General features: G+C 36.7%; 2 long non-coding RNA genes across 2 annotated transcripts; both read left to right on the top strand.

The window, feature by feature from the left end:
* Positions 1–15,898: 15,898 nt before the first annotated feature.
* On the top strand, positions 15,899–65,331 carry LOC107079111 (uncharacterized). Its single transcript, XR_001480087.2, has 3 exons — positions 15,899–15,999; positions 63,737–63,885; positions 64,322–65,331. It is a non-coding gene; the product is annotated as an uncharacterized lncRNA (long non-coding RNA).
* Positions 65,332–73,487: 8,156 nt separating this feature from the next.
* On the top strand, positions 73,488–99,017 carry LOC107079110 (uncharacterized). Its single transcript, XR_011191473.1, has 4 exons — positions 73,488–73,677; positions 95,813–95,932; positions 97,521–97,682; positions 98,608–99,017. It is a non-coding gene; the product is annotated as an uncharacterized lncRNA (long non-coding RNA).
* Positions 99,018–135,668: the final 36,651 nt, after the last annotated feature.

The raw sequence follows: 135,668 nt of genomic DNA, 5'->3' as shown, positions 1-135,668 counted from the left end.
TTCAGAGCCCTGATGACTACCATTTTCTTTGATGGAAAGATGAGTGTCAAAGAACCACAAAATAAAACTTTGACCAATAAGCAAACTATCAAATGGAACTGCATGTACCAGTTCATCGCTGCTGAAATGACATCAAGTGCACTTTTAATGTTTTTTATTAAGGAAAACCTCTCTGTGGATCAGTATTCAAGAGTACAGGGATACTGATTAATAAGTAGTTTATTATTTTAGTGAGATGTAATGAGTTCAATTGACTATAGGGATTGCAGTGAGACCTGAGAACTGAACTAAAGTGCTGTAAAACTTTGTAACACATTTTGAAGTGTGCTATCAAACCCATTGTTTAAGAAGAAATTAATTATAATGAAGATCTGATCTTTGTTAAGAACAAAGACATATTATGTGTCAGTCTTGGTCCATAACATACTGTCTTTTTGTCAACAGTAATTAATTTGATCTTTTGATAAAACCACCTACCTAACCAATACATTTGCATTTTTATTACAGGTTTACTTAATTAGACAAATATGCCAATTAAAATGTTGCCACTGCCTTCCTTTTAAATACATACAATAGAAAAAAGATATGTAAATATCAAAAGAAATTAAATAGTAATTCTGGATAAAACAAACCCTCAAGGTGTCTGACGAACATGACATTTGATAGCAAAACCTTGGCATATTTTACTAATTGCTGAAGCTTCTAATTTATTTATTTTATTAATTTTTACAGTGAGCATAACACAGTGATAATTAGTGGGATGCTCATTAAACGTTCAGAAAAAGGTCAAAAAGTAGTGCACACTTTAATAGATTTGAAATAGCTAAACAACACTTGCAAAGTTTGGTAGCTGATTATTAATTCATTAGAAATACTGTGGAGTGTATCCCCTAGATGGACTTTTATCAAAACACACAGTATAAAGATGACAAATCATGGTCATCATCATGACCTGAAATTAGTTTGGAGAAGGACAAGAACATAAAATCCTTTCTTTAAATGTCTTCAACAGAGAGGGGAAAAGAACCTGTCACAAATAAAAGAGATTGTGAGGGGACATCATGCAAGAGTTTGAAATCTGAATGAAAACATTCAACCCAGAGGATAACTTCAGGGGCAACTTTTAAACAAGGATCTGGGTAAACAAGAGCTTGAGGACTGAAGCCTGAGAGCATTGTTAAGTACAGGGATGTTGGTGTCTGGAGAAGATACCACGTTCTTGAATATTGCTTGAGAAACATCTGGAAGATTATTTAGATACTAGAAACCAAAAGAGCAAGATGGGGACAAGAAAGACTTATTTATTACTTTATTTCTGTTCTTAGTGTATATTTCTATTTGTTGGTACATTGCTAATAAAAAAGAATAAACAATGAAAAACATTCAGTCTATTTATATGATCAGTGAGTACACCATGCATAAGGATTAATTACAGTAGATTAAATACATCATATGCATGTTCTAAATGAGATAATTAAAAAAAGTTTTTTTCATATTTCATCTATGATGTTTTATGAATACATTGTATATGTTTTATTTATGATCTAATTGAAAAGTCATGAATTAGAACCTCCGTAATATAAAATGCTATACTTATCATTACTTTTAATAAAACAAATGAAACCAATGTGAACCAATTCCAGGAGATTCATTAAATCATGTCTAGACAACAAATTGCTCTGCTATCATGATTGTGTACACTTTCTTCTGGAATGGGTAAAAATGTTTCAGCTGAGCCCTGGGCTTATATCAGCAATCTTTCACACCTGACGGTTAATGTGCCAACCAGGTGATAGATGAAGAAATCATTCAAGCTTAGCTAGGGCTGAGAATGCCAGTGGACTGAAAGTGGATAAGCATTTGACATAGCTCATAACACGGTGGTGCACTAAGGCACCAGAGAAGGCTCATAAAATATGCGCTCAAGGATGCCGAAAATATTTGATTGCTGTGGACACTTTGCAGTTTTCTCATTTTTGTTGACAACATAATGTGAACTTTGTTGGAAATTAGTTTTGCTGAAATTTTTTATGTTTAATGCAATTTTGATGTTATGGTACCAGCGGCTCTCTTAAGAGGATTGAACAAGATTGGAGAGAAGCTGCTGATTAATGTAGATGAACAAACAGATGTTCCATGCGTCTCTTTATAGGATTTTAATGTGCTTCTGTGTCCAAAACTCTGAAAAAAATCTGAAGTGACAGATTGCTATTTATAAACCATATTTTAAAATTTAACATTTGTATTTACATATTTTATTCATGTTTCTGTTCAGGAATTTAAATACAGTTCCATTTTACATTTTTCACAGTAATAGGTTGTTACATTGTTTGAGGTTTTCTGAGAATTGATACAGGGTACCTGTGTAAAAACAATAGTGGGTTACCTTGCAGCAGGCATTTGGCAAAAAAATATCTCAGCTTTTAAAGAGAGCTGTTGAAAACTGAAAGGTTAATAGTTATCTGTTCCAGTTTTAATTTATCGCAGCATTGTAAAAGCAGTGAATTTTAAATGTATTTTCATTTTGAATTTTTATAATGTATTTTGTGCTGTGTTTTTGATAATTCCCTTACAAAACCAAGCTCCAGAAAACATGAAAGGGGGAGAAAATTAAGGTTTCAGAAAAGCAATCATAAATGACAACAAAGACGTGCTGAAGAAGCTGCCATCCTGAATTAATAATTTCAGTTCAGCTATCACAAATAATACTGGATTCACCCTCAGTGCCTTGTCCTAAAATTGCTCAGGGTGAATTCAATGAAGCAAAACTAAAGAGCCACAACTCATTTGCACTGAACTTGCAAATGAAAAAAAACAGAACAAGCTCCATGTATGCACAGATCCAAAGCAATGCTGAGGCGTGTTTAAAGGTCCTGTCATTCCTGAGGTGCAGCTGCACTGAAAGTGGAATATTTTCAAAAGCCACTCAAAAGTAAATTAGCCGTACTGTACTGGAAAAGGAAAAGGAGGAAATAATGGTTCATTTCAGGCAGAGCTTTGTTGTAATATTTTATACTTGCTGAATAAGCTATTGTCTTTTTTTAAAATGAGATTACTTTGTTTAGGAAGATTATCGGTTAAATATATGAATATAAAAAACGAAGAAAATAGCTTTGGGAAAGGGGCTTAATAGTATGATAGTACATGGGAAGAGAATGCAATGCTCCATTTTTTATTATTTCTTCAGAAAAAAAAGAACAGATGGATGGACATCTTTAAAGGGAAAAGAAGAAATTTAATTATTAACGCCATCAGATTGGGTCAAGACACAGTACCACAGATGAGATTGTAAAAGCACCCTCTTTCAGTTTTATTGGTAATTCAGATGTATTCTGCAATGCAAAATAATGGTAAGAAGAGCAAAAAAAAAAGACAATAGTTGAACTGAAATATCTAACCTAACACAAATTAAATGTTAAATTACACCACAGCTGCATTCATTTGGATTGACATGTTTGCAGTAAAATTAAAATACAGATGCCAGGTAAACTAAACAAAAGCTCTATAAAGAATTAAACCCATTTGGAGTATCATTGCAGTAACGGTTAGTGCATTGAAAAAGATATTTTAACTAACATAAGGCTCGGAGAAACATATGAGGTTCATTGGCAGTTTCAATTTATTTTATAGCCTGCCTTGTGTTGTCTTTTTTTAAACTTTCTAATTGCTTTAGAGCCAACAAAAAGAACATTTGCTTCTTGTACATGTGCGCTCTGGCAATCAACAATAAAAGTACCCAGTTAGATTTTTTAAAATGCCCTCATTGATCTCAAGTAAAAAAATTAAAGGCACCTTATATAGCTTCGGAAATTATTTGAAAACATGAATCACGAAAGAGGACATAAATGCTGTAATGCTGCACTATTTAAAACAGAAAGCATATATTCAGGGTGAGGTTTTATTATATATCATTACATTTATTATTAAGAGGGAACCATTCCTCATCGAGCACCAGAGGACATGCACACCTGTAGTATCATAGATCATAGTATCAGAGCATATTGTAAATTCAGTTTGATTTCTAAAAGGTTGCAGGGACTTTTAATGCATGCATTTTGGAGACTCTGTACAGCAAAGTGGAATAGTAAGTTTAGCATTGTTGATTGCGAGAAATTTGTGAGAAAGCCACCATCTTGGCTCAAAATGTAATCCCTGTGGTATGGTCTTGAGCCACGATGTCTGCCTGCAAATTGGGTGAATCTGAAAATGAGGGTAAGGGGTTGTCAGGATAGGCTCTGCATTGAATTAGCCACTCATCTAGGCTAATAAAAAGGTTTATAAGACCAGTGATCAGGTAAATGACTCCACTCTGTGTCTGGGCTCCAGGCTGGAAGGAGGTAAAGTGAGTTTCAGAATAGAGTTTTCATTAGCAATTGATTGAGCTGGTTTACAGGCTTATGGGACTTTGGGTGTGGAATGCATGAGAAAGTACATCTTACTGTAGGGTGTACTGAGGGATGTTAGAAGTGCTGGACAAGCAGGATGTTCATTTGTTACATTCAATGGGGATGAATGCGCAGCCAAGGAGCAGAGTTAGCTGACTGGGGTCTTTAGCACCTGGAGTAATAAGATAAGATAAGAAGTCTTTTTGCTCTCCATGAGACACACAGACAGGGAGAGAAGCTGAGGAATGCATAGGGAAGTAGCAGCGGACCCTTAGCCACAGGTGAGACGGAGGAGTCTAGATGGCAAATGCCGAGACCCAAGTATTCCCTGCGCCTCACCATGAGCAGGGAGATGGGCAGTGAGATGAGGCCACAAACCAAACTGCTGCTGTATCTGGAAAATAAGTGTTGGTTTTAGAGCACCATCAGCTGGGGAAGATCTAGGGCCTTGCATAAGGAGAAAATTAGCAAGTTAGCAGCCAACAGCGGTTTTACCCTTTTTTAGAGCTCATCAGCGAGGCATAGATTAGTCTGGCCAGAGAAATGTGTGTATGTACTGTATCTTAAACACCTTTCCATAGAAAATTAATGTTCTTTAAGCAATAATATTCCCAGAATTCATATTGACTACTTGCTCTTACATAGTACTGAAAAGTGTCCCTTGTCATCAGTAGTATTTTGGGATTTATTTCTATGTTATTTTCATTATTTTTTGGTAATATATTGTGATTGACTAAATAACCCTTGGCCCAGCACATAATTGCACCGCTTCACTGAAAAACTACTGGAATATAAAGTCTTGGTTTACAGAGGCCAATCCAATCTTGTGGTACATTTACACTTTTTATAAGCAGGCCTGCTGGTGTTATTTGAATTTTTTCACACCAATTCAATATAATTGTCACTAGATATTTTTTTTCGAAATTAAGGTGGGAATAATTATGATCTAGTTTTATTGTAACTTGACTATTCTGAAACTTTAGCACTTTCTTATAGAGGGGCAAACTTGAAAAATGCTTCTAAAGCACGAAGTATAATGGAAACACAGAAATGATTTATTATTGCAGGATGTTTTAGTTATATTTTTTTCTTTTCCCCAGCAGCTCCAAATAATTTCCATGTTATTGGGCAGCGAGATCAATTAAGTAATTTAGGCTGATTAAACAACTAAAAAACTGGTTGGATCAAAACCAGGCAATGGAATGGAGCATATGTGCCAAGGCTGACTACTGTATTATAACAAATTTCTCAGAATGAACCCATCAAGTTCATCGCTACTGTAGTTACTTTCTAATTAAGTGGAGACCGGGACCTACTGTAGAGCATTAAATTCCTCCCCCTCCCCCCATACACTCAATTTCTCATTACTAAACAAAATTGATTATAGTGTCTAAGAATTCCTCTGTGTAAATGTGCCACTGAATTATAACAGGGAGCAAGTGCATTTTACAGAGAATAGGGTATATAGTATGTGCAGATATACAGGGCTTTTGTTTAGCAGATGCACCACAGATTTTTTGGATACTGAAGAGTTTAATGCCTTACATTTTGGGATATATAAGGTGTCACTGAAGTGTAATCCTAATTTAATAAACCCACATCAATATTGTTGCATCAGACACAGGTACAGGAAGAATCTTACCTGAGCAGTGTTTTGCAATAGGAGATACCTTTGCGTTATTGTAACACATTACTTCACATGATGACAGAGTCATATGTGACAAGGTTTTTAACTTCCATCAATCATTTTATTTTATGACCCTCTACAACACTGAAATTGCCATCTATCAAAGCTTTACGAGCATATGAGCATAACCTAAGCTATATCAGAGCTTAGTTGAAAGCGCTGTTGCATCCAAGTCAATATTAAACTGTTTTGCTTGTGAGGTGAGGGAACCCACAGCAGTGTTTAAATTTGTCTGCAGATCTGAATGTAATCAGCATAGCAGTGATACCCAATTCCATGGTGGCAAATCTAAACAAAAGGCAGCATATTAATACTAAAAAGTAATGGTCCCAGGATAGAACCCTGTGGAACACCCTGAGTACAACAGATTTAAAACAGACAAGAGCATTTTTGAGTAGGCAAAGTTAAGGGTGGTTTAAGGCCACATAATACCCCATGTGTTTAGCATCCATGAGTGCCACTGTTCATTTATCTTTTGAATGAAAAATCTTAGTGAAGGTTGGGTAGAAGTGGATAGTATTAAAGTAATGATTCATTTCATGTTGAAAATGGAGTTTTTACCTCTTCATAAGTTTACAAATTCCCTTATTTTTTCATTTTTACTCGATGGTGTTTAGACTGTTGTGTACAGTATTTGTTTTGTGGTTTTCAAGTTGAGTTAGAAATGACTGTGATGCTTCACCCAGTAATGAAAAGCAATAAAATAAAAAAATCAAATCAATAAAAACTGGAATTAATTCCTTAGCACCAGGTCTTGGCCTCTATACAGTATGCATAGTTTGGGTAAATTTCACTTGACACACACAGCTCTGCTACTCTCATCATTCAAAATCTAAAATGCATGCAGCTCTCACTTCCGTTGCCTCACCCTTACATTTTGCTACAATGGCTGACTGGCTTACCTTCTTCTAGCAACATGGTTGTGTAATCATAGCCATTCAGGGACGCCAAATATGTAATCATTCATAGCCGTTCAGGGACGCCAAATATGTAACGTTGCCATAGCCAAAATGTAAATGTAGTGGCTCTCTGAAGGCACCAGTTCTGTAGAGTTTGGGCATTTACTGAGACAATTATTAATTGTAGCAGTAAATCACAAAGTTGATTCTTTTGATGGCTTTAGAATCCAACCATGCGACATAACTCAGACAACGCACACACACAGGTACTAATACACGAATATACATTTATTAATACATAGAATATGCATGTAAACCTAACAGATCTTATCGAAAGGGTTATCAGAATACAAAAGATATATATTCAATCAGTTACGAAGTGTTACACATATCAAGAGGACATACGTTCAGTATATCATTCATTTAGTCTGTTTCGTAAATGAAGTTGGTTATAACTTCTACATTAGATACTCAAAACAAGAACATAACTCTTAGGAATTAAATTGATATCAACTGGTTGGGATAACAATTGAATTCTCGAGCTGTAATGCATTGAAGTTGAATACTCATCCAATCTTTGGGGATTCAGATCTCCTGCGGGCACAAAGAAACAGTTGCAGGCTGTTGCTGTCCAATCCGCGCTCTCTGGCTCGGTGCCAGGCTGTGCTGTGCGGCTTGCGACGGTGCGCTGCTGATGCTCACTGTTGGCTTTAACTAGCAAAGTTTGTGCACAGGAGAAAAGATGACTGTGTGTCCCAGCAAGTCAGGAAGAGGACCGGTTCGTTTCTGATGAAGAGCTGGTTCTGAATAGTGATTCAGCTGTCCACAGTTCCGACCTGTTCACGAGGCCTGCTGCTGGTGCTAACCTCGGTTGGATCCTCTGGTTACTCTCTGGCAACCTCCACTCTAGACTCTTAGAACAAAGGAAAGTTCTGGCACTCAGACACACTGGCCGTTCCGTGGTTGTCCGGGCTGAGTCTCAGGATGGTCAGGAGGCGCGCTGCGAGAATGTCCTGCCCTTGGGAGCCTTCTGCTCCTGGGCCGTCCTGCCCTGGAATTCTCCTTTGAATTCCCTTTAGAAAAGTCCACAGAATTCTCCACTGAATCTTACTGAATCTTACTGAATCTCTCTCTGTGTTGCCTGTTTTTACCTGGAGGAACTTCAGCTCGTTGATTGGCTGAAAGTTCCATGGGCATCAGAGTCCCACGTGGGTTACTCGGCCCTACCAGTCCCTGATTGGTTGATCAAGGTGAGATATGAGTCACTTACTCCTGACACTTAGGAATGCAGTCCAGATGTCCATCTGGCACTCCCTAGACAGATAGGCGCCAATGGATGACCATTGATCATGATAGCCAGGCTTAGCTAAGTGCATCCCCCTTTGGGAGCTGTCCTTATCAAAGGAACCTTAAATCAGCCTGCATGAATAGTTTCTCTGTGGCTGCACCACAGAGATGAACAGAGAAATGAGGCCTCATTTTGGAAGGCTCAGAACACTTAATTCTTTCTTATTAATAAGCCTCACCGCTACAGTTGCAGCCCATGAACACTTCATACTGCATGTATGCATGGGTGATGGCAAAGTACAGTAGTGCTCTGTGCCCTTGGTCCCCTCATGCCTGCGGCCCTGGATGGTGGCTTGGCTGTGTGCACATAAGGCTATGATTCCTGGGGTTAGGAATAGGGTCCCCGACGAAGGTGTCATTTTAGCCACTTGCTCACCCACAAAAGCAGCACTGGCAACAGTAAAACGGTAACCTGTAACCTATGACTGCACAGGCATGTTGAGTTTATGGGGTCAGAAACCAGGTATTAATATATTAATATAATACTATTGTTTTGTGAACAAACTGCATGAATGGCACACTGTTCAGGAGAGGAAGAAAAAACAGACTTATTGTTTGATGTGTGGAGTGCTGATTCACGGGAAAAAGGAAGTGAAATGTTATGGAGTGTAAGACAGGGAAATTAGTTTGATTCCTGAACCATCGTGTTGTTAAATATTTTGGACTCTGAACTCATGTGCCTGCACTCCTCATACATATTACACAGTAGATATACCTCTGGTGTAATGTGGAAAACATCTTGCAAGGGAATAAAATCAAAATGACGACAAATGTATTGTAGTGCTTTGTTGCTTTGATTTGAACTAAAACACAAACGGGTATTGAAAATTAAAAATGTGTCTTGAATAAAACCTGAAATACACAGTCCTGCATGTCATCTAATTTGTGTGAGAAATACTGAAACAGGACAATCAGTGTGATCCTAATAGCACATTTACCATGCACTGGACCCTCATCAGGCTCTATTGATGAAGTACTGGAATTTTATTTCTTTTCACAAAATGTATATTTCAATAAGGGCATTGATCTATCTCAAAAAAAGCTCCATGGCTGCCTTGAAAATCACAGGGCAATAAAGACAAATGGCAGCTGTGGAAGAGGTGATTTGGTCTCTGAGGGAAATATTGTAAATGGAGGCAAACCAAAGTCGTGTCCTTGTGAAAGGTTGACAGCTGTTGACAATCAGCTTTTTAATAGCGCAGTCAACACGTTCCCTGGCCCATCACACGCTGAGATTCAAATCTGTATGCCCAGGAAAGAGAACAATTCATTTCATTCTGCCAGCGAAGCCGTGACAGAATTTTCCTCCTTTAAAAAACAAGTGAGAAGTGATGGCTACCAAAAATATGTGCCTAAATTGGCAATTTATTCAGTTATTTATACAGCAATACATGGAATTCTGTAAAGTATTGCACTTGGGTTTCAGTTTTCAGGGTCACAAATTCTGGTAACCTTAGATCAATATTCTTTTTCGATTTAGATTATCATCCCAAGGCCTAATTCATCGAGATGTAAAAACAAAAAGGAAGAGAGCAAGAGGAGCTCAGTTGGCTCACTGGCCCCTCTAGCCCACTTGATTGCTAGTAGCTAATTTATTCAAACCTTTTCAACTGTTTCTTGAAAACTAAGATATTGGCATCAATAGCATGGTCAGGTAGCTTGTTCCAGACTACCACAACCTTTTTGTGGATGACAATATCTTTTGTTCTTGGGTTTTAATGCACTTTCACATAAACTCTATATGATTACCATTCATTCACTCATTGTGGTGTTTTCTTTAGCAAAATACTATTTTACAAACACGGGCTTGGCTGAAATACAATCACAGGGCTAATTGTATTCCTTGAGTTTCTGTCTTTTATAAAAGAGACATTCAACATTCAAGCAATCTACTGAGCAAGACCTAGATTTTGCATACTGTAGGTCACTGCTAGTGGAACTTTGGTAATTGATGATTTTAGCACAGCAACATCAACATTTAAACTCCTCAAATCTTTTTTTCCTTGAATCAAATCAAAATACTGTAGTGCATCCCAACCTCTTTTCACTCCCAAATCTTGCACTGCTTGTTTCTACCTGTCTCAAAAGTTAAAAAATGAAGTAACTCAGGCTGAACTTGACTGAGAACCATAAAAAACACAAAAGCAAAGGAAGAACAGACGCTGTTAAACACCAGAGAGAACACTTGAAATACTGTAAAATTAAAAATGTATGGATGACTTCATCTCCACTTTCGGGAAACAATTGTAGATCTTGCAGTGAAATTGACTTGTAAGGTTCATAAGAAAGAGATGTAACTGGTTTGTCAAAGAAGCTGTGAAACTACAGCGAGAGCAGTTGAAGAGAGTTGGTCTGACTTTTTGAACTGCGCATGATTAATATCAGGCAGCATGCATAAAATTATGATGAAGCATTCTTATTTTACAGAAAATGTCAAAGCTAATCTCCTGGATTTTTATGTACTTGCTGGGTACATTGAAAACAAAACTCTGAATGTCAGGAGACTCGGAAACTCAGCAGAGCAAGCTGACTGGCAATGAACAGAGAAGCAGAATGAGGGTCAGTCTGAACATATTGAGGAGGTGAAAAAAGCAACATGATGAAAGATGAAAGGAACAGCGTTTCAATGAGCCGGGACAAGATTATAAATGACTAACAAAACCAATGTGTTTTAGTTTAGAAATTAAGATACGAATGAGAGAGGACCATTGGGTTCATCTAACCCGTTTGAAGTTAGTGATGGATCCAAGGATCTCATTCAGCCATTTCTTGAAAAAAGCCAGGGTATCAGGTTCAATCACATAGTTGTGATGCTTGTTCTACACACCTCCAACCCTCAGAGTAAAGAATTGCCTCCCATTCTGTTTTAAATGCTCTTCCAAATAGTTTCCATTTTTATGCCCTTTAGTTTTTGTTTCACAGTTCATTTTGGGTTGCCTTTGTCTGTACTTTTGAGTTCTTTTGAATTCACTATCTTGAATGTGAATTCAAAAGAATAGTATCAGGTTCTACATCAATAACTGAAAATGAAGAGATGGTGATTTAAAAAAAAAACACACACACACCTTAAGTCTGAGTACACAACCTGTAGTATCCAGGATAAGAAATAGCTTTCCTTGAAATTAAAGTGCTCAGACATCCAATAGTCTGAATCCAAGCAACTCTGAAAAGAGAAATCAAATATAAAGAAGCTAAACCAATTCTACATGCTTCTAAGCCAAGGGATTTAACAGACTACTCTTTGTCATTCACAATATAATGCACCATTTAAGAAAGCATTACAAAAATCCAGGTGAAATTTACAGTGGTCAAACAAGGTGAGAAGCTTAGCAGCAAGCTGATATCTGTTTATTATAATGCTGTATGTCAAGAAAATCAATTTTATGTTTATGTTCACTAGTTATGACTCTAATTGTCATTCGGGAGTGGCGGATAGCCTGGGGGAGGTGCCCGGAATGCAAAAAGGTGGACTGGCAGATTGGAGCAGGGAAAACAAGTGCAGGACGGGGTTTAAGCAACCAAACTCCAGAGCTGTGCTGTCCAGAAGGCACGGTCCACCCTCCCATGCCGGGCAGGAAACTCTGAATATGAGCGGTCAGACCAGAGGGCACCAGGAAACGAGCTGATTCCAGGTGCATGCCCTCAGGGGGGTCTCCTCTATAGGTCAAGCCAGACGTGCGCTATCAACACTATCTCCCGGAAGGCGGTCCTCCGGGGAAGCGACTGGAAGTGAACAGAACCTGTTTCCGATGTACCTTCTGGACACCGGGTCGACAGACACATCTGAGGTTAGGTCCCCGCTTCAGACATGTCATCTGCCTGCCGTTCTCCTTCGTGTCTCATCTGCCTGCCGTTCTCCTTCTGTTTCCCCTGCGCATCTCATCTGCCTGCCGATCTCCTTCGCATCTCATCTGCCTGCCGTTCTCCTTCTGTTTCCCCTGGGCATCTCATCTGCCTGCCGTTCTCCTTCTGTTTCCCCTGCGCATCTCATCTGCCTGCCGATCTCCTTCTGCTTCCCCTGCGCATCTCATCTGCCTGCCGTTCTCCTTCTGCTTCCCCTGCGCATCTCATCTGCCTGCCGTTCTCCTTCTGTTTCCCCTGCGCATCTCATCTGCCTGCCGATCTCCTTCGCATCTCATCTGCCTGCCGTTCTCCTTCTGTTTCCCCTGGGCATCTCATCTGCCTGCCGTTCTCCTTCTGTTTCCCCTGCGCATCTCATCTGCCTGCCGATCTCCTTCTGCTTCCCCTGCGCATCTCATCTGCCTGCCGTTCTCCTTCTGCTTCCCCTGTGCATCTCATCTGCCTGCCGTTCTCCTTCTGTTTCCCCTGCGCATCTCATCTGCCTGCCGTTCTCCTTCTGCTTCCCCTGCGCATCTCATCTGCCTGCCGTTCTCCTTCTGCTTCCCCTGTGCATCTCATCTGCCTGCCGTTCTCCTTCTGTTTCCCCTGTGCGTCTCATCTGCCTGCCGTTCTCCTTCTGTTTCCCCTGCGCATCTCATCTGCCTGCCGATCTCCTTCTGCTTCCCCTGCGCATCTCATCTGCCTGCCGTTCTCCTTCTGCTTCCCCTGCGCATCTCATCTGCCTGCCGTTCTCCTTCTGCTTCCCCTGCGCATCTCATCTGCCTGCCGTTCTCCTTCTGCTTCCCCTGTGCATCTCATCTGCCTGCCGTTCTCCTTCTGCTTCCCCTGCGCATCTCATCTGTCTGCCGTTCTCCTTCTGTTTCCCCTGCGCATCTCATCTGCCTGCCGATCTCCTTCTGCTTCCCCTGCGCATCTCATCTGCCTGCCGTTCTCCTTCTGTTTCCCCTGTGCATCTCATCTGCCTGCCATTCTCCTTCTGTTTCCCCTGCGCATCTCATCTGCCTGCCGTTCTCCTTCTGTTTCCCCTGCGCATCTCATCTGCCTGCCGTTCTCCTTCTGCTTCCCCTGCGCATCTCATCTGCCTGCCGTTCTCCTTCGCATCTCATCTGCCTGCCGTTCTCCTTCTGTTTCCCCTGCGCGTCTCATCTCCCTGCCGTTCTCCTTCGCATCTCATCTGCCTGCCGTTCTCCTTCTGTTTCCCCTGCGCATCTCATCTGCCTGCCGTTCTCCTTCTGCTTCCCCTGCGCGTCTCAGCAGCCTGCCGTTTCCCTTTCTGCTTCCCATTACAGCATTGTAGTCCCCCAGTTACATAATAAACTCTGTAATCTTCACCGCTTATCGGACTCTGAGGACAGTTACTTTGCCGTGCTCTTTTTTCTTTCCCCTTGCAGGCCCGGCGTAACATATAGGATATGGATACACACCATTCCCAACCTGTTTGGCTAGTGTGATGAATCATAGCCAGCTCCCTTCTCAACAATCTTTCCACCAGCAGGATTGTTTGGGGTTATGGTCAATGTTGGATTAAGTACTGAACGGTAGAGAGAAAGATTGTTCAAAGTCATGTCCAACGGAAAAACTTGAAATAGCAGAGTGCTATGAATAATCACAAAGGTCATGAATGTAAAAACATCTTTGCAGACATTTAAGTGCTGTTTTTGTGATACACTTTTTAAAATAATTTCCATAACACATATTTTTTGTGTGTGGCAGGACTATATTAATGTCATGTGTAACCTTAAATGTGGTATATTAATTGAAGGATCTTATGAACGATTAGATACACCACATTTTGATCAACAGGGACTTCTCTGTTCAAAGAAAAATGATCCTAACCGTCTAAGGGGTACTTGTCAAAAAGTCATGTGTATGCCTGCAAGAAAGGTCACATTATGATAAGAGTAAATGTGATTCCAGGTGAATGCTGGAGATATCTTCTTAGACTCAGACACTCCAATGTATCATGGTGCCCTTAATATAAAGCTTCCCAAAGGACTTTTAAATTGCGTCATACAATTAAAGTTTTCAGAATATACAGCTTTCTCCTGCTGTTCGCTCCGTGCTTTTTCTAAGATTTATGTTCCAAAGTGATGCTTATTAAAAAAAGGTGGAAACTCTTGGGGAAATTGATAATGAGATGCAAAAATCTTAATCTAACTGTATGAAGGAGAAAATAAAGCAGTGGTAAATTTTAATTAAAAATGGATTAACAGTTTATCTATTCTTTTGGTGAAATTAGAATCACATGTTAGGGAAAAATATATTAAAAAAACATACAGTATGATGCTTCTCAAGACATGTTTTCCCTTATAATTAAGAAACATTTTACTTATAATTATGTGAAACATACTGTATGGCCTGATATACTGTACGTCCAAATATTAAACATTTATATTTTTCTCTTGACACCAATTAGTATGAAGAAAAGTTCTTGTTCCAAAGGAAAAACAAGTCTTTCTTGAGAATGCTTGAAGGGGAACTCCACCTTTTTTGGGTCTTTTTAGAAACACTTCACTTTTCTGTACAGATAAAAACCACCCAAGAAGATGCATTTTGTTTGTTTTAGCAGTTGATGAGATTAATTCAAAGTTACATGAAAGGATTTGAGAATCTGTTCAGAAAAAGCAATTTCACTTTACGTTTTGATTCATTAATTTTATTTTTTGCTTCTGCTTCTCTTTACTCCTCATAAACCAACAAACAAAAACCCCTTTTAAAATCTGTTGACATACTTTTATGCCGTGATAACACATGCTGTAGGTGTAATGTGGGCGGGTTCAAGGGTTGCAGAAAGATTATGGTAATTCAGGTTTAGCTATTAGAAGATAATCTGAGAAATATAAACTAATTCTCTGTTACTGATTGGATTTGTGCATTTTTTATCTGTATATGGATAGAGATGCGCCTTATTTCTTTGTTTTAGCTCTTCTTTAAGTCTGCAGTTTGATCAAATAGAAGCTTTGCTTTATTGCCCTCTAGGGATACCCCTTCCACCCCCAAGTTATAAATTCTAAAGGTCTCTTCTGTCTATTCTGTGTGAAGAATTTTCATGTTCATATTTTGTGCTACAGTATGTTACTTTGTATTTTTTTTTATCTGCTAGTACCAGGCTAAATCGAACCTGAACTGGTGTGGCTTTTTTTTTTTTGCTCCTATATTAACTAGGAAGGACAACAAGGAAAATTGGATCAGGTGCCATATATGGCCAATAAATTGATCTTATCTTATCAATCATAATCATGTAGTGCTTTTTTAGTAGTAATCTCCGTATGGAGACAACACTTGCTTTGATCCACCTTTCCACTTTTCAGCCACTTTGTACTATTATTATTGTTGGGTGATGCTTCTAGCAAAGGTGACTTACATTTGCACCAGACTCCACAGAGAGGTATTTGACAAGAGCAATTTGCATACGAAGCACCAAGCTTAAGAGTACAGCATCTCGGATTTGAACCTTGTAACACAAATTGTAACACACCTACAGCTCCTAAGCAGTACAATACACTGAGCAAGTGTAAAATGCTGCCACACCAGGAGATCTATCTATGGAGTGGAGCTGAGCATACATGGAGCCCATGGGTGATTGGAATTAAATCTTGGCAGGCCTGGCAAGATCTGTGCTTTGTCACATGAGATTCCTTCATCTCTTTACTCTAGAGGTCTTGACAAGGCTGTGACACTAAAAATAACCCATAAAACATAATTGTTGCCAGTATACAGTACTGGATGTGACACTTTAAAGTTATTGAATGCTACATTTCCAGAGGAATACTTTTTCTTCTGCATTCTGCTGCCTTAGAAAATAAATGGACATTCTAAGGTAATATCATTTATCCCAGCATTTGATACCAGAATCTTATGCAATTGATAATCAAAGACATGTGGCAGGTCATGCAAATTTAATTCCTGAAATTTTAAAGGTAAAAGAATTAGTGTTAGTCACATATTCATTTTTTGAGGTGCAGATATTGAATTGAGCTATTTATTTAACTATTGATACCCTACAACAGAGATGGGGTTTACAGTAACCATCAACTACTGTACATATTTTGCACCATATTTATAATGTAATTCTTTAGGTCTGATACTAAAATAGTTAATTCTGCTGTTCAGGGAAGAGTTAAAGTGAATTAATCCATGCAATTAACTAGTTACTAATGAAAGTTAGGATGTGCAAGAACCATTTTTGTTAAGTATTTTTAAAAATCTTTATTTTAAATCTTTGTTTTACTTGAAAAGCTTGGCAGCATATTCATTGGTACTCCTCTAAAATTGATTTATAAAAAAAAACAAAACAAAATGCAAACAAACCTTTCTATAACTTTTGCTGTAAGCATTCAGCATTTGTAAATGTTGACATTTCCTTTGGATTTGACGATAATGGTTGTGAATTTTCTCATCTTTTATGAGCTTTTTTGCTTTCAATTATTGAGTATAATGTAACAAAGGTTTAAAGGAACATTTGCCAGCAGCGTTTTTAAAGGAATGTTTTCAATTTGAGGTCAAACACCCTCAGTTTTGTTTTCTGACATTGGAACACCAGCACTACATTTAAAGTTCTTTTAAATGTTCTCTCAGGCAATTCAGCTTTCATTTCAGATTGAGATTGCAGTGCTTTTCTGATATGCCCAGAAGCCCACAGACCATCCCTTAAAAAGATGCCAAAATCCTGAATCAACAGTCTGCTGCTTTTTGAGTAGCACTTCACTCTGAATTTACTTTTATCCTACTTTGCTGTTTAAGTACAGTGTATCATGTGCTTGCATTTCATTCTGTTATATTTTATTCATAGTGCACTTGGAAGTACAGTATGTACACTAGTGCACTTACCATTTCACTACGTGACATATCACTTTCTGAGGATTTATGTATTTTACATATAATGCATTGATTTTTCAGTATCTTGTAATCAGTGTAATCACTCTGGATAAAAGCATCAGCCAAATTAATAATTAAGTAATAAGAATTCCAGGTTTTGTCCCTTGTCCTCTGGTCTGTGATGTGCCCTGCAGAATGTAAGAACACATATACTGTAAGAGTGATTACAAACAATGGTTGTTGTAGTAGCTTGTTGATACAAAATTCTTTGTTTTCAGCCACATAGTGGGATGGACCTTGTGATGACTGACTTCAGTTTTACTACTGTTTTGGTCAGGGATTGCATCCTTGAATTCTCATTTTCTCCAGCTTCAATGGCAAAAATCTGCATAAAAACTACAAGAAAAGCCCTTCCCTCTTCTTCAAATGTGGGCAGCCTTTCACAATGCATTCATTTAATTTATTCCCTTCAAAGCCACATTAGAATAAGATTGCATATAACATTTGCAGAGTAAATAGTGTTCATCTGACTGAAAGGGTGCTTTCTTGACTGTATTGTTCCTCAGTGTGTTTAGGCAGCCAGCTACAGTAATAGACATCTATTGCAGGATAGATATATAATTAGTTTTCCATGTCATTCTTCATGTCCTCTTGTAATTTAAATCATCCATTTTGAAGAATGATTGCAAATATGCTTGTTATTGTGCTTCCAAATACTTCTTGTACTATGAAGCAACACAATTGTTTAATTAATCTTGGTCCCATTTGGGAAGGTGACAGAACGTGTTGCCATGTGTGCATTACATAATGCTGTACTTGCTTAGTCTTCAGTTAATTACATTGATTAAACTTCACAAATATTTATGCAGAATGCATTCCTTTTATAAAGTAGAAAATCAAACTTGGAATGAAAGTTAAAAACAAGAGTCGCTCTAGCAGCAAAGAATGGTAGGGTTCTGAATGCTTAAAGAACAATGACTTGTTTTTGTGCTGAAATCCTAATGTTTTGTTCATAAAACAGAGGTATTCTCCATTGCTAGTTACTGTACATGCTGTTATGATTTTGTAAAGTTATCTTTATAAGCGTCTCTTCATGAAAACACAAAAAATACTGCTCATTTAAAAGCTCATATTTCTTGCTGCGCCTTCCCAAACACAAAGTGCGTCTCTTTAATACTTTTAAAAGTACTTTATAATTTAATATTTTGATCATTGTGTGAAGGTTTGAGGGTGCTTATTATTATTTTGTGCTGCAAAAGCCATGAAAGGCTTAAGGCCAAGGGTGGAACAAAACTTAATTAATCTTCAAAAGGCTATTTTCATAAATTAGTATGGTTTCTTTGTCTGCAGTGATCACTCATGGATGGCAAAAGGGCACAGAATTAATTTCAAATGTGTATGTTATACTGCAGGGTTAATGTGATCTGTCTGAGTGAGCGTGTTATTATGAGTGTTGAATGAATGAATTTGTGCTGCTGGTTTATATGATATTTCTTAACTTGCCTTGGGTATAATCATGGGGTAAGAGGCAGTGAAGCTCTAATTGACTATGAGGAAAGGAAGAACATTATTTGTTATACAGAGCTACCTTCTGACTTGTTAGTCACCATGACAGGCAACAGACGTGTGCCTGTCACAGAAAGAGACAAACCGAAACTTGACAAGACAAACTGACACAGTCTGAAATAATGGGTCAAATGGGTGACGGTCCTGCCTTATGATAACGCTCTCATATTTTGGCAGGTGATTTATGGCTATTACGGGTTCATTTTCAAGCTGGAAGCACCGATGCAGGAAAAAATGTGTTTTGTGCCACTATCCAGTTCAATCAGCAAATATTCTTCAATGACTTTGAACTTTGAACCGTTCTATTATGGAACCAGTTCCAGTAGATCAGGGCCATCTGGTGGTCATTAAGGGACCTGTGAAACATTAACTTAGCAGCCAAGTGATTGAGACTAGTGATTCACTAGCTGGCACTTAGTGGGAACAATAAGAGCCCCTGGAGAAAGCTGCCTTGTCTTCTTCAGATTTCCTGGGCACTGTGAAATGCAGAGCTGCGGCAGGGCAAGTGGAGAACCACAAATAAAATACAACGAAGAGACGCCACTTGGAAAGAGGCTTGTACTGAGCTTTTGATTAGGTTTTGCGGCGTTCTAAATATTGAAGCTTGCTTTCAGCCGTTCAAGTTTAACTACTCTGTGCTTTTTATTTCATTCGCACCCCAGGCAAGTTTAGAAGTGTTGCCTAGTATTACCAAGAAGAACAGGAATATTCAGAGAGACATTAAAGATATGACATACGAGTATTGGTTCCATTTTTAATCTCAGAATACAAAAGGAGGAAACTAAGCATTTTAAGAGTAGCGTAAAATTATTTCTTTCAGTCATTTGCTTCACTGCAAAACAATGCACACTGTTGCACTTTTTAAACATATTCATGATGATAGAAGTTAGTGCTTTGCCTGGTAACGTGGAAACTTGTGTGTGTGCTTGATGAATGCACTGTGCAACACCACCGCTCCAGACAAGACAGCAATCTCATATTGTAAGTCCACTGCTGCCAGATTCAGCAGGAGTGGGTGAAATTCTTGAACAGAGAACACATGACAAGGCAGATAGGTATTTTACTGAAGCCAAGATGGCACATTTAAGGTAACATTGTGAGGAAGGAATGTGGGCACAATGTGTTGTACGTGGGCACATGATAAGCTAGACAAAGACAAGAGGCATCAGATGATGTAATCCTATGAGACTCTGTGTGTCTTGGAAAATGAATGTCCAGAAAGAGAAGGCTTGGGTAATCTCAGCTTCTAACTGAAACAGCAGCAAAAGTTCAATAGGCATGAACTCAGCAAAATCAAAACATAGTACCACACTTGTCATAACCATTCAGAACCATATTGGGGTTCTTTGAAATGAAACACTTAAAACCAACATATGGAAATCCACTGAAAGCTACATCAGATGAGCTTTTGGTGATTACAATTTAGTAACGGAGCCTTTTTCCAGTATTTCACCCTCTAAAACAGTCCTCTCTGGGTTAATTGTATGTATTGAATTGATTTCCATAAGCCTGGTGTAGGAATTAGAAGAAAAACATAAAAATTAATTCATTTCAGAGGAATAACTATAAATTCATCACTGGTCTATGCAATAGGCATGTCGTCATAAATAACAGAGTTACCAAGGAGGCAATTACAACCAAATAACTGGAAAGCAAGCTAATTAGGTAAGGAATGTTCAAGCAGATATATTTCAAACTAGACTGGAAAAAAAATAATTGGTCCTGGCAGCTATGCCATCTTGTGGCAGAGCACGTCCTGGTCTCGGGGCATAATAACGATGACTGTTTCACCATCAGTGCTCGGGCTGTGTCTGGGAAGCTTAAGTGAAGTGTCTTCGGGAAAGCTGTAATGTGTGGAGACAACATCTGAAGAAGAAGGATCAAGGCAATTTAAAGCGTTATAAGCCAAGACCTTAAAATCAACTATAAAGTGCTCTGAGTGAACAAAATGAACCGTACACAGAAGGAAGAGTCCAGTGGTGTGTGGAACATTTTCTAAGCTACAACTGTGGTTTGACGATTTTCTAAGATATGATGACCTTCATGGAACATTATAACTTTTGCAACTGAGATCTTTCACATTCATTGCAGATGTAATGCAAATTCCTGGTTTTAAATATTTTTGTCTTAAAGCTATAATTCATAAAATGCTATCTGCCACCAAAGAATAATAAATCTTCAAAATGTGATGCTAAACACTGAAGTCGTTTCTTACCATGGATCACAGTTACCTGTATGTCATTTCTAAGTTTAAAATGAACATTTTATTAGATGTTCCAACAGCCCTTGGAACATATTTGAAGTAACTACTTTTAAGACATATACTGTAGATTGTTGTGACAGGTTTACAAATTGTACCGCCGATCAATCATGGTTTATTCTTTTGATTGAGAAACACAATTGAAGAAAATGGAAGAGCAGCAGATGAATCTTGTAACACTTCTTAAATGAATGAGGCTATAAAACATTCACAACTCCTTCATAAACAATTCACGATGTAATATAACAACACATTCTTTACAACCTACCTTTTGTGCAAATGTCTTTACAGCCATGTGATTATTTGTTTAATGGTTCACAAGACATAGTTTCTACATAGGTATAGAGATGGCAGGTACAAATTTTGGAAGACAGGACTTGAGGGCTGAAAAGGACCTTCTGCAGATGCTGCTCAGTATCAGTGGTCAGTATCATGTTTATGTGAAACTGTAGTAATATATATGGATCTTATATACCTGCCTGGCCTTCGAGCCATTTGTCATTTTGTCACACCACACATTTAGCAGAGAAAAACAAAAAGTTTGGAGTTCAGAGGCAATTCCCTTGTATATATTGCAGCCAGAATGCAGACACCCACAATGTAGCAGGGGCCTCAGTTAATCCCAACAGCAGCCCATAACTCAGACTCCAACTTGCAAAATTCTAGATCAAAGAGCCCAGCCTGGGCTTGGAGAGAGCACCATTAACAATTGAGCCACTTGGGAGACTCTGCGTAATCTTAGGCAACACAGAGGTTGTATTGCTTCATTCCAGGCCACCTAATTTTCTGTTTTCTCTAGTCTCATCTCAGAAAGATTAAACAGCTCGATTTTGGGGGAGTTAGAAGTGCTGCCTTAGCTTTCTGAAAATGATCTAATTAGACTTTACAGGAAGTGCTTAGCGGTTCTTTGTTCTGGCAAAGTGATTTAAATATAGTGTTGGAAAAAGAAACATGCGGTGTGTGAAGAAAAAATGACTGCTTCAGAGAAAACCTAATTTTGATTTTCTTTTGTTAACAATTACTTTGAACTGCCTTTCCCATAATTGTTTTAAGGCATGTCACATTGTTTTTATTATGTTGCCTCAGGCTGTTCTCTTTTGCATCCTTAAAGCACACAATGCATTCAAGAATGTTCAGAAATCAGAAACGGCATCCATGATAACACTGCACAAATGGCTTAAACTACTGCTTTCTGGCAAGTTGGCAGTACTATTCATTTTCTTAGAAACAAAACCAGATTCCTAACCTTTAGCTTCAGACATGCATTCTCACAAAAATGTCTAGCATTTTTATTAGTTTATTGCCAATCAATCTAGCTTATTTTACATAATATGATACTCATTTAAAAGCATTAGGAACGCATGTTAGTAGGTGAGGATTTAGCATGTGAGCTTGAAAGATGTCTCACCCTTTTTCAAAAGAGGGAAAAATGTCTTTTATTTGACCTTTAGCCACAGCTTATATTAAGAATATAATATTCTGAACCAGACAGTTTTTTTCTCTGACTTGGTTTCAATACGTTACTTCACAGAAAATTATACAAATCATCTCCTTGACTTTTATCAAGTCCCATATTGACATATCAACAGTGTTATCACCTTCTAGCTTGATGTCAGCAGATCTCAGACGTTTAACAAGATTGAGCCTGAGGTCTCTGAAATGGGAGACCTTAGGGAATCAAAGTTGATAAAAATGCTGCATGTGGTCCTTTTTCCTCTGGTCTAAAATTTCCAAACCAATGCCACAGTTTGCAGTGCAGGGACACTGTGCTGTAGGAGGTGTCTTTCTTCAGATGAGAGTTAAACTGAGGTCCTGAATACTCCTTAATCCCGTGGATCTGTTCAGAGGAAAAAGGGTATTAATCTTCTTGTCCTAGATACAGTCCACGACAACTTTACACAATCTAGCCTATCTAAATTCCTTATTACTTCTGCTGGTGAAGTAGTTTCTTACTTGTCCACTTGATCTGATCTGTATTTAGCTTGCTGGTGTATAATGGATTCCACTTGTCACCAAAAAGTCCTATATGTCTAAAGTGCTGAGTATCTTTTGGGATGAAAAGTGCTATATAAGTTACAAATGTGTTATCATTCTATGCTAAAATTGTGCTCTAAGGGCACTCTAGGTAGTTCCTTACCTACGATACAAGGAGTTCTCCCACAGCACAGTAGAACAACTACTGTAATCTAATTAAATACATTAATTGAATAGTCAGCTGCTGATAGAAACATACAGTATTTACATGCTTACTAGACAACATCCCTATTACTTTACATCAAGGATGAAAAAGAATTCCAAACTCCTTTTTTACTTTACAAACCTGTGATATTAAAATTAAGACAACAAGATGTTTTGTCATGCACAAAAAATACTGCATGTTCTGCAAAGACTAACTTCTCGTTATTGATTTAATTAAATAACTGTGCTCTCACCGCACACATAAATTATTGATTGACTGTATGGTATATCTGGGGGTATTTTTAAACTTAAAAGCTGAGAAAGTTAAGAAATTTATGACATCCATTTTCAATAAGTCTAGCTGGGCACATTTAATGCTTTCCCAATAACATGATTGCTTGAAAATAATTATATGTTTCTTTAATTACCACAGTCCAATTACAATGTAAACAAATTAGTCAATTAAAGAATAAACTATAGTGATTGCTGTTCTCTGCTTGCCTTGAGATTGGTTATTCTTTTTCAAGTGTCAAAACTTTTATTAGTGTCGGCAGCATTGAAATGATTGAACTTTTCCTGATTGATTCATGGAATCCTATGCACACAGCTAAATACTTGCAATCTGTTGCACATTTAGCTCCCCTTAAATAATCTCTTTTCTTTATTTGTCCCTCTTTAACCAGCAGATACTGTATGACTTCGTCCTTCACTGGGAGTGTCAGGGATTATAGAATCGGATTCAGACAATCGTTTTTACACGTTGTCCCTGCATTGGCTTATTATAATTTGCAGCTTTAAGTGTTGATTTGGAAAAAAATATTTTAGGTTATTGGAAAGAACAGTATATTGAAGCAATATACCCTAAACCAACATGACTTACTGTATACACTAGGCAGTATCAGATCCTCAGACTTGGCAGAGAAGTTGGAAACTGTTTTGAATCCCTTTGAGACCTTCTTTCAGCTTCATGGATTGAAAGTCTTCTTCCATAAAGCTGAGGCTAACATCATTTGACTAGGGCCTAAAGGATATCTGAGTTCCAAACTATAAGAACTATTTCTTGAGGTAAAAAAGCTAGCACTTTGCTTGCTTAATAGCCTGCCTGCCAGTGAGGTAAAACCACTGTAATAAGGTTAAATTTAACAATCGAAACTGGTAACTGCGGTAAAAGATATAATCTCCCAAGAACTATAATGAGGACTGCAGTTCTGTTTTTTATTATGTATTTTTTAAAACAGCGTACTGTAAGAATATTTGAAAGGATAAACCTCGCTGAATTTTATGTCTAGGGAACTGCAGGCAAATTGTGAAAAAACTATTATTGACAACAGGAATATTGGATATATAATATACATTTTGGTGTTCTTTGTCTGAGGAAGCCGTATACTGCAGTTTTATAGTTGTTTTTTCCTTTTTATATTTGAATTTTATATTAAAAACACTCCTCTTCCAGTCATTAGTTCACTAAAATGACATAATCTCTTGTCTGTAGTGTAAATACAGTATGTACGGTAGTTGATTTGTAGCTGTTAATATAACTGCCTCCAATTGTGATGATGTGATGCGTCTTCATCTTGTAATCTCTCATGGGGTCTAACATCATCTGCACACATACCCTTCCGTACATAGACACTTAAACATACAGTATAGACTCACCAGTGTATCGATGTTCCAGATTGTCGCCATTGTCTATTGTATCGTTATCGTTCCAACTGTCTTTGTATTATGTCATATTTCCAGGGGCACCGTAGAAATGGCTGACCCTCCGCTCTGACCCCAAGCTTCTCTCTCCCTGTCTGTGTGTCTCATGGAGAGCAAGTTGGGGTATGCGAAAAGACAAATTCCTAATACAAGAAATTGTATCTGGCCAATTAAGTGATCTTATCTTATCTTATGATTGCATTGTACTTGTCCTCGTTCAAATTAATTGTTGTCTTCCATTTTGGGTGAAGCTGCGGACTCCAACTCCTGCTGGGCTAAAATAATCTTGCCCGGCCCACCAGGGGGAGACAGAGGTGCGCTTTAGAGTTTCTGTCCCAGCATTTGCACTCACTGAGATTTTACTGAATCTGTGGTGTTGTAAAATGCTCCGACTTTCTCTGAGCTGCATTTTGCTGCATAACAGAGTGCTTTATTACTTATCAGAGATGGCTTTGAGAATTATTCACCTTGTTATCAAATATTATGATCTTAGTGCACCTGAAAAATCAAGTTTATCCCATGATCCCAGTAAGATACAGTATAACTTAGTGGTGACCAATTCACATACATTATATCCAAGTGTAGAAGTGTCTGGCTTCTTATTTTTATAAGTGAATAAAGATTTTGAGTTATCGATTCTGAGAAAGTTCTCTTAAATTAACTTTGCCAGCTTACTGTATTTGTTTTTTTTTTAAATGAAAATATTGTTTGTCATGTCTGATTTGCAAATTTATCCTTATTTTTTAATCTAGTTTAGTGGACAAAAAAAGCTTCCAGTCAAATATTTTAATCAAAACAGACCTTTTGAAGAGTTGTTTGATTTGTTTCCAGTAAATGAATAATATAAAAAAGATTAAACATCAGAGGCTTGTTTTTTACATCCTTATGCTTGTGTTTAGAACATTCTTCAAAAGGATGATTTTAAACAACTGCCTTGTGTTTTTCTTGTTTTTTCATTTTTGATGATGCACAGATTTCACTTTATATATTTTTATTTTTTGTGTATCAAAGGGATTATGTTATAAACTATTAATTATTAGAATTCTAACTGAAAGAGTTTTGGCACAAAATCAGCAAATAATATTTTATACAATTGTACATAAGGGAACTGTGAGAAATTCATTCTGTTCAGAGCAGCAATCCTCAGTTACGTGTGAAGCTCCAGATAATGTCTTTATTTAATAATTTATTATACTTTAAATATGAGAATAAAGATGAGCAAGTGACTTTAGGATTTCCTAAGATAAATACTTTCTTTTACATAGGTGTTTAATTTTTGCACTGCAGCAACAAGAATGGTGTAACAGAAAAAGAAACCATTATCTTTACATTATTAAGAACAAGAAGAGATAAAGATTGTGTGGGACGTATGTAATTCACGGAAAGGATTTACTGATTTGCATCATACTGACAGGCCTCATAACATGCATAGTAATTCGGTTATTAACATTGAAAATCAATAGGAGACTCTCAGAACCTTGATCCTGCCATTCGGGAAAGTTTTATTCCAGCTTATCACTCCAAACTGCAGAACACATTTGCCCAATGTCAGATCAATATATGTGACTCAGTCCTAACTTTATGTAACCTGATTGTACTGCATTTAAGATCAGAAATGCATGTGACAGGTGCTTGCTTCTAACCCTGTGATGCACATTACAAGAAGAAAACAGTGATGCATTGTGTAGAAAAGACACTGGAATCTGTGTTTACGATCAGTTTTGATGCAGCACATTTTAATTTAGTGGAAGACAGTAAATCTTAAAGTTAATGTTACAGAATAAAACTAATGACAGGCCAACACACACTTTTGGACCATGTAATGCTTTAATTCAAAAAGTGTTTACATTTGTAGATGCAGGGGTGAGCTTAAATATACAATGAAAAGCATTCTAAACTGTTAGAATGTCAAAATCACTCTATTATACTAACTGTTGCGCCTGGATAGTGCAGCAAAGTTGATATGATTTGAGTTTTTGGTATGTTTTTTCTTACAGAATGTTAATCAAAGAAGGAAATACATGTGTATATTTAAAGGGGCAGCTTTTAATGATGGCATCTATTTAACCAAATGCATTAACGTCCATGAGCAACCTTTTAAAGGCAAAAGCTAATAGGGTTTTAAAATCGTATCGATCAGTCAGACTAATTAGAATCCTACAATTCCTTTGATGAAAGAGATGCCAAAGATTCCCATTTTAATAACTAATTGATTTGGTCTTGTAGTGAGACCTAAACTTTGAAGAGTTTTTAATGGTCCAATTATCACTGATCCCCATTTCCCTTAAGACCTTCTTGATCATGGCAACTTTTAAATATGTCTTAAAAAGGGCAAATTGTGAAACTGTACATCTTACAGCTAGATACTTTGATGTACAACTCCTGATGTCTGTATCTGAAACCTGATGCTGTAATCAAAATTGACAGAAATGCATTATTTTTCCACTATATACAGTAAGATCTGCATGCATTGCATTTAATATCTTTCCAAGTCAAATGCCTGACAGTATGTGGACCATTTACTGTATAAAGTATAAATTAATAAAAAAACTAGAGGTGGAAAAATAACATTTCAAAATCCCAGAACCTTCTGCAATTCTTTTCTGATACATTATGTATAAACACTCTGACAGTTATATGTGCAACTGAGTATGAAAATGTTAATATGTGAATATTGTAACTGCTGTCTTACAAGCATATAAGACTACATAACAAACCTAACATCATGCTAGTTTTCTTTCATTATGGTAGAGCAATTTATAAATGCGTATATGATTGAAAGGTTATATCCTACAGCCACTCACTGTCATGCCACATAATGAATTAGGGTGTGAGAATGTCCTTCATTCTGAAATGCTGGGTGCCCTGCTTCTTGAGAAGGGTAGCAGATGGTGAAGGAGGCACAGGCAAGAACAAATTTAGATCTGTGCAATGGCAGTTTGACAATTTAAGTGTATTGCTTCTTCTTTTTACTCATACCAAGGATAAATATTGTAATGCCCACAGTAAAGTAATACTTGAAATCTGAATCTGTTGGTAACCCGGTAATGCAGAAAGTCTTCGATTTTTTTTTCTGTGTCTGTATTAGCTTTATGCTGCTCTCGTTGGCTTCTATTAACATGCTTTCACAAGACAGCACTGGAGCTCAGATGTTCAGCTCTGTTTTGCCCACAGTGGCAAAGCCTGCATTTTCTCTTGGTCCTGTGTTTGGGTATTTAGTAAGCACTCTTGAGCTTTCAGTCTCAATGCAGTTATAGGATTCACAGGCTTACAGTATGTCAACTGGAAACAAAAGAACACTAGTTATAGTACAGCTTGGCACTGCTGTAAAGTGCAAATTATATAATTTCCACCATCATTAACTTTCCAAGTACTGCTCATTCCAAAGGTGATGACGATTCAGCAGTGATGATTGGTTTGCCTAGAATTGCTATTGATTGCTGTTCCGAAAGCTTCCATTTCATCTCTTTCAAAACACTCACCTAAAGCTTGGAAAATGGAGAAACCTCTCTGTGAGGGAATGTAACACACTTTGGTTGAGCATCGATACCAATTACATGCTGTCACAGACATACTACAAAAGAAGGCTTTGGAGATAAGAAACAAACAAAAAAGAGCTTAAAATATCCAGCTGAATCAGGGCAGCAATGCTGTAATCCACTGTGAAAATTAGTTTATAGGAGCTCTCTCTTCAACTAAGGCTTGGATTCCGGCTTTTGATAAGCAGGTTTTGTTTATTTGTTTGCCAATAGCTGTTTTTATAAAGTAGGATATGAAAGCATACAGCTGCCCGCATTCAATAAATTGCTTTTACTTGTCTTTTAGGCACTCCCTGCTTGCAGTCACTTGCTGCACAGCAGTACAGTATATATGATGGAAGAGAATTTACAACATGCATTGGCAGGGAGAAGAGATTATCTTTCTAAACACCTTATACCATGCATTCAAAGGACACACATTTCCTCACAGCAAAATAGAGGACAACAGCAGAAAACCGGGTGGATGACATGGTTATCAGTGTCATTGTAATACGACCTCATGAAGATGATAATTCTGTATTTGACTGCACGCAGAATGTGGTTGTTTTAATCATTCCTGTAACCATGACCCAAATACAACAAACAAAAACCTACTACTTTCTTACTCCTACTACTACTACCACCCCCACAGCTGCTACTTGTTGTATTGTCTGCACTATATGTGTACTATATGTCCCGAGAGATCAGGGCGGATAAGAATTCCAATGTACTGTACAGTACATGTACTTATGGCAATAAACTCCTCTATTCTACTCTACTAATAATGCTTTTAAATCCTCCGAACACTCATGCATTCAAGTACAGTAACTAGTGTCTCTAAATTATTATTGTGCATGTCTTGTGATGGGCTTGACATCCAATCCAGTTTGTAGTTCCATCTAGCATCTTATAGTTCTAAGACAGACTTGGGGTTGCCACAGGTGGTGTAGGTAATGTAGTCTCATCATAACTGTGGAAGATACATGACAGAGAAATACCAGCATTTTTATTATTTATTATGACTGTCCTTGTGGAGAATTGTTGATTCAGACTGGGCAACAAGGCCTTAGCAGCAGCGAACACAACACATTTTCTTTATGCCCACGGATTGCATCTTTATGACTGTGTCTCTCTTCGGGGAGGTTGGTCCTCCCTCAGCCAGCCTTAGTTGACCTCTGAGCGCATTTAAACAAGACATCTTAATTGAAAGTGTGGTTGTGGGCAGGCAAAACCTGCCAATTGCATTTCACACTTCTCTGTCCTACGTTCCTAAGGCCAAGAGAGCACTACACTTACAGTATGTTACCAGAAAAACATGGAATTTAATTGAAATGTTGCTTTTAAACTTTCATCGCCTAGAATGTTTTTCTTTCTTTTGTTTCGGTATTAACTAATTTTGTTTAGAATTAACAAATAGTATTCTCAAATTTAGTGGAGAATATTTGTAAATATAAAAAATAGAAGTGGAAACTCACTGACAACATTGTACAGTATGCTTGTTTAGCTAAAGTGTTCCTTTGTCATTTGACAAATTTCACATGGCAGTTAGAATCTTAATTGATTGACTGATGTTGAGTCTATACCACAGATGGGCATCTGTGTCCTTCCAGTTTTACAAATATTTTTTTAAATTGCTAATTAAGATGTAAAAGAAGCAGATGATTTGACATCTTATCCTAACAATTAGTTCAATTAGGTAATTAAGATCAGAGGTGGAAAAAAAACAGCTGACTCATAAGGAGGACTGAAGAGGCCCATAGAGTCCCATAGAATACACAGTTATTTGCAACAAAGTTGCTCAAAGGTTTATTTCATGTCATGTTTGATAAAAAAACAAAAACTTTTTCTTAGTTTTCTTGGAATCTGTCTGTTAGAGTTCTTTCAGCTTAAGGCTGTGTCTTGACCTTATTAGCAGGCTGTTAAAAAGTAGTGTCACATAATAGCTTTCTGTCCTAAAGACAGAAGAGAGTACATAAAAAGTAGACAATTTACACCTTTGCCTTAGTTTGAAGAGGCATATTCTGAAAGGTGAGTTGTTTTTCTACAACTCTAATGTTAAAAAACAGAATATTTTGCACCTCATGAAAATGTTTGCACCTGTAGTCCTGTAATGGAGAACACACTTGCAGATAATCTATTGATTTTAATTTTAAGAGTATAAGAGAAGATACAAGCGAGAGAAGACCATGAGTTTCATCTACTCCATTTAGTAGTTAGTGGCCTAATTATATTTCTTGAAAAGAAACCAAGCAAACAGCTTCAGCAACATGGCTAGGTGCTGTAACTCGTTCCATACACCAAAGTACTCTGATCATATTTTTCCCCACATATCATTTCAGCATCAATTATTTATTTGAAATGAGAGTGTATCTGGAGTACAGAATGCATTTAAACATCTATTAAACTCACAATTGCAATATCGTGGACAATATAAACCAGCTGCTTAATTAAACAAGTAAATGTGTCATTTGAGGAAGACCCAGATATTTATTTTATTTAAGTATATTTTTACCCCTCAAAGCACAAGGAATGAAAGTAGAATGGAGATTTTTTAAGACAGATATTAGTAATTGTGGTTTAAGTATTTGATAATAATAAACATAAATAGAAAGGTATTTTATTTATTATAATACTAATATTATCAGCCAGGAAAAGTTATATCTTTGAAATGCAGTAATCTCAAACTCATTGAATTATTGTGGACAGCAAATATGAGTATGATTTATAACTTTTCTGCCGTGTCACACAGTTCATTTATACATGCATCTTCATATCAATTACAAATAGAACATTCTTGTCAATCTTGTGTGCACTATTTGGTGTGACATGCAAAGTAAAACATAGCTGTCAGGTGTAATGGAATTGATGCAAGAGTAATTTCCTTGAATCAGGTTTGACAGCTATGAAAAGTGCAGATCTTAAAAAGCCTACATATAGAAAGAGAATGTAATGTGACCAAGTCTAGATTGTTACCCTGGTATAGTTCTCATAAGAAAAAAAAAGCTTGTTGTGACCATGACAAATTACATACTGCCAAAACCAGTGAGGTGCTATGTTGTTTCCTCTTTTTGGTGTTCTAAGTGATAAAAGTCTTTATCAGATGAGATCCATCCTCCGAATAGCATTGTAATGTGCACTTTAGTAACTACAGTCATTAATTCTGGAATCAAAAGGGCTTGTAGAATCTTCTGATATTTTCAATGTAAAGCCTCCCATAATGATGAAATTACTGTAGCTTCACTCAAAACCTGTAAGACTGAAGATGATAAGATCAAGGTGGGGAGCCGGGTCAGCATGCAGGCTGCAAAGGAATGAGCAGAGGTTAATTGCATACTAAAAAGTAAAAGGTAAAACCTCTTCAGGTGTTTGGGGAATGAGGGAGAGAACAGCAATATCAGGATAAGGAGAACATAATAAAGGAGTATAAAAATGGGTAAGAGAAGATGAGAAAGAGAGCAAAGACTGGGTGATGAATTCCATGGGAAAGCAACAATTTGTGGTTTCTAAATCTGTGGAAATATTTAGAAAGAAATTAGTTGATCATTGTGAACTGGGGGAAGGTGTGACTTAAGAAGTGTGGCTTAGGATGTCTTATTGTTATTAATGTCTTATTATTATTCTGATTGATGTAAGGAGCAGCAGTCCTGGAATCCCTATGAAATCCGTTCTTCTACAGACAGAAAATGTATCCCAGTAAATCAAACTCCTGGGGCTGCCTATTAAAAATGCTGTGCTTGGAATGGGTTGAAATCCAGCTGACTAATAAGGTATTCATTTTTTGACACCTTGAACATCTATCATCCTTGAGTCACTTCTCACTCCTATTGTCAGTGTCTTTGCGTGATGCAAATGGTGGTACCAGAAAGGTTTAGCACTGTTTAGTGCTAAACATTTTTTCTTTTACACCTGAATGTCAATCTACTGAGATCCAGTATTTGCTCACCGTCCATGTAATGATCTATCTGAGCTTATGTAGTTGTATTTTTTCATTCTTGCAATAAGATATGTGGTTTTAAGTCTAAGCTCTGTATTTGATTTGAATTACTAGAAGACTACAGTTTGCAAAATTTACCTTAGATCTCAACATACAAAAAAAACGTACTTTAGGATGTTTTGCATGCATTTTTTTTGTTGTCTTCTGCAACAAATGTTTGAGATGTTTAATATATCACATTGAGCAAATACTACTGTAGGGACATTTGTATTATTGCATTTCTAAGATTAGGTACAGTACATAAATGTTAAGATGAGAAAAGCGAAAGAAAATGACACCTGAATGACAGACTCTTCTTCATTTCCACCTACTTAATCTTTTATTACAAATGCTAAGACAGGCTGCTTATTCTATATTTTTATCTTAAAGAATGGTTTTAACACTGTTTTTACACTACCTTGTTAAGAAAGATGATAGTGTGGGCATTGTTCTGACACAGTTTTCACTTTTTAGCAGTTGCCCAACATAATCCATTATGCTTTCAAAGTACAATTTCAGGACACTCTCTGAAAGGGCAGATCCATTTAAATGTTGTTTTTGTTGTGTTAAAATGTGTCTCAGTGGGGCCAACGGGAAGGAACTGTGTGTCCAATTGATCATAAAGCCAGAATGAGCTTTACTTTTCTGAGGGCGATTCTTTCTGACAGACCTATTTCCTTCTCTTGTTCTGATTGATAAACCTATCTTGATGTTTAAAGAAAAAAAAATGAAACTCCACTGTTTCTGTAGACTGTGAAGGTCGTTCTTTATGATTTAAATAAAGTGTATTCTCTTAGTGTTTTATAGTGTCATTGAATTGTGCATAAAAAAAACAATATGAACAAAATGCATTTCTAGTAATGCTATAAAGAGTCCTATTCCAAAGTCCTTGACAGTCTTATGTGGCTTTAGAAGTTTTTTGTAGTCAGCATCACATCAAGGACTGTTTCCAATTCTCTTTTGTAAATACATTGTCCAAACTGAAATCGAAGGTAGACTCACTGTGGCATTATGCGGGGTTGTGTTCAGTGTGGGGGTGGAGCTCTGGATTAAGGGTGACGCATTACATTCGCAACCACAAATGCTTTGGCTAATTAATGTCACGCTGCAGCTATGGGGGCTCTTTAACACATACTGAGCACCTCCCGGAGGGACGAGCTGACCCCGCAAGGGGAGGACCATTCCACCGACAGTCCCGGAGGGGATTGTGACGACAGCGTAATCCCGTCGTTTTCCTTCGTTTTCTTTTCTTTTTGTCCGTCTCACTGTATACCTCCAGCGGGACAGGGTGACCCTTTCGCGCAGTTTGAATTTTTATTTTGGGCCTTGTGCTCCCTGCTCTTCCAGACTAGACACTGCTGAATTGGGCAAGTCCAGTCTGGTTACCGCTGTGCTAAGCGGGTTCTTTTTCCCAGGCTGCATCTCGTTAGATAGGGTTAGTCCAGCCTGGACGTCGCGGTGCACAGCGGCGTATTTTTCTTTCTTTTTTCTCCCCTTTTGTGTTTTTTTTCCCCCGGTTTTCACCAGCCTCACACCTGTGCCTCCGTCCCCAATGACGGGGCGTCGACTTTTACTCCTCCCACTGCCACATCGACACACTACTCTAATACACAATTTTGTGTATGATTTGTGAAAAGCCCTGAGATACAGCACTTCATGAGTTATCTCTCAAGAAGGGCGGTGCTTTTAAGTAACCTTTCAGTACAGCTTGTGTTTGGGTGTTGGGTTTTGAAATTTTAACTTTTTTTCCAACACAATGTCACAGACATTAAAAAGACTGTGCAAACTCTAGGTTCCCCCTTTAAGGACTAGACATGTCTGAGCTGCAAGAGCATATTTTAAGGATAAACAGCATTGAAGCATTCTAATTTAAATGCAACAGGTCTCTGTAGAATATAAAATTAATTTTGGTATCAAAGTAAATGATTAACCAGGCACAACTCACAAAAACGGACAAGTATAAGGGAAGAAAAGAAACACTAATTTCACTGTCTTGAATAACTGAATTTCTTTTCATTATTACAATATAATTATTATTCATATCTACAAATATTAGAGCATAGACTAATATTTACACTTGACTATGTGCAGCTGAAGTGAATTCCAGAACTCAGAAAATACACTAAATCTCTATACACTTAATTACTAATATCGACAAACTCTAATACACCCAGAAGTAGACAGAAATCTAAAAATCGTTATCTGGGGAAAGTTAGACTGTTTTCATAAGATAAATAATCCTTCATGAGTAAGCTTGAACTCTGGACCGATGCTAAAAAAAGATAAGCATTGGTTTCTGCACAAACATGCATCCAAATACCATTGAGAAGGACACATTTTGCTTGGTACATTTAAAAGGGAAATTTCACAAGAAGAACATATTTCCTTTTCCTGAGATTTAAGTCACTTCAGTTCCAAATATGTGACACTGTACAGTATGTTACTTGCAGAATACAAGTGGTAGTAATTGTAATTGTCAAAAACCTCTCTTACTCATGTATGTCTGTCCCTCCTTTTTCTTTCTTCTCTATATTTTTTCTCTCTGCTCTTTCACTAAATACAGTGCTAATCACATGTTCTGGCCCTCTGTCCCAGATTTGAAGATGTCAGAACATTTGATTGTACAACGCATTGGCCCTAAGCCTATTAAAAGATGACTTGGCTGCCTTGGGACCTGGATAGAGAGGAATTCTCCTTTGTTGGGATAACCAGTCCTACTTTTCATACTTTTTTCAACACATTATTGCCATAACAACTAGTTGCATGGAATTTGGACTGGTGAGCTTATACAATTAAAAGACATACAATACAAACACACAACATAAAGCCAATAATAGACCACATTAGCAAAACGTATCTTCACATACTGTACCCTCCTAAACTCATACCAGTAATAAAATAAGAAACAGGGAGACCTGATAGAATAACCATGAGCTGTGCATAAAATTTCAAAATTAAAGTGCAAAGTTTATGCATCTCACAGCCTCTGTGTAGGTGCCATTATGCAACCTAGTAGTCCTTGTCTTAAAAGACCTGAGCTGCCTACCAGAGGGAAGAAAGTACACAGTGGTTAGGCCGGGTGGGAAGGGTTGGCAAAAATCTTTAGAGCTTGTGTTTCTGTCTAGAGAGGAAGAGTCCACCGAAAGACAATTTTGGAGGCGATATACACTACCCTCTCTAACAGCTTCATCCTAGACTGAAGTGTTGCCATACCAGACGGTGATAGTAAAGGTCAAAACACACTCAATGAGTGTTTTTTAAAACAGGGTAATTTCTTTCTGTGACAGTGGCCATTTTTAACTGTCTCAGAAAGAACAGTCTCTGGTAAGCTTTCCGGACCATAATGGATGTGTTGACCTCCCATTTTAGAGCACTAAAGATTGTGGGGCCCAGAACTTAAAATTCTCCACCACCTCTACACTCTGACTGTTTGGCAGAAAGGGGTGTTGTGCCCTCAAGGGAGTGGCTCCGTGTGTCTCCAAAACTGGAACTGTGTGGATCAAATCCCTGCAGTGGCTGAGCTGCAGTCGTTACATTTGCACAGTCGGACGGTGCTTGTTTCAGCAGATGATCAACCCCCAGCACTTCAGAAAGATCTCACCACCTCTCTGTTTAAGCAAATCAGATTGCACCAGTCCTACACTTACATCCTGTTTTAGAGCATCTAAAGCATCAATAAAATAAACAGGATAAACCAAACACATAACAAAAATAATAACCTGCTCAGCACATATAATGTATATCATTTATAATGGAACAGGTTAAGGTTTACTGCATGCTGAAAAGAAATGAGACAACGTTTCGGCTGTGGACAGGTGTGTGGACAGGTGAAAAACCTATTGATGTTTTGACTTTATATATATTTATATGAAACAGAATTCCTTGTATCTATCAGATAAGATATCTATCTTTCAAAATGTAATCTATAAAGATCTCACATCAGAATTTCACTTCATATCATTGTCCTTGCTTTTTGAATGACTTCCTTGTTTGGAAAGGCTATGGCAGTCAGGCAAAATGTAGAAAAATCTCAGCTAATAATCGTTGAATATAAATAAAATGACTAATAATACAGTTTATGATGGCTGTTTCGGAAAAAAGACACAGTCCACAATGACAGTCTTGTCTTGTACGATCTATCAAAAGCAGTACAGGCCTCTTGACCAAGCAGTATGTGACATGGCACAGTAATTGCAGCAGTCTGCACTTGAGAAGTACTCATCAAGGAACTGTAAGCAGGAATATTTACTGCTACAACACAAGGCAATCTATGGAGAGTGCACCTAAGAATACAATTTCAATATGTATACTGTATACAGTATGTTTTTACCTGCTCAGTGTTTTATTAATCACCTGACCTTGTTAAGAAAAAAATGTATTTCATACATATCACAGTTATCTAAGGCAAATTGTCCAATCTTTGAAAAAGATCTTTCTGCCTGAGTCAAGAGGTATGGTATTGATCTGTGAGAGTTACCTGATGCAGTTAAATTGCAGTATAGGAGTGGAGAATTGGTGTCAATGAGGTTGAAGAGGATAGTGATGATAAGGAAAAACTCCAGAGGACATGTTTAATCACTCCTACACACTCCAGTACCGAAAGAGGAAAATAAACCATGGCATTAACTTGAATGATCTTTTTCTGTGTTTGTGTTACTGACACCTGGAGTGACATTAGCAGGAGTTCTAGTTAGTTAGCTCTGGGAGCTATCTTTGACTTCATATACGCAAATCAGAATTAGAAGTGTATTTAGATGGTTCAGCTCTTTGTTGTCCAAAGAGCAAAATCATATTCACATTGTCGTAGTTAATTAAACAGGACATAACATTATTTTTATTGTGTTTGTGTTACTGTCAGATGGAGTTTCATTGAGCAGAGGTAAAGTTTCCTGTCTTTGCGTGAATCCCAGTATTGAAGTGTAATGTAATCAGCCTGTCAAGGTGAAAGCTTAAATTAAAGACTTTGAATTAGTGAGGGCAATAGTCACTTTACTGTACAATATATAGCTTTGTGCTATAAGTCTCTCTCTGAATATAACAATATTGCTCATACAATGAGACAGTATTAGTCAGTATCCAGTAACCAAGGTGCATAAAGTATTTTTCATTCAGATTTTTGGAATTCAGTGAGTGTATGTAAATTCATGCTAATTCCAATTATTCATATTTCTGGTGGCAAAGAAGATTTTTAAAAGTAATTTATTATAGGTACCCCATGTACCTAGACTCTTGGTCATTGATGTACAATACCCAGTAACTGGGTGTTTTGCCATTTATAGTGGTAGAAAGAAACAGTGGACAATTATCACTTACAGTATCAAAGCATTTTGGAAATCATACAATCAAGGCACACAATCAATACTGTTTTTTAGTATTTTGTTCCTGTTGTTATTTCATGTAAGTCATTAGGAGGTATAGCTCCCTGTTTTCTGTGTTATCAGAATGATTTACTGCTTTTTGCAAAAGGTTTATTTTATATTGTGTAAGAAAAAAAACTGGATAAGCCAGACATAACAGCAGGTTGCTTGTAGCATTATCACAGTCTGGTATCTTCTGCTGGAGAGCTGAAAAGAATAGAGATCTTAACACATTATTATGTGAATTAATCTGGAATCCTATCTTCATCCTGTGACGCATACTGCAGATGTATTGTACATATCTCCTTAAATTTGGTTGAAAAAAAATTAAGTAGGGCATTGTGTTCATGCTATTCTAAGAAACTTTTAAAGACAGTTCTTGTCTCCTCAGGTTTACTGTGGTTTGAGTATCCCAATAGTGCAGATGCAAATTTGCTACCACAGATGTACTCTACATGCTAACACCAGTGAATTAAGCTATATAAAGTTTGCACTTTGATTATTTATTAAGCTGCACCTTCTGCTGTACCATTTTATTCTATTCTAAATGCTGAGTAATTACATGGAAAGAGTTTGGTCTGCCAAATTTTCTTAAGTGCATTGTATTGATTAGGGTTTTCTTTCCTAATGAAACAAATTCAATCATTTAATAATTCCACAACAATGCATTTACACTACTTTGATGGATGAATTACACCATACAAAAGCTATAAAACTCAACTCAAAAACTCTGATAAACTTCAAATCTTCATGTAAATTGCAGACTAAATTTGCAGAGTGGCTTTAGATGCTGTCAAATTCCATTTTCAACAAGGTTTCAAGGTTCACTTCAACTACAGTACATGAATCCAGAAATGAAGTCCATACTTTTGTGTTACTGCTGTCATCTCATTACTTGCTATGATGTTACCATGCTCCATGTCCTGCACATCCAATTAAAAAGAACTAAATTCTACAAAGGGTGGAGCAAACCTGGAACTTTAGTCTAGGAAATGTTTGCAAACGTTAGACCTAAAACAGCATCCCCTTTCTGTCTCCAAATGACTTACTGCAGGAGGACAGATGAAATGTCATTCCATGCTACAGTCAAATTCACATTTAGGGATAAAAGCCTGTAGTTCATGTGATTTGACATTGTAGTGTTAACCACCTCAAGCACTCCAGGTGTTAACAGGCATCCACAATAGGAGTATTTGCTGCAAATGACTTCTACAAGTGAAATAGTTTCATAACAAATGGTTACCTTTCTCATCATGGTTTTGTAGATGTCCTCTAAAATGTTCATATGAAAATATTTGTGTGGGGCAAGTGGAGGTAGATAAATATCAGAGGAAAGAAAGATAAAAGTACATGGAGAGAGAGAGACAGAAACAGTTGTTATTTTGAAATTCTGGAATTGTTAGAGTTGCGGTCTCTTATGAGAGCTGCACAGGGGATTTGATCTGTATCACAGTGGAGCTCCAGAAAAGTTATTGTATCATTCTTTTCTTTTTTAGTTGCTGAGGTACTTGCACTTCTTGAGAAATTACAGCTGCATTGAAACTCAGGGATCAGAAGCTTTTTTGGTTTGGAACAGCTGCAATGCTACTGGACTGTATGTGTGCTTGGTACTTTGTTCGGATACACTTCATATCAAGGTTGTTTACACCTGCAAGGTGATCTATCTAGAACAAAAATTCCCAACTCACAGTAGCTCCCAAGCTATGGATTCCTGTTTTGATCTCGCAAAAAACCCAGCAGCAAAGGATCATTATGATTTTTGGCTTTTGGCAAGATCAAAACAGGAATCTGTAACTGGGGAGCTAAATGGGGAGCTAACTATAATAAACATCCACCTCATGTGGTAACAACAGAAGGAGAAAAATGAAATTGACAGTAAAACCCATGAACCAGAAAGCAAAAAAAGAATAATGCATACTTAGATTGAAAAGGATGACCCTGTGGAATGTGGAATCTTTTCTAGCAGACGTGAAATATTTTTACCAGTTTTTTCCAGTTAAAAAGATGTTGAAAAACAATTGAAAATTGTTTCTGCTTAAAGAATACAAGAGTTTATGTCTTGGAACCAGCAACTTTGTGACACACAGAATGACCTGTTGTGAACTAAGCGCACACTTGGTGTATATTTAACAGCTGTGCCAAATCAAAACATCTGTGCATTTTGCTTGTATTGCAGAAGATGTAATATGAAAAGGGAGAGAGGAAACACAAAAGTGTGATACATTTAATAATTTATTTTGTAACATTATGTAATCCATAGATGAGAAACACAGTTCCATTAGCAGCCTAGAAGTGTCACTGTAGGATCATGAATTGTCATATCACTGACTGGACACAAAAACATTCACTCCACATAGTTACTGTAGTGAGCTGCAGGGGTATTAGAGAATACAAACAAACTTAAACACATTTCCGTGCACAGAGATTAAAGATACCATGTGCAGATTTCAAACATAAAAATATTCACATTCTAACAAGTGTCCACTATAATGAAAGTGAATTAATTTCGAAATCAGTCCCTAAATAAGAACAGGGAACAATCATGTAGTAGACCTCCTTTTCTGCTACATTGAAGTTGTTTCAGTACACAATCACAGAAACAAAAGAAAGGTTGCTTTAGCTGGATGTATCCTGAGTTATCTGAGCTTTTAACAAGATGCCCTTTTAATGGCAAAGTAAATGAAGCTGAAAGAGAGTACCACAACTGAAAGAGCTTCTCCTTTTGAGACCTTTCCTACTAGAAGTGCTCTTCTTTACTTATTGACCATTTCTTGATGGGCTGGAAGTGCCCTAGCAACAAACAAAGGGCTCCATTATGCTTGCTTTCTTGGAGGACAGAGACTTTCTAGACAGAAAATAACGCCATTATAAACCCGGAGGGCTTTGCACAGTGGTTAATTATAAATCTTTATTCATCACACTGCCTCTTTTGTGAGAGAAGGAAAGTATCTACCCTAATAGCATGAAAGGAAAAAAATTCATCAGCATCACAGAATGACACTTATATGAAATGAACATTGGGCTCAGAATGAAGACACCTCAATTATGTTAACATAAACATAACAATACTAGGTATTTGCTGCAAGATCTATTGCCTTTTCTTTTTAAAGCTGGAATTCATTTCACTTACAGTATTTGTGTAATGCTTAATAATATGTAGTCATTTTTTCATCTGTACTGTTGCTTTGCTTGGAGTCACCATTTGCCAGCAAGTTTAAAATGCCTTACTGTATGTCTCTGTTCTGTCCAGAAACAGAAGGTCAATGTGGACCCAGAGTTTATAGAGAGAGTTAAAAAGCATATTCCCCATCCAGCATTTTCTTTTATGAAAGCACAGATAGTATTAATCACTTCAACCAGAAATCTTGATAAATGATTGATACTGTAGTAAATGGTTTTGTTTCCTAGTTTTTGCTGTTTAAGAATACAGAAGGGTGGTGACTATGTGTCTCTCATAGATAACATTACCACCCATTCTACTGTAAGTTCCACATGTGGCTGCACAGGCATTTGATCTTAAAACACGATTTGAAAGACATTAAAAACATCCCAAGTTTTGTCAGAAAGCTGCAGGAAAATACATAAAATAAAGTCTTTGCATAAGAAAGAGGGCACATTTAGTAGATTCAAACTTGGCACTTATTTGCTCAACAGAGCTCATAGCTATTAGTGTGACAGCTGCATACTGTGCTTTGAAGTATTTTCAGCCAAACTACCTCTTGCATTGTGTGATTGATTTATGTTGAAACCAACAGTGAATTAATTGCTTTAGAATTAGGATGATGTGTGGAAGGCAACGTGTGGCAGCAGAGGAAAAGCACACACAACCTGGAAGAACCCAAGCTGAATAAAAACAAAACTGATTCCGCTGAATTTGTCTAGAAATAAAATCTTATCTTCAGATTAGTGCTACAATAATTGTAACATTCTTTAATAATGTAATTTATTGTTTTGTATTCTTTCTTTTTTTTGTTAGAACTTGCAATGTTAATAAACATAGATGTTTTTGTATAACTTTGTGTATTATGAACTAGTAAGATCTTAAAAATGTTGTTGTTATAAATATGTATAAATACTCTTGTGCATAATAATGAGTAAGAGTGATACCCTTAGCAGATTATTTTAGCAGGCAATTTTCAGGATCTGTACCCTTAGACTTCAAAACGTTGAAAAGTGGTATGTCAAATAGTAGGATGAACTAAGTATGAAGCGAAATCATAGCTTTATCTCAATTTTTTGTTGCTGTTCATATTACGTGTTGATTGGAGAGCAGCTTTTAAACTTGTACCAAAACCCAAGAAACATTTGAAAGTTTTTTTTAATTCTATAAACTTGAAGAAAGCTTGAACATGTCCTCCAAGATTTCCTATTTTGCTCTATTCTTGCTGTATTCATGAAGGACTTCTGAAGTGTGAAAATGAACATTGTGTTCACATTGGTGGCTTTTTTGCAGTTGTATTACAGTATCTTTTTTATCCTTGCAATTTCTTCTCTTTTCTTTCCACTCAAAGTAACTCTAGCTTTTGAATACAACATGCTTTAAATAAAAAAAGATGCATGTTATTAATTTGACTGACACTTATACAAAACCATTTCCACTAGCTATTTTTACACACAGTTTGGGGTATTCATTTATACAGCCAGGTATGTCGAAGCAATATACAGTAGGTGAACTACCTTCCTTAGAGTGTAGTACATAAGATTTGACCTGGTTAGTAAATCAGAGCCCCAGCCACTACTCTGCAGTGAACTCTCTTGTTCACTTAAATAGTTTACTTTGTAGGTGGCAACTAGTTTCCAAATAAAACTGCTGTAGAGCACTTTGCACCTCAGAGTTGCTTAAGGGTGATGCTAAGCTTGTAATGCTTAAGAATCAATATCATTTTTGTGCCTTAGGTACAAGATGCTTCTGTGTTATGTTTTTCAAGAAGTATCTGATAAGCCTCTGAAAAAAAACCCAACACTTCTTTGTTCACCAACACAAAAATAAAACCTGACCAGCATCACTCAGTCTGTATCTACAAGATATAAATCTAGTATAATTTCACATTTTTGGAATTCATATAGAATATAAGAACATAAGAAAATTTTCAAATGACAGGAAGCCATGCGACCCAACTATTTAGCAGCTAATTGATCAAAGATCTCACCAAGTTGTTAAGCCATGGTATCTGCTTCAACAACATGGCTGTATAATGTGAAACTTCAATACAAATTTAAAAACAAATATCTTTCTTCTTGTTGATCTAAAAAAATGATTTAATTCCAAAAGTTACAATGCAAAGTGCCCTGTAAGTTATATAATAAGATTTTAATTAAAGAGGTAATATTTTTGCTTACTTGAATACAAAATGAGGTGTTCTTGCACCAGCTTGGTGTATTTTTTGTTTAGTAGACATGTACAGTAGATTCTATTTTAAATATGGTATGTAACAGTTAGGAAGTTAAGGGTGTTGAGTTTTGCAGCCTCAGCCAAAATATGTGTGCTTGAGTTATACTTTCATTTTTTTTTAGTTATATATTTAGTGTATGAAAGAAAATTTGGGGAAAATTACTGAGCCATAGAACTGTGAAAATGAATGTATTTCAGTGTTCTGGCTATATAGCTTATTCATGAGTGTACAGATTAGAAAATGGCCACTTTCTGAAAGTATACTGTACTCAAAAAACTGTATACATGTTGTATTGAAATTGCTATTCAGAGCTGTGTAAATGAAATGAATGATTTTTCTAATTGGAAACTGGCACTGTGTCAAATTCTCCATTATTCTCCATTCTCACCCCTGAAGAAAGCTCCACAGCCGAAACGTTGTGTTCTCTTTCTTCTTTTTTCAGCATGGAATAAACCTATTACTTCTCCATTATGTACTGAACTGAGAATGACTAGTGAGTGTGACTATTCTTCCCAGCATATTGTTTTTTTAACCAATTTGCCTTATTTATTAATGGGATCAGTGGATTTGTGCTATCAAAATCTGGATTATGAAAGTCATTCTAAAACTCTAAAAATAGAAGGAATCAGAGCTGTGGTTTAAAGCATTATTGACTCTTGGCACTGTTATCCTTTAAAATATTTAAATAAATGTTTTTTTTTCATTTACCTGTAGATTCTAGGTACACAAAGAAGCATACTGTTAATACTGTACATGTATATTATTCTTTCACAAAAATAAATGATCCTTAAATATTTTCCAATCTATCCTTTTATAGGTGGCAAAGAGGAAATTTCACAAGCAAGCAAATACATTGCAAAGGTACTGAGGTTTTAGCACAATGCTGTCATTATGTGGGAATGGCATTGGTACAGAGCACTAAAAACATAAAGACATAAGTGGCAAACTCTACTTAAAACTGACAAAACACTCAATTTTTAAGACATACTGTAGGTGAAGAATCAGATTCTTCAACTGTAAAAACTTGATAGCTGAAGTTTTGTTCCCGCATCCTTGTTAACAGTGCCTTCTGGGGCTATCGTAACATTCTGGATCTAGCCCTTAGTGTTCAGAATGATTTCTTTCTTTTTCACATCAAAATGCTTTTGAAAAAAAAATCTGTAAAGAATACCTGGCAGTACAGTGGCTGTGCAAGTCACTTAATCAGAAAAAAATAGAGCAGGCTAAGAAGAAAACAAAAAGTTTGCTGACAAATTAAAAAAACCCAACATAAAAGTCCAATGTACATTAATTAAATATTCATTATGAATTTTCTATTACTAGTAGCTGAACAAAGGACTAATGAGGATCTGTCTTAAAATACACAACAGAACACATTAATGAGGCCAAATATATTCAGTTTAATGTGTCCCCTACCCAAAATATATTGAAACACTATATTACATGCAATTTTATAAAAAATGTACATCTACAGAAATAAAGATATTAATAAGAGTGATATATTACTGATACAGTCTACTTTAAATTATAGCAGAAAAATGTATTTTAACTTGGATTTTTTTATATTTAAGCCACACGTCTCTCATAAACATTTCATAACGGTGGTGTCTAAACTCCACATTTCTAAGGTAATGCCATTAGTGGAGAAAAATAAAAAGGAAAGCTGCTAATAATGCAAAAGCTTGTTTATCTGTGCATAATCACGCAAAGCAGACATTGCACCCTAGCAGGAGCAGCAGGGAGAAAAGTGAGCAAAGGGAGCAGAAATCCATAGTCTTTCCAAAGAGAAAATGCTTTCTTATTTGCTGGTCACAAAACGCACACAGAACTAAGCAATGAAAGAGAATACGTTCTTGAAAGATACCACTGCACAGAGCAGCACTGTCACTGAGACAGAGGTATTGACTAAGGTCTTTTATGTGAACCACCCCGCAGGGGATACCTGCTTGAGTTTGAATGCTGAGTGGAGCATGACGAGATTCTCATTTCTAAACTGTGTCATATTACTGCAAGAACACTTCATTTCTATTAGTGCTACTTTTCTTCTTTGAGACAGAATTATTGTAATTTAGTATTAAATGGCAAATTAATTGTAATAACACTGCTTAGCCCTTTTTCTAAAACAGAAGAAAAGAACAACCCACAAAACTATAATTGTACTGCTAATACTAGACTTCAAATTGCTTGATTACTCTTTTTAATGTACAGTAACTTGGTAGTTTTTATTCACTAATTGTGAAAAGCAGGATAATTAATTATACTCTGGAGCACTATATGGTGGCACTCGAAAGGGATTAAATACTGATATTGTTATTTTCCTATATTGTGAATGCTTATAATTTGCATTTTCTTTGCAAAGATTTACTGGAATTTAAAATTACATTTATATTTAGCTTCTGTAAGAGATTAAGTCTATGGTTTTAGATACCTACAGTGCTGCAAGAGAGTAAATTATTTTGTGTTGCAATAGAGATATTGTTCTAAACAAGGCTCAGCAGGATCAAGTGAAAACTACATGGAAGTGCATTTAAAATTGTCAACAAGAGACATGTCTTTATCCAGAGCACTGTGGGAATATGGAACAAGCTACCAATCCATGTTTATGAAACCAATACCCTAGTTTTCTTCTAAAAATGGCTGGATGAGATCCTTGAATAAATGAAGTACTATCAGATGGGCAAGATGCGCTGGATGGTCTCCTTCCTTTTGTATCTAGTTTATGTTCTCCTGAAAACAAAAAAAAGTGATCATTTCAAAGTGTGTTTTTAACACAGTGCCCATCCATACAGTCTCAGAAACCCTCTTATTCCAAACCAGGGCCTATTCCTTTAAAATGGCACAAAAGACAGCACCTTAAATGGGATGTCAGTCTGTCAAAAGACTCTTGCATGCACAATAAAGTGGCTCCAAATTGCCCATCAAGCATGCCCAAACATGGAGGGAGGAAGAGACTGCGGCATTCAGGGAAAAGTGAAGCGAACATGGTAAGAATGGACAAGTTACACACCAGAGATATCCCAGTCCAGACTAAAACCCAGGACCCCACAGCCATGAGGCAGCAGTGTTAATCTCCACTCAACAACCAGCAGTGGCATGATAAGCTCTCAAACTACATCAACCCCCTGAGCAGAGCTTGAGGAACAGAGGTATGGCTTCCGGCATATTTAAGGACATTTCATTTCTTTCTCTAAATTAAAGCAATTATGCTAGATTTATAACAGACAGTAAAACAAGATTTTAAAAGTCTTCTATCTAGCCTTGGAGTTCCAACATTTCTTAATTTAGATTAAGTTTAGAAGCTTTCCAACTGAGGTCATGGATATGGCTCCTCCTGTTAAATAGGTGCTTATGTTAATTTTCTTTCTGAAACATCGCTGTATCAAAATGTTACTGTCACTACTGTAACTGCAGAATCTTGGCAGAAAAGCAGAGGTGAACAGATTTACATCTTGGCTCACAAGGGGAGAGAAAAAAGTGGATTTCACATTAGAAATTCGAAAGAGGTTAAAGCAGGAAGCTGCATCACCATGCAAGCTACAGTACAAAGGAACAAGTAAAGCTTAATTCTGTGCAGAAAAAAAAAGCTAAACAGCGTTTAGACGGAGGATGCTGTTTTACAAACGTGAGGCAAAGAGAGGCGAGAGAGCAGAGATTCTTTCTGCAGAGTGTAAACAAAAGCGTGGTGTTGTAAAATGAAAGAAAGAAAAGGTGAGAATAGGTAGGGGGAAGTTGAAGAGGATAATGTGTTACCCATATTTCCCCAGAGGTAAAACCGTAGGGAAAGGGCAGACATCTGACAATAACTGGTGAGGTTATTGAGGAAAAATAGAATTGGAGGACCCACCGTTTGTACAAACGTAATACCTACTGTACCTTTATCGCCTTGTGGTCACTTATTCTATGACCAACATTATATTTTTGTTCTTGCTGTATCTGCCTTTTCTTTTTGAGAAGTATTTAAATAGGATAGCCTTTTCTGGTAGTACACATGGCTAGAGCTTGTGTTTCCATTTCTTTCCATTAAGAGGAGTATCTGCTTTCTCTGTCTTCGTTCATGAAAGAAGGACAGTCTCTCCCCAGTCTTTATCTGGCTTTCATGCCAATAGAGGATTTAAGTTGTAATTTAGAAACAAACAGTTTTTCAAAGTTGCCACTGTGGGTAGCATTGAAGGTCTCTTTTCTTACTCTTGAATTATTCATTTATGGTCTTTGATCAGAAACAAAGTTCAAAGATACTGTTACCTTGCTTCCATGTTGTACTGTACATTAGAATAATTTATGTTTTATAGAATGTTATTTAAAAAAAATCATACTCACCTAGGATTTCTGCTATATTAAACATACGAGAAGACTAAAGTCTAAATGTACCATATAGGTTAAAAATAAAAAAAGAACATCCTGGTATTTTGTTTTTATATCAGATATAGCAGCTACAGAGAGAGGCAGATCTTTTAAAACATTTGAAGTTGAAAAGAAGCTATTGACTTGAATGTTTGAAATGAAAGAGTTAACCTCACTTATGTGTAAACTTCTAACTTTGTTTCCATGGGAACTTTGAGAACAAATTACAAAAGTAACATGTACTTTTCAGCTTCAGTCACAGAAACTACAGCCTCTAGGCCAGGACAAAACAACACTGTCTTTTTTTTTTGCTGCAGGATTATGATGTAACTAGTACTTACTCACTGAAATTAGACTGCTGCCAGACTTCAAATAATTAAGGACTGATTGAAATACAAACTTAAAATGGAAAATAATTTAGGAGCGCCAGAGTTTCATACACTTTACTTTTATGAAAAAGACATCTCAAAGTCTTAAAGAAAGAATCATTAATATTGATTTTTTCTTATTTTTGAATCTTTTTGCTTTTCAAACCAAATGTTTGTTCACTTTGTCAACATTGTTATGGTTTTGTCTGTTTCATGGAGAGTTCCTTTTGTTTTACATCCTGGTTTACACAAAAAGCAATTCAAATGGAGAATTGCACTGCAGAGGGACAATAATGGGGTGAAAAAAAGTTATTTCATGCTTCTAGATTTTTTTCAGCCCTTATCAGCATGTAAGGCAAGTTGTGTGGTAGGAGCATTTTATGCGAAAACAAAAACAGTTATTTCTAATTTCAGGGAATCTTGATTCTGACTAGTGGTTTCCTGTAATTCAAAAAATGTTTGTAGTATGTTGTTGAAAGCTTTTTGGATTGCAAGGTAGAGTGTATCAACGATAAAAATGTGGGTATAATAAGATATTTAACAAAAATACAATTTCTCTACTGCATATGAACATTTGTTTTATATTGCTGTTGACAAATGGCACCACAGTGAACCCCGTACAGGGTAATATAGGAGTCAGTTCCTTGTGAATCTTTCTGGACTGTACTGTTGCCTTTTTAACCTGTCACATGCAATCACTCCATCATATGTGACAGTTATACCAATGGCTGTAGGTAAGGCACTAATATTTGTATCAGGGTCAAAGTTTTTCTGCTGGCCATGAGATTGGTGACCCATACAGAAAGCTCCTGTCAAATAGATATGATCAGTCTGTTTCTTCAAACCTCTCCTGTCACTCCCTTCACCTTAAAGTTTCTGTTGGGTCTCCAGGCACTAGCATTACAGTGAATGCATTAATGCCTGAGACCGACCGAGAAACCTTTTTTAAATTTTGATGCTGATAGCCTGTGAACTAGTAGGCTTAAGCTCTGCCAAATAGAAATGATAGGCACTCAATATGTTGAGCAAGCGGTGATATTAAACGCCAAATCATGTGCAGACCAATTTCTGATGCCGTGAGTGCAACAAATCAAGTGTAAAAGTGATTCTAAAATACCATCTCATCTTTTGCATAAAGATATTACAAAATACAATATTGCAACCAATATTCCTATTACCAATTCTAAGCAACTGCTACTTACTTTTAAAGTGTATTGCTCTAAATTATCTAAATTATTTGCCTAAATCCTACATTTCTGTTGAGCACATTTGGAGAATCTGCTTAGTGATAGTTATTATAACTGCCTGTTTGAAACAATTGATATATATTCCTATAAGATATATATGGATATTTATTCCCCTTATATATAAGATATATATTCCCCTGTGTAGGCCACTGACATGAGACAAGCAAAATTAGTTAATAATTCAATTTCTGAAGGATTAATAAAAAAAAATCACAAGAAGGGTAAAAAAAAATAAAACTATAACTAGAACACTTCCTTATGGTTGAGTGCAATGTTTTTTTTCATATTAACAAAGAAAATAACAAAACAGTAGAAAGAGGAATTCAATTTTCCCTTCTTTATATCCATAGATTTTAAACACAATCTGTTACATGAACAGAAATTACAAGTCAGCTTTTGAAAGATAGGAGGTAACCACGACTCTCACACTCATAATAGTTTATTTTTCTTTTCTATAGAAGTTCTAAGTACAGTTCTGAAAATTATGTGGAATTATATTAAATATATAACTGACTGTATCTGCAGGAAAGTGGAAACACGAGGTTCAATGTGAAACTACTGTATTTCTTAACAGATGTTTACTGTACATTGTCTAAAATAAAAATTTTGTTAAAAGATCTAGAAAATATACTGTAGATTAATTGCGATACTCAAATCCTAAACTATTTGAAAGATGCAAACATCATATTGAGTATTCTAAGTAGTTCTCAGGATTTGCTCTATGTCAAATGAGAGTACAACTGTCCTTGAACTTAATTTTACCATTTTAAGTTTACCATCTTAATCTTCATTATTATCTCTCAGTAGTGGGGAATAAGGAATTTTCAGTATGGTGTGGTAATATTTAACTGTGATAAAGATATCCAGCAGCCAGACCTGAGTTATTGATAGTTTAGTAGATTACTTAATTGGTAGGCCCATCAGACAGCAGATCTTTGGAATATCATGTTGTTTGTAGGTGACAGATGGCTTTATATAGCTCTCAGAGGACTATTGGAATCTGGGAACTTTAGGAAACTTGAAAAATTTAGATTTAAAATAAACACAATGCCAAAAATATGAGAATTTTCTTTGAATTCTATGAATGACCTTGCATTCTTCGGTAGACCTTTCAGAGAAAAAAAATAATGATTAAGAGCAAATATAACAGCAAAATCAAATTAAAAAAGGATCATACAGACTTGTTAATAACTATCATTTTAAATAAGGTGCTTGAAAATAAAATAAATCAACTTTAATCTATTTGTAATTGAAATTCATAAACCCATCACTGATGATGAGTTATTAGGACAAATAAACATGATTAATTTAAAAGTGATGATTCAGCTCAGGTAACCTATTTAATTTTTGGTAATTGCAGTCACTGGAACAATAATTACATGTGCCTTCGGTTCAAGCAATCTTTGAAATAACACAGTATTCCAAAAAAATAGGAAATATTTTTACAGAATAAATGTTTAAAATATCAAACATTAGCTCAAAAATGTTTACTTTTTACATAAAGGACAACAAATGATGTAACACACATACACAAAAGTAACACATTTAGTATCTGGGATTGCTATAAAAAAGAGCTTTTTCATGAGTCAAAGCTTTTGACTAAGACCTGTAATGACTTCATTTTTGAAAATGTATTTTGCAGATTTTGCCATTTAAATTCATTTGATGTACTTCTGAAAGGTTCATTATTTTGAGTCTCCTGAAGAATACAAGTGTCAGATTTGAAGAGCTGAGAACAAGCACCAGCTGAATAAAGGTTTAGGATTGAGCACATGCTCAAATGCACACATTAGATATGAGCTGCAATGTAGAAACGCAAAACTAATAGATTTCGCCAAAAAATTTAAATATTGGTATCAAGCAAAATCACAGATAGTGTGAGCAAAGCAGATCAAAGAAATATATTGTGTCTTAGTATTTTGGTTAGATCCTAATGAATGTGACAGTGATAGAAGGATGAAATATGTAGAGAGAAATTGACTTGACTCACCTAGGGAAGAAAATGGCAGTCTAGGTGTGAGGCTCCTGTACCTCTTCACTAATCTTCAATACCTCCAATACCTCTTCACTATTGAAAGGCTTGAGCTAGGGAGTTTCATGCAAGGTTATAGATAGGGAAGCAGGAGAGATACGAGTAAGATATGTGAAGGGAACACCAGGGTGCAAGACTTGTATACTGCATGTACAGTAGTAGTTCAGGTGGGTATACATGCTACATGCTATACTGCATGTACTGTAGGTGACAAGATTAGGATCTAACTGTTACTGTTCCAGCTTGTCGCCACTAGAGGGCACCTGTCCCAGCTGTGTGGCAGAGGAGCAGACCACACAGACTGACCAGTGTACATAGGAATTCACGTCTTCCTTCCCTAGCTCTATATATTAAGTGTTCTTATTCACTTCATCGCTCAGTCTTGTAACCTCTGGTTTGAGCTCTGGTCTGTTACGTACCTGTCTTTCCCGAAGCTTGTATCCTGTTTCTTGCCTTGTTCCTTACTCTTGTCCTGCTTCAGCTCTTTCTCCAATTGTTGTTCTTCTTTCTTCCATTGTTTTCTCCTGGTACCATTGTGTTTCTGTTCCACTGCTTTTTCTGTTGTTTTTTTTTTCCTTGGATTGCTTTCCTGGTTTTGAATTTGAACTTCATCCATTGATTTAGTCTTCTGGTTGTTACTTTCAATTCCTAGTCTGTTGGCACCTGCAGGGGATCCATTTCCCTGGTCATTTGCCTGACTAGGCAGCCTGTCCACTACTAACCTTCCTTCTCAATTTTGCCATTTTCAGAATGAAATGTTACATGCTGTCTGAAAGGAAATAAATCCAAAGTTACCATTAGGAAAGACATTCCTTAATAAGCAAGTCTGGCACTTTTGATGCATGTTCCTGATCTGCATCTGGACAGACTGCTGTTGGATGCTTTGCTGCTCTTCTCCTGCAACTGCAGCCAGGTGGTGCAGGTTGGTCAGTTCCAGTTGTCATCCTTTTGATAACTGGTATTGATGAGCTGGTCTCACAGATGTTCTATAGAACTTGAGTCAGGGCAAAACAGTTGGTCACAGCAAGACCTCCCAGCCCTGTGTGGCCTTGTGTTGTTCTGCTAGCAACTAGATACATCCGGATTGGCTTGTAGGAACACAAAAACTGTTGACTCATGGAATTTGCCCTGCATTGCCAAACAGTAATGTTGCTCTCAATTTGCACTATAAGAGTTCTTCCATTCAGGAGAACCATCACACTTTCGCCACTTGACTTGTTTGGGTGAATAACATAGCAAATCATTATAATGCTCACCATGATGTCTCTATACATACTGCACTCTATCTTCCATCAGGTCTATTAAAGGCAAAATGCCCATTATCAGTTAAAAAAGCACTTCATAACATTCTATAATTCCATCACAGATGTTTGCTGGAACACAGATGATGGTGATTTTGTCTCTCAGCTGTCAGCATGTTAACTCTGAATGGCCTCTGAGTATGCAGATCATTTTCATACAGATGGCAACCTACAGCTGTTATGTATTCTGTATTCTGTACTGTATTCTTCCTGGAATTTTTCATGCTGTAGCCACTGCAGTCTGAAAACAATTATGCTCCTAGATCAGACAGATGTGTGGTTGGTGTGGTGATGGGCTGTTCCATGTCACATCCAGTTTTCTGGTTTCTTTGGAGTAGTCTGATGATTATTGGAGCATAATCAAATTCTCCAGACAAATTCTCTCCTAGTCAGGATGCCTTCAATTATCCCGATGGCTACATGGCTCAAATGGGGAATGGCTGTATCGTTTACTGTTTTTGTAATAAATGTATGGGAAATAAAGAAAGTGAACTGCATTATACACATAATGTAATGGTAAGTAATGGTTGCTTCTCAAGCTTATATTGAAAGCAGCAAGGCTGGATGTGTTGTCTTAATGCATTTTCAAGTAGATTCTGCATGTTCAGTTTCCATAAATGTGAGTTAAGCTTAACTTTGTGGTGGACATGAAGTAGAAGACCTGAACATTTGAAATTGAAAGTATGAAATATAAAAATCATAAATTTTTTACTGATGTCTCATGCTCAATAAATTCAAATTGGTAATATATACAGATGATTTTTAAGACTTGAAAGAGGGTGCAGGTGTGAGGATGTCTCTGACTGAAAACTGGGATGAAGTACAGGAAAATGTTCTTCTATCTCAGTTGTTGAATAATCCTGTGGTGCTTTAATTACAAAGGGTTTTGACTTGAACCCTATCTATTGAATTATTGCAGTTGCTTTTTGCATCACTAGAATTACAGGAAGATTAGCAACACTGAATAATGAAGTTGTTGGAAATTTGTATGGAGTGCTTAATCATGATTAGTTATTAGTCTTAATAAAATTAAGCTTAACCTGCGTGGCTGAGGGCCAGCTCCCTGACCACAGGGTGAGATTGGGACCCCAAGCAAACTGAGAGGTTAACTAAAGTGTGGCTGCAAAAGTGCAGATGTGGAGGATGGAGGACAGATGCCTAAACTACTGTGAAGAAGAAAGCCTCATGGTATTTATATCTTTCAGGGAATTCAAAACAGGAATACTTACAAGTTAGCTGAGGTGAAATTAAACTTGGTTGCTGTCATTCATGTCTTTTGTAACCTCCATGTAATAGTATCAGCCTAATACAATGTAAATGGCTTTCAAGAAGAGCTATTTTCAGTTTTAGGTCTTTTACAAATATTAAGTATGATAATACTAATGTATTGAGTGATAAACTAACTGTTTATCCACAGATCTCAAATATATGTCCCCTATCATTTGGTTTAATGCATTGGTAAATCTGTGGTAGCTAACAGGCAGTGATAGGGTTTGTACAGGACAGAAAAAGACATCTTCCAACTTTTGGAACCACATAAAAATCTATTAATATATTGTGCTGGAATTGTTCATTTTGACAGCTGCCTCTGGTGTTGGTAAATATAAGTTTTCAAAGTAGACATTAAAAAATTCAAGGTAATTTGTAATGGAAATGACATTAATTTGAATGTTGTTTCATGCATAACCCTTTAGTGGATGTGCTGAATATTTTTTATTCATTAATTTGCCCGCAACCTGCCAGTTAACATTAAATCACGACTATTCAGAGACATTTCAATATGCTGGGTGGTGTTATTCCTGATGAGCACACAGCTGAGATGCAGTTACTGTAGATTATAGCTCCTGAAGAGACAGTTTTACCCTAACTGACACTGGAATGTGCTGTAAATCTTTAATGTTAAGACATTTTAAATCTTTTCAGTTCCTATCATGGAGTTGTCTAGAAAATAGATTGGTTGTATTCACTTCCAACAACAGGTATATTCAAATTGAAAATTGTGGAAATTTAGATTTTGAGACGTGAAGTCCTCCAGTAAGCAAATAGTGAAGATAGAAGTCATGTAGCAAACTAAGTGGTACCACCTCAAGGAAGCCAGGCTCATGATTAATACAAGATCATAATGTGGAGGTGAAGGCACTGCTCTTCATTTGACAACATAAAGCAGCTCTTTTCAGATTCACTGCAGTGTTCAAGGTGATCTTTTAGCCAACAGCCCTGTAGGCTTGAGAGAGCAGCCTTTGCATAATCACAGTTAGTGTCAATAAAGAATCAGGCAGTCACTCTATTAAGAAATATTTACCTATTCTAAAAATATTATTCATTATGTTTTTGCTGATCTTAAGTATTCAGAATGTATACAGGAACTGTACATCAGGTTTGTTTAACTAGCAGCTAGCAGCTTTCTTGCCTTCTAGAAACATCCTTCAGTATAATAATAAATATTGTGTCTGTATAAAAGATATTAACTTTATCTTTAACTTGAACTTTAAGCATCACTTGAAACAAAAGTGAAACATAGAATTAACCAACATTGTTAGTTGCATTTTGTTTAATGTTGACATAGACACTTGGTGTTTCCTGGTTAAATAAAAATAGACATACATGCCGTCATTTCTTTTGAACATGCTGTCTCACCTGAGGTGTGATTTATTTACAATATAATGTAATTCTGGCCATTTACAAAAATCAGACTCAGATCAGTTTGCAGATACAATAAGCTTCCAGTACTTCACTAAAAGATTTAACATTTTGCATGTTTTAATACTTGTCCCATTCAGGCATCATAGTGGCACAGTGGTTAGCATTAATGTTTTTCAGTGCTGTGGCCATGGGTTCAATTCTGGACCTGAGGTGGTACCTGCATGAAAGGTGTATATTCTACCCATAGAAAGATATTTCTTCTACACCTGAAGAAGGTTCCACAGCCAAAACATTGTGTTTCTATTCTTCTCTTTACAGCATGGAATAAACCATTACTTGTTCCTTTGCAGCCTACGCATGCTGACGCTGCTCCCTACTTATTCTACACAGGTTTGCTTATGTTTCCTCTGCTCCAGTTTCCTCCCACAGTCCAAAGACATACTGGTAGGTTAATTGATCCTGGTTTCTCTGTGTGCTCTGTGATGGACACGTGTCCCATCCAAGATGTATCCTGGCTTGTGCCCAGTACTTGCTGGGATAGGCTTCAGGTAAATCAATGTCAAGAATTAGGTTTGACATTTGAAGTCAGAGTGTTGGATAATATTTTTATTTGTTTCTGTCTTAAGTCAGCCAAACCAGGTTAGGGCAACCTTTTGAAAATTTTCAATCGAATGTAAAACAGGCACTATTTCCTGTTTTACTGTAAAAAAATCACATAACCACTTATAAATTGAATGCCATATTACTTGTCATTTTTATCCTGTAAACCTGTAAACCTTTTATAATGTAATTCATAAATCATTCTGCTGCACACCTAGCTTCTAATTCTTCTGAATTTCATTTCCCTTCTTAAAAAGCTAACTTTTTAATGGCAAAGTGGCAATTAATCCATTCGTAAATGAGTATATGATGAAACATTGTTTTGATAATTTATCATAATGAAATAAATGTCCTTCAGCTAAAATCTTCCAGCTTTAGGATTTTGTCTGCCATCTGAATTCCATTTGGTCGAAATAACTTGAAGACTGTTCTAGTCTTTTTGGAAGCATTGGCTCAAACCCAATGAACAAGGCAAGTTCCCCATCAAGCTCCCCAAGGTCCTTTTGTGGGGAAGTGACCAGATGCAGAATCCCAAAAGGATCAACGAACTCTGTGTAACGGACAGTTCTTTCCGGACCCTATGCGGACGACACAGTCCGACGGAGTGGGGAAACACTAGGGAAACGTCATGCAGGAAAACGGGGTTGAAGACAGGGGGGCGTGTCCAAGGTGCGCTGGTGCACGGGGGAGGTGTGGCCGAGGCGAACAATCCCAAAGAGTAATCCATAGAGTATCCAAAACACGAAGGTAAGTCCAAAACAAGAATTAAAAAACCATGAAGGCCGGGTCGGAACCGGCGGACAGGGAACGGGAACAGAGGTTAAAACCTTAACGGGACCAGGCGCTTCCAGGTCCCGGACTCGCACGATACGGAAATCAGATGCAGAGCCCGGATAAGCGTCAGCGCCTGGCTTTTAAGGTGGGCTGGGAATAGGGAACAGGTGCAGAGGTTAAAGTCTTAGTGAAAGGGCTGGAGCACCCTTAAGGAGGGGGGACTAATATCGTGACACTCTGGATCTCATGTCATAATTTCAGCCTAGTTTCTTCTGTTAGATTCTCCATGTATGAGGAAGGCATCCACCAGACTGGGTTGATTAGCACAATCATTATTTTCTTTTAAAAACAGAAATAGCACCAACAGCTTGAGGCTGGTTAAATGAGAGATTAAAGGATCTTTATTGTGTGATAGAAAAGTCATAAGTCCTTTAATATCAGTATTTCCAACTATGATGGTATTTCCATAAACCACTTTGCGGAAATGACAGTAAATATTAGACAACAGCTGTTTTGCACTGCAGAATGCAACCTGGAATCATCAGTGAAAAGGGCAAGGTTTCGGGGCTCCATGAGAAAAAAGAAAACCAGCAATTCCTTGCATTTGTCTAGTGTACAGTAGTGCGGCAAACAGTCTGTGTTAGCACTCCCACCACGTGCAGATCAGGCAGTGAACTGACAAATAACGTAACTTATTACATTAAGAGGGAAATTAAGGGAGCAAGCCCAAAGTGGAATTTATCCAGGATGCTTGGGTTAACAGTCCTACTTCAGCGAACAGCGCAATGGGATTTTTAAAGATGTGCAGTGGACCTTTCCCCTCTGCATTGAAAATAAATTAACAGTGGTATTTACACAAGACAAATAGGGAGCCAAACAAGTGCAGGTAGAAGTTCTTCAAGAATTGTACATGATCTGCACTGAAGCCAGGAGATAAAAGAGCAAAGGAAAGCCAGGAGGGACGTCAGTCAGACTCTGGGAGGTGACTCAGTGAGATGGTGTGACTATGCTCAGGGGGACAGAAAAGACAGTCCCTGGTAAAAAGTCTGAACTGTGAAAGGACAACCTGCAGATATCAAAAGCAGAGTTGCTCCAAACAAAACTCCAGGGCCCAGACTCACCTTCTGGAGAAAGTCAGACACATCTGTGTTAGAGGTAGTGTACCCTGGTAAAGTGGTTGGGACAAGAAAAGGCCTGACGAACAAAACCCCAGTAATCTCACTAAAAAGAAAACAAGTTAGCCAAAGCAGCCCACTACTGTACTCTGGTAACTTTAGTATCCAGTTTTATGGTACAGTACATCGAGATTTTCTTGCATGCTGTTTGTCTATGTGTCAACATAGGCACCCATAAAAGGGATAGAATATGTAAATCAGAATGCTCTGTATATTGCCTTTTGTAAGAGGATCTATATTGTGCATCACTTATGGTTTGCAAAACAGTACAATAAAACGACTTTTCATTACAGATAACATTTTCTGAAGATCCAATCTAATGTGATGGGAGTGCAATTAATAGGTGCAATGGCATTTGCCTTCCCAGCTGTATCATAAAACATCCCTTTTACACCTCCAATTTCAATCACAGGAGCAATACACTATTTTTCTATCTCAGTGCTCCCCACTCACCTTTTGAAATATGTGAGGCTTTATTGTTTGTTTAACCTTTAAAATTCCAAGAATTCAGTGCAGTTACTTTCGTACATTAAATTCTATAAAATGCTCAATGGCTTGTTGGTAGAGTATACATCCACTGCACATTGTTACACTTTTTTCTTCCACTGTAGCATCGGTTCCTATAAATGAACACAAAGGAAACATATAGACCAATACTATAACAGTACTACATACATTGATACAAGATATTTTGGGAGAAAACAGGTGTTTCACTGAGAATAAGATATTATAGTAATGAAGGGAAAGTTACTTGGATCAGATAGCTTTTTAAATTTCATTTTTGAAATATACAGCTATGTTACATCATATCACCAGAGCACTCTTAATAAAAATGTTCCTTTATTATTAATAAATGCATTGGCACTTAGCACCTCTCCCAAAGATACTTGTGACCATGACATTGACTTTTTCTTCCACTTTATGCATCCCTTGGACTGAAGCTCCTGTCATGCTGATTTGTTTCTGCATTGTATGTTGTGTTCTGCAGAAACAAGGATTTTTTTCTACTTAAGTTTTCTTACCCTTCTATTTCTGAACTTCCAAGGTCTTGTAAGTATTTGAATGAACAATACATTAAAAGCAAACAGCTTTCATTCTATTTACTGTTGAGTTCTGGCATCTATGAAGGGTTCTGCTAATGAGGCTTACAGAGCACTCTTAATGTGGATTAGCTAAGAGTTTAATGTTGTGTGATTATTTGGCAGCTGGTGCTGTCAACCTGTGTACTAATTAAGCAAGGTTCAACTGAATTTAGATAGGAGAGTAAATGCATTCATTTTGTCAGTTGAAATTTTGACATAAAAACAATAGTAAGGAATTAACAGTGTAGCTTCATTACAAAAAAGGTATTAACAGCTTCACTGTTAATGTTAAAGTTACTAGTTTCATTAAAGGAGAACAGATGAATAAGGAGACCATTCCTTTTTTTCCATACAGTATATGTATGTGAATTGACATGTTTTGCTTCAATGCCAATTTGGAAAAAGTATTCTGCATTTTGTGTAGTTGTACTGTTTTCATTTAATGGTTTTCCTTTCCTTTTCCTTTCGAAACACAGTTCTATGGGGATCCTTTACTTAACATCTGGTCAACAAGTGATGTTAATGATGAGGAACAACTATTAATGAGTCAAATAGATTTGACTGGAAATGTGATGAATTAGACATCATCATTTGTTGTTCATGAAAAGTTTACGTTAAGTTATTGTGATTAAGTTTTTGAAGATTTTCATTAATGTGAATTAAAGAATTAAATAAAAAAGTTTGAAGTCAAGCTTGTTTTCTCCTCACCAGCACCAAGTTTGTATTCATTAGAGATCAAGTTCTTTACATAGTAGAAAATAGTAGTGCAGGTTATGAACAAAATGTGGATACTCATAATATACAATGCCCTCCAAAAGTATTGATAAACAGCAAAGTGAGAGTTTAATCTCTGCATTTCTGACCAAATTCTGCAGCATGGTCGAGATAATGTCACAGCCTGGACATGCGTGGTCAACTTTGGAACTGGCTTGCCTCTCTAATAAAGACACTCTCTCTCTCATCAGTGTAACTCATGATGGCAACTGAAGAATTAATTCTGAAGTTTACAGAAACGTATTGTCTGTTTACGCAGAATAAAATGTTTCCATACTTATTAGGTAGCATTTTTCCATGGAGCATGACAATGACATTGACCACACAGTTAATGCCACCAAGAAGATTATCAGACTGGCCAGGTCAATCTCCAGATTTAAGACAGATTGAGCATCTTTGAGAATAGGTAAGAGTGCCAAGTGGCTGCAGCAAAGCATCTGACATGATTACAGCATGATGACATGATGAGGTCAATGGGTTGCAGACTTCATGGAATTATTACCACAAATGGATGTGAAACCATTTACGTTTACACTCTGAAATTTAATACAAAATTTAAATAAATGTTACTTGATGATTACTTGAAAACACTTTACTTGAAAATGTTTTTTTAATTATATGAGCAAATGCATAGATTTAATTACCCAAAATAAAATCTATAATATATTGCATTTATCATTCATGTTAATCTCAAGATTACAAATACAGTTGTTCTACTGTGAAGCAAAAGTGTTTTCATTTGCTGTCTCATTTCTTTTGGAGTGCACTGTATGTATGTTGTTATACCCAATTATTTCTATGTCTGCTGTTTGCTCAGCAGCCTATACAGTATGAAGTATAAACTTTTCTAAAATAAGTTTCAAGTGTTGTCCTTAGTACTCAAGGTTAATGCATAAGCATTGAGTTTTCTATCTTTCAAAAGTAATTTGCTGAAAAAAATGTAAGCATGTTGAAATACTAGCTAGTGATAAGAGGTTTAAAAGCATCTTAAACCTATTCAGAAAGATTCTAGCAGAATTTATACTACCAGGGCAGCCTAAATATTTCTGAACTCTCTGTCCACCACTTCCACGCAATGACTGCATTCAATTAGCTTCATTCATTAGATTGTGGAATTGAAGCCTAAACAATTATTGTCTCACTAATTGGCTTGTAAAGGTGGTAAGAAATCAATTACTTTCTCAATGCAGTTGGTCATAAATAGAAATGACTAAGCTTCTTGCTGGATGAGGAAATGAAGCTGCTTCAGAAAGTAAATAAGGCTACCACTTAGCCCTAAGACTACCTTCATTTTGCCAGGAGTCAGTGCTGAGGAATATTATGATAGAAGGGATTTTGAAGATGGTACGGCTTCAATAGTAAATCATGATGCTTTATGTTTAGGCTGTGCTCGGCTTACTTACAGAGTGACTTCTTGTGCCGTGATAGAGATACCCTTCCCTGGATGTCATAACACTTAACGTATGAAAATTTGACATCACAGAAAATGTCACTGTAAATGATTACTGTATATCTAAAGTCTATTTAATACATTCATGTTTTTTAGTCATTTTATTGCACTATATAGTGCATGTGTTATTTTACAATTTTACAATGTGTTTATGTGAAAGTCCTGCATAGAATAGGATAGGAACCTACTACCATCAAAGTATCAACAGTAAATGTGTATAGCTTAAGAGTGAAATCCAACTTTAATATTAGATTTAATTATTCCTTATTGATTTTTGCATTTGGAGATTAAGGAGAACATTGAGGGGAGCAGCCTACTGTATGTTTTTTATTGTTTTATAATATGCCTTTTTTCTTTTTATCTATTCTTAAGATACCTAAAATCCAGAAATTGTTTTCCCAAGATATGTTATTATAACTGACAGCACAAACAACTGGATCGCATAAAACCACAATAAACACCTGCCTAGTTTTCACTTCAATATGGCCATGGTGTATTACCGAATTCATTCAATTGAATGGCAAGCATTCCTAGCAATTATTCCAAAAACAAAACGTGCAACATCTCTGTGATTTTTTTATGTTCCTATTCTAACAGCTCATCCATCACCACAGTTGTTTAGTTAATCTTGCTCTTTGGGAGATTTCCTCCAGTGTCCTGGCACAATTTACTCCCAGACAGCACAAACCCAGTCTCCCATATGAGTCACAATGTACTGGACAAGCAATTTCTGTGGCATAAAAAAGATCAAAGGGACTGAAGTGAATATGCACATTTAGCTGAAAAAGCATAAAAATGAAGATATTTCAGCTAAAATGATTATTTTAGTGAAGCTGCATGTTTTATTTACACCTTGGTATTATAATAATTTTGATTTTGTCAAAAGAGGGCACCAAAGCATTACACAGTCACTAATGTACACTTGCTTGGGTTTTGGCCATCCATCCTAACTCTGGGCTATCTCTGCAAAATAGTAAAATGCTTTGGAATAATGTCCATCTGTTGGTAATCATCCATCTAAAACTAGTATTTATATGACTTACTGTATTGGAGTTTGAGTTTATTTTTAACATTCAGAGATCATGCCAGCTACTTCGTCTCCTAGTTATGTTTAAACACCTTTAACACTTTCTGTGTGATTGCAAACCTTTTCAATTTTAATTTGGGATTTTGGATGCCAATAAATGACAAGATATATAACGACTATGTAAACAATGATCTCGTTGCTAATAAGATAAATTAAGTTTATAGGAGGCATACTAATTATTATCTTCCAACTGCATCCAAAAATAAAATACAAGCTGTTTAAGTTTTTTTTAATAATGTACCCTATTAAAAAATAATTCATCACATTTGTCAGTTTTCAGAAAGCTGCCCACAGTAACTTTAATTTGATCATAATTTAAATAAGTTATTTGTACATTGTTATATTACTAATTAAACATCATTATCCATGGTTGTCTCCTGAGTTTGTGCACTTTGTATTTATTTTCAATTTACAGAGCCATCTGATGGTCATAAATATTCTCAAACAAGGCATTCCTCTCTTTACAGATTGTGATGTACTGTACTTTGCATGCCTGACTGGAAGATTCACTCTTACTGTCCCTTAGTGGCCTCTGTAGAAGGCAGCCATGTTGGCTCAAAGACAGGCCATGATTAGGCACGGAGCCAGAATGGCTGCTGGGAAGTCAAACAATTGGGACCAACTGTGTGTTGTTAAACCAAACCAATCTTTATAAGTACAAAGAAACAAATATAAAAGAGACATCTGAATTGAAAACTGAGAATTTGCTTGTACAAGAAGTTTTGGTTTTACTAAAAAAAACAGCACTAGTCTTACAACAGTTAATAATGATTGAACATCGGTTTAGCACAGCCTCTAAAATGGTGATAGGATTTGTCCATTTTTTTGTGTGTAAAAATTAAAATAAACCCCAAAAAGAGGATCAAATTGATAAGGAGTTTTTTTTTTCAGTCCTGGAAGAGGTGTCTTTTTGCATTGATGAGAAGATGAACATTGGACTTGGACATTGACAGATTAGGGGTGATTTATTTATATCAAAAGCATGTGTGTGCTTTTATCAATTTTTCTGTTTCATTTTTAATGTTTGTTTATCCAGTAAATCTGTTTATGTCAGGCCTTTTTACTTTCCAGTTTCATTGATTTGCTAGTCTATTGCCCATCTCCTGTTTTTCTTGTGTGCATCCATTTTTTGTTTCAATAAAATACACCTCCAGTATGTAGGTGAAATGTTAGATTCTAGTCTTGAGGAATAATAAAATTCTCTGAGCTTTCAATAAACGTTGTTAAAATGCTGCAATTCTGACAGAAGGGTTAAATGTCAGAAAAAGGAGCAATTTCACATTGGGATAAAATACTGTACTGTATGTAGCATTAATTCATTAAAGCATGAATCCCTCAACACAGAGCACCTTGAGGCATTAAGACTTATGTGACTGTAATAGGGCCCTTGGTTCTTTCTTGCTCTTTTAATTATAACTAAAAAGACTTTAATGCCCTCTGTCATGTCTTATTCTGAATTAGAGTCTAAGGTTTTGAGTGCTTAAAAGTAGGAGACTTGTACGTTCACTGAATTTGAATGAAAGGATCCTATCATTTGTCTCCTTGTATGAATAGGAGAAACATTGCAGTGTACCCTTATTGAATTTCAGATGTTTTTTTTTAATCCTGTGGTGTTTCTTTCACCATGTTAAAGCAAATTGTTGTTGAGTGAGGTAGAACACTTAAGGTCAGTTTTTTAAACGGTGTTAGACATTGAGAGTCTTCTTATGCACCGAATGGGAAACTGGGGAGAGAATACTCTATCACCAGAATCCCAGAATCACATAGAGTCTATAGTGATGTAGCATAGGGATGTGATTCACAGGGCATGGTTTTCCCTTTTTTATGTCTGTTTTTTCTAAGCTTTCCCCTTCTTAGGATGGCAGTGTTGACAGGCTCAAAAATCACTGATACAGGATTAAGTATACTTCCTGTTCCAGACAGAATAAATGGAGTGCCAGGCTACCAGGAAGATAGGTGTGTTTTCCAGATGGAAGGCTACACAGATCACTCCCACCCTGTCTCCGCACAGACCAGAACTGTCTCTTTACAGAAGGTTGCCCGAAAAAGGTTTACTTTCCTTACACAGGTAAGTAGGAGAAGAACTGCTGCTGTGTTATTTTGTTAGCGCTGACAAAGAGCACCACTGTTACTGAATATTATTGCTGATTAGTGGTGATACAGTAAAAGAGCAGTGTTGCTGTTGGGATGTTTTTTGCAGTCTAGCTAAGAAGAGTGGTACTCTGGCTGGGTGGGTTGTTTTTTATCTCTGGTATGTAATTTTCAGTGGCTCCTGCTTACTGCAGAGCCAGGTTTATTTTCAAATTTATTATTATTTTTCCCAATAAATCTTGTGTTTGGGTTGTGTCTGAACTCGGGGACTTCCTCGAATCTATGCCCCTAATTGTAGGCTGCCCCATGTGGCATCACACTATATTATTGAACACCAACAAACACTGTTGCATGATACAGAAATGCATTAGTTTAATGTGTCATTTAACGTATTGCTTCCTTTTCCTTTTCAGCAGCTCTTTGCTTGGGAAATGTGAGATATTCTTTAGAATGTTTATTTAATATTGTCAAGTTCTTTTAAAAGATCTAACTATTGTCACTGTAACTACAGCATTAAATGTTTTAATTTAATTCTAAATTGTTTGCAAATGTGTCCACATGACTAAATTTAATCAAATTTAACTAAATCTGATGTTTAATTAAAACAGATCAATTACAGAAAACCCCTCTATCAGAAACAGGTAATAGGACAATTACAGCACAGAACAGCACAACATATTAATTTGTTAGCTTTGTTGATAGAATGGATCAATTATCCTGTAGAATAACATAGGGTAGAATCTCAAGAGTAGAAACAATTTCTAGCAGTATACATTTGCCACTACAATGAAAATGATGTTTCTCATTCTCATTGGAAAAGAATGTTAGAAAATACAGCTTGAAAACCATGCTTAATAATTTGTAAATTGATTGCTGTCCATAACAGAATATAAGGGTTGCTAAGGGATGTAGAATCTTAGAGGTTGTACCTCTATTAATTGAAAAATGTTTGTCATGCCTTTAAAAATGAATTAGTTTAGCCTATCACTGTTACTGTAACACTTCCTACTGATAGAACAATCTTTTTTCAAATGTTAAATGATGCTGATACCAAGGTAAATAAAGATAAAAAAGGCAATTTATTTGGATTCTGTTTATCTTTGGCTGTAACCTGTGCAACTGCTCACTTGGCTCAACTCTCTTGAGCATTTGACAGGCATTGGGGAATCAAATTTGGTATGGCCTGACTGCAGCCTTCAGAAAAGACTCATACCACCTGTGAATAATGTTTGTAGCATAAATGCTATGTGCTTTTCCGTTGCAGAGGATATGCGTGCAGTACAGAAACACAAGCTCATGTCTTCAGCAATGAACATTTTGATATGTTGCATGATCACATCACTATTCATGCCAGCCCCTGTAAGAAGAAACAAAAGCAAAACACAAATCAGATGACCTAGATATAGAAACATAACTGTACTAGCTAAAACAGCCTGCTAATAAACATATAAATTATTTCTACGCATTTTAACAGAGCGTGTTTATGCCTTATTTAATTAACCCCTCTAATTTAAAAAAAACCCCACAGAATTACAATATTCCTTTCTCTGTTCTTTTTCTTGAAGATGACAGAATGATTAAAGTCCAAACACATATGTGGACAACATTTAGGTAAAACGTAAATAAACATTGTGTACAGCAGAGAGTATGAAAACTATAAGTTTAGTCCTAATTGTCTCAAGTTGATGGATCTGCTACTTCTCCTTTTCTAGGGATGGCTCTGTTCCAATTTCAGAAGCTCTGCTTTGACCTCTTCATAGTCATGATTTATAAAACCAAGCTGATAGGGTGTAAAACTCTCTGAAATCACACTCTCTTGGTCACTTGAGCCTTGCTTTATGAGGCTAAGGTATGAAATAGCTTAGCGACAGCATTGTCATGGTGGTGCCTGTGTATAGAGTGTTAGCAACTAAAAAACACAACCTTGTCAATAATGACATCTCCAAAGCATACTGTACAGTCAACTTCAATAACAGACCACATTCATTAAAATCAAGTTAAAGATAAATTTGCACTTTCTGTACTTTGAACTTTCTGCTAATTGGTGTCGGTATTAAACCTTTTATTGCTTAATAAATTAACATTTTTAATGAGGACTAATGGAGGGAATGAGGTGGCTGGAGGGATTGTGGTGTACTTGAAAAGACTGGGGCCAATCAAAGAAATGACTCTGAATCGTTTTGAGTCTTGCATATACAGTATTTGTGCTTGTGGTGCTTGAGGTAATATCGTCGTGCCAGAAGTGTGTAGTGAACAAAAAAAGAAAAGGCCTGTAAGTTTCTCTTACAACATGTTCATAGGCTTATGTTGAACACAATAGAAGAAAGACACTTTTTTATATTTTTTTAGGAATATAGTGTGATTTGCATATCAATGCAACAACTCACTTGGTTATTCGTATAAATGAGCAATTCTATTTACTATGTGTGTCGATTTTATGAGAAAGTGTAGATATGTTCAAGGGCTTTTTTCCACTGACACAGTTAAGGTTGCCAAACTTCATTGTAGAAGAAAAACTTTTCACTTTGTGCCTGATTTATGTACCTGAGAGAAACTTTGCACTGGCTTCAATGGAAACCTGATAAGAGCGTTAGGCATGTCTACGGCTTTGGAACAAACGTTGCCCCTGGAAAGAGAAAGAAATGCAAAAGAAGTAAATCAGATACCCCTTGATATTTCTGTGACACGTAGCTAGAAGTGTAATGAAGCAAGTACAATACATTTATTAAAATGTTAAAAGCACAGAAGACAAAAAGAAAAATATCACCCAAAAGCTTTGTGTGACTCCTCCAGTACTCACAGGAATCAAGTATGAACTACTAAGGAGGAGCAACTCTTACAAAACACTGGGTCATATCTAGTAGTAAGTGTATAATAGATTTTGTGTTGCTTCATTAGGTGTATTAGCCTAATACATATGTTTAGTCAATCACAGAACCTGATATTTTAAATTTTATGATGTTCTGCTATGACTTCAACAGCACTCTGTGCATTTCACTCTTATTGGGTTTCATATTCTTCTATCTGTCTATTTTCTAAATGCTTTAGCCAATATAGTGTCACAGAGAAGCCAAAGCCTATCCTGGGAAGCATTCCATATTCCTCATGGATATGACATTTGGGTCTCTGTTTGTAATAGCTTTCTTTTTGGACTATGTGAATGTGTAACTGAATACTACTGCTGGCTACAGTCCAGTGGTTAGCCAGTCAGTCACTTCCATCCATTTCAAAATGTAACTTCTGGGATTGTGCAAATTTCATCTCAGTACTATGGCCAAATTGTAATTATAATGTTTTGTAGAAATGAAAAGTGTCAGAAGTGTATTTGGCATAAATTGCCTAGCCGGAGGACAAGCTGGAATGGCTGACCGAGAAAAGTGAAGGAATTGATAAGAATAAACACTCGTAGAACTAACATTGGAATCAGGCTTGAAATGCTGAATGGAAGCATCCTGAATCATCCTGGTCTGATGAATTTGCTGACTGAATGAATGAGTATGGATTCCAGGTGGAACCCCAGAAAAAAAAAACGTCAATGTGTTGATCCCTGAGGGCAAGTAGGAGTCCAGTATTGGCTACGTCAGGATAAATGAGGATGGGTTCCTGGTGGAATCCTCCAAGAGATAAAGGTCCTTTGCTCTCTACAAGGGCTGTGGGTGAAGGTGGAGGGGAGGGGCTGATAGAGTCATGACCCAACATTGCATTGCGCTGATTGTACTGGCAGGGGTGTGGCTAGGGGGGGCGGGGAGCCCATTGCTGATGTGCAAGGGTGCAAGTGGGGTGCAGACACCAGGGCTGGCGAGGGCTGTGAATAAGGAGCTCAGGGCTAGCAAAGACTCAGAGGGGCAGAGTGAGCATCAGCAGCAGGGGAGCCTCAAACTGAACACGGCAGGCAAGACTGAGGCTGCTGGTGCAGGGGCTTTGACACCCAGCAGTGAAAAGGGGCAAAGGGGGAGTGAGAAGAGGGAGCAAGGATGGTGGGAAAAATGAGAGAGGAGGAAATAAGGAGGGAGGACAGGAAGTAGCCACAGTTGTACCAGAGCTGTGGGGAGCGCTGGCAAGAAAGAGTCTTTATATTCCCTTGGGGGTCAAGCTGTTTACAGCAGCAGTGTTGGTGTACAGACAGAAGAAAAAAAACGACAGGAACAACAATATACATACTGTACATCTCTGCACAGAAAGTCAAGTGTTCAGTAACGACAAGAAAGAGATGAAAAGCAGACATCTTGGAGTTCCAAGAAGCTGGCTGTTTTCTGTGGAGAGCAGAGAAGTACTGTAGAAGTTGAAGCGCTGGTTTGTGGTGGAGCGAAGCAGAAACCTCACAGCAACCCTGATTGCTGCAGTAGCTGTGGGGGGATACATAGGAACGAAGAGGATGAATGTTGGGGATGGGGAAAGGATGGGGAAAGGAAGGAAACATCTGTCTCTGGCAAGAGCAAGTGACAAGTGTGAGGAAGGATGCACATAGCGATGTGCAGGAGGGAAGATATTTATAATTAGGGAATTAGAAATTAGAATTTGACCACCTCTTGAACTTCTGAACTTCTTTAAAAAAAAAAACTCCATAGTTTGAAATCAGGTTTTGTGTTTACCTTTATCATGACCCTTTATCATAGTTAAAAAGATCAGTCTTGGTCAGTAAGAGTATCAGTGTGAAAAAATGTATTTACCGTGCTTTTAATCGGTTACAGGCTGTCTCAGTGAATTGGGAATAGGTAAAAAGCCTTGACAAATAAAGAGAAATGATCAAAAACTAAAATTCAAGAACATTTTTACAAGATGGTAACTTCACCCTGTACATTGGAGAAAGAAAAATTGAACTAAATAAAGCTCAACAACCAAAGCAAGGTACAGTATTAGTCTGGGCAGCACCGCTGAAATTGGGTGTAGTTAAGAGGAGAGCTTTTTGTCAGGTTTCAGGTGTGAAGGTTTGACAGACTTTTGTCAGGTGTGAAGAAAAAACTAACAATGCCCTTCCATATATTCAGGTGTCAGAGTTGGTTTACTGGAGATTTTCACCTTTTACAGTAGATACTTCTAACCATACTTATCAAGAGGTCCTAGAGTGAAGAAAACCCTAAACCATTTTGACCACTTCCAATGTTATAGATTTTCATTGAACTTCCTGTTTTGGTTAAACAGAATCCTTCCTTAGCAAATTCCAGCCAGATTCCTTCTTCACCATGCTTCTACAGTGTCCATACCATGCCATGTAGATGTTTTGACTAAAGAACATAGGAGATCATGTGAATTATCCTAACCTCAAAAAGCCAGAGAGGTTGAAGAAGTGAGAATCTATTACTTATATTGACAATTGTACTGTGTTTGAAAAACAAACGTGATAAAAACTAAATTGAACTTTCCATATGAGGCTTTGCATCAAATTAATACCCTCATCAAGAAGGACTGCTTCACTTGGAATACTGTTTTGCTTGTGTACTGCAGCTTTTGTGTCTTGTGTTTTGTAAGTCGCTGCTATTTTTAGTGTCAAATGATTTCTAGTATGGGATGAGTTTACTTCCTTTCCGGTGGTTTGCAGCTGCTGACCCAGATCTGTCACCTGACATTTTAACAGCAAAGAAACCAAATTCATGGGGAGGGAGTGATAGAAGACAGAGAGGAAGGGAGAGACATAAAGACTGATTAGGAAAGATAAAAAATGAAGAGTAATGAGAGAAGATACTATGTTTACTTGTATCACTGAAATTTAAAAAATCAAATCTATCAAAAGTAGTACAACATGTACGAAAATATTTCACTAAACGAAATTTGCAAAGTAGCAAAAAGAGCGTTTTCTGTTGTAAAAGCACTTCCATGAAGGAATAACACATTTAAGCAAATTATACAAATAATGAAGAATTCCTAAGAGCTTAATTCGTAAAATCTGCTTGGTAGAGATGGATTTGAATCACAGTGGGACATCCTTTAAAAATGAGGATGAGCCCTACTACAGTATACCGTATACCATACCACAATTATTAAGCCTTAAAAACATGTTGATATTTAAATCTATCTGAGATATATTACTCAAGTAAAGCATAAGAAAAATAGATGTGCAATTGCTTGCTGCTACAACAACAAATTTTGAATTTTTAAATATTTGCTTTACAAGGATTCCTACTAATAAAAGCATTTGCAATATAAAAACAGGTAATTGGTTGTTAGGCATGATGGACCCACAGAGGAAAGGATAATCAAGCTGTAATAATCTAACCACATTTGTTTCACAAATGATTTTGTCTAAGGATCAAGACTGCTGGATTATCAAAACCTTTTGGTTTAAGCAATTTAATTGCAGTACAAGGACATACTGTAGGTAATGAGGGTATTAAGTCGTTAACAAGGGATGTGATACTGATTGAATAGGTTTTTTTACATTTCCAGATAGCAGCACATCTCTAATTGTAATGTGTGACATATTATTAGCCCGTGTTAAGTCTTTGTCAAAGCAGTCTCTTAAAACGTATTAATCTTGGCACAGTTTACTAGATTTCCATATAAAACATATCAAATTCATTTAGAAGCACTTACCACAAAATGCAATGAAATAAAGTGGTGCAGTGCATTTATGAAGGGTTTTGAGAACTGGATGAAGCTGAGGCTAGAAATTAACTACTGTATAGGCAAACTAGGCTGCTATTGCTTCACACCCTGATGTACAGTAAATCTGATAAGAAGACAGGAAAAAAAAAACATGTTGTAAGTGATCACCCAATTATAATGCTTTCTTTGAAAGGCCTAGATAATTAATCAGGACAGAATAATCACCACTCTAAGAAATCATTAAATGAATGGTAATATAATGATTTCCTGGAGTACAGTGCTACTTGAAATATAGTACTTTACATTGATTCATGGGATACCATGACTGGGACCAGAGGGAAAGATCTGTGTAAATACACAGTGCACTGTTCAGACATGAATTGATAGCTGATTATACTTCGGTCTACCAACTCTAAAAACAATGTACAGAAACCACCTAAATGAGCAGGATTTAGACCCATCTGGTCTGGTCAGAAATACCATCCATGAGCACATCTATTATGTACACCCATCCTACAGCACATAAGATCCTTCTTTCCTTTGGAAGCAAGAGCAGCTCCTGCAGTGCAAGGTGATGTTTTCACCAGGCTTGTGGAGATGCCATCACTTTTGACCCGACCTTCAAAACGGCTTATGCTCCTGGAGCTGTGGATCATCGGCTGTACAGTATGTACTGCAACAGTAGAAACCGATGCTTCCCTTTTCCAGCCTTGCTGATGACATTGTGCTCACTGTATCCCAGTGGGGGAAATTCAGATGTCTGCTGGAATGTCTTCAGCTGCCACTCACTCCTTGGCAACTCGAGGAGAAGGACAGGATAACCCTGGCCCTCATCCTGACACTCATCTAAATCAATGAGGTAGTACAGTATGGCCTGCGTATGCACTAATAGGGGTCACACATGGGACCGATGTAAAACTCATCTGCTGTACTGTTCGGAATTTCAGAACTGAAAATAAAAGCAGATTAGCATTTGCTTTCAGTCTGCGCTTGAGTTAATTATAAACAATGCACTTCAAATTCTGTACACCTTCGCCGACTTGAAAAAGATGCATGTGGTTATTAAAACTAGCCAGTATACAAAGACATGTTTTAGAGGCAGACATACTGTATTCTGTATGTCCTAGTGTCCAAAATTATTGCCTTAACAGAAATGTCAGAGATTTTGACTGCTCCTGCTTGGATACTTGATATCACTAATCACATTACTGTAGGACATTCAGTTTCATGTTTGGACTAAGAAATATATTCTACCATGTAAATGCTATTAATTGGGTGATTAATGGCTGTTGTCAAAATGGAATCTCAAATATCCTTTACTCAATTACCTCATGGAAAGAGATGTGTAAATCCTTGCTTTCAACAGGGCATTTTTCCTGTGATAAATTCAATACAACATATTGAATTATGTACTTAATAGACATTAAAATTACATCTCACAAGGATAAAAATCTTGCTCAGACTGCCAGCAATCAAGGACTGAATACTCATTATAAAGCTTGCAGCTGAAATCCTTTCAGATTCAGTTGATTTTTTAAGGAAACAGATACGGACGTACAATGTAATGAAACATAACAGTGGTATGAAGAATATGTTTCTAATACAATATAATGTATGGTTGTTCTCCTGATACTTGCTTCTTACTGCCCAGTGGTGATCACTCACCACTGGGGAGAGTGGTGGTGGGTAGACTGGTGGCAGTGTGGCTAAGGATCTGTGCCTGTGGTTGGAAGGTTGCCAGTTCAAATCCCACAGCTGCTAGAGGAATCCTAGTCTGTTGGGCCCCTGGGCAAGGCCCTTAACCCAAGTTGCTCCAGGGGTGCTGTATAAATGGCTAACCCAGAGACCCTTAGCTCTGACTTTGAGCTTCCCTCTCCCTGCCTGTATGTCTCATGGAGAGCAAGCTGGGGTATGCAAAAAGACAAATTCCTAATGCAAGAAATTGTATATGGCCAATAAAGTGATATGATCTTATCGTATCTTCTTCAAAAGAGACAGACAAGCTGTTTTCTGTGAGTCTTCTTAATTTTAACTGAGCAAAAACGTCTTTAGTCAATTTGCAATGTGCAAAATTAGGCTTAAACCCCAGAAGAGAAAATTACCAATAAACTGGGGCTCAAGCCCAAACTCACAACCTAGGCAGTTTATATACAGTAGGTGAAAGAAGAACAAGTAGTGGAAATGACGGTTAACGTGACCTATTTAAAGAGGAGTTTCAATTCTATGGCTTATACATGGCCCCTGCAGCCTTTCAGTTGGTCATGAGCAACTTTTCTTGGTACAGCCCCGTTGTATTCCATTGGAAGCTGTCTCAGTTTCCCTAGCGCGGATGGCACCATTCTGAACAGTTTTTGGCTGAAACAATGTATCTTGGGATTACAACACAATCAATCCTAGACAATTTTATCTCAAGTAATTAATGATATCAGTTACCAAAGTTACTTTTCAAACTTGTTTGCAGAAGTAAGTTCAGATAATTGCACAGCATGGATGGACAAACAAAGAAAGACTTATACTGTATATGAAAGTCTGTCCAGATACTGTATATTGAATATATATTCTAATGATCTATCCCTATATACAGTACTATATCTATCTGTTGTATGAAATTAGTCACCTGTCTGAAATGTTATAACTTTACAAGCTACTATGGATCTGAAGTTAAAGCACAGCCCTCTGTAGAAATTGAAATGCAATGGATTTGCCATTTTAGAAAAGTGTTCCTTCCAACTGTGCCACAGTTTTAAGGTTTATTATTTAGTAAGCTTTGCAAGTTACAGTGTGCAAAGCATAATGAACTGTGACTTAGAGATTTTAGTGTAAAATAAGTAATCAATCTACAGTAATGCCTCTACAGGTATTGTCTGTTTAATTAACTTATAGAGCTTGGTTTATGATGGTTTGATATGCAAAGCTTTTATGATGAAATGACTTCATTATTTCAATTAAATGAGCTATGATAAATTGTAAAATTCAATATTAGCCATGTAAAAATAACAAATGAGTATCTGTTTTGCTACCAGACATGCTGGTAGATTATAAAGCCTTTTTGTTTTTCACTTCTCACAACACAGCATCAGGCTGTACGATGCAGGGCAGGTACAGCCTGATAGACAATGGATGACCACAGGGACACTCTGCAATGCATTTTCAACAACTGCTTAGTCGTAGTCCAGTGCAGGGTCAAGGTGAGCTGGAGCCTAACCTGGCAGACAATGAATGCAAGGTAAGTTACATTTCGGACAGGACAGTCTATCACAGGGCACACACACATGCACTAACAGACTCATGCAGGGGAAAATGCACAGGTGCCAATGAAACTAGACAGCACATCTTTGTACTGTAGAAAGAAACTGTACAATGAAGAAAGCTTATCTTTGTGGCTGAGGGGACACAAACTCCTTACAACAGAGTCCCCTGGCTGTAATGTAATCCAAAAGCCAAGAGCTGTGGTAACTAAGGAGCCAAAGTTAACATCCGTGCCCAATTATAGGTCTTGATTATGAAATTCAGACAATGTGGGGTTATGAATAAAACACTCAACATAAACTCAAATAACTGGTGCACCTCAGAATGACCTCCTGGGTTCTCCTGAGTCACTGTGAGCCCATACTTTTACAGCTCAAGCCAGGCTGTCACCAGCTGGCTCTAACCAAGTTCCCCCAGGATCAAGCAACACACAACTTGCAGAGCATCTCTGCAGTAGGATGGGACTTTACAACTTTACACGAGTCAGGGTCTTTTTGTCTTGTCAGCCTACAATTACAGTTATAAAGTATCGAAAGGTACAGTATGTTGAAATAATTAGCTATCTTATCATTTGACAGAAAGGATTACTGTAATATATTTTAAAAACATATTTGAGAACATTCACACACATACACACACACACACACACACCACTATCTAATAAACTCGGCAGGATTCAGTAACTACCTCTTTCTGGACAGTACACAATGTCTCCAGTTTCCATTCAATTCAATTTGCTGTTTCCTCTGAGGGTTTTCTCATCAGCTCACAGATTACCTGCGGCTAAATGAACAGTTCAGGTACAGAAAGTGAACTAACCAGCATGACAGCTGGAAGCTGAAAACTATCAGGAGGGTTTGTAATATACTGTCTCAGTCATTTTACTACTACTGTAATGAAATAGGAATTTTGACATTATGAAAAACGGCATGAGCATAATTTTTGTTTGCATACAATACATATCCACTTTATGTTTTATTGATATTTAGGGCTTCATTGACCAAAAATAATTATACTCGGTGACAACAAAAAGACTTATTCAAATGATTTTCACATGACCGAATTCTTATTATTCATGTAGTAAATGTCTAATTGTCAGTACAATCATCATTTGTACTGAAAACAAAGACATTTATCAGTTTCAAGTAAAAAGGGAGAATAATATTCTTCCCTCCAGGGGAGAAAAAACGTGAAAGGGAAAATTCCATATCTGTGAAAAAGAAATCTTTGCTTGGTGAAGAATTTTCCTATTATTATTATTTAAAAAAATCAGAAAATTGAAAACTAACAGAAAAGGAAATCAATTTGAAAACAGTCACAAAGAATGTCATTGTTCTATACATGTAGTAACATTATATTTCTGGAATCTGGAAGGTAATGGAATGAGTTGAAATGAAAATGGAAATGGTATTTTCTGGAGAAAAGAATCACAGATCATATTGTCAAAAAGACAAAAACAATGATGGAGCTATAGAACAACAAACACTTCAAAGATGAAGTCTTTAGAAGCTATATCCTGAAATAATTAGCAATAACAAAGAAAAGGAGTAAAGTTCTTATATACACAGTTATTATGATAACATATAGTTTATGTTTATGTAGTTTTTGTCCTCCTTCCCCCAAAGCCCTCCCAAAAATAAAAACTATTACCACCATGGAAGAAATTAAAGTAAACTCAAATAAGGTATTAAAATAATTAATGCAAGCAGAATGGAACTGGGAAAAAAAGGATTTTTATCTTATAACATCTTAAGTGAGTAAGGATAAATCAAAGATTTAATTATCCACAGACCACTTGCAATGTATGAAGTCTACCAACATTCATGCATAAACTAAACCTGATCAAAACTGATGTTCATGGTAAGTGGAGCAAAAATGCTGATGAGAGTGTATGTGTTTAATTCCACACCAAATTATAGTCAAATAAAAATGGTGTGAAACTGTGTCAAAAACATTTTTGTCAATGAGGCCCTTACAGACTAGTGACAGTCTCGATCAGTGTCTTGCTTCAGCAGTCCTTTTCAAAGCAAACTGAAGGTTAGCTCCTATGTTCCCGATTGACTCACCTTACTGAGAGAGCTCTGGTATCTTCATATGGTGAGGTGCAGAAAAAAAATAAAGAATCCATTGAGCAGCAGCAGTGCAGAAGGTGAAAAGTAAGACTCATAGAGGACAGGTAATCATTGTTCCATGGCAGCAGTGAGACAGACTAAGAGAACAAGAATAAAGCAAAACCTCTTCTGTGAAAAGGAAAAAAGAAGGCACTGTACACTTTCTTGTAGGCAGAAATAAATAAGTAGATTGAATAAAAGAGAAAGATGTGACATAGTTTAAACATTAGGTTCTAAACTACTGTTAGATGTCAACTACAGTATTTAGATAGGGGACTAATGCAAGTACAGAGAGGCACCATATTTGATGACAGTCATTTAGCAAAAGAACACTGTTGTGGTAAGCTTAAATGATTGCAGTCGAGTCTGCTACAGCGACCCCAGTTATGCTGTTCTTAAACTCCTTTGGGAATTCCAGATTTCCATTTATGTTATCTATTCTAGCAAGCATGCATTTATCTACAATAATAGCTGTCCCCTGGTAATGCATCACCAGCTGGATGAGACACAGACTGTAACATTTCTTATCCTCAAAGCAAAATGTCCAGATTGTTTTTCAGAATTGTTTGTTGACCCAAGGGGCTTTGGACATGGCCAAAAATGCAAAAGAACATCTGGAAAAAGCTCATTCATGTCACAAGTAGAAGAACAGCTGGTTTGCATAGCTGTGATCTTTACAGGGAGATTATATATATACCTTTTATGAGGAGAAATTAAGACCAAAGGAAAGGTTACAAATGTGAGGAAGTCACTCGGCCCATCTGACTAATTTGATTGCCTGTAGCTAATTGATCCAAAGATATCAACTGTTTGTCTCAGTTTGTTTTGTTTCTTGTTAAAGAATGTCACTCACTCTTCTCCAAAGTCAAAAGCCAGAATGTGATGAGAACACTTGGAGTATTTTGTGCACAGGTTGTTTTAAAGCTGTAACACACCACCGTAGGTTTTTAAGTTGAATAAATATAACGAATTACAATTAATTGGAAAATTAGATATTTTGGAATTGTGAAACTATTAATTGTGTAAATTAACAGTTATTAATTCTTACGTTATTCAAATTTTAAGTACACAAATATCTTTACTATACTGTGAACCCCCTATTGGATGAAGGATCTAGAAAATAGATGGATATTTTTACTATATACACAAATCTTTCTGAAAGGGATGAGTGTACTATCCTCATAGTTTCATGAGCTCTATTACTTTTCGATAGACAACACATAGAAGTTGTTACACGTGGCCGAGCCCAAGCAGACAGCCTCTGGTCTCCACGTTAACCGGTGTCAAATGTCAAATGGTGCCGTGAGGACGCGATTGGGTAAGCTTTCTCTGCCACCTGCCTCCACTGATATTCCATCAGAACCCCCCAGGAGGTCAGTGCCCCTGTCTTCCCCACTAGTTCTGAACCATCCAGCTGACTCCACACAATTGGACAGCACTGATGGGGAACCGATTTAAAGCGAAAGAGTTCAGATCTTACTAGCTGAACAACTCTGGTGCTTCCAGGAGGGCCTACACAAGTACTTGTCATGACCATGTCCTTCAGCATCACATTCTCATGAGGGCTCACGATTTGCTTCCTTCCTGGAACCATAGCCCCTAGGGGCTGTCTGTTCACTCTCTTTCCTCCTGAGCGGAAGCCATTAATCAGCACATTGAGAAGGGGTTAATTTGCCCTTCTACTGTACCTCACCTATCGGTGCCGGGTTCCTTTTTGTCCAGAACAAAGATGGCTGCCTCTACCCCTGCATCGACTACAAGGGACTAAATAAGATTACTAAGAAAAATTGTTACCCCCTGCCTCGGATTCCCTTACTGCTGGAGAGGGCTGGCCAGGCCAAGCTCTTTATGAAGATTGACCTGAGGGGTCTATACAACCTGATCCAGATCCAGGAGATGGATGAGTAGAAGACAACGTGTTATGAATATCTTGTTTTGTCCTTCTGTCCCTGTAAGACCTTGGCCCTCTTCCAACAACAGATGAATGTTATCTTCCGGGACTATCTTGATGACAACTGGACAATTTTGACTTTCTCTAATACCCTTCAAGAGGCATATCATATAGGTGTTAAATTGTTTACGGCAACACCTCTATGCCAAACTTGAAAATCTTCTGAGGAATCGCAACACCTCCTAGGGAGACACTGTGTTCTGAATGGTTCCTGCCTTCCATGTTATTTTCCAAGGAAGCCTCGTCCAGCACCTCGAGAACACCTGTTGGGGGGGACACCATTACACCCTCACGAGAATCCAAGAACGCACCTGCTTCCTGTTTGCTTCCTGTTTGCTGCACAGATGGTGCATGCAGCAACCTCTCTGATTTGTTTGCCTGGCTGGCTTTGCAGGTTTTTTCTGTTAAACCTACAGTAGCTGTGCAGCACATCCCCTGCTCAATGTGTCTGCCCAGCCTATCCCCTGTGCTGCCTGTCAGTCTTCTGCCTTGCCTGTCTGCTTGCTTTCACACAGACCTAGCGATTGGATTTCTCAGCCCGTCTTACAGCTGCAGTATTTCCCAGGTTAGTGCCATGCTCTTACAGGAGTAGAGTACAGCCTGTGCAAAGCAATCACAACTGCCATAACTGGGCAGAGTTATCTGTCACAGATGTCTTTATGTACCAATGCTGGGTCTGAAATTAAGATTCAGGACAAAATGTGGACATCTGGAGGTGTGGGAAGGTGAGCGAGGAAATACTACTGTGCACATACAGGTACTCCACACCTGTCTCATCTTTCCTGCTACCCACATCTCTCATATTGTGTCCTTAAATTTCTTTCAATGGTATAGAATTTTAAAGGAATTTGTCTCTTATCAAAAAATCTTATCAGTAATAACAGCTACAACATGAACCATGCTATTTTAATGGTCTCTAGAGGAACCATTTGTCTGTAAAAACCTGCTGGAATGTGATTGTAAATTATAGATTATATTGTATAGGAAGGCTTTTATAAGACAGATCTGAAAGGATGCAACTGTTTTAGCACCATTGTAGATATTTATTTTTATTTATTTCCCGTCTGTCACAGGTTACTAATGTGGAAAAGACATTTACAGTACTAGGTCACTGTGAGCTGGAAACACTGATTAACCTTCGTGTTGTATTGCAACATACTGTATACTGTAGTGGTTTTCTCTGTTCATACAGATAATTCAATTGCACATTGTCTTTCAAAACTAAGCCTATTGCATTCTCCTTTGGGTATTACTGGGGACATGAGCAATTTTGCATGCCACACAGACCAGAATTAATAAATCTTTCAGGCAATACAGTAAGCATGAGGCCTGTACAATGAATCTATTATGCTGATGTGCTTGATTCAAAAGATTCCAATTTAAAGCTGACATAGAATTATTTGTACAGGTATTGCTTTAAAAAACTGCATTGAAGTTCTTACTTAAGATCTGATTGTTTATGCCAGCATGTGCTTACATGCGTAGGTGTACTTTTTTGTGTTTTTTAAGTTTTTGATATTCCTTTTATTGTGGTTGCACTGAAAAAAATTGATTTGAGAGCTGGCTACAGAAAAATAATATCAGTTTCTGCAATCTCCTAACACAATATCTGAAAAAGAAAGCAAGCGTTCCTGTCAAACAGTCACACAAAAGGCAAATTCAAAGCCAATATAGAGTGTCAGCTTTGAAGGTCTGTTAAGACTCTAAATGATGTGTCTTTGTGAGACCAACAAATCACAAAACAAGCAACAATTTTATTTCAAGGACAGAGGTCGATTGCTTTGCTTTGTTCTAAATGTATTCATAAACGGCATGTTGGCTTTCAAAGAGCCTCGGCTCATTAGGGCTAGATTGTAGACAGTGGAGACGTATAAAGAAGAGCTGAAGTGAGGAGCTGCCACAGAAATTAAAGGTCTGAAGATCAAATAGAAATAGTTAAGAAACCCCACTGAGCATCCAGAGTTTTAAAGGCACAGGAGAAGGTCTCATAAAAAGGAATTGTATATCGGGCCTTTTTCCTGTCCATTTCTTAGAAAAACAAGTGCATAAATGCTGGTAGCATCCATTAGACATGGGCCATAATACATAAGGGATTTTAGCTGGTGTGGTATGAATATGCGACCTTTCATTGTATACAAGCATGTCTATGGTAAAGACATCATAAAAACTAAAACCCCGAAGCAGGAATAGCATTATTTCCCATTTCTGTTGACTTTTCAATATTGCTGAAAAAATGAAAAGGGTACACAGGCTATTAATAAGATTCAGTATGAAAATTTAGTTAGGATTCATTTTCGTAACACAGTTTTTAAAATGTAGTCACCATTTAATGATGATAAATAATGGTGTAATAAATGTGTGTGGCATATGGTCTCTTCACAGCTACGTTTTTGATCATTTTTTGTAACTGATGCTTAGGTGCAGTTTATTTGAATTCATTAGCTTGATTATTTTTAGAAGAATACTTTAGAAATTTAGAAAACAAATTGTGCATTTCCTGCCAAAAGGCATGCTCATTGAATGACCACAGCAAGTCTTTGTAAAAGATTCCAATGTCATTTTAAAAGTGAGCTTGGACGAATTCGGTATGCCTTTGCATCTTTACAGGAAATAATTGTTACCACAAACATTGCAATTAATGGAAGTCTGTTTTGATTAAAATAAATACAACTGTTACAGCATGACCTTTGGGTATCAAAATAATCATTGAACATTCAGGGAACATAAGTACTGTTGAAAAATTAAACAGCATTACCTTTGCAGATTTAGGACATTTAATGAGGTACTCTTTAATTTTTAAAGTACTTGTATAATTTGTCAGTGTCAATTCATTTTCTAAAAATATATTCCAAATGCAGTAGCCTGTATGGAGCCTTGCAAGCAATTATGTTGCTGCTCTCAGCTGTTTTTATTTGAGAAACTCCAAAGAGAAGGCAATTATCAGCAACATGCAGGGATACGGCCATTTATAGGAGAATCTGAAAACCATTTTTCTTTTTTTTTCTAGCAACAATTAGACACTTATAGAAGTTATGCCAGTACAACGCATGACACCAGGCCAGTAAGTGATCAACAAACCACAGGACTGAGGCCAATAAATATGCTATGAATAGGTTAATCTGGGATGGACAACAACAAGGACAGCAAAGAATAATATTAACGATTGCCGTATGTTCATCCTGATAAATTAATGGTCAAGAGAGAGAGGGAGAAACATTAGTCAATGTAAATTAATTTAACAATTAAACCTAGACAGTTGGGAGTAGAATAGTTTTGATAAGAAGAATGCCTTAAGGAATTTAATCCAGCATTTAAAAATAAACAAAAATAATCAGAAAGGTAACTTTATTAAATAATTTTGAATGTTAATGAAAAAAGGGACTTGAGGGAGAGAATTTGAGGGCAGTTTAATTGGGAATAACATACATTATGCTGCATGTTAACGGTGTAGAACATTAGTGAATGAAACGTAACTGCAGTACTAAATCAATGAAAGTACTGTATGTAAACAAAGGCATTTCTGTCTGTCTTTCACCTTGTAATGACTATACCTTGACAACAACGCACTGGCAGAAAGTAAATCTCAGATGAAAATGGTTTCTTCTAAGACAGCAAGAAGTATAAATTGTCTAGTGTTACAGCATGGGTGCATCTCAACATTTTTGTTGTCATTGTTGCCTTTTTACTACAACAGCCAAAGGCTGTTATCGAATACAGCAGCATTGTCCTCAAAAGCAGGTTGAAATCTATAAGCTTTAGCCTTACAGCTTCAATCAAAGGCATGACTATGCTAGGACTTTGATGTTGCATTTTCTCCTGTTAGTTCTCTTTCACATCTCAAAGGGGACCACTGTGCCAGTGTACCTTTTCCCTTCATGCTTTGGTTTAATATATGAAAATCTTTGAACCTCCTGCTTTTAGATGCCCATTTTATAGCACTCAGCAAAAAGCCCAATCTGTAAACTGCTTTCGAACACAACTGCATTTGCAACATTTTGAGGCTTGCAAGCCACATTTACTGTATTTGCTACATTTTCTGTAGTAAAAAAGAATACTATATACTAAAAAGACCTACCTTACTATAGAAATGTATAGTTGAAAAAAAGAACAAAATCACTTCAGGCTTTTCACTTGAAGAATGTGATTTTTAGTTTCAGAAGCCTGTTTTTCTCATAATAAAAGACAGCCTTTTATTTCTAGAATTATTAATTATAGTGAACTAAGAGCTTTACAGTTTCATCTCCAAAACCCCTTGCTTCCAATGAAATCTATCTTCCAATTTTGCACAGTCTGTGAAGACCTGGTCTTAATAAAGGAACATAATTTGGAAGATGAAAAGAAAATAAAAAGCCTTTGAAATAGATTTGCAGGTGCAAAAGGTTACAATTTAGATTTAAGCACTGTAGGCAGCACCTGATCTCTTTGCACTGAATTTTGATCTGTCCTCTGGGCTGTAATCCAAACTTAAAGCTTGGTGATGAAACACTAATTTACTGTGGCAGCACATTAATCATTTGCCTATCTAGATTCTTTAAGGTGACCGAAATGTGATTTGTCAAAAAAAAGACCATGCTGTAAGGAAATAGTGTTTAATGATTTTTTTTTAAAATGGTGTGAATGCATTGCAAATGTTCTTCCTGTAACTAAGGCTATCTGAAGGCTAAAGGTAAACGGCAAGGATGGAAATGAGCAATCTCTCAATCCTTTTTATTTTTAATTAAACTGAGAAATGTTATAGCAACTAAGCTACAAAGTGATGCGCTATGCATAAAATGTTAAAAAGAAGTGTGAAGTCAGAAAGTGTGGAAAATAAAGTACTGTGAAGAACTACTAACATGTTTCACAGTTCTATTAAGTTTTATTTTCCCCCTCTCTGTTTATATGTGAAGTGACAGATTTCTACTATATATTATTTAACTTTCCTGCAATATTATACATTATTTTTAGATGACTCATTATTTCAAAATGGCTTATTCATACTGTATGTACAGACCATTAATGTCTGTTTTTCAGTAAGCACCAAACTCATTACATTTTTTTAGCATTTTAGTTACTCTTCTCACTTTTAATTAACATATACAAAAGGCAGGCTGCCTCCCAAAGAGAAATGTAATTCCACAACTGAGTTTAGGCACTCAGTATTTATGAAAGACAGGAATATGAAATTTAGAAACCTACAAGGACACTGCCAATACTCATATTATTTCCTCTTTGACTTTGTAAAGTTTTCTTATTTCAAAGCTGTTTCATTTTTCAAAACAAAATAATGTAGATTTAATGCTATCTATGGAGAACATAATGTTCTGTAATGATAACTGTAGAAAGGAACTTTGCTAATAGTAGAGGAACAATAGAACTCCTATATTTAGAAAGCACATTTGTCTAAAGATCAGACTTGAATTTACTCACTATTAAATTATTTATCATCAAGGACAGAAATGATTAAATAAATGTTTTATTAAGAACATAATGTGGGTTTTTCAGAACTGACAGAACTGAATTACCTCTAAAACTAACTCACTGGGTGAAAATTTGTAGGTACCACCGATAGTGGTGTGTGACAAGGGTGGTTACATTATATTTCTATAATGTTTTTCAAACTTTAGAACTGGTAATATCTGGTTCACAAAAATCATGCAATTTACAAAATCAGTTGAAATAAAATTTCACTTTTAAATTTCCTAACAAACAAACTGGATAGATTACATAGTGAAACAAAAACTAAATACCGTAAAGTAACAGTGCCGTATAAAACTAAGAAAATGAACTGTTTCATGACAATGTAGTGCAATACATTAATGGTAGTGATAACTATATTTGAAGCAGATATAAACACAAAACAGCATGAAAAGGGGAGCACAACTGCAACTAACATGACAAACATAATTTATAATTTGTATTAAAATAATGGCGACAGGCCAAGAGACAGCCATTCATTTGGAGCAAAGACGTTAGATGAAGTACAAAAATTGCCACTGTAATACAATGTTTGTGGCTCTGAATTAACATTTTACAATTAATTAGCATGGCATGTGACCAGCAGGTTGTCTAGAAGTATTATCTAGTGATTATAAATTGTTTGAAAAGCTTGAAATTTAAAAGTTTAAAGGAGGAAGTGTTATGTAATTCACCACCAATAGTGAAAGAGAATAAGATATTGTGCCACAGCCACAGGCACTCTTTGAACTTTAAGTATACACTTTCTTCAATCATTGATCCAGCACGACAAAGAATGTGTGGTTTTAAAATACTGTTCAGCTCAACATAGTTGGCTGTGTGTCTGTGTAGCTAGTACAGACCAAAACATAATGAGAGGTGGGCTCACTGATCTACAAGTCATCCAATGAAAAGTTGAGTTCTGCATGCCAGCCTCCATATTCCATTTTACTTTATGAATGACTGAGAAAACTGAAGTCCCAAGATTAATCATTTGGATATGTCATTTTTAAAGATTTATATTAATGTGTGAATATTCATCGATACAGTTATAAAATGAAAAAAAAAAGTATTACTATATAAAATGCATATAAAAAGCATTCTTCTTTGCTATTGCTTTATGCACATCCTGATTTGTCAATTGTCGAATTGTGTCCACAAGTTTCTACTTCACCGGCCTGACAGCAGTAGGCTGCAGTTTCATTGCTTCAATATAAAGTCACCCTCTTAAAATACACTTCAGCCAGCCTGGAACTGCACAATCAATTAAGCAATGATCCTGACATATCTGTGCAGAGAAAGCTGGGAATGCAGTTGCAGCGCAGGAGTCAAGAGAGAGGGGAATACATTATTTATATGTCCATGAGATGCTGTCTGCCACCCTAATTTCAGATGCACATACAATACAGGTAAAATTCAGTTTGCACTATAAACCCCTTCAAGCGTTAAAGTACTAGTGACAATTGTCTGTTTTCATCTGCTAAGAATCCCATTGATAACTTATCCTGTTAGAATGAAAGAGTTTCTGATTACAATCTTTATTGAAAAGAAGTAGAGTACAAGAAATAAGGGACATAAAGCAAGGAGTAAGTGTCTTCCTGAGACAATTCATACGCATATAAGCATAAGAAGGGTTACAAAGGAGAAGGGGCTATTCAGCCTGTCTTTCTAATTTGGTCACTTTGGTACAATTGAATCTAAAACCAGCTGTTTTGGTTTCTTGAATGATCCCAGGGTTTGAGCCTTAACCTCCTGCTGGAAAGCCTGTTCCAGATGTAGTACTGTACCTACAACTCTGTACTAAAAAGAAGCAATTTTAATTCTCTGTCCTAAATAAATACCCTTTTACTTTGCAATTGTGTCTTTGTTTCACTAATGCATGTAAAGCAGGTACCTAAAACAATACCACTTAGAATTTATATTTATAGGAATTTATAATTTATAGGAATCAGAATTCCTCTAAAACTCCCAACCGATGAGAATTAGCTTCCTTAACCTGCCTGTATGAACAACCTCAAGACCAGGAATTATGCCTGTTGCTCTTTTTTCCTAGGATATAATATCCTCTCTGTGGTCCAGTGATCAATATTGAATTACATTTATTGTAAATGAGGTCCTGAGGCAGACTTCTACTTACTTTTGTCCAATTATCTGTCATTGCATATGAAAAAGGCTGTTCTATGTACTTCAGCTAGAACAACTAATTTGAAGCAATTTATTACGTGCATCAAACTTGCAGATATTAGTAAAGTACATCTGTTAAAGTAAAATGCAAAAAGAATGACATTTCAATGCCACTTCAGAGCATTCTTAATTTATTATTTGTACAGAAATTACGTGTTAATTCTTCGTATATGGTCAACCTCTGTTTCTTATGTCTTATAAAAAGAAAACACAAGACCTCAGCACTGTGCTAGCACCATTGTTCTCATACCAGACAATCTCTGTTAAATCATAAACACAGATAAGGAACTGCTGCAGGTTGTTGATTGACATGGAATCCTTGATCCAGAAACTGTAAGGCCATAAGTGTTCTGACACAGCATATAAGCGACTTGTAAAACCAGTACAATGTATATTATGTTAATTCTAAAGGAAATGCTGTGGTGAATCAGCCCAACCCCATGCATTTATCCTAGAACTTTTGGATACACGACAAGGTCTACAGACCTAAATTTTCTCCTGGGGACTGTACAGTTGGTCCTACTCCCTGACATTGTAATTGTGCCAGAATTCTGTCCTATTGTGCGAGCCTGCTTTGCCAAGAACAGCTGTGCCACCTTAAGGAGCTGTTGCAGCAGGGCAGCTTGCTCAGGGCTCACAGTCATCGGCAGATGATCTGGTCAGATGGAAAATGCCATCTCTGTGGGGGTCTGCAGTTCAGACTCAGCTATAAGGAGAGCAAGAATGCACCCTGTCAACTCTTGCACCGCTATACGACATGCCAGGAGCACCAAGGGCAGCTGTCGTTCCCAGTCCTTCTGGTGCTGGTCTCCACAAGGGGTAATTGTGTTCCTAGCATCCTATTAAAATGCTTCAATTAGCTATTTCCTAATGTAGAAGTCTAGTTTGGGTTCACTTGTTCTCCAGCCACTGACACATAGCAGAGAACTCTGAACTCGAAGTTTTCTGCCTTGGTCGGAGTCCCACATGGTCTCGACCTCCTGGTCCAGCAGGAGCGTAGGTTTTCAGGCTAGTGCATAAAGTGGTCCAACGGCACTAGTACAAACCTCTTGAACCTTGGTATCCGAGGCAGGGGCCCAGGAATATCCACAGTCATGCACTCCATCAGCATGCTCACAGGAAAGGGTTGGAAGGCAGCTCTCGACTGCCTGGTGGCGCAAATGTGTATAGGCCACGCATACTAGATAGCGAATGCCTGTGGCGAAGGACCTTGGCCATTTTCCCAGTTATTGCTCGCTTAATGTTTGAGTTGTTCACACAACACTAGCATAGGTTTGGCCCTGCGGAAAACAGTGATCAAAACCTGCCAAGACAACTTCATAACTCCTAACCTAGTCCTATAACAGCTTGAGCAGAACCCCCTGGGGCCTCTCCATTTATGCATGCAGCTAGATGTACTGTATGACCTTTTCTCTTCCTTACAGCCAATAAGGTCAGTGACTAATTCAAACTTCTTCTTAAATGTATCCCAAAGGCCTTGCCCCATATAACGCCCCACCGAGGGTAGTGCAACCCCCTTTGCAGTATTCACTCAGGCTCTCTGCTTCATGGTCTGTTCCTCTAGGCCTCTCTATGTGCGCCAGCCTTTCCTGACTATTGCATCTGGCCTGCTCTTCTCTCACTTCAGCATGCCGTTTTGCTGAATCATTATGCACCCATCTCTCTCTTGCCAGTCTCACACTTCTAACACTTTTTCTTTTTTCTTTTTGAGGAGTAATCTAAGTCTAAAAGCTTTCAAGTAATTCAGCAATTGTGGCCCTAACTCTCAGACAGTCAGCTCTTCCAGCACAGCTCTGGTGAAGATTCCTTGGTTTTCTGAAGACAGCTAGACGAGTGGTCCTAGCTTTCTGCTGTCTGTTTTTTGGCATCTGCCATGCTGACTTCAGTCGGAAGAAGTCTGGATCAATCCCTCTATGACACCAATGGGTTGAATCAGCCCAAACCTGGTTCAGCGGAGAGGATGGTGACCGAGAATAGGCAGGAGGTAATTTTGCAGCTTCACAAAGGCCAGGGGATTTATTTCCCTTTCAGTTTGAGAGGTGTGCTATTCACTAGGGAGAGATACGGAGAGAGAGAGACTGCTGGGGAGAGAAAAGGCACAGCCCAATTTCCCATAGTTTACCATGCATCATTCAAGGTCATGGGGCAATACTACAGTCCATACCTCCGGTGGGGGAGGGACAGAACGCAACAATACTTAATTTGAAATTTCATGGAGGTGCCTATTTTTCGCTGCTTGAATGCCTTATATGTTGTTGCGGAACAGAAAATTGGATTAGTGATATCAACTGGACACATGGGATTTTTCTTCCTTTCCCTTTATGCATTGAAACAATTGCTGATTCTCTAAACCTCTGACCATGTATTTTTTTTAATGGCCCTGCACACTTAGAAAATTATTGGAAGCATCTTGTGGTCTCATTTCTGGTTTAAGTAACTGCTGTAATGGCAACAAATAGCTTATATTCCCGTAAAGTGTGTGAGTGAATGCACCTGGGCTTTCAAGGATCTGACAGTGCTATCATTTAATTTTAACATAAACCTACGGAATTACAACTGTGGCAATTTCCATTCATTCGATTTTTGACTTTGAATGTATATAAAGCACTCATAATTTTAAAACTCATAATGTTGCTTTGATAGTGACTAGAGAATAATGTAGCAGCTGCCTTTAGAATAGGGGCAATTAAGGAAGTGTTTTGATGTCTCTGCCAAGCAGTGATTTAAAATCCACTCCCCTTTATGTTTCAAAGGCTGATGTTTCCTGATAAGTTCATGCATACATACAGTACCATTACTCTTGATAAATATCAAGTTGCGTAACTGTTTTACAGATATTGACAATAATACAAACCAAAGCACTTGACATGTTTTTATTATATTTTACAATTCTGCAAGGGTGATAGAGCACACTGGAAAACTCCTCCATTTTGAATACCTAAGAGCAGAAAAAAAGACATTCTGAATAAGAAGTATTTTACTGTGGAAAGAAATAATCAGAAATATAACTCTAGAAACAAAGAGTCTTATGCTACTTAAGCAATAACACGTAAGACAGTATAATACAGTATATTTCACAACCCTAATTTTTATTCTTACATTATAGGTTATAACCTGGTGTTCTAAATTAGAATAAAAAAACAAGAAAGCAAATAAAAACACAGTACATTTCAAATGTGTTCTTAACTGTGCCATGGTTTTACAAGACAGATGTGACACTTTCTTATTGTTCTGAGGCTGCACATCCTCTTCAGTAAGAATTAGTTCTTGAGCAGATAACTTTGGATTGCTCTGACTCTTTTTCTGAAAACCATGATTTCCTCCAAGCTATAGCATCACTGGATAGAATATACTGTCAGCTATATAATCATTAATAAGAATTGCTTACATTTATATAGTGCTTTTCCAGACACTCCACTCAAAGCGCTTTACAGGTAATGGGGACTCCCCTCCACCACCACCAATGTGCAGCCCAACCTGGATGATGCGACGGCAGCCATAGTGCGCCAGAACACTCACCACACACCAGCTCTCAGTGGGAAGGAGAACAGAGTGATGAAGCCAACGGGAAATTTGGCCAGGACACCGGGGTTACACCCCTACTCTTTTTTTTTTAATTTTTTAATTTTTTAATTTTACTTCCACTTATAAAATATGATTTTGGGCTTGGAACTTGCAATTTCCCTTATTAACTAAAGGTTCTTTTATACTGGTGTTGGTTGTATTATTCTGACAAAATAATAACAATGTATCTTTAGCCATAAACCCACGCACTTACAATTTCTTTAAAAAAACAGTATGTGCAGCATTTTTTTTCTCAGAATTTCCCAAATTAAATTATTGTTAGAAATTCCGTTTGATGTATCTAATTTAATTTGATCCCTAGGGAAGTGAAACAGTGACACTTCTAGTGTGAAGAAAAAGACAAAAATGACAGCTGCTTAGATTCCTAATACTGTACACAAGACAGAAACATAAATGACTTGCATACAGCTTTGAAATATCTATACATGCACATAATGTTTGATTTACAAGAGACATAACAGGATATTTGTTGTATGCTTGATTGTATTATTCATATTTTGACCAGGGGTTGACCAAGTTCAATTCAGAAATTATAACCATACAGTATAGAGCTAATTGGAAAAAAGGGCAGTGTGCTTTGGAGTATTTAAATCAACAGAAGGGGTCTACCACACTTCTGAAGCTGCTTTACAAAAATAATTGTGTATAATTTTGTATGTTAAATTCCATTTATTTTCTTAGAGAATTCAAAATGTCTCAGTACACCAGAACTATTCAATCTGTGACTCCATCAATCCAATTCTTTACTGAATTTTGCTATAACCAGCTCCTTAATTATTAGCAGGATCGATACAGCAATTAAAGAACTATTTTCATCAAAGTACTGCAGTGGAGCAGATTGAAGGAGATTACAGGTTAAGCAGTCTTTTACACACTCATCTTGTTGGCTATGTTGGTCATTATACTGTATGTCCAAGAAACATTTTTTGTTGTGGTCTAGATATGATCAGCATTTCTTATCTTATTATCAGGACTTAACACTGGTGGAGAAGCACGGTGTTGAAAGGAACAAAGTCAAAATTACCTGTTTCTAAAAAAATGTTAGCAAGTGAAGTATGTGTAGGAACAAATACTAAAAATCACAAGACTGTGCAGATTATTTACAATATAGACCAGCCTGCCCAATAATCATGTCAATCAGCTCAGGTACAAAATCACAGTGAACATTTTATTTTTTAAGGCTGAAGTTGTTGTATCCTTTTATACAATGACTATTGTCATCTAGAAGACATGGCATTAGATTAAGTGTTTTAGACTGAAAGTTATATCTTTTCAGTTTATGTCACTTTAACAAGTATTTATACCACCTCAATAGCCAGGGATTTAGGTGCATTGAATGTTTTCTGCTAAAGCCATTTATTGTATGTAAATTATGACTCTGGGGAATTTTTAAGAAGCAAAATGAGACTAAAACTTGGTAAGGAAAGCAATACATAAAGAATCTACCAAGGCTCTTACAGTAAAACTAGAAAATTATTCAGAATTCATCCAGCAAGAAATGTTGCTTATAAACTCTACATTAAGTGTTATGGATTTATGACATTGCTCATATATACAGTACATTTAATGATGCAGAAAATAAAATTTTGCAGATAAAGCCATTTCAAGGCTTAAAAAAAAAAACAGAGACCTCCTAAACTGAATCGTCTCAAAATATTACATTAAGGCTGGTAACCTTGACTAGCTAATTTAATCCATTTCTGCTTAAGAATATAGAGGATGTAGTTTTAACTATGGTTGGCTGTTTAGATTTAATTCTTGACTTAAATCATATATTTTATATTGTGCAAGCTGATACACACAGTATATCGGCGATTTGCATTTGAATGTGGGAATAAAGCATAAGCCAAGCCAGCAAACAACCCTATTGGAAGACAGGTTCCTTTGAGAACATAATACCTCTTAATTATTTGTTCAAGGCAACTTAAAGCTCTCCAGGGATATTTCAGGTAAACAGATGCTTGTTACAGTACATCTGTGTTGAGCTTGGTAATTGAACTCCTGGGTGCCTATGACTTGCTGGAAAAGACTGTAATTTATACAGAATCTTTATAATACTTCCTTAAAGTATTTCATTTATTTCTCAAGATGCTAAGCATTACAAACCCAGTTTTTAAGTTGTTTTCAGTATAGACAGACGTGACCATTGAGCATGTTACTCTTTATGGCTATAGTTATCCTTTTCTACTAAATTGTCTAAGTTAGTCATACTGTATGTGAAACAGATATGGACAAAATGGGAAACCCATAAGCCAGACAGGTACTGGAACTATAGTGACATCATACTGTAGATCAACACCACTTGGCTGCGCTGTTGCAGTTTGTTCATCAAGATGGAAAATATGAAAAGCCTCCCTGATGATGACTGATTGACTGATCTGGTCCCATGGGCAATGGTGCACGGTAGCCAGGTGACCAGAAGGTGTGCAACAACAATGTGTGTCTGCAATTGGTAATCACTCGGCCAGGGTTACAAATGTAACCAAGAGAGATCATGAACAATTCACCAAAGACTGGGTTTGTAATCAAGTCGTTTGGGTGGTAATAATGGTGTGTGTGAAGGGGAGGTTGTCAGTTCCAGCTTTCAGATATTGTTCTTGGCAATGGTAATTTGACCATTGGTAAATGGCCATATCACCCTGCAACTCACAACTGGCAACCCACTGAAGCTCAGCAGGTGTGAGCCTGGTCTGTACCTGGATGGGAGACCTCCTGGGAAAAAATAAGGTTGCTGCTGGATGAGGTGTTAGTGGGGCCAGCAGGAGGCGCTCACCCTGCAGTCCATGTGGGTCCTGATGCCCCAGTATAGTGACGGGGACACTATACTGTAAACAGGTGCCATCCTTCAGATGAGACGTATAACTGAGGTCCTGACTCTCTGTGGTCATAAAAATCCCAGGGAGTTTCTCAAAAAGAGTAGGGGTGTAACCCCGGCGTCCTGGCCAAATTTCCCATTGGCCCTTACCAATCATGGCCTCCTAATAATCCCCCTCTATGAATTGGCTACATTACCACTGCTCTCCTCCCCACTGAGAGCTGATGTGTGGTGAGCGTTCTGGCGCACTATGGCTGCCGTCGCATCATCCAGGTGGATGCTGCACATTGGTGGTGGTGGAGGGGATCCCCATTACCTGTAAAGCGCTTTGAGTGGAGTGTCCAGAAAAGCGCTATAGAAGTGTAAGCAATTATTATTATTTTTATGAATTTCACTGTCCAGAGTTAATGCTCTCAATTTGGAATCTCCTGTTCTTTACCACCTCACATTATTGCTACACTCCTTGTATCACACAGATCATGAAGACACAGGCATGTATTCTTCTGACAGGTCTGCCAGCCACAGCTCCACAGTATCTTAGAAGATGAAGCACCATATAGGGGACAGTAAGTAGGCCTCTGTGCTTGAAAATTCCTTCCCTCCAGTTATTAACAATCTTCATAGTGGTACAAAGCTTGAAAGCATTGTGTGACTTGTACTACATAAAAAAACCAACATATTTACAAATGTTGAAATGATGCTGCAGATAAAAGGCATTAGAATATATTGTAACGCTTACGGCCAAAAGGCACTGTGTAAGAGCCGGCGTACCAGAGCGGGTGACGTCACCGCCCTTCCCTGTGATAGCAGGACCACAGCTACTGGGCTGTGGAGAGATCTCTCTTTAGCTCACGGGGCTGGGTCGCTGCAGAGAGACGCGGAAGTCCCGGGTTCGAGCCAGCTATACTTTGGGCCGACTAGATGCGGCAAGGGCGCCCGCCTGAGCCCCCGTTGCGTTACATTGGTGTCAGAAGCGGGGCGGGATAGCCCTTCGCCGGGGACGGCGATTTAAGCGGGGGAGAGTGTAACGCTTACGGCCGACAAGCAGTGTGTGTAAGAGCCGGCGTACCAGAGCGGGTGACTTCACCGCCCTTCCCTGTGATAGCAGGACCACAGCTACTGGGCTGTGGAGAGATCTCTCTTTAGCTCACGGGGCTAGGTCGCTGCAGAGAGACGCGGAAGTCCCAGGTTCGAGCCTCCAGTCGGGATGGGGCCGACCAGATGCGGCAAGGGCGCCCGCCGGAGCCCCCGTTGCGTTACAATATCTAACTTCTTCCCATCTAATCTGTTCACCTCGAATCTGGTGATGGCTTCAGTAATGGTAATATACAGGCGTAAGCAGGAAATTATCAGGAACTTCATGGTATCAGTGATTGGGCTGCACTGGAATTTGTTTTCACTTTTGCAACATATTTGAAGAGGAGCATTACCATTTGATTTCCTGAAGTAGAATTGTAATAAAATTAAATGAAGATATATCTTTCTTTGTGTTCCTTCCTAGTGTTTTGGCTATTAAGAATGTTTTTATTGAAATGATTTCAGTGAAATATTATATAAAACTCACCTGAACCTTTTCTGTAAATATATGTATTATTATACATATATTTACAGAATAAAATATTTCTTATTTTTAAATATACAGTATTATTATATACAGTATTAAATATACAGTATAAATATACAGTATGATTATATAAATACACAGTATTATTATTATTATAGTACATATATACTGTATCTCTAAAATACAACAGATCCTGAGTTAGAAGAAACTGAAATTATATGTTTATAACATCACTTCTCCTGCTTTCTAAATTGTTTTGTTAGGGTGTCTTGTTTTCAGCTGTTCAGGTATTTCCCAGCGATGTTGCTTGCTTTGGGGATCAAAGCAGAACTTTTTCAAAGCAAGTACACTGTGACAATTATGTAGGGCACAGAGCTGAGATATCCCACCCCTTTCTTTTGAAGATGCCAATATATTCAAATTTGGCTTCATTTCCAAAGTGAGAAGTTACAGAACAGTGCTAACTCTACACTAATAATGAAAGTTTTCTAAATATGGCTATGAGAAATTAATTAATCAGGGGTGCGCAATCTTGCTACTCAGTCCAGGGATGTACACATTATGACTCTTTAATTAAAGCTAGGGTTACATGCCCAGGGTGACAGGTTAAATACTGATATTTACCTTGTGTTAGGTGGGGTGAAGTCTCTGCACAGTGCCATAGCTTATTATTTACAAAGTGAACTGGCTACAGTGATGTTTTCTAGGGATTCATTGTTATTCTGAAATGACATAGGCATCATAAATAATGAGGGCACCTTGGCATACTCAAACCCTGTAGGTAGGATGTGAAATACATTTCTAGTGGTAATTTAGTTATGCTATGGAGCAGGTAATGAATGACATGTTATTTAAATAATGGGATTGACTTTTGAGATGATGTGGCTTCCTGTGGACATGTAGTGCAACACTTAGATACTATATGTGTGGGTAGGGTTACTATACATGGTATGTCTTATGGTGAGTGAGGAGTGGGTCTTAGAGGTTTTGTAAGACAGACAGAGCAAATATCCTAACAGTGCAAAAACAACTTGCTGGATAACAAGATTTTCAGAAACTGCAACTTTTATACAGTATGTTCGCGAGTAATACAAAATCTCATCAAGAACGTTTTGATAACAAGGAAAAAAAACATACTGAAAAGCCAGATAAAAAAACCCTGATCTACATGCAGCACTTCTTCAGCATGAAGATTAATTTTAGGAAACTGAAACTTTGTGGCTTAGGAAAAATAAGCTGGGCCGGGCCTTGAGCACTGGTTGGCAAATGAGGTACCTAAGCTCTCTCGTATATGTTAATACGCTTATCTCAGCTTCAATGCAACAAAAAGACAAATATAAAATCATGAGAAAAAATGGGCAGAAGGTTCCCATCTTTTTGGTTCATAAGGGTTTGGAATTCAGTTTGCATTTATTTTAAAAAAAAATCCATCCAGAAAGCTAATCAAACCAAGGACAGTCCACAAATGGCCTCTTCAAATACACAAGTGAAAACTGATTTCATTTGTTTCTTACACAAGAGGAAACAACTATGGCTAAAATGGCTAAAAACACTGCCAGAGGAAACAAAAGTCGTTTAAAGCAGAGCAACTAAATCACATAATACACAGCAGAATTGCAACAATATACAGTGCAATTTCCAACATGAATTGCGCTACAGATTTTATAGCAATTGAGGATACATACAGTATTTTTATCTTTTGTTTTTTACATTTAAATACTTGGATGTGTTTAAATAAAAATATATATATTTTAAACTGGAATTATTATTTTTTCCAACAATTCATAGTCATGGATTTCTCTTAGAACATAACGTAATAATGTTCATATGCCTTACCTCAATGGTTTTGATTGCTTTGTACATTTTTACTGATGGTATATGCCTCTTTTTTTATTTCTAGGGTCCAAAATGCTAAACATATGCAAAAACATACCAAAAGATACAGCTGCTAATATAGAGGCCTGCATCATTATCATTTGCTTCAGTGAAATTTTAAGAAATGTTGTAATTTGCTTAGAACAGTTGAATTCATTGCCAATCTAATTAAAAACATGGCTGTATTGTTTAAAGGGTCAAGTGGTTCTTGATTTAAGCTTCTTAAGACTGGTATTACTATGGAAAACAAATAAACAACAAATTACATGGGCAAAGCACCTGTGAGTGCTGTTTCACAAAACAACAACAAAAAAATGTAATTAAAACATTAGTTAATCATCAGTAAATGACTTGTAATTTGAGATAATTGCAGAGCTGTTGGTGCATCATGCCTAATTGGCTGGCATAGCCAGGATAATTAGAAAAGTTTGATTACTTTGTGCTGAATACATTACTGATGCAGGTGTTTTCTTGTAAGTGTCATGTGCAATACTCATCTCCATGTCTTAATCTGTTATTTAAAAAAATAAAATCGCGCTTTGGAAGTGAAGCAATGGTTTCTTTCAGTGCAGATGCTTGCATTTCTTACAGTATGGTGAGACACCCTTAAAAGTGCTGATAAAGCTCATCATGCCACTTCAAATGTGTAGTGGATGCATATCTCAAATGACACTAGGACTCTACATTGTTCCTTCCTATAAAATCAAAAAGGTAAGTATTTTCTTTTTTTCTTTATTCGTTAATACTTCAGTGCCCTCCTTTGACATGCTTTCATTGGTACAGTATAATGTTTTTTGTGCTTCTTTTCATCTCCATTGCTAACCACCACGCCACCCTGCCATCTGTGAATGATGACAGAGAACTCCATTATTTCAATGAGAACTTACAAGTCGTAAGAATAACTTACCACTAGATTCTTCAATTTACCACTAGATTATTCAATTTACCTCTAGATTCTTCAATAGCTTCTATCCACAAGCAGTGAGACTGGCGAACACATTTAGCCATCCCCCTCGGACCACACCTACACCATCACCATCTACCTCTTTATGATTTCTTATCCATTGCACATCTCCAGTCATTGTTTACATGTCTGTATTGTTTACATTCAAACTGTCTACATGTTTACTTGCACATTGTCTATTGTTTGTACATTGTCTTGATGCACTGTTTGCACTTTGTTTTGTTTTTTACACTTGTTTTACAATCGAGAGACTTTCTGTAAGTAAGAATTCCATTGTACCAGTACCGGTTACATATGGCAATAAAGTTCAAGTTCAAGTTCAAGTTCAGTTGTCTTCACGGGATACACAGTACACTGTGGGATACCTACAGTACACAGTGTTCCTTCAATTTCTTGATGCATCTTCCACGGAATGCAATGAAGACTTTTCATAACATTTATTTAAGAAAAAATATTTCTTTTTTGGTTTGAATGTGCAGAGTAGGATATGTGTGTGTGTGTGTGTGTGTGTGTGTGTGTGTGTGTAAGAAATAGTATTTGCTACTTCAAAATGTCATGGCTGCAAACTTCCAGTAAAGTAAAGCTGTCCAAAACACGAAAACTGTACAAGAGACTGAATACTTTAACATAACCAGAATACGTGACCACAAAATAGTAAAAATAATAGCATGAAGGGCACAACAGCTGCCATTCAGAAATGAATGACAGTTCTTGGTTGGGTGATGCTTTTATACAGCCCTTGATTACTCGGTTCTTCAATAATTTGCATGGCACTAGAGAAGGTGTGAATTATTTGGAGGGTTCGCACCTCTCGAAGTGCGAGTCAAAATCCTACCATCTCATTTTCATGTTAGTACCTCTTATTCTCCCCAGTCCCTGTCCATTCCCACATTTTGTTATTCATTCCTGTACAGTACATTACAGTGTAATTTACATACACTAACAATGGCGGACTGCTAGTCTGCAAGTGCAGAAAACCAGGTTAACACCATTCTTGACATACACCAGAGTTTATTGCAGGCTCTAAGGTATCCATTTATGCTGATTTTCCATTTTTCTGCAGTAGCTCTGTTGTGTTGCAATTCACTTTACATCCATTCTGGCATATCCTCCTTAGTCATTCAATATCTTCTTTCTTTACCATTTCTGAAATGGGGTTTAAGCCTCACGGTTTGGTTCTTAGAATAAGTTGGCCTCATATATACTGTAACATAAACACACCACAGTGACTATAAACTGAGCTATCAGTGGAGGTTATGTTTTTCTAGCATAAACAGGCATCCAAATAAATAAATAAGTGGCTGTAAATGATCTGTTTTTATATTTCCTTGACAGGACATAGAATATGATGGATAACTTCATGAATTTTAAACTAAACAATTTAACACCAAACAACCTGAAGACTAACACTCAGATGCATCACAGCCTACACGGTATCATAAAAAATAACACCAGAAAATGCAGCAAAGCAGCTTCCTAAAATTCTGAATACTACAGGTATGCTTAACTAATTTTATGTTTTGTTTTGTTCCTTGGAGTTTGTATGACTTCCATAATATACTTATTTCCCTGAGGATGACACCTAACATGAGGTGTGTAATGGAACCTCTATGACAGTACACATTGTTTTCATCTTGTTTCATCCCTAGTTTTAAATTCCTTACACAGGATATTTATGAATTATTATGAAATATGAATTATTAAAGAGTGCTGTTGGGTTGCTGCCTGTAGAGATATCTCAACACCACACACCAGTCTAGTCTTGCTCATTCTCTTGTTCACTTTTCTTAGTGTTTTAGGTCTCAGGGTCAAAATTCTACCATTAGATCATTTTATTGGCCATATACAATTTCTTGTATTAGGAATTTGTCTTTTCACATATGCCAACTGGCTCTCCATGAGACACACAGACAGGGAGAGCTGCTTGGGGTCAGAGCGCAGGATCAGCCATTTATATGGCACCCCTAGAGCAGTTGGGGTGAAGGGCCTCGCTCAGGGCCCCAACAGATCAGGATTCCTCTTGCCAGCCACGGGATTCGAACTGGCAACCTTCCAGCCACAGGCACAGATCCTTACTGGGTTTGTTTAAAAAAGTGTGTAAAAGCTTTAATGAAACATAGGTCATTACCCATGTGTAACTTTTAAGTGTTTAACCTGTAAATTCTAATTGACATATTTATTTTTTTACATATACTCTTTGGCTACAATATGTCAATTGCAAAATTACATTACTGGCTTTTCTGCGTTTGTTAACATGTTTGATTTTGTTTTATGGTGCTTAGGACTTTTACAACACACAGGAGTGCATTGTTCTTTAATACACAGACGTCTGCCAAATTCAATCAATATAAAATCGGTGAAGAGTTCGTCGTTAAATCATCACTGGTAACACGAAGAATCTTCCATCTGTGGATTTTAACAGGGCCAGATGTGCACTCATACTGCTCAGCTCTTCATGCCCCATCTGAAACCCCATTCACAGTGTGAAGACTGGGTCACTTTGTCTGAAGGAATCAGTCAGATGTCATGCAGTTTGAGATCAGGTGACTGGGTTAACAATGCTAAAATGAATCCCAGAAGCATGATTATTTATCCTTTTATATAATTTTTAGTGTATTCTTGCACCTGACGTATGTGTCTTTGAGAGCAAATGCACACGTACAGTATGTAAGCTAATTTGAGAGAGAGCTAAGACATAAACTCTATGTTTTATATTTACATTTGTCTGCAAGCTGTAAATTTGATTTTAAATGAAGCCTGAATGTGCTTAAAAAAACATTACTGCTTAGGATTTCAGCAAGACAAATCAAAGTATGTATTTCTGTAACTATTTTAAAAGGTTCCTACAATATGTTTATTTTCTATATTCTCATTATGGTCTTTGGTTCAAGATGATCAAATGCTAATTGTGAAAATATCAATTTGGTAGTGAAATTACATTGTATTGATTTAAAATACTATTGTAAGTCAGTATAATTCATTGTTATCCTTTTTTTTGGAATAGATGAACTGAGAAAAGTCTTCTAGTTCTAATTGATTTGAATAACAGTATTGTTGTTTCATCAGCTGTTCATTGCAATGTTGATCATCCATGCATATGATTGGAAATTGTCTAATTCCAATCCAATTATTTCCCAAAGGAAATAAAATAGTTGGTTGCTTTGACCCAAAGTGTCAGGGGACGATGAATGTCAGTAATATTGACACTTGGAAAGACGTTTAATGGAAACAGTATCTTAGAAAAATACTAGGCAACGTCTGTATGTCTTAAGACTCTGGATATTTATAACAAAGTAAAGCAATATAAAATTCCTAATGGCATCAGCTACCCCGAGGTGTTTCGCACTTGGTTACAATGAAATGAAAACAAATGAGGGACATTAAATCAAACTTATTAACTGAGAAAAACAGTATAACATTGTACTTTTTTACCTTCATTGTTGAGGCTTACACTATTGTAATTGTAGACTTACTGTATGTTGGAATGGTGCTGAGCACTTAAATAGTGTTTTAATTTGACTCCTACACTGAAAACGTGACTTTGAGATTAAAAAAAAATGCCAACATTAGGCTTATGCAGATGAAATGCAACTTAAAAACTGCACAACTGTTTTTTTCATTACCACATGAGTTTGTCTGTTGTCAATGGTGGAAATGTTCTTTGGCAATTGATGTGTAAGTGATAATCCAACATTAGAGAAATGATATACAGTATTAGTTTTTAATGTAAACATGATGTTATAGTGAAGAATACATGCCATAGTGAATCAGAAGGTTATGGTGTGGGTTGCCTCAGTGGCAGTCAACCACTAGTATAACCATTTATAATAAACCATATATTAGCACCCAGTACTTAATAAAGAGGTAATTTACCAAGTTAACAGGGATCGTCATGTAAGGTCTTTTTCAGTTTTGTCCAGAAAGTTAACTCAAATAGTGGTAATAATAATGTATTATCCTTGGAAATCAATGCTACCATTTCTTCTGCTTTTCAAGAGCCATGGGAATGAGGGAGAAGCAGAATGAGTAATACAATATGAAGGATTTATGACAAAGATTTTTATATTGGTTTTGTTGACGTTCATCCCACAGTAACATACCTAGTACATCATTTCTGGTCTGAGCAAAGAGTGCAGAGAGAAAAGGCAAGATTGTAATTGACAGAATTACAATAACGTATTTGTTCTTCAGCTGATAGCTGAAGAGGTGTTAACCCAATGTGAGTTGTGTGACACTTGAATCACTTTTTACATTTGTAGATATGTTTTTGAAAATGGCTTATACCACAAATAGTAGCTGGTCATACCATTAAGTGAGATTACAAAATAATTCACATCTATTTGTTTTTCTATTTTGTGTTCAATTTTTATTTGCTTCTTTACAATAGCAGAACAAGCAGTGAAAAAAGAAATATGATATGAATTATAAATTAAGCATTCAAATGTTCCTGCCATTTTAAAATAGCTAAAAATATGAAAGTGTATTTCCTGCGGTATATACCTTTACAATATTTTTTGTGATCAGAAAATTGTTTGCATGGCAGAGAGGAATGTCAAGTAGATAAACTTAGTCCTAGCATAACATATATTAATCCTGAATATCTGGGAAATGTCCAGAGGTAAAACAATTGCTGTTACTAGTGAGTTTCTTTATAATATATTCCTGAGGCAAAGGTCAGTGTTACTCTCCTAGGGTGAAGATGCATACTGTATATCACAGTATGGCTTCTTCCTTTAAGACTTGCCCTACTATAAGCCAAGCTGGAAACTGTACTTCAGTTGCCTTTGCTATAAGTGCAGTAACCATTTGCTTTTGAAGAACTGCTTATCTTTCTCTAACTTTGATCCATGTTCAAACAATGTGTTATGTTTAGTCAGTGCACTCAAATAAATCAATGTAGCCAAGAATGGAATCTTGTATGAAGTATAGTACCAATATTATTTCTCTTTTATCACTGAATTTGAAGCCTGAATCCAGCACATTAGAGATCTCGATCTTATTTAAAGATGCAAATGTGAGTGAAGTACTGTATTACAAAATGAAAACATGGATGATGCAGGTTTCAGAGTAAATAACTTTTAATCAGATGCAGTGACAGTAGTTAAGAGAAAATGAAATGCCAAACTGAAAGTGATAATAGTTATAGAACATGCTGACATTGCTGAAATGTTCAAATAAACATTGTGCGGTTTAGCAAATTGACTTTTAAAACGGGAAAACTCCTACACTACATTTAAAGGTTTAGCATTTGAGCCCAAAGATCAAGGTTCCTGTCACGGTCATCACCCTTCCTCTAGAGGGCGCTCTGACTTTTTATTATTAGTTTCATTATTAGGTGCACCCGTCTCCTGTTTAACCTGTCACAATATAAGTTACGTGCCTCCTAAGCTCTGGGCTCAGCACTGGGAGAAGGATGCCTGGAAGCCAGCCTACCAGCAGGTCCAGGAGAGACCCGACGGCATCGGCTTCACTCAGGCATCCTGACCATCTGTTTCCGGGGCTTGGAGGGCCTGGCCTCGTCACCGTGTTTTTAACTTCCCTGTTCCTGTTATGGTTCCGACCCGGTTCCTATTTTAACTGTCTGTCTTGGATTGATCTCCCGGCTACCTGGACTTCAGACTGCACCCTATTTTTTCCCTTTTGGACTCCCACTGGACGTGTTCGCCTGCGCTCCCCCTCGCACCTGGATCACCGTCGGCACTGCCCCCTGTCAGTCCTCCTATCCATTCCACTCCTTGTTTTCCCTGTCGTCCATTTCCAGTCTCTTCCGGATTATACCGTCTGCATAGGGTCCTAAATACGCACTACACGGGTGTCAGGACCGGCTCCCGTGACAGTTCCAGTCTTAGTAAGAGCTTAAAATAATAATAATAATAATAATAAACTTTATTTTATATAGCGCCTTTAAAGGTGGCTTCTCAAAGCGCTTTACAGGATGACAATAACAATAAATAAGAAGACTACAACAATAAATAAGAAAATTTCACAAGACAGGACACAATTATAATTACAACAATACAACAATAACAATAGAGGAGACCGTGGAAGATGGTATTAAGAAGAGCAGAGGGGTGAAGAATGGAAGCAGTTAAGTAAAGGCTTTTCTGAAAAGGAGGGTTTTGAGTCTGGATTTGAAGGAGTTTAGAGAAGGTGACTCTCTAATATCCTTGGGCAAGGAGTTCCAGAGCTTGGGGGCATAGCAGGAGAAGGCCCTGTCGCCCATACAATGTAGACGGGCTTGGGGGACAGTAAGGAGGGCAGAATTTGAAGAGCGGAGGTTGCGAGGTGGGGAGTAGGGCGATAAAAGTTCAGACAGGTATTGAGGTGCCAAGCCAAAATATATTATGAAGCTGGAATTCTCTTTTGCTCTGTACAAAATAAAGTGTTTGTTTCAGTCCTTATTCTTGTAGTGCACTTTCTGTAAGGGTGAATTGAATGTGGCTCTGGACAATGTAGGAAGCAAGAAGAAATAGATGGTGTTGCAAGTAGTTGGAAAAATGGTTTTAAAGCTCCTTAAAACTAAAATGGGACAATTTTGGATTATTGGCCCTTTGGCCTGTGATTTATGTAGACAGCTTTACCTAGAGTTGCATAAGGCTAATAATCTATTGCAAAATTTCCCTAGCACTTATAATGCTGTTAGATAGCTTTTTAAAACCATATTTTGTTCTGTTATTGAGAAACGTTTTTTTTTTCTTTAGTGCAGCTGCCATCAAAAGTTCCAACTTGATTATTTTCAATAGGGCTAATTAGATGATTAGGCCAAGATATTCAATGTCATGTAATTATCTTTTTGATGCTTTCATAAACATATCAGGAATCTGTCTGTTCTTTAGTGTTGAAGAGTTGCTTGCAGAGAGGCCTTGTTCCACAGTAAGTGCCAAAATATGCACGGATCTTTAATGTTGTATCCTCAAAAGAAAATACGTGACTTCAAAAGGCATTCACTATTTTGTCATAGTTAAGCTTAATTGATGCTCATAAAATCTTGTAATGTAACACCTATTTTTTTGATTATTCACGCTTTGTAATTAAAATGTGTGGTCATGACTATGGATAGTAATGAGCTTATAGCCCATTAGAGGACAGAGACCCAAGCTGAAGTGAGTGTACAGCCAAATTCTCAGCATTCTGCAAACATGTTGCATTCAAGCACATTTATAAACATTGTTCCAGTACTACCCAAAACTCTCCTTAAATTAACCAATTTAGAGGTCATTCTTATTTGATCCCAAGCCCACCTCTGGGTGTAGCTTTATAAGTCCATATTCTGAAAATATATGACGACCTACTTTCTATTTGTTATATATTATTGGCCGTAAAGATGCTGCGGTGAGAGCTATATTCCCTTCCTGTAAATCCAAATTTTTAATCTGAGTCACAATTTGAAGGTTAGAAAAGCTATTGAACAAATGCAAGGATTGGTGTTTAATGAAATTGTAACTGGTTTTATTGGTGAATCTAAATCAAATTTCACCAGATCTCTGGAAGAAATGGTCATTTTTATGAATAGAGTAAGAAAAAACATCTATCAGTAAATGTATTCTTGAAATTTAATAATGACCTTGCAGCACTCCAAGAAAGGATTGCTTAGCCCAGCTGTATACCCAGCAATCTTGATGTTCTCCTTATTGTTTCTGTGACGACGACAACAACAACACCAATAATAATAATAATAATAATAATAATAATAATAATAATAATAATAATAATAATAATAATAATAATGTATATTACTTATTTGCTACTATTAAGTATTTTCACCTACTGTGTACTTGATTCTATCAATCATGTCCTTTGATGAAAAAAATACTTTCAGCTCACTATGTTCCTATATTTATGTGCTACAAGTTGTGCAACTCTTGTAATATATATTCCTTTATTGAATATACATTTGGAGATCGGAGCACACATATTAAAATTCAAGGCAATGTATTGAATTTGACCGAACAGCAGTATAAGGTGTTGAAGGAGCAGTCTTGGAATATTGCTTTCAAGCTTTTATTTTCATTTAGGACTCCTGCGATATGAATTTTCAGTCATCCAGTACACAATGCTTTCCCCACAGCTGCATGTATTAAAACATGTCTCAGGGATAGAAGGTCAAGCAAAAAAAATTGCTTTCCTCTTTCATTGTTCACAAACCAGATGTCCAAATACAACTGTATGTATAGCTCATATATAGTATGTGATATGGATTCTGATGCTAGCTAGTAATAGGTACCCCTGAGACTTCAAAGGAATGTTTAAAATGGTGTGGATACATGAATATCTTCCAGTACAGCTACATTTCTTGTTAGAAAGTGTTTTTTATGAACATGAAGAAGACCATTTCAGATAAAAATCAAGATGGTGTCATGCATCCTATAGTTTTGCAACACGAATAAACTCATCCCCCTTTTATATTATATACCATACATATTGTTGTCAAAAGAGCCAGCTTCTCTTATTTTTGAATTTTTGTCAATTTTTTCCATGAGGGAACTTATGTTGAAACACATGCTATGAAGATATTTTATAGGATTTGGCTGGCTTAAATATATTTTTTAAACTAAAATATTAGTGACTGCATTTCTGTTTTTATTTTATAAGGGAATGTTTTCAAATCAAGCCTTACTCTGGTCTTTGAAACTTTTTCCCAATTTATTTTCTTTTATTCTTCTCTAGGCACAATTGTCTTTATCTGTTGTACAGCAATATCATTCATATGTTGTCTCTCAGATTATTCAGTTGCATTTTTTAATCACCCTATTTTCAAGTTTTAGACTCAATTTGATGACTGAACAGATAAGCAGGTAAAATTTTAGAACCTCAAGTTAGAAGTGGATAATTTAAATCAATGGATGTTTTATTAAAATTGTGTTGAAAATTTGTAAGGCCTTATTTAGTCCCTTGCCGTAACTGGCCCCCAGAGCCAATTTCCAACTGGAATTTTCTCCCCTTAAACATTTTGTTATATCTCCACTTGGAATTAAGTGTCAAATTTCTTGTGTCCACTAAGAAGACAAAAATATACAGAAAAAAAAAACAAAACAAAAAAAACAGCAAGCGAAATTTCTTTTCTGTCTTCAATTTTTTAAGCCTTGCACTAGGTGTTTACAAGCTTAAAAAAAATTGGGGACAAATAGAACAATTTGAAAAAAATCTACATAAGTTTTTGTGAAGACTGTACCTGGAATGAAATTCCCCCCCCCAAAAAATATTGAAAGTCAATAAAACTGTGTAAAAGCTAGTGCAATAACCATAAAAAGCCTTTAGGTACTGCTTAAGAGCCTTTTTCTGCTGTTAGGGATTTAAAAAAAACCTCTAGAGTGGCCTTCAGGTGTGAAGAAATGACCACTGATGATGATGATAATAATAATAATAATAATAATAATAATAATAATAATAATAATAATAATAATAATAATAATAATAATAATAATCTGTTGATTACCACCTGCTGTGTCAATAATTAACAGATGGATTACAGCCAGAATGCAGCCAGAGGCTCCTGGAGGAAGTCCCATCTCCTAAGGGCTCTGAATGGCTGAAAATACAATAAATGACAAGATACACCACATACCTGTACAGTCCAGGGTTTAAGAGAATGTCCGACACTGACAGGTTGAAAGAACTGAACCTTTTTTTGTCTTGAACAGAGAGGGTTGTGAGTCTTAATACAATAATTAAAATCCTCAAGGCCACTGACAAAATCAACACAGTGGAGTTCTTCAGAATGTGGGGTGAAATGCAAACCAGAGGAGTCTGGTCTGAGAATTGAGACCAAGAATTCTTAACCCAAAAGTTTTGAGTGTATGGAACATGCTACTCAGCCATGTTGATGAAGCCTGACGCCCTGACTTCATTCAGGCAATGACTGGAAGAGATCCTTGGAACAATTAGATAATAATAATAATAATAATAATAATAATAATAATAATAATAATAATAAACTTTGTTTTATATAGAGCCTTTAAAGGTGGCTTCTCAAAGCGCTTTACAGGATGATAATAACAATAAATAAGAAGACTACAATAATAAATAGGAAGATTTCACAAGATAAGACACAATTACAATTACAACAATACAACAATAGCAATAGAGGAGACCGTGGAAGGTGGTACTGAGAAGAGCAGAGTTGTGAAGGATGGAACCAGTTAAGTAAAGGCTTTTCTGAAGAAGAAGGTTTTGAGTCTGGATTTGAAGGAGTCTAGAGAAGGTGGCTCTCTGATATCCTTGGGCAAAGAGTTCCAGAGCTTGGGGGCATAGCGGGAGAAGGCCCTGTCGCCCATACAATGTAGACGGGCTTGGGGGACAGTAAGGAGGGCAGAATTTGAAGAGCGGAGGTTGCGAGGTGGGGAGTAGGGCGATAAAAGTTCAGACGGGTATTGAGGTGCCAAGCCATGTAAAGCCTTATAGGTGAGCATGAGGATTTTAAAGTCTACGCGGAATTAGACTGGAAGCCAGTGCAAGGACTCCAGGATAGGAGTAATGTGAACACTTGCACTAGACCTGGTCAGGATTCTGGCTGCGGAATTTTGGACATACTGTAGTTCTAGTTAAGTTAGTGAACACAGTGAAGTTAGCGCAGCTCATTACCAAACCAAATAAACCAGGATATCTACTCAGCTAGATGTCTTAAGAAGTCCAGGTCCATTTTTAAGGACCCCAGTAATCCCAGTCACAAACTGTTTTCCCTCCTACTGTCTGGTAAACGGTACTGAAGCATTCGATGCAAATCCAACAGATTACCGAACAGCTTCTACCTCCAGGCAGTAAGACTGCTAAACAGCCAACCTGCAGCTCCTATAGAAAATCACCCGTAATGGCTACATGGACACACAGTTTTCACTGTATTCAGCACACTGGACTACTTGTACTGTATATATTGCATACACCATGGACACATAGCAGCTCTATTCATATTGAGTTTTATTCAATTTCTATTACATTATTATCCATTATTATGTAACCTTATTTTCGTAACCTTAATTTTGTGACTTTTTTATTTTTTATTTTTATTTTTGTGATTCTTGTGATTCTTGTTTTTTGTGAGCTCGCAGAAATGACATTTCATTGCCAGCAACTACCGCCGCACGCTGTATTGGTGTGCATTTGATAAATAAACTCTGATTTGATTTGATTTAATTTTGATTTGATTAGCTATTAACTACCATCTCGGCCAGATGATATCTTCTTATTTATAACTGTTCTTATTTTTTTATTTTCCATTTTGCTTAATGAGTAACATTAATAACGGAAATGTTACAGAACCATATATTGCAAATAAAAGCATCTATGGACATTATATCTGCCTCTATGTAGCACACAACACAAATAACTAAATTCAGCAATAAGAAGTCAGGTAATTCAGGTGCTCCATCTATGTTGAGTTTATTTTAACTAAATGCCTTATAAGACTATCTCTGTAAGCTTTTCAATAATGCTTTCCTTTATCTGTACTGTAGATAGTTTTTTAATCTTCCTGTTAATATTCCTGGTCTCCTTAGGTTTGCTGTTTCAAAATGTATCTAAAATGCATGAGACTAGTGTAAATAATGAAGCACTGGTCTGCTTCCAGTTCTGAGATTATATTAAAATTAAATACTGTTTTTTTGGTTTTGTACAGCAAGCATGCACCTTCATATTAATATCAATATTTTTAGTTATGTTCTAAACTGGTTCTAAACTGATTTTACTATGTAAAAACTAATGTACCACTGTTGTCTTTTGTTCTTGTTCAGTATTCTCTAGCAGTTTTTGTAAAATTTCATGATTAACAATTTCATTAAATGCATTTTTTGCATTTTAATATATGTAAACACTGCATATATTATACATACTATATGCTGGCTCTTCAGAATCAAAATGTTTGTTCTATGCATTGCTTGTATGTTGCTTGTTTGTTAGCTGTGTAACACTAAAATAGTTAAAAGTTGGTTTAAATATATGTAGTGTGATCTTCGTCTGCTGTGCTCACCCCTGACATTAGTTAGAAAAGCCATTCAAATTTCAAAAGTCATGCAACAATAAAGGATACAGCAAGGATTAGCAGTCCAGGCTTGCACTATTTACTGTAGGTGCTGACACAGTTAGCAAGAATCACTGACTTTGTTCATTAACATCCACCAATCTGTTTGGCTTTCCAGGATCTCTGCCTAGGGTTCAGTGATTATTACAGTAGGAACTTAAAACCCCTTGTATTCAAATATAAATTTATTTCACACCTAAAGGAAATTATGATTAACCTTTTTTCCAGGAAGTTCATTTCTGAGTTACTCAGAACACAGATAATGTTCAAACCTGTAGGCTACTCCTTGGCAAGTTACATAGAATACACATTCACATAAATGTTTACTAGGCATAGGGGATCTAATATAATGCATTATAAAATCTGCTGTCATTGTATTCAGCTTAATTTGTGCTGATTTATACTTTATCACCCCAACAAAGTATTGGCTTACTTTTTAATTTCAGTTTCATTAGGCATGAGAACTTATTTCATGATGTTATATGTATTACACTGAATAAACCATTAATGCTTCAGGGATTTTTATCATATATTAAAATAATTATTGCAGTGTTTTTTAAAGGTATAATATAGCAGTGTGTTTAATAAAAAAGATGACGAGTAACATGAAGTAACTAAGAATACAGTTTCACTATATTTGCAGTATTAATTTACTAAATTTGGCACATTTGGCCTAAACATCTAAATAAATACTGTATTGGTTTATAAACTATGAATGGATACACTTATAGATAGTGTATATACAGTGTGGTACAATACTTTTAATAACCACTATTTATACCATAAAACCACTAAATATACCACTAAAGCACTTTTTAAAATATAATGTACTTTTATTATATCTTTGGATTTTTTAAAAACACAACAGAGATATTCTTACATTTTTTGCATCCATTTTGATCTTGGTATAGTCAAGGCAGAAATATCCATCGAGGAGTTTCTCTGTGACAATGGTTTTGTTTGCCAAAGAGTGTTATAAATATAATTAGGTATTCATGTGGTTATTTACATTATTTAATTTGATAGCTTTTCTTTCTGTCAGGGAAATTCCGTAGCCTTTCTAGAGGCTTTCAGTGTCTTCTTCAGTGATGATGATTAAAAAAGGACCCAAGGTCATTAATGGCAAAGGGTGATTTGCACACCAAGCTGAGGTTAAGAGGACAGGAAAATACAGGTTTACACATCTTGTGTACACTTCTTATCTTGTGACCACAAGACAGTATCTCAGTATATGGCTTTGTGCCCTGTGTGTGGAAACATGCTATACTTTTATTTTTGTATTTTATTGTTTTGAATCAATTCAACTTCAGTTACATTTCCAATTATGTTTTAATTATGTTCTTCATGATGGGACAGGCCCAGTAACAACTGATATAACATTAAAGGTAAAACACATTTTCCAAAGAAATTGGATACAGTCATTTTGACAGCAAATGCTAATTTTTTTAATCATTTACAGATCTTGAAGTGAATTTCAGATATATTGAAATCATACTGAGAATTGGTCTCTCCAATAGTTAATTTTAAGATATCTCGCATTCATTGCTGTTCATTTTAAGATATCTAAAATTAATTTTGAGGGGCCTCATATTAAATAAATTTAAATGGAAATGCATTGCAATGATGTCAAATACTATAGTTTGAGAATACTTAATATTTAACAATTTTTTTTTTAAAAACAATACTTCTGTTGAAGATACTAGTTTAATGACTGATTGTCATGTTTGGATGGACCATAAATTTATAACAGTACTGTAGCATTGAAGGCATATTTGTATGCATCATGGAATAAAAAAAAAAACATTGGGGTGAAAGAGACTGAAATAATCTTGTTTCCTGTAAAGAGTCAGACTTTCTGAAGATTAGCTCAGTAGGCTACAGTATTGTCTGTCTTAATATTTATGACATGTTTAAAATGTTTTATTATGACATGTTAAAAATGTTTTATTGATTTACAGGTAATTTGTGAATAGCCAAATTAGAGAAAGTCAATTTGACATGGTAGATTTGGATAATGTACTCTCTTTTTGCTTGGGTTGCAGATAATGCCAGTACTTTACAATAATTGCTGTGTTGGCTCAAAACATATTCATTCTTAAAATTTAGAAAGATCCTGCTTGCTAAGGCTTATACTGACAAAAAGAGAAGATCATTCATTCAAGGATAGTGCTTCTCTTCTAGAAGACTAGATTGTGTTTTTGGATTAATTACTACTCTTCCAGCAGCCAGATGAATTAGTTAGGCCAAATAGCTCATCTCAGTTATAACTATTGTTGTGTTCATGGGTTGTGTTTTATACTAATACAGAATTAAAATGCAACTGTTTATTTTTACAACTCATTGAGCACACACATAATGTGATTTACATTTTAAATGGTGAGCAGATTGATTGTGTAAGAATAGTATTGATCCTTGAGATAACAAAATACTGAGCTAAAGTCATGGGATTTCCATAAAAATGCATAAAAATGCCAAATGCTAAGAGTTTGGTTTTCTATTTGAGTAAAAAATGCCAATGCAAGTTAATTCAGAATCAAGATATGATTTTAAAAACAAGAGTAGGGAAAGATGCAACTTTGCTTGAGTAATGATTGCTGAATTGCTATCAATCTGTATCATCATTTTCAGACTGCAGTGGCAATAATATGATAAATTCCAGGAAGCAATAACCCATGCATCAGCAAAATAACTGCAATTCCCTATCAGCATGAACATGATCTATGTAATCTACATCTAAAGTGGTGCAAGTGAAATGGTGGAGTGTTTTGTTCACCAATGCATGCAGTTATATAAACTGTTGGAAGTGTAATGATGTGAAAGGAGATTCAACACAAGAATGCCTCTGATGCACACTAAGGGCAAACCTACTGCCCAGCAGTACATTGTTTCAGTCCATTCTTTCAAGCCAACCCAGAGATGTTGATTTTCAGCAGGACAATGCAAGAGCACACGGTGATAAGATCTTGCATCTTGAAGAAACCAATGCTAAAGTTGTGCCATGGCAGTTTTAAACCATTCTTCAGCAGCTGGCTGCAGTTGCACAGGAATATAACATCCCACAGCTTTTTAAGCTTCTGCAATGGAGAGTCCTACATGCATGAAAGTGAGAAAGACCAACACCAGGGAGAGGAATACAGAGACTGCCAGTGCTGAGCGCTCAGCAGCAGACATACCAGACAGGCAAACCCACATGTGCTGCACAGACACTGTAAATCTATTTATGATTCATCATTCAACAGAAGACACACTGGAGAGCGAGGGATATTTCCCCCAAAAGGGAAACGCAGAGGAACATAGAGATGAACAGGTAGAGCTGATCCCCCAAAATGCAGCCACATCAGAACACACCCACTATCATGTGAGGAAGGAGACTTTTTCGTGTGCACAGAGCAGATTTGTAGGTGTCGGTGACATCCATTAACCAATAGGTGAGTATAAAGCGAAGAGACCAGTCTTCTCCCATCCTTTATGTTTAGTATTCAAATCAAGGAATGAAATGGAAGCTCTGCCCAGGAAACCATAGTCTCATTGCTGATGTAGATAAAAAGAATGTTGTACCCAACAATAACATGGTTGGAGTGGGGAGCTGCGTCAGCTTGCCGCTGTAAAGGAACAAGCTGAGGTTAATTCCCTGCTGAAAAGCAAAAAGAAAAAGTGTACATTTTTGCAACAGACCACTGGGAAGAAGCAAAAAGACAATGGTCTGGCATTAAGATTGCATGATGTTTGCAACATTTTTATATGACTATGACGATCATATACTGAATGAAGAACTAGAAGATCAAAAGAAAAGTGACTGTTGAAAGTGAATACTTTTACAGTAAAGCTACTTGTGTTACACCACAGAAAAGCAGGGACTGAGGCGGATAGGTTTGGCAGACATATGCTCTTTATTGTGCATATCTTCGAACTAACAGTGAATGGAAAAAACCTGCCAAGGCATCTAAGTACCGTAACACAGTAACCCCCAAACAGAAGCACAACAGTGTCATAAATAGAAGAGGATGCTGGGTCCAACATAACTACTTAAACATTACTTTATGTAGTATTCTGAATATTTGTTAATAAAAAATGAATATTTTTCTCTATGTGATTAAACTAAAATAAATGTAAATTGGCTACTTTATAAGACTATGTTCTTTAGTAATTGAATTGAAGTGTACCTGTGTTTTTTTTAGTGTTTTCAAGATTAACATTGTTATGGCACTAAACATCGTCAAATTATTGAAGACAGATCGCAAAATAAATCTGATGTTTCTATTCCACCTACTTAAAAAGCAAAAGTGATTGTAGTGTTGTCATTTCTAATGCAAAGAGAAGCACTGCAAAGCATGAGCCGCACACAAAGTTTGCCAGTACTGTGTAGTTCCTCAGGGAAACTCGGCAGTAGCCTGTTAAATCAACAGATGAGTCCCACTGAGCATATATGGGCTGGCATCAGATGAAAATTTATGCATGCAGTAAAAGGTAGTTTATTCACAGCATTTCCTATCTAGCCAAACCTCTTAAAGTTTTCCTTCATTATATTTTAGTGTAATTCCGACATTTTTATGATTTACTATGGTTGTTTCTCGCCTCTCAGCAACCCCAGGCTACTTGGAATTATTTTGTGAGGTTAATTCAGCTTACCCTTGTTAGGACCAATAGAACTGTAAAATATGTAATTAACAACCTGCTCATATTATCAAATAAAATATATTTGTTCCATCTTTCTGTAACTTTAAAAGAAGGAGCAGTCAATTTGTACCCTAGAGGATTAATAGTGGATATATTGTAAGGTAGAGGTCAATAGAAGTTATAGTGTACGGCCCGTTAAGGGGGTTATTTATGGAAATAAGTGTCCTAATTAAATGATTGACTGACACATGACTTTAATTAAAGTGACAGGTGAGGTACTCCTTCTGGAAGCACTTCTGGGATTTGTCAGCTGTGCTCAGTGATGTTTAGATTCAACGTCCTTCAAAAGGATTTGCCAAGGTGAGGCCGGGGAAGCATAATAAGTTATGTTCTGCAGTAAAGGGAAAGCACACTCCAGAAGTTGGCTTTGGCATTTGGCAAAGAACAAAATCAGGCCAGTGATAAATGAAGACTTTTTCAGTCATATCATAGCCTTTGATTTATAAGCCATGTCAAAGGTATATATGAAAGTACATCTGTATGCTTCCCGTACTCACAAGCTAACTTTGACTTAGGAGAAGAAAAAGATTTTTGTTGCCTCTGGCTTCACAATGGTGGAATCATAGCTTCTGCAGAAGGAGTGATGCACCAGTTCCCTGTTCCTAGTGCTCCTTCACGCGTAAATGCACCCCACAGTTCAAACAGGTGAGTCTCAAATGCAGCCTGGTGAAATCCTTGCGGCTCACCTTCCAGCGCAAACACAGGCCTGATGTGAAGCAGGGAAAATGTAACAAACAAGCCGTAGCCGAAGCCCTATCACCTTCCGTTCCTGTCAGAACAAATAAACCAGCATCTCATGCATTTGTTAACAACTGTGCTTTTTCATTTGACTTTACATTGGTGAGCTTTGGATAGAATTTGACAGATGGTGTAATTTCTTAAATGAAGTGGGGAAGCTGTCTTCTCCAGGATAGTAAATTATTTAACCATGTGTGGCTTTTAAAGTTTTATGCAGAACTAACAGCAGGAGCAAGTGAATATTAGTAAAGCATAAGACTATGCCTCACCAGGGATTCTGGCTGCCTATAGTCTAGGCACAGAGTTAAATGTTAAGGGGCAATTGAACATTGTTGTATAAAAGGGTCTTTCTTCAATATATATGAAAAATTACAGACAATTTCCTTTTCTACAAATTATAAACTGGAACTGCTTCTTGTTCTATCCTTTTTTCTAAATTTGATAAGGTAGCTCAAGCATTACTAGAATCAAATGGCTCTACAACTACATTCATATTCACTTTATTTACATAGTGAATTTTCTCCTTTTATAAAATCTGATTAAGCTCTATAAAAATGTATAAAGGCCTGAAGCAAAAATGATTAATAACTTTGCATACACTATCATTTTGAAAGTGCCTTAAAATGTAGATTGGAGGTCTATCAAACTCTTGCTTGTAAAATGTACCTTATTAGTCCAGTAGTTTGAGGAATACAAAATACATTCAGGTGTTTGTTTTTAGACAGTAATAGTAGGGATTAAGCCATAACCTGTTACAATAAAAGCCCATAACTCAAATCATTTGCCGAAGATTTGCTTGGAGACTGGTGAAATGAAATTGAATCCCTGAGCAATGCGCAGTGATTACCATGTTCTTATTCAAGAATATTTATCAGAAATAATCTTCCATGCTCACTTCATGCATATATTTGCCCCACTGTTTTTTTCAGTTTTCAATTGTACTTTAGTTCCTAAAAACACTCGCTAAACAGCAAATATTAGAAAATATTTTAGATTGTTTTTTTATGTTGTTTGGAAATTGTGACTTAGTTTGTATTTAAATTCCAACCCAGGAAATCACTGTTTATTCAGCATGGATATAAAATACAAAACTAAGACTTTATTGATCCTAACTTCATGTTAGTAAACTGTGTGAATGTAAGTAGCCTGATTATGCAGATAACAAAGCATTAATATTCACTTACAGTATGATGTGTGTATACAACTCTACAAAAGACTAATATGATATTTTATTTTCAGATTTTTACAGTGTTTAGGTTTTATGAAGAAACAGTTTTTGATGATCTTTCAGAGAACAAAATGGCTAAATATACAATGTATTCTTAGTTTTCTTGTAATTTTTCCATTGCCAGGATTTTCTTTAGGAAAGAATGCAAATTAAATTAAACATTCAAAGTAAAATATTGAAATTGGTACGTTTTAGTACCAGTGTCATTTTCTGGGAAAATAATAAGGACCTTAATATGGCAAAATTAAAAAGAACAGCTAAGTGAATTTTTGTTTAATGTCAACAGGTTTCACATTAGCATTTGCCTGTAATTTGCTTTGTCCATTTTCCTTTAATCCTAAATAACTTTCCAGTCCCAAATAAGGATAATTCAATGCTGCCACCACTATATTTGACAGTAGGGATGGTATTGACTGGGAGATGTTTGGTTTTGTGTCTGTGCTAAATGTAATGCTTAGTATTTAAAGTTCCAACTTTTGTCTAAACTGACCACAAAACTTGTTGTGGTATCACACAGGTGCTACTGTATATTGTAAGCTAAATGCAGAATCTGTGATTACCTTTCCACTCTAACATACAGAGCTGCTTTCTGGAGTGACCAGGATATTGTTGATGGATACACATTTTCTCCCATCTCAGCCATTGAGTTCTGTAGCTCTTTCAAAGTATTCAGACTTTGATATTTTTTGTAATCTCCTAACCTATGCTTTTCAATTTCTTTATCACTTACTTGCTTGGAAAGCTCCTTAGTCTTCATGACTGAGTCTACGCTTGAAATTCAGGCCACTAAACTAATTATGTGGCTTGTTAATTAATTTAGAGTTGCCACACTAAAGGGCTTGAATAATTACACAATCATGACCTTTTCATTTTTCTTTTATATTATCTATTTACTTCTTTTTTGTTGTTTTCTGCTTTGATGGATGGAGTGGGTTGTGTACATAACAGATATTAATCACTCCAGTACTTCAAAGAGACATGGATACAAGCTTTAAAGTAACTAAATATGAAAACTGAACAAGGATCTCAGTATTTATATTTAATTCTTATTATTTGTAATTACTCTAGTTGCAAATGTTTCATATGTTTTAGTGACACTTGGATTCACACAGTTTACAACTTTCGTCCTCACTGATGGCAAACCCACCTGATAGTTCGTCACGTCCAAGGTTGATCACAGAAGGCCTAAAAAAACAGACGTAACAAAAAAAGATGGTGCAAAAATGTATCTGTTTAGTGCTTCCATGTGCAGAAACGTGTTTACAACAAGGAGATACTGTACATGCAGCAAAATAGTTAACTGCAGGTTTTCAAGGTGGAGGCAGATGGGTAAGGGTAACCCTCTGTCAACTGACCAGGAAAAGAATCCGAATCCAGGCTACTGAGGTGAAGCAATCATCAGGCCTTTATTTCAGCTGAAGGTAAGACACCATACAGCAGCATGAGAGAAACAACAAGGTTTTCTCTCCTTTTTCTTTCTCTGCTCATTCCTCTGGCAGAGGTCTCCTTACAGTCAGATAACAGAAGGTAGAATACTCATTCCCTCGCGGCGCCCCCTTCCTGCAGCTGGATGGTTTTCCTCTCTCACCTTTCTGTTATCAAAAACTGGATTTGTAGCTGGCTGCAGTCTATGCATTATGTCAGAATCTGACGGACAAAAGAAGCGTTTTAAACAAAAACAACTTTTTTACAGATGCAAGGTGATTGGTTCTTAAATCACCTGTAGGCATAAGGTTACAGGTTTTATAATTGCAATAATTTTACGAATATCATGGTGTTGTATAAAAGACATATATAAAAAAACAAGGCTTCACAGGCAAATCTTGGGAGCAGTTCCATGCTTCCAAACACTGGGCTGTGAAACAGTCAAGCAATCAAGCTTATTGCACTCAGACCAGCCTTATCTGTTGAACCATGAGGGCCAGGTTAAATACCCCAAGTTCCACCCCTAACTCCTATTGATGGACATAAAGCCTCCATTTAAACAAGACACGGGACTGTACCCTGATCCAGCATGATGGAACAAAGAGATAAGGACTATGGATCCAGGTAGGTCAATCAGGCACTAAACAACCAATACATAGATTAATTTATCTGCAGTAATATACCCCACACAAAATACAAAGAAAATGACACATAACCCCAACAGGGGTCATGTGACTAGGATGTACATCAACTCTTTGTCATATTCTTAAATTTAGGATTACAAATCCTACATCTTGGTGAAATTTGATCACAAAGAGCCTGTAAAGTCAATACAAGGAATGGTGTGTACCGACAAGGCTAGAGTTAAATCTATTGTTTGTAATCTTAGACATAAAAATGAAAAGTGCTTGCTTTGTAAGCAAGGTCCACAGTTAAAGAATACTTTTGAAATATTTTCAGGACCTTGGATAATGTTTCAATGTTTGGCACTTGCTGAACAAATTTGTCAATCAAGGGAGAGAGTCATCTTCAAATATTGAAAGCCAACCAGATCTTATTGTTCCCTGAGAGAAAGAGTTTATACAAGCGGCTATTTTAAAATGTTATTTTTTCAATGATATGTAGTGTATGCTAAATTAAAACACTTTAAAGCAGGTGTACCCAGCCACATAGGCCCTTGCTGTGATTTTTACTTTCTATATACAGGTTATGAATTGGACTTGAGGTTCATAGGATGCAAGAGTCGTATTTTGTGATGTTACTCATTTAGTAGTGTAATGATTCAAATACAATGTTAGTGCTTTACTGAGAATAAAAGCCATAGGTGAATGACTGAAGCAATATCCTGAATACACACGTGGATTGTCTCCACTCCTCCTAAGGCTACTATAACAGTACAAAATAAACTACATTTACAAATAACATGCTCTGAAAGAAACTTAACTGAGCTCCTCTGACACTAATTCATCTCTTAATTTATAACTCGTACTGTAAAATAATGTAATGTGAATGTATGTTCAATAATAGGGAGTCTGAAAACCACGAAAATGAGAAAGCACTGAAACTAAAGAAGATGTGGTGAACAGGTGATAAGGTGAGAAAAGAGGTTGATTTGTAGCTCGGATTAGGCAAGGGAATGTGTGCACAGGGCAGGACGGTGACATGGGTTTGATTCAGGCCTGGGACACATTCTGAGTGGAGCTTGATTATAGTTACATGAATTTTGTGCTGGGTGCTGCTGTTTCTATTTTATCTACCTTACCATGAGTAAGTCACTTTCTGACAATGAATGACATGAGAGCACTTATGAATGCATTCGATTCCAGTAAATACTTAAGGTATTTAAATAATTAACCTTCATTTGGCATAGAGACTGTGAGCCATATACAGCATACTGTAAGTGATTCAAATCATAAGTAAATGGAATAAGCATTTTCAAAGATAATTACCCTCATTTAGCTTCTTTGACCTGCTACTAAACAAATTCAGCATTAAGCAAAATGTCTCTGTCAATCCAGAGCCTTAGGCTGCCAATTTCCTACATGCAATAAGCCTTCACCACCACCCATTGCTATTCCTTTCCGTAATTCTAAAGTGGCATTTTTTGCCAATAGAACACTACTATCAAGGGGTATTAGGTACGAGAATGATTAAGGCATTATAATAGTTCTTTGGAAGAAGACTGGATTACATTTTCCTTCAGTGGATCAATGTGCACTATAAATAATTTAAATCCAAACAATTTACCTTGGATCTGAGTTGTAATTATAAGCTCTTTGGAGCATTAAGGAATCTTTGCTCCTTATATTAAATTGCTATCAAAAGCAAATGGTATCACTTGGTAAAACAAGAAACTGGATGATTTTCAGCACCTTTCAAGTATCTAGATTTCAGAATAACGTTGTCATGAACAAGTGACAAGGCATTTTTATACATTATCTTAAGAATACGTCTATTTTTTATGACTACACTTAGTTTTCTTTCCACACTAGAGTCTGGTCTATGCTTGAGATTTTTTTGAATGAAATATAAGGCGAAATAAATTCCTGTTACATTGTTTCATTTGTTTTCTCGGGGAAACCAATGATCATTGATATCCATTTATTCAATGGAAGTGTAATCAACAAGAAGAATAGAGATAGGGTTGGAAGAAGTATGGTTAACAATAACAAATCCATGCTTCTTATTTCAGATAACCAAGATGGGCTTTGAAATACAACCTGAAACATAAATTTGGGTAATGAATTATTGCAGGGTTGTGGAATTTATAAATGTTTGGGCAATCACTGTTTTTATCAATTGTTTAATGGTGAGTTATCTTGACTTGATGACATTTCAAAAGAGAAATGATCTGTATGTGTACTTATTGGCTGGATTCATCTCACAACGGGGAGTTAGTGACCTATGACCAGAGCTATTACTGGAGCTCTATCCCATTGAGCGCCTGTCACATGAGCTATGAAAGCATGCTGTTGTAGTGCATCATCTGGCCAGTGTGATGGACAATGTGATTGAGCACACAGACAGGAATGGATCCATGCCCATCAGAGAACCATCATGGATTCTGATAAATTTAATGAGAAGCTAGAGTCTTCCCTACACATATCCAGAAAAAAGGTCATATTGAATATTGAACTGTAGTCCAGGGATATCCATCATCTTCTGTTTTATATCGCCCTGTATAGATCTATCAGTATCCTGGAGTACTTCATACCGACACAATAAATTTCCTTGGTGGAAGAAGGAAGTCTTCAATCTTTTCTCAAACATCAAAAGAGAGAAGTCACAAACCCTTCTGTGGAGAAAAAAAACTTTTTAGATTGAAAATAAATTCTCCAACTCATGTGTTTGATTCCTACCAGGAAAAGCAGGCTGAAAATGGAAGGATGATTGGATGGACTCCAGCTCAACTGCAAATCACGGCCTTGACTTATAATGATAGAATTAAAGTCAACATGCAAGGCAAGGGTATTTTAGAATACACACAATTAAGTTTTTATAATCTCGAAAAAATGACAGATATAGAGGTTTCAGCGGATGACAAAAATATAACCAGAGACTTCACATTGTTTATAGTCTGTAAAGACAATTAGCTGTCTTTTTTCTTTTGCTGATTTTGAATCGGCAATTGTTCCTTCAGCCGACAGCAATGATCACTGTAATGTGCTGGGAGAACAAGGCAGTTCAAGTCCATCATGGCCAACAAGGTCTTCCAATCTGCCACCCATCACTGAGTCAATCATTCTTTTGCATTATGCAGGTTCCACAGTGCTTTGCAGGAGGGTCCAGAGCGCATCTCTCATTGAATTCACTGCACTGCAAGCCTATACTGTAGGTGTCTGTGAAAACAAACAAGTTGATCTTTCACCTGGAGTTTCATGAGGCTTGACCTCCCGTGTGCAGCTACTGTACTTGGTGAAACTCAGTTAAAAGTTTTTATTTTTATTTTTTTATATTTAGGTCAATGGCAACATCATGTAACCTTAAGGCTTTGCACTAATAAAAATCTCCATCATTTTCATTTTGGATGGATTACATTTTTGCCAGGCACTTGTCTGTTTTAGAAATCCAGCCTCTGGAGAGCTGATGAGTGTGAATGGAAATCGGAGGCTACGATGTAAAAAATAATGAAAATAAGTTTTCAGGAGCTCTAAAGAGTGGAAACGGACATGTGCCCTCAGGCAGAGCTAAGGGTGCAAAACAAAATCAGACTTCTCTAGCGGGAATTGGCTTCCAGGCTATAACAGTCAAGCATAAAGAGAAAAAGAAAAGTTTGTGGTTGTTTCTGCATGGCAACAGGAAATGACTCAGGATTCTGATTCTCACACATATACAATACTTTGATCATGTTATATGACACTTTGTATCTTTCACAGAATCATTGTTGTGGAAAAGAATGTTGTTCCTGCTTGACCTAAGCTTCTCTGAGTATAGCCTGGCTGAGTATCCTTTATTTTCTCTTTAAAACAATGAACAGTTATTAAACAGTTCACATGTTGAGCTGTATGCTATTGTGTGAAATAAAGCAAAGTGTAAGTCTTATCAGCTAAAATGGACTGTTTTGAAAGCAAAACCATAATTAATATATTTTGAGGATGAGACTTACCTCAAAAGAACTACAGAGTTTCTCTCCACATCAAACTTCAGACAGTAATGGAAATAGTCTGTTAAACAGGTGTGAAGCATTACAAATATTAGCAAATTGAATTTAAAATTCAATGACACTGTTAATATTTTAACTTCCTAAAAACAAAATTAGCCTCTAGGTGGATCTAGCAATATTAAAACGATTGATGTGTATTGCTCTGAAACTCTCACCTCTGGTATTTTTTTTTATCTTTCAAATTTAATTTAGATCCTCTGGTCTGATTACCCTTTATTTCTCACTGTTTCATTATTCTCTTAAAGCTGAATTAAAATCTCCACTGAAATAGGAGGGCATGAAGTAATACAGTTGACTTGATTAAATAAAATAAATTACTACAGTTGTAATAATTAAATATTATTGGGTGCACTGTAGATAATCAATTGTCAATTCTCTTTGCCAAAAAGGATAATTTTTTTAACAATAGTTCTCCAAACTCTTTTGAAAACTATTTTTGTGATATTTTTATAATTTCTACTTCTTCTGATGAAACTTTATCCTGACTTTCTCATGAAATATTCTAAATATTGTGGATTCTTATATTTGGGTGAAAGACTGAGTCTCTGCCAGTGTTCCTGCTAAATTCCATTTAACCCTTTCAAGTCACTATTCCACACTGCTGTCTTATTAATGTTTTCTTATATTGCCAAAAGCTCCTGTTTTTGCAAATAAACAAAAGATACACAGGGAAAACCCACAGTTCACAATTACATGAAACTCATCATAGCTATTAATAACTGCGAATTATAATCTTCTACATCTATAATATATTATTTCAGGTGGGTAGCTGCATCAGCATGTGTAGGCTGCAAAGGAACAAGTAATAGGAATAAACCTATAATATATTATGATTATTTATGAGTATGGATATTCATTTGTGTGCTGCATGAATAGAAGAGAATAAAAATATTTATGCAAAGAAAAGCTGGTTGCAAAGTTTTAAGCATGAATTTTCACTGTGAGAAACATACTGAAAGAATTAACATTCTTAGTGAGTGCAAAGTTTTTTTTTACATGTTTTTAAGAATATAAGAAAGGTACAAGTGAGATGTCATTGAAACCATCCAGTTCTTTTGCCTGCTAGTACGTGACTGATCTAGGGATATCATCCTGTCATTTCTGGGAAGTATCCAGAGTATAAGCTTTGAAAACATTACAGGTCTCAACGTTTGTATTAAATGTGTCTCTTGTTCTGTTTTAAATGTACTCTCCTGTTACAGTTTGTTTCCTCTGTTGTGTCACTACTGGGTTTACCCTTGACAATACTCCTGAAAATACACCCCTTGTTTTCATCTTTAAATACAGAAGATATTTAAATTCTTTAACATGCACATACTGTATAAGACATTTTAGGTCAAAAATTAAACTTGTTGCTTAATGTTTCATGAAGGGCACTGTGACTTGGAAACCAAAGTTACACACTGTAGTCCAAATATCTTTGCACTACACTATATATTTTACACATAACTTCCCTAGGCTTGAATTCAACACTTTATCTTCCAGTAAATCTTAGCATTTTGTTCTTTATAGGCTTACCCCACAATCTGGATGAATACATTGATATATCCATAAAATAAACTAAATCCTCAAGTTCAATGCAACCCATTTTGTAGATAATATATTCTCACCGCCTGTATGTTATACTTGTACTCGTCTACTGTATGTTAAATATCATTTGCCTGGTGTCTGTCCCGTATTTCTATAATGCCTTTTCTGATTCCATTTGTTTTCTACCCCACTATTTTTTGTCAACTGCGAGTCTGGTATTTTTGCTGACTAAACTAGAATCTAGATCATTTATGTGGATCAGAAAGAGCAAGGGGCTGAAGCAGATCACTGTGTTACTCTGTTACTTACACATTTCAATTTGAGAGGAAACCTTTGATGTACAACCTTTTCTAAAGCCTGTATTCACTGCAACTGTCACTTTTTCAAAGAGCTATTTTAAACTACAGTATGTAAAAAATGTAGTAGCACTAAATATAGAAGTTAAGGCTAGTTAGTAAGTGGTTTTTAGCTGTTTTTAACTGTATGGTATTTTATCTAGTTACTGTATCTTGCTCACATACAGTACATACAGTACATTTATTTGCCAGAGTAAACTTGTTGACTCGAGTGCTGTAGGCTATGAGGTACTAGTCAGTTATGTACGTGTGTACTTCTGATCTCTTCTCCTGCTTTCCTCACTGGTTCACCCTCATTTTATCCTTCAAGAGCCCTCTCCCACTTGTCTTTTCCAGGATGTTACCCCTGTTCTCCTTCCCTAAATATCCCCTCTTGTTAAATCCTCTTAGTTCTTGGACTGCTTTTGACCATTGATCCCTCATTCCTTCACAGATATTTACCTCTCCTGCTACTTACCTTTCTCTCTAAAGCCCTTGAGTGGATGGTGGCCCACTGGCTGTTTGCTTTCTCCTTCCAATACTCGCAATGTGACCTTCTCGGGTCCAGTTTTCACTCATTACACTTGAAAGAAATCGCCCTCCTCTTATTTACAGTTCCTGCTGCCTCCTTCTCATCTGTTTTTGTAATTCTTGTCATCTGCTGCATATGGCACTGTAGATCATCCTATCCTCCTGACAACATTTGATGATTTGCGAATTTGACACAGCTCATGTCTTGTTCTCCTTCTACCTCACTGGTATGGTGCATACCAGGTCTCCTTATTAGGGCTGTATCCTGCTCCTTACTCTGTCTCCACTGTTGTCTTCCAGGGTTCTGTCCTGGTCCCTTACTGTTCTCTTGGCCCTCTTGACTCCTCTCACTGGTTTTTCAGACCTTTTTATGCTGATGATCCTTAACCATACATCTGTCTGGTTTATTGTAACTCTCTCATGGCTTCAACTCTCCTGCTCTCACACATCTCTAAGACTTCATTATACCAGTCTTTCTTGGCTCCTTACGTAATAAGTGTAGTACTAGAGACTAGGGCTACTTCTCTTAACTTGTTTCAATGATATACTCTAGTTTGTACCCCAGTGAAGCTTACAGACATTAACAGTATTGGTGGGTTACCAAAGTCTGTATAACATGTACAACTGCATAGCGTTTAGGTAGTAGGAACATAAAATATAGAAATAAACTAAGATATACTGTAGTAGTTCAGGTGGGTAGCTTTGCATGCGTAGGCTGCAAAGGAACAAGTAATAGGTTTATTCCATGCTGAAAAAAAGAAGAAAGAAAACACAACGGTTCAGCCGAGGAACCTTCTTCAGGACCCTTCTCCACACACCTGAAGAAGGCTCCGTGGCCAAAACGTTGTGTTTTCTTTCTTCTTTTTTTCAGCATGGAATAAACCTATTACTTGTTCAATAGAAATAAGAAATGGGACATGGCAGATACAACAGAATTCTATAATTCTAGTCTCCAGGAGATCCAAATTATAACCAGACATTTGTTCTTGTGGATTCCTCATCCACATGAGGTATTAAAGATGAGATGACTTGAGTAGGAAGTTTAATAAAAAGCGTATCCATAATCTAGTACACCAGCATTATTGTGTAGCTCTCTAGTGAAGAGTGGCTTATTACTAGTTTACTTTTTCAAACATTGGCAGCGTAATATACAATAGCTCTGTGAAACGTTTACTTCTATTTCAGACGGTGGTTTATATACAGTATATAACATTTTTGCTGAGACAGTACAGTAGAACATACTTTGTTTTTAAAGACATAAATGGGAAATACACCTGATGCAATCAAAGGATGGATAGAAAAATTAAGTCTAAGAAGTCTGCTGTCCTTATGTTGTCATGTGAAAGGTCTCTTCTATAAGCTTTGAAAGGACATCTTTAAAAAGAATCTTAACGAGAACAATTTTGCTCACAAGATAAAGTCAATGACTAACTTACAGTAAGTCAAGTTCTAAATTAAATTCCTAAATGTGGTCAATATTTACAGTAACTATATAGGCAATTCATCACACTTATCAATGAGATGTTGTTTAATTGATTTATTGTCAGGTGATTCTTGTCATCAAATTGCATTTGTTCACCTGAAGACTAATGTTCTTATTTGATGCACGTACAGTATATCTACAAAATGAAGCATAAAATTGATGTCAGCACAGTGAATTTGTATTACATACCAGAGTAAGTTATCTCTGACACTGTAGCTGCTGGGACCAATTAAAATACAAATAAAGTCCTCTTTTTCAAAATGTTAAGAGTTTCTTTCTATTGCATTTAACCACATTATAAACAGAAACTGTAATTGGTATATATGGTAAACATTTATTTTGTTAGGTTTTTAATTAATCTTTACATAACTCATATTTATATATCTATTGTATTCATTTGTAATGTTTTTATATTATGAATACAAGACAATGTACTGAAAAATATGTCTAATGTTTTGAGATAACTGAATATGCAAGTTCTAATACACTGTGATGTAAGATTATCAGTGTTGATTTTCTCAGATCTTTTCAAAGTTACAGTATGTACAGTAGACCTATTTTACTGACTTCATGCTGAAGTCTGCTAAGGCCACTTCAGTTTTCTTACTTTTTGTCTGTATGCTTGTTCTTTTAAATATGTAAGGTACTTTTAATAGTTCTTTATCTTGTATAATGCTTCAGGGATTTAGTCTTTCAAGTAGCATTCAGAAGTGAATTTAAAATTTGAGCAGCAAGCATGTGAAGGCTCATTGATTTTTGTGATTTTCGCTTTGAGATGAAAGGAAACCTGTCAGAAATGTGTTTCATACATATTGATGTATTTGATCTCCAGTCTCTTTTGTTCTTGGTCTGATACCAATTGGGAAAAAGCATTTTCTTTTCCCTTTTCTTATTGGGTACAACATGTCCAAGATCCTGTACTGATGTAATGTTTTGATATGCATGCTCAGCTAAGACCTACTGTATGAAATAAAACACCCCAAAATACATTTGTTATTATCTGTGCACTTACTTGCAGATTATTGATAAAAGATAAATAACAGATTCTAATTCTCAGTTCTCACTGTTTACTGGAAGTCCTACGGCGATGAATACTGGCAATGAGAAATAAGTTAAAAACAGGATTTCATGAATACAATTGACAGTGTATTTGTACAGTATATCTGACACTTGATTGAAATTCACAGAGCAAATAGTGATATGGGCAAATTTGCTTTACAGTTTTTTTTAAAATCTAGTTTTAGAATAACAAATACCTTTGTGAATTACTCTTTTGGTAACTATCATTACTTTCCATTCTGTTTTTGCTGTGATGTGTTTGACAGTGCTGCTGAAAATGGAAATAGTAGTTCAGGTGGGTTTTTGCTTCAGCATGCGTAGGCTGCAAAGGAACATGCATTTATTCCACACATTCCACAATAGGTGACACCCGAAGAAGGCTCCATGGACGAAACGTTGTGTTTTCTTTCTTCTTTTTTTCAGCATGGAATAAACCTATTACGTGAAAATGGAAATGTCCAGTTGAATGTTAAATTGACAGTGGAGCATTCTAGATAATTTGTATTTTCCTAGTTTTAGGTTTGTGAATTGTGCATAAGTGAGGGTTTCATTTGCAAATCTATATGTCTTACATCCATATTGTTTGTCTGAACAATAAAGCAATACATAGGATTCTCATCTCAGATGTGCCAACTAGAGGACAATGTTTTAAATACTTTGAATCATTAAATTTATTCACTGTATTTACCATGGGAGGACATTACTCATTACCTAGAACAAAATGAAGACTCTACCTTCATACAGTAATCCTCAGGATGATAATTAAAGGAAAAAAAGAATAATGCGATTGTTAAGACATGCCAGGAATTCCAAAAGACTACGGGTCAATTGCAGAGATCAAAGCCTTAGGCTTCTTTTATTCTGAAAGTTACAAGAGGAATATAATGCTATTGCCTTTGTCCAGCCCTGTACTGTATGTAATATTTCTGATGCAAAGCAAAACTCCCCAAACTGTTTGGCCAGTAGGGTTTGACTGCATATGTAATTTAGGTTGAAGATGCTATTTCTTAATGATGTCTACATGGGAAACTAAGTTGAAGATCTGGGCTAAGGTATTAAAATAACTGACAGTTGTATATCATGCTCATCCTGTGTCAGTTGCTGGTTAAGTACCTACTGCGCTATGGTATTAGATGATATTGTATGGCAATTGGACGTTTAGTAAATCTCAGGTGTGCTTATAATATGAACACAAATCCAGATTTGAAGCCTGCTCCCTACAAAAATAATTTAAGCCAAACACATTTACTGTGAGTTAAGCCTTTATCAGATGAAGAACATTATGGAAGCAGAGCAGCATTTCAATTTCCATTTCGCTGTGATGCACTGCTTAGAATGTGTGTGCATGTGTTGCTGCTTCTGAGAAAAGATTTCTAAAGTTGCCTTTAGTTCCAAGCTATAAATCACCTCTAACAAATCCATAAAGAGACAATAACAGATAGCTGTCAGTTTGACATAAAGCAGTACTCCTATCGAAGAGATCTAATCTGGCTACTCAATGAGAGAGGCCTGGATACTGCTGTGTCTCAACAGATCTGCAGAATGGAAATAAACTGGTGATTGGAATGCCAGCACCATATAAAGTATTTTCATTTACTGTTGTAGACCAGTGAACTGGTCATTAGTGTCTCATTAGGAAGATGCAGGAAGTCTTTCATGGAATGACAGTCATTTAAAGAGGTCGCATACATCAAGTTTGAACCTCTGAATGTTTATAACTGGCCAGTGCTATGCTGGTACATGCTAGAAGTCATATACAGTATGTGATCTTCACCCTTAAAGCCATTTCTTTGAGCAAAACATATTCCAATGTAACACAAAGAATTTGCATCTTATCATTCTTATTAATCTTATGTTGACAACCCTATCCAGTTATGTACAGAACACTATATACTATATATGAAATGTGCAATAGCCATAATCCATTTTCAACAAGTTAACAAAATGGGAAATAAGACCAGCACAAAATGATAGAGAAATGCAAGCATCTCCGCAGGCAAAAATGAAACAAATTGTTGTCATTGTTTAATTTGCTATTACTCTTGTTCAGTTTGTTCCGACTGTGAAAGATTACATGTTTGATGTAAAGTCACATTTTGATATGTTAACCTGAAGAAAAATCAGAATACAAAACTGGTTCTTAAATATAAATTAAATATTATATTTTGTATACTGATATCAAATCTGACATGTTTTTACAACTTCATACACCTGCCTTTTTATTCCTTTGTGCTCTTTGCAGTAAAAAGAAAAGACAGACCATTCCAGTCGTTCTGCTACTGATAATAATAGTAAAAATACAAAACCTGATATGACTGATGGAAACTTTTATAGTGCATACTCGAAGAAAATTAAACCCTCAAGGGTGCTCTTAATAAAAAAGGAAAACTTTGCTATCCTATGCAGTAATACATTTTTGTGAATTCAGAATTGCCATTTCTCCTTGTGGCTTTTTAACTTCAAGCTGGCCCTTCATAATATTTAGCTGAAGCAGGGTCACAAGCTGCAGCAACTGCACATAGAAACTGGCTGAAGAGAAATGTAAAAATAGAATAGTGATGTTATTGCTCTTGACAGCTAGCAAAGAATTTGGCATCCATCAGGCCCCAGAATAGGTAAATCTGATCTCACTAGCCACCACTTCCAAACAGTCCTTATAAAACTGCTTTTGACATGACTCGTATCAGGCATCGGTCGTATGCCCAGCAAAACAGAAGAAAACAGAATGAATTTCATTTCTAAAAATGTCAGGTCTGTAAATATAATTGAATCAAATTACATGGAACTACTCCACAGATATAAAGGTTTTGTTACATTTAGGCCATTCATTTGTATATAGGATTCATTTAGATTTCACTTGTACGGCTATTAATGGAGTTTAAATCAAAGGTCTGGGAGGAGGTCAGACTAATCTCACCCGCTTCTGCCTGCCTGCAGATAAACATCACACTTCTTGCACGTCCCTCTGGCCCACCTTCGTCTTTGCAGAAGTACCGTGGCGCATTAAAAGGGGAGCAGAGGTTCCAAAATGCCTCCTGCTTATAAAGTGGTCATCAGTCTTCTCAGCTTGGTGACTGCGCCAATAAAGCTCTCTATTTACTTAAATTGGGACATTAATAAGTGGTCTTCCTTTAACAAATACATGTAATCTGTCAGCAGACTAGACTAGATGTTAAAGACTATAAGGTAAGCAATAAACACACAAAAGAGTAATAATAGAAGAGTTCTTTTATTTGCTAAAATAGCACAGTTTTACTTTCTATGCACTTGATCTTAGCCATAAGACCAAGAAGTGGGTAGCTGGCCAAGCAATCTAATGCGCTAGATTTAGGATCCAGACTTTTTTCAGGGCATGTGTTTGTATCCCATCGCTGTTTTTTTGTGTTTTTTTTTCCTATCAAAATAAACTTTATTTCCAAAACAACATCTCACAATAGAAAACATTCTCACAATTAGTAAACTAACTAGATTTGCGAGTCCCTGCAAGCCCTACCATGTGCTTTTGTCCATTAGTCCCTGTACAGGGCCCAAAATCCTTCCAGCGCTCCCTCGCCAGGGAGGAGCCCCATCGGGTGACGGCACGCGTCATCCTCCTGCTCCTTCTCCCCACTCTGCATTGTGCTGGATGAGAGTGTTCCTCGCCCTCCACAGTCCTTGTTTTATCAGGAACACCAGCAGCCAAAACAAGTACCGTGTCCATTTGTCCAATCCAGTTGGTACCAGCCCCAGCAGGATGCACTGGTAACTGAGGACCACTCCCGCTCCCATGAGTTGAAAAGTTTTGTCCATTCTGCCCCACACCGCTTTGGCAAAGGGGCAGCTCTAGAACAAACTGCCTGAATCTCCTCAATAAAACGTGTATGTCCCAGTGTTTTTGGGATAAAAGAAATACTCACGAGTAAAAATGTACTCTAACTCCCAGTGAAGGTGAACGTCCTGACTAACGGAGGCCAGGCATTGCAGGGTGGGAACCTGAGCCCACATACTAGGATGAGGAAACATGGGACAGCCACACACATCCACTCCTATAACATGTACACAAACCCCTGTCCTCCCCGGAGAGTACCAGGAGTTAAAAATGTAACCGTTCCGAGGTATCCCAGACAATTTCCCATCTATCCCAGCATACTTTTCTGGGGCTGACATCACCTTCCCCATTGCTTGTCTCCTCCGTGGCCCCCTCACTGCCTGATGAGGGTGCTACAATACCATAATTTATGTTTGGCAGTGAAATCACTTAGACATATTCTGCAGTTTAAGTTATGTTTTTTAGTTTGCTGCACTCCTATCACTCCAGACAAAGTCCTGTGAAGGACGCTTTGAAGCATTTGCAAAATGCTCCTGATTTCCGTGCAGCTTGGAAAGTTCACAACTGAAAAAAGGAAGTCAGTATCAGGAATTTCTTCTTTCTTGAAGAAAATTCACTGAAGGAATCCTGTTCACCTGGCTGTTGGCCATGTTTTAGTGCTCTTTTCTAACAATTTTGATCATATGAATGTCATCAGCTCAAATAAACCAACTGGAGCCAGTCTGCAAATGCTTAAAACAATTACTTAAATCCTTGGTTAATTGATTTTACTTTCCAGCACAAATTTTTTTTCTTGGTTTCTGTTTGAGTTGAGTAAAAAGCATGAGAGCCTCAGGATTTAGCAGTGCATTCATAGTGCTGGGGAATAACTCTGTAATCAGGTTACTGGGCGTTAGCGCACGTTATCTGATATAATCTTTTATAACCTAAACCTGAGAATTGATTGTCCTGCAGCTACTGATTTTCAATTTGTATCTTTCTTGTATATGTATATTTTTATATTTTGTCTAAAAAAACAAAGCAAAAAATAAACTAGCAAAAACAAAAACACTAGTGTACCGTTTAGAATAATTCAGGTGAAATTCGTGCCAGTGCATGTAAAGACAGTAACTTTATTTAGAGTGTCAGCCCAGGAGCACAAACAATAATCTCATTGCTGATCTTTTGCCAGCCATTAGTGTCAGTGTGAATACTGTACATCATAACAAAACCTTGTACTAACAAGATGTTGAAACCTCTGTTATTGTTCCAGTAAGAAACTACTCTAAAGTGCACTTTAGTGCATTTTATAAATTATCCCCATTTATATGTCAATCTAACAACTGTTATTTTTAGTAAATTATATTGACAGTATTATTGTATTTTGTAGGGAGACATGAGTTAAATGTATAATTGTATTATTAGGTTAAACAAAGTAATGATTTTTACTTTTTTTTTAAAAAAGAAGATACTGTAAGTGATATAAAGTATTAGTTAAAAATATGTAGCTCGAAGCCACATGTACAGTTTTTGAATGTATATCTGTGCAAATTCCCCTCTCTCTGCCTCCCCGAACATAAGGGTAAAGTGCCCTTTACCAATTCTTCTTATCCTAATAATTCTAATTGTATTGTTGTTATTGTAACAGGTGCTAATCAGCCACCCCTCCCCTGCTCTGATATAATATATATATAATAGATCTCTTTCTTTTTACCAATTACCCTTTGCCTATGGAGAAAGGTAGCACTTTCCCCAGAGAGTGAAGTTACTGTAAATCTTTGTAAATTATTTTTACTTTTTAGCTTCAAATTGTGAAAATGTACAGGTTTTCTTCTGCTGTAAGTGTGCCTGTCATTTTTATCACAGACAAAATCTTTATCACTGCCATATGCATTTTATAGATTTTCCAAACATTTCTTACCCTGCAAATTGCAATGAAATAATCTTCCTGATCCTGTTTTAAATTTCCCTAAACCTGATACATATTCATCATGTATTGTGTGCACCAAGGTTTTTGATGCTCTTACATCTTGCTAGTCTTTGTCAAGAGTTTCTTCCAGGTTGCTGTTTCATGCAATCAATAAAAATGCTAATCCTTTGATAATTTCCAAAGCACGCACATTATTTCCGTTTTCTCTGGTTAGAAAATGTTGGAAGATGCATGGGGGATGATGCTTTTATTAGTTTCTTTTGCAAATATGTAAAATTGGAAGCGTTATGGTCATAGGCTATCGCAAACCAGACTGGGAACGCTATAAAGAAAATGTATCAAATTTGAAATGCATGGATAATTCAGTGACATTTTATGCCAAAAGGGACAATCTGTTTCAGTTATGCCCCAAAGCTTATACAAAATCCATTGCTATTACCTAAACATATTGACAAGAACCACCATATTTATAGGATTTGCTGTCTTGTCTGGTTATTTCAAAGCCAGATGGTCAAAGGTACATTAATGTATTTTGTTTTTTTTTCCTACTGTAAAACCATCTGAACATAGTTTTAATGATAAAGTAACAAATATAGTTTCTGAGATGGAACTTGTGTACTGATCTGATAATTTATAATATTTTCTGATTTAATTGATATAAAATAGAAGTGCTTAAAGAGATTCATCACAAAGATATCTAGAACTGAGGGGGTTGATTGTCAACACTGGAAGAAATGGGCAGTGATATTATTCTGTATTATACGCTGGTGTATAAATTTAGTAAAGGGCTGATAAACTGGACTCAAGCAGTTATTTGAAAGGAGACTCTATCTACCCTTATCCTTAGCCCCATATTTAGGGTTGTATTTATCGAAATTCTTTTCAGTTATCCGATTGTTTTCAGACCTGCTCTTTAGAGTCACCATGCTGTCCTCCCTTCCCTTTCAACCTCTCCTGATGTCAAAACCATTACAGGGAGCCCCAGCAAAACAGCGCCACCTGTCCTGTCCATCCTTTCTTTCTCTTTCACTCGGTCTTACCCCTTCGATGATCCCTTCCTGACCTGCTCTGTCCCTTTTCCCGTCTCTCTCCTTCTTTTTTTTCATTTTTCATCATTGTGTATCCAGCACACCCCACCTTTGGCCCCAGTAATGTCTTTGTGTTTTCATCTTCTTCCCTTGCCCAATCCTCCTCTTTCACTTCTCCAATAGGAGCCTTTCATCTGCTAACGCCTGCTTTGTCCCCTCTCCTGCAGACCCCTGTAGTGGAACAGTATCAGTCCCATTATTGAATACTTTGCTGTATTTGATCTTACAGGTGGCCCAGTGGCTGTTCAGGCAGCATCCACAACGGGTCCCTCTCTTTACATTTCCCTACTGATATCCTACATGATATCATGTTCTTTTGGCCCCTGAATTTCTCCCCCAATCTCTTCCAGTGATGCCCAGTGATGACTGCCTACAAAAGAAATGCTAGGCAACCTCCCGATTAAATATCTCCAAATCCCCTTTCAGAACCATCATTGCCTATTTTGCAATGTGTATTTTGGGGTGTCTCCACATGGCGCTAGCCCCGACTAGCTCTTTTGGTGGAGCATGAGACTCATAATCTCAGGCTTGTGGGTTCGTGTCCCATGTCGGGCATCTGTGTTATAGGGTTCCCCTCACTTCTTATGAGGTTTATGGCAGCCTTGTCAAACAGGTGATTATTCTTTTACCCGGGAGATGAGCCCTCGCAAATGTATTCAAATCATCCCACTATTCTGTGTAATTAGGGTTTAACCAAACTATTGAAGTAGACATTTGGATATGGTTTACCCTGAATTTTAAAAAGCCTGCATTTCAATGCTGCTCATTTTGATCCTTTTTATTTGCTACTGTAAATCTTCTCATGCTGCATAATATGTTGCTATTTGTGCTATTTGGGAATCTTCACTTGACTTCTATAGATAAAATACAAAAAAAAAGAATGTGCGTGGACCTTCTTTATTTCAATTTAGTGTTGTATATTCTCATCATGAGAAATAAAAGACAGAATTCTATGCAAATGTGTTGATTAAGCTTGCCCTATTTTTACAGATTTCCCCTAAAGATGCATTTAAGTCATTATATTTTGCTATACAGTATGGATGCTGAATTATATTGATGTATGAATGTACAAAATCAGGTGATATAGAAATGTTTTGGGTACACACATTTTGCATGAAAATAGAAGCCTAAAATTGTCTATCACAAAATACAAGTACCCTTGTATTTCTTTCTTCCCCTGAACTCATGCCTGTTTTTGCAGCTCTGTGCACATGCTTGATGAATTACTGGCTGTAATTAGAATCCCTGAAAAAATATGCAAATAGACTATCCTTTGACTCTTGGCATTTACTATCAGATACTGAAATGCATTTTTCACCATCAAAAGAGATAAAGGTTAACACCATTGTAATTTACTTTATTCTATTAAACACAGTTCAATAGTGTACATTAAAGGATGCTTTTTTATAAAAAACAATTTGATATAAGCTTTAATTATTAAGAAACATGGCAATTTTCTGTCACTTGGAAACTCAGATCAAAAGCATGTGCCAGTTCTTTTATAGGACAGCATCTTTTTGACTATAGGTAGAATCACAGTATTGTATTTCAGGCAATTTGCATATGCAGTACATTTTATACTTTTTTCACTTGTAATTTAAAGTGTTGTATTTGATCTATTTTGTCATACACTTCTGCACTATTAACATATGCTGTCTTATACCTTACAGTGCCTTGCAACAGTATTGGAAAAATAATCAGAAACATTCCAATGGGATTCCATTTTGTTAAATTACAAAATGATACACATTTTAAGCTTAATATTTTATTTGAAACCTGCTGTAAGTGCTCAAACTGAAGACTTCAAAGGGTAAGATAAGGTTCAATACATTTTAGCAAAAACCAAATAGAAAAAAAAATGAAATAGTTTCATGAAGAAGTATTCAGACCCATCATCTCAATATTCGTTTTGACAGATTTGTTCAGGGTTCCTCATGTTGCTTGGGGATTGCTTATGAACGTTTTTTTCTTGAGAATCGTTCCGCTGATTCTCAATAAGATTTAGATCAGGACTATGACTGGACCACTCAAGGATAGTCTCTTGTTCTTAAGCCACTATAGTGTACAGTAGCTTTGGCCTTATCCATTGGATTATTGTCCTGCTGAAAGGTGATTTTTGGCTGGAGTTATAAGTCCTTCGCAGACAGAAACAAGTTTTCCTCTAGTATTTACCAGTAATTTGCGCCAAACTTTTTTCCCTTCAGTCTTTAAATGCTTTTCCCTTTTCCATAGCATGATGTAGTCACTACCATGCTTGACTAAAGAGAAGGTATTGAATGGGAGATGTGATGTGTTGGTCGGCAATAAATGTAACACTTGGCATTTTGACCATAAAGTTCCAACTTGGTCTCCTCTGACTGCTACACATTTGCCACATTTTTGGAGAATGAATCAAGTATTTTCTTGCAAACATCATATGTGCCGTTAAGCCTGGCTTTGTGGAACGACCTAGATTTTGTTGACAAAATCATACATATTTTCTCCCATTTCAGACACACCCTCCAGCTTTTTTAAAGTTCACATTGACCTCTCACTGGCATCCCTTACCAGTTTTCTCCTTGCCAGGCTGCTCGGTTTACAGGGATGATCAAGTCTAAGCAGTGTGTGAGTGGTACGACCCTCCTGCCATTTCTTAACGACTGTGCTCACAGGAATATTCACTGAGTTCGATATTGTTGTACCCTTTTGATCTGTGCTTTTTGATGATTTTACCCCTGACTTGCTTTGAAAGCTTCTTAATATTAATGGTTGAGTCTTTCCTTGGAATTCACTAACTGACCAAGGAATTGCACAGAGAGAGATGTTTTATTCTCATATCTCACACTGTTATTGCATACAGACTGATGCTACACAACTAACAGTGTGGCTTTTAAAGGTCATTTTGTGCACTTAAATTATTTTAAGCTTAATAGGTTTGAATACTTATATAATCATGGCTTCTCCATTTTTCATTCATCTTAATTAAATATTGATTTCATATTCCTATTTTACATCTG

The sequence above is a fragment of the Lepisosteus oculatus genome, chromosome 13, assembly GCF_040954835.1.
Source record: "Lepisosteus oculatus isolate fLepOcu1 chromosome 13, fLepOcu1.hap2, whole genome shotgun sequence".
Lineage (NCBI taxonomy): Eukaryota > Metazoa > Chordata > Actinopteri > Semionotiformes > Lepisosteidae > Lepisosteus > Lepisosteus oculatus.
Note: the sequence above shows the minus strand (reverse complement) of the source record. Positions and strands in the feature narration are given on the sequence as shown.